This window comes from Mustelus asterias, chromosome 29 (assembly GCF_964213995.1).
Source record: "Mustelus asterias chromosome 29, sMusAst1.hap1.1, whole genome shotgun sequence".
NCBI classification, from domain to species: Eukaryota; Metazoa; Chordata; class Chondrichthyes; order Carcharhiniformes; family Triakidae; genus Mustelus; species Mustelus asterias.
In genome coordinates, this window is record NC_135829.1 from 3,960,960 (window position 1) to 4,064,312 (window position 103,353).

Genomic DNA, 103,353 nt, shown 5'->3' on the forward strand with positions numbered 1-103,353 from the left:
TGACAAATCGCACCAGAATTTTAGATTTGTTTTATGCCTGATCTGAACAATTAATTTGTAACCCAGGGAGCTGGTGATGCACATTATTATTAATATACTTGCAACCTGGAGTTCAAATCGAGGCTGAGGTCTGTCAAGAATGCAAAGTGACTGGTCCTAAATGGCGCAAAGCTTTAAAGAACAAGCCTCCCACTGAATTGGAGACGTCCTTGAGAGACCAGAGGCTGATGGGGGAAATGGAAAAATGAGTGGAGTGGGCAGTGCATTTGAGGTTGGTGCTGAGATGCATTTATTTAGCCAGGGACGAGAGGCCTCGTGTGACCTACCTTAGAAAAACATGTAATTTCTGAGCAGTAACACCACTTTGGGCACAAGATCCCCCAAGTAGTATAAATATTTATTGCACATCACTTTACTTACTGAGGTGTTGGTGCAACTCACCTCAATAGCACTTTGTACCAGAACTCCTGCCTCTATTTAGCACTGCATCGATTTTCCAATAGTGTCTTCCAGTTATTTTAATTGAAGGATTTTGCTATAAGCATACTATATATGGGAAAGAGGCCTGATCAGGAAAAGCTGGCAATACTTTCCTATGAAGCAGACCAAATAGAGCAGGCTGAAGTTAGGCATTAAATGTGCTTGAATCTTGAGAGTCACTATGTCTTAATGCAATCTGCAATAAGTAAGTTTGATATTCAGGCTTAATGGATATTTTTATTGAATGGTTTCAGAATATGCACCAAGCTTGAGGAGGGAGTATTATTTGGGTACCCTTTTTATTTTAAGGAAGGTACGCCTGGGGGGAGTGGGTAACAAAGGATTATACCTCTGGCAACTACATGCTAATTCAGCCCGGTCTGATGCAGCAGGGCCTTCTCCAGTTGTAAGGGCCTTATTTGAAATGAGTTGGGGCAATCTCAAATTAATTGTAAATGAACACAGACCCCATTGCACAAAGTGCCCTTAATTTGGTGCTAAATTGGCAATCTAATTCAAAGGTCACACTGGCTAGTGTGGGAGATGAGGGGAAGATGCCACACTGATGTAGGCAGTGTTATTCTAGAGCTATGGCCAATTGAAGGGGCAGTGTAGAGGAAGGTGAGGCTGCCCTGGGAGTGTTTAATGTTGGAAAAGTCTATCTAGAATGGATCGTGTTCCATTTCCAAGTATCAACCATTACAAACATGGACTTCACAAGAACATGCCTGCTGATGTATAAATCTGGACAGAAGTGAGAAACGGTACTATTGGACAGCAGGGTCCATTCGGAACAGTTCTGTAGGACACAGTTTTCCGGTCGTTCCTGCCAGCAGCTTCTTCCGGCCCCGCTGACAGTGACGCTGGTGCTGATTCCCTGGAGGCAGTGAGAAACCCTGCAACAGCAGTGGGAACAGAAGCTGCTGTGGCGGGGGGGGGGGGCGGGGGGTGGTGGAAAATCCTGCCCTTAGTCTCTACCCTCTGATCAGTGTTGCTGCCTCTTAATTAAATCTTAAAACACTTAATTTTTCCCCTTTTACCATTGGTGCCGCCTGACCTGAGCTGATTCGCGGTTTTGAAATTTGTGGATGTTAGCTGTGAAAAATGTTTCCCTTCTCTGCTGTATGTCTGTGTATTTTTTTTTTAAATGAGCACAAAACATTGGGGTGGGTGGGGAGTCTTATTCTTCAACTGAAATGGGACTTTGAGACATTCTTCACACCATTGAAACCCTCTCAGGGTGAGTCACTGACTTCAAGGTTTCCTTCAATGAAGCAAGAGAACTGTCACGGATGAATAGTTTCTTTAAAATCGCATTGTTGTTGATTTTATAATGCATCAATTATGGATAAAAACATTAAGCATTCAGCATTCAAAAGAAAAACTTCAGGACTGGTCAGGGAATAATCTTATTCACAGCACTTGGTTGTATCTGCTATAGATGTTTTTCCTAGCCCATACCTCCGTCAAATGATCCATTTGCTCTATATTTGGAAATGGACAACTAATCCTTTTTGTTTGCAGTCAGTTTGTTATGTAGTATACCAGCATTAATACACTACAGAGAAATCAAAGTTAAATTAATATTTCAAAGCTGTTTAAAAACTCTTTAATTTATCACCTCTGATTGCTCCCACTGCTATCCTAGCCAGTGACTTAACTCGTTCCTGTTAGTAATTCATCACATTGTTGCATCAATTCTTTCCTTAAAAACCCAAGTCTAGAGGGACAAAATTTCCATTTGACACTTGGGTAGGTGGGTTTCTTTTCCTCCATGATTCAAATAAATCTATAAATTTTTGCGCACCTGAATCCTGTTGGGAAAATTACGCATTTACACTTCATATTACCTATGTTGAGTTATAACTGTGTAAATGATGAGTTACTAACTTCACCTGAATTAAGAGCAAAACACTGATTTCAAACTTCTCCAGCACAGAGATCTTGTGAGAGGAGTTTAGGGTGGAATAAATTATTGTCTTCAGCTAAAATTGAAAACAATATTTTGCCAGTCGCTGAGTAGAATTTAGGTGAATTTTAAATGCCCAAAATACTCCTCTTAGCTAGCCAATCTAGGAGTGTGCCTTGGTTGGGGAGAATGGGGATTTAATTTTGTTCTGCAGGATAACTTGCTAAATGTAAATGATGTCTTCAGTGATGCATTGTGTTTATATCACGGCCTTGCACATGGTTCTAACAAAATGGAGAGAGATTTTGGACCTCATTTGAAATTTGCCATTACCCATAAGCTGTGGTAGAAATACTGTCCTAAATTTCAATTGACCAGAGCAGTAGTTGGGGCTATATTTGGCCTCAGTACCCTTGCATCAGGAATCCTGAAAAGTCTGCACCTGTCCTGCTCCTGATTGATATCCAGTAGCCCTTACTGGAAAGTGCATGTGTGGGAATGTCTTGTTATGAATAGGCTTGGCTTTGATGAAGTCTACAGAATAATTTTCATTAGATTTTTGATCGGAGAAGGGCCACCTTGGTGGGGTATAGCAGGATAAATCAACCCCGATTTTGACAATTCAGGAATCGAGGGTAGAAAGATTACCAAGCGAACAAAGTCATTTCTTTTGATGCTTTGTGAAAATTATGTTGAATAATTTGGGGTTTTAAATATTTAAAGTTTTCAGATGAAAATGGAATTTGCCTTATTAGAGTCAGTTGGTTTTCTGTTATGGAAGTTAGTCTACTGAGGGTGTCCTGTGTGGTTTGGCAGCCTTGCTAACAACTCCTGATTATCTATTGACTTTGCACTATATGCACAATATTATCTTCCTTCTGTTATGAATCCCAAGCACTAAAATAGTGTTGCAAAGGCATTGTTGAACTCCCAGGCGTTAAGCAGTGCTGGTTCAGTTTGGCAAATGTAATGAAACCTTGTGACTTTTATTTTAATAAAGCAATATGATTGTGGGCCTTTGGGTTGGGGGGAGGTCTATGATTGTTAATCAATGAATTCATGAAAAATGTAAATAATTGTAATATATATATTATAAACCATGATTTCATAATATGCAACCTCTTAATGTGTAAAGGATTAGAGCAGTACGTATGCGTCCATCAGGGAAATCCTAAGTTGAGTTGTTTGTCCCAGTGCTTTTGGATGATGAGAGGAAATGACTTTGCCTGTTCTGCTACTTTGTTTTTGCCAGTGCATTGTGGGTTACTTGATGGGGTGGGTTGGAGGATAAGGGACACAGATCTATACTTAAAATGGTGTTGCGTTGTAGCAGTCTCCTCTTGTACGGGTGATCTATGAATCCTTTTGCAGATCTCTCACCCAAGTTCCATCCCAACCTGTACTGCACCCAATCACCTGGTTTGGTGCTGCACTTCTCATTTCTGAAAGGCACGACTGTTTTCAAGACTGTGCTTCAGACTGGGAAAGAAGGGGATAACGCCTGTTGCAAGTGACCAGTTTAGACTTTATCAACTGTTCCGTCCATTCCCAATACATCTTTTCACTGAATGTTAAACCGCTCCCAAGATCCCATGTTGTCGGCGCACTTTAGATGGAGTGACTTTTTGTTTTGATTAACTCCTCCCCCTCCCGGTGGTTTGCCCTGCAAATCACTTGTTATATTTGTTTTAGCTTGTGTTACACAAATCAGAAACACTTTTTTGGAAGGGTTTGGGAAATAGTTAAATATTGTTCTGGGACGGGGGGGGGGGGTTCTTTTGAAAAACTTATTGACGCACTAACATCCAAAAAATGTTGAGGCTGAAGAGATTAACCTGGTCATTTTGACTCTCTTACACATCTTAACAGTGACGGTTTATTGTGCAAAAACTATAAATGCTTCGTCACAGTTACCCCAGAGTACCATGGTGTCTCTAATTGATTTGTTAATGTGCTTGACACCATTAGTTTTATGCATTTTCTGGTGATTTATCAGTCCTATACCTTTATTGTAACAAAGTTTAAAAACCAAGTGGCAGAAATGTTTGCACGTTTTGTTGGAGATTAAGTAGTTGTAGTTTATAATAAATGAAAACACTTCAGTGCGATACCATGTTCTCATCTTCCCCTTCCCTCTCGCAATGTGTAGCTGTGTTGCACTAATATATTTAATCATTCCAAATCTTGTCTTATGCATTCACCATTCACACAGTCAAATCTTTAACTGAAAGCGCTACTGAAGAGACTCTCCCAGCGGCTTGACGGGTGAAGGCATTCTGCACGGTAACACTGAGCTATACAGATGAGAAGGTCCTATGTTTGATTCTCTGTCTGAGTTAGTTTTTAGACATGGTGAAACTAGCTGACTTCCAAACCCAAGGATGGAGGTGGAGAAATTGGCACATCAAGTTATATAGTCTGCTACTTGCTGTGGTCAAACAACCCATCAATTCACTTTGCCTAAGCTTGCACCTGCAGACACTTGTCAGAAGCCTGGAAGCCACTTCACCTATGGAACATGCCTTAATGTGAGTCAAGCCTTTGGGAGAGAGAGGGGGGAAAAAATAGGGTGGAGGTGGGAAAAATAAGAGAAACGTGCAGCACCCAAAACCATTCACAAAATTAAATTGAAAGGGCTACATGAACTCGGTTACAGTTACTGTTCTACAGTGCAATGCACCAAAACATGAGATGCTGGCTGCTTGCTGTGATGTGAAGTCCAATTGCTATAATACTGATATTGTGGATGATTTACTAAGATAAGTGAACAGACATATTTTTGTACAATATTATATAGTGCACAATAATTTTCTTGTAATATAAAATTGCTTAAAACAAATTACTCTTATTTAATGGATGTGGAAATATTGTCATAGATTTAAAAGAAATTAAAGAATTTCAAAGCAAAATGATGTTGTATTTTCTTTCTAACGTGACAACAGTTAAATCTTTTCAGGAAGATGTTTCAAGTCTTTACAGATAACCCATATATATATTTTTTAAATCTGGGCTTTGTAATATAAATGTCCCAACTAACATCTGCACCATAACTTCATCAGGAGATCTGATGTTGCAAGAACTTATGTTGCCACATGCGCCAATCTTGAGGGGTTAAGCTTTGGGCAGGTGGAGTCATAAATCCTTGGAGTCCAGGATATAAAAAGAACAATCCGAATACTCGAGTGGAAGATATGCAGCCAGCTTCTTAAATATATTATGTACTTGGAATTCTGGAGTAGTTTGAGCAACCTTTAACCTGATGAGTCTCTACAGGGTATGATGTGATCTACCAGAGTTCAAAGCAAATTTCAAAAAGCACGACAAATAGAAGGGAGGTTTTTGAGCAAATCTCTCATTCCTATCACTGAATAAGGCCGACAGGTAGAGCAAGGAAATGAAGCTGAGCTACAGATCAGCATGAACTAATGGAATGATGGAACAGGTTTGATAACTGGCCTGTGATTAACTTGTTAAAATAATAGTGTGCGCGCACATAACTGGGAAAGCAGAAAGCCAGCAAACAATCCTTTTCATTTTATCCAGAACTAACTGAACTAATTTAAATTGGTTCTAGAACGTTTTATAATGACTGGTTAAATAGCTACCACTGGTAATTTATATAAACATACAGCCTCATATATATATATATATATATAATAGTTATCTCACTAATAGCTCTATTGTAACCCAAATACTGGATACAGAACTTGGAAAATGAGTACTGGTATTTTTATTTCTCCCCTCGAAGCGAACGTACCAGGAATTGTTGAGCGATTGAGCTTTATCTGAGTGGATGGCTCCTGACTGAATATGTCCTTGTGTATTTGGTTCATGCTGCCCCCTGCTGATGCACTCGAGAGGGTTAAGCAAAGGTTATTATGTGGAACCATGCATAATTTTTGAGGAACTTTAATAAATGCTTGGCAGGAGCAGGAAAATAAGAACAATGTATTTTCCCTTTTGGGAGAGGAGCGAGCACGGTGTGGATTAGACGGGCTGAATGCCCTGCTGGAATTTGTTAGTTAACATGTACATTGGCTGATTCCTGCCCAGCAATGATAGCTCAAACTTTGGCCTCTGCCCCAGAAGGCAAGTCGATCATGTGTGCACACTTTTTAAAAATTTGCTGGTTTCTCCCATTATTGAATCTAATAGACCTGGAATTTTGGGCAGCATTGGTTTATTTCATTAACTATAAATTCTCAGTCTGCGCACAAAATCTATTGGTTTCGGGATCTTGAGATACCTGCAGATTAATACGAACATGGATTTAAACTTTGTGTGGCCCGTAAAATATCAGGGCATATGCAATGTTAGCAACGCAAGGAATATCTGGCCAACATGCTTGCTAAATGGTGACAGACTTAAGAGAGCCCAATACAAGGTGGCTGCATAGAACTAGTTCTGGTGGAGATGTGTAATGGGGTGCTTTCACCTCGGCGTGTCACTGTTGCTGAGTTTCAAACGCTGCTTTAATAATTTTGACCAGCTGGTTTCTTGGCTATCAGTCTCGATTCTGCGCCAGCCAACATTCCTCCCACCATCCTAAGTAGATATGCTGGCTGTTTATCTCATTGCCAGGATGTTTTTGGCACTTCAAACTAAGCGACATTTTTTTTTGCTGTGGTGACATTATTATGACTGAATTATTAAGCTATTAAATTGGTTACCGTGCAGTTTGTATTTAAACCTGAAAAATGCTGGAATTGAAAGATCATTTAGTCCAGGCCACAGGAACTGTGTCGTTTTGATAGAGACGGAAAGGGGATGTGTTTATGCAACTTCTGTCAATATAGGGCTTTACGGCCAGTGAATCATTATTAAAGCTTTACACAGGCAAACGTGGCAGCCAGTTATGCATAGTGAAATCCCAGAAAAGTAAATGGGGGATGAATCAGCAGTGGGTTGGGAAATGAATGTTGGTAAGGAGCCTGACACAATTCCCTGTCATTTAGAAAATGAGCCATGGGATCTATACTTGCCTGAACAAGCAGCAGGGGGTCTTCATTTTGACATTTCAGAAAACAGTAGGTGGGTTATGCAATGAAATTATGCTGAATATTGAAATTAATGTAAATCCTGTTCACAATTCACCAAGTTCCTTGTCACCAAAAATATTAAAAGGAGAGTGTGGTGTATAGGTGGATTAAATCACACAAGGAATGGTACTGGCGGCACGGTAGCACAGTGGTTAGCACTGCTGCTTCACAGCTCCAGGGTCCCGGGTTCGATTCCCGGCTCGGGTCACTGTCTGTGTGGAGTTTGCACATTCTCCTCGTGTCTGCATGGGTTTTCTCCGGGTGCTCCGGTTTCCTCCCACAGTCCAAAGATGTGCGGGTTAGGTTGATTGGCCATGCTAAAATTGCCCCTTAGTGTCCTGAGATGCGTAGGTTAGAGGGATTAGTGGGTAAAATATGTAGGGATATGGCCTGGGTGGGATTGTGGTCGGTGCAGACTCGATGGGCCGAATGGCCTCCTTCTGCACTGTAGGGTTTCTATGATTTCTATGATTTCTACTGGCTGCAACTATTCATAGAATCATAGAATCCCTACAGTGCAGAAGGAGGCCATGTGTGGCCCATCGAGTCTGTACCGACCACAATCCCACCCAGGCCCCATCCCCATAACCCCACGTATTTACCCTGCTAGTCCCCCTGACATTAAGGGGCAATTTAGCCTGGCCAATCCACCTAACCAGTGCATCTTTGGAGTGTGGGAGGAAACCCACGCAGACACGGGGAGAATGTGCAAATTCCGCACAGACAGTGGCCCAAGCCAGGAATTGAACCCAGGTCCCTGGCGCTGTGAGGCAGCAGTGCTAACCACTGCGCCTTTGTTTCTTCTTTCTTTCCCCCCCCCCCCCCCCCATTTTGCAGAAAGTAATTATGTTTAGAAGCATGTTAAGCTCATCTACGTTACAATACTGCTGAAGGTGTGATGGAGAAATGCATATAATGCACATGTACTTCAGAAAGCCTTCTAAAAGATATTACAATAGTATTGGAGAAGATCAAGGGGGTATAGAATTAGAAGGGATGTGGATAGCACATTGAATTTTAAAATGTTTTCAAGCATTTTTCAAGAGTACACCCATGTTTGGTTAAGTAATTTCAAGATATAGTTAACAAATATGTATGTACCGTGTACCCTACTATTAAGTAGCTGGGAACCGGATATATGTAAAAGCAAAATACTGCAGATGCTGGAATCCGAAACAAAAACAGAAAATGCTGGAAAATCTCAGCAGGTCTGACAGCATCTGTGAGAAGAGAATAGAGCCAACGTTTCGAGTCTGGATAACCCTTCTGTTTTGGAACCGGGTTTATGTACCACGTCCCCTGTTAAGTAGCTGGGAGCCGGATGCAAAAGACTTTTTTGTAATAGTTTGGCTATGAAAGAGCTATTTCTCTCCACTGGAATCTTCGACTTTGGTCTCACTTTCTCTGTCCCACTTATGGCATGGTTGGTTCAATGCTCTGTTCAAATTTCAGGGGACCTGATAGGCCCTGTCAATATAAAATCATAGAATCCCTACAGTGCAGAAGGTGGCCCTTTGGCCCATCAAGTTAACAATCTCACCCTGGTGCTATTCCCATAACCCCATGTATTTGCCCTGCTAATCCCCCTAACCAACATGCCTTGGGACACTAAGGGGCAATTTAGCATAGCCAATTCACCTAAACTTCACATCTTTGCACTGTAGGAGAAAACTGCAGCACCAAGAGGAAACGCTCACAGACACGGGGAGTGTGTGGAGTTTGCACAATCACCCAAGGCTGTAATTGAACCGAATCGCTGGTGCTGTGAGGCACTGTAGTTGATCAAAAGCAGGTGATCTGCTGCTGCTTGCATTAATCACTATTGATTAAATTTAATAATTAGCTGTTTGCACAATGTATGTAATATTTTTTAAAAACACAATCATGGGATTTGAGCTTAGCTCGATAGGTCAGTATTTATTGCCCATCCCTAATTGCCCTTGAGAAGGTGGTGATGAGCTGCTACCTTGAAACTGCTATAGTCCATGTTGTGGGAACATCCACAGTGCTGTTACAGAGTGAGTTCCTGGATTTTGACCCAGTGAAAGTGATGGAATGGTGATTATATTTCCAAGTCAGGATGGCGAGGGGCTTGGAGGGGAACTTGCAGATGATGGTGTTGCTGTGCATCTGCTGCCCTTGTCCTTCTAGGCAGTAGAGGTCACTGGTTTGAACGGTGCTGTTGATGTAGGACTAACTAGTAGTAATATCAACAATGTAAACCCAAGTGCTCCCTCTGATGGGGAGGACAAGTGTTATACTCCATTCCTGGCAGCATTCCAAAGTGGTTGTTCCCAACTGCATGGTTTTTCACCCCAGGCTTTCCGAAAGGTTTTGGGTACCTCCCCTTGCCTGTCTGACAATGCTTCATCCCTTTCCACAATGCCAAATTCTGTGTATAATACGTCCATGTCGCTTTAAGATATCATGTTTGATCACTACTGCAAAATTCTTCAAAGGACTCAACATTTACAAGGGCTAATTTTGACATTGTGAAAACCGGTTTCAGACCAGATCTATCTGTCTCTTGAGTACTCCTTGACTTTTGTAGAAAGTCGAAAAATCCTTGCATTTTCCTGCCACATCTGCTGTTAATTGCTTCAAGCAATCATTCACTGAGAAACCAAATCACTTGTCCCAATTCCATCTCTCCAGATTTCTATTCGTGTCACCATTCAGCTCAGACACTGGACGATTTAGCTTCTAAAAGTTTCACTACAGTCTGAATAGTTTCTGAGCAAGAGAAAGTAAAAGTCCAGCCTCATCATTAGCAATCCCCTCATGCACGAAGCCGTTCTATAACATTTTGGGTTATTCTTTCTCACCTACACTTTGAAAGTAGCTTGTTTCTGATTTCTAGCATTTCAACAATCTCTGACTAGCCAACAGTGGAGAAAATGAGTGATGCGGAAGAACAGATGCATTTGGTGGTTTGAGTTCACAAGACTAAAACACTACCTGAAGCAGATAAGGCCTTCTAAAAATAAACTGATACAGTACTGGGCTTTATACAATGGCTGAGCAAATTGAGTCTATTTCTTTGGAGTTTTGAAGAACAAGAAAGAAAGACAAAGATTCTGAAGGGGTTGATAGGGTGGATGCTGAGATTGTTTCCACTGATCAGGGAGTCTGAAACACAGGCGCAGTCTCTGGATAAGCAGCCAATCGTTTAGTAGCAAGACTTCACTCAAAGGTTATGAATCTTGGGAATTCCCTACCCCAGAGGGTTATGGATGCTCCATCGTTGAATATATTTAACTCTGGGATAGATGGATTTTTGGTGTCTCGGAATCAATGGAATAAAAAGTTAAGATGCAATGGTAGATCTATGTAACAACATTAAGACCACAATTTGTGCACTATGCAGTTAGAATCTCTACAGTGCAGAAGGAGGCCATTTGCCCCACTGAGCCTGCACCGACCACAATCCCACCCAGACCCTATCCCTGTAACCCCACATAGCTACCCTGACACTAAGGGGCAATTTTCCATGGCCAATCAACCTAACCCGCACATCTTTGGAGTGTGGGAGGAAACCGGAGCGCCCGGAGGAAACCCACGCAGACACAGGGAGAATGTGCAAACTCCACAGACAGTCACCCAAGGCCAGAATTAAACCCGGGTCTCTGGAGCCAAGGGCAGCAGTGCTAACCGCCATCCACCCCAAAGTTTGAGCTTAGTATAGGAAGGAGGTTGAATCAAGAGAGAGAATAGAGTGCAAATTAATTTAAGATCTATCTCGGATGAGGAAATTAAAAGAATAGGGTAAGGAATTGTTTTAATTAGAATGTTTGAAGATTGAGATAATCTCAAATGTTTAAAATTATGAAGGAATGGGACAGAGTAGATAATAGCAGTCTGTTACTTAATCCAGTGATTGATCTCATGAGACTTGATATAAGATTAAGCATAGAATTTAGGATTTAGAAGAATTTTTTTCTCACACAGGACTGAGGCTGTGGAACGCCATGCTGCAACTGGAGATAGAGAATCACTGCAATGGCTTATCTTTCTGCTCCTGCATTGTAATCTCTCACCTCTGCAAGGATCTATCATTGACTGTTTGCAACCTCATAGATATGAGTGCCTGGCTACATTGGCACCATCACTAACACTTCCCTATTTCCTCCATAACGTTACCCAACCAAGACACTTGCATCGGTTCATCTGTTATCCATGTCTTTATTACATTTAGACTCGACCATTACAATGCACCCCAGATGGCCTTTCATCACCCAAACTTCTGCTGCACTTAACCTAACTCTTGTCAAATCCATCACTCTGTACTAGTTGACATACACTGACTTCTGATTCAGCGATACCTAAATTTTAAAATTCTCATCTTTATTTACAAATCCCTCCATGGCCACCTCTTACCTTTGCTGTAACATCCCCCAGCCCGACAACACTTATTTGCACTCTTTGAAATCTGCCCTCTTGCTTATCCCCAATTTTAGTTGCTGTGCTTTCATTTGCTGGAGCCCTAATCTCTGGAACCTCCTGCCTAAACACCTCTACCCTCTCTCCACTTTAACATACCCCTTGAAAATAATCCCCGTGACCAATCTTTTTGTCACCTGCCCTATCATTTCTTTACATGGTTCGGTCTTGTTCATTGCTCCTGTGGCAAACTTTGGACATTTTCCTATGTTAAAGGTGCTATGCAAATATAATTCCTTTAAGAGATTAGATAGGTTTATTAGGGAGATAATGGAAAATGAGGAACAGAGCAGGTATGAGGTACACTACAGCTTGTCTAACAAACAAGCATCTGTTTGGGCTAAAAGGCTTATTCCATGTTGTAACTTCTATCATTCTGAAGGCTGACATGCTCTTTCTGGAGGGTAACTGTATTCAAATAGACATCCTTCCTATCTGCTGCTCTTCCCATTTACTTCAACACTGCTTCAGATCCACCGGTTGCTGGGAAGGGAATCTGGTTCCATAGTTCTACTTCTGAGGGCTGACTGAATCTCGAGACTGGTCACAAAATGGGGCCTCTGATTCTGTGGCCACAGCAATTGCAAACTCATGATTTCTAAGTGCAGCTGACATCAGATGATCAACTGTTGGCTTGGCTCAGGTTGGTAGCATCCAAACACAAGTCAAAATCTCTGGTGTTTGAGCCTGACCACCAAGATTTGAGCATATAACCCAGGCTGACACTCTAGCTCAGTACCGAAGGGGTGCTAGATTGTTGGAAATGCTATGTTTTTGTTTAAAGGGCTGGGCATTTAAAGAACCCACATGCCAACTTGAGAAGCCAATGCCGTGTGTTGTATAACAATCAAAACAGGGCCAGCAAAATAATGGATTAACTGTGATTCTTTGCAATGCTGTATTTGAGATCTTGGACACAAGTTGGCTGTAGTATTTGTTGCACAAGTGACTGCACTTGAAAATAATTAACTGGTTTGTAAAGTGCTCTGTGAGGTGGTAATTTTCTATATAAATGTAAATTCTTGTTTCCTACCTGAACAAGAGCAGCAAAAATATTGGTGTTTAGTGAGTCCTTGAATAACTTCTTCAAGGAAAGAATGAATAAGAGGAAAGGTTCATTATCAAACTCACTCCCAGCTGCTTCTGTATCATTCTGCAGGCATTTGGACAGACATGACCCAACTGATTAAAGGAAAACAGTAGTTTGTTTGTTTTTTCAAGGTTAAGCTGACAGGTTAATTTTTAGTAAGTTTATCTTTCATTAAAATCTCATGTAAATTTGCACGGTGGATTGTTTATCAGTGTGCTGAGTTTCAACGCTACAATTACAAAGGGCAACATTCATTTAATCACCACAATGACCCAAATCCTCTCCCCTGTCCCGGGTAAAACCTTTTACAATGTGGAGAATCTTTAACAAATGCAAAACGTCTTTTGCTGTTAACCTCATCAGGAACTTTGGCTATCTCCTCTCTCTCTATTTCAAAACCCCTGAGGAAAAGGCTTCTGATTTTTGGACTCTTGTGTCTATACTTTCTGCTGGTAACTGGAAGCAAATGTGATTCCTCGCCAGCCTTGCTTACTGGGAAAATTGTCCCAGCCACATCTTTAGTGTTACCTTGGAGTCAACATTGAGGATGCAGTGATTCCAGTAGGTTTTTCTGTATTCACTTTCTGAGACTAATCCAAGGGGAAATGTAGCTGAGTTTCCAGATGACCAAAGCAATGCTTTTTTTTTTGCTGTGAATTTCAACTTTGGCATGGAGTATCGATGCTATAGAATCCTGCAGTGCAAGAGGCCATTTGGTTCATCAAGTCTGCACCAACTCCCCTAAGGAGCATCTTACCCCACCCCATCCCTGTAACCTCGCACATTTATCACAGCCAATCCACCTAACCTGCACATCTTTGAACTAGGGTTTCTTGTCCAATGGAAACAAAGACCCCTTTTCTCTCCCAATAACATGCCCTTGCCAGCTTGTTTCTCCTAGAATATCAAGAAAGAGGAGACGGCACAGAACTGAATCTCAACTCAATGAATACTCACTTGTTGCACGAATAGAAACCGAGGTGAGGGGAGAGCAGCTTGTGGTCATCTGGGACGATGGTGACTTTACCTTTTTTTAGAGACCACAAGTCCCAATGAGCAAGGCCACAAATGACCAGATGTGGCCATCAAAGCTACGAAAACCAGATTTTTAACAGTTGCTTTCCTCCAGTGTTTCAGTAATTTTGAGTGCTCAAATTCCACCTATCCAAGAGATCAACATCCAGGGGATTACCAATGACCAGAAACTGAACCATACCACAATATAAATAACTGTGGCTACAAGAGCAAATCAGAGGCTTAGAATTCTGCAGATAGTAAATCGCCTTCTGACACCATCTACAAGACAGGAGTGTGATGGAATACCCTCCACATGCCTGGATGAGTGCAGCTCCAACAACGCTCAAGCAGCCACCCATTTGTTTCGCCCCATCCATCACTCCTAACATCCACCCCCTCCGTCACCGACACACAGTGGCAGCAGTGTGTACTATCTACAAAATGCACTTCAGCATCTCACCAAGGCTCCTTCAACAGCACCTCCCAAACCTGTGACCTCTACCCTCTAGAAGGACAAGGGCAGCAGACACGTAGATATACCACCACCTGGGAATTCTCCTCCAAGCTGACTTGGAAATATATTGCCTTTTCACTGTCGCTGGGTCAAAATCCAGAAACTCCCCCCCCCCCCCCCCCCCACTAACAGCACTGTGGGTGTACCTACACCATGTGGACTGCAGCGGTTCAGAAGGCTCACCACTCTCTCTGGGGGCAATTAGGGACGGGCAATAGAAATGTTGGCCTGGTCAGTGGCGCCCATGTCCTGTGAAAGAATATTTTATAAATGGTTTCTCCCTCGAGCTGTATAAAAGTTATTTAACCCTTCGTTATCCAATTGTAAGAATTGTTTTCAGCTTTGGTTAATTCAGTTGATAATCCTGTTGCGTCGCCCCAAAATATGTAAGAGCGTGAACTCCAGTTTCCTGCCGATTTAATCTCTGGCGTTGTCCTTCCTTGTTGTATCCTTGGGACGGAGACGTGGAGCAACAAAACTGACTTTCTGACCTTCCTGTCACCTGTCACATTAAATCCCCACCTTATTCTCATGCTGACCCCTGCCGCCTGCTTCCTGCAATGTTCCATTGAAGCTTCAGGATCAGCACTTTACAACCTTCCTGATTTTCCATTGAGTTCAGACTGTAATCTCTGCTCCCGTTTTATTTCCTTTTGCAGGTTTTGAGTTTACTTTTTTTTTTGCTTTTGCGAGGCAGTTCATCATTCGACACTTCCTTTGGATCCATCTTTTGTTTCTTGTCCCATTCTCACTCCTACCCTTGCACCACCGACTCGCCTGTCATTTAATTTCCCCTGTTTTTCCATTCTCAGAACATCCCTTTTGTTCATTTTCCACCCTTTCACCTATTGCATTTTTAACTTTTCCTACTTCTGTTGAAAAATCGGTATGTTTTGTCTGTACAACGCGCAAGAAACAATACTTTTCACTGTATGTTAATACATGTGACAATCATAAATCAAAATCAAAAAACACCAGCATCCCATCCATTGACTCTGTCTACACTTCCCGCTGCCTCGGGAAAAGCAGCCAGCATAATCAAGAACCCCACACACCCTGGACATTCTCTCTTCCACCTTCTTCCGTCGGGGAAAAGATACAAAAGTCTGAGGCCACGTACCAACCCGACTCAAGAACAGCTTCTTCCCTGCTGCAATCAGACTTTAGAATTAACCTACCTTGCATTAAGTTGATCTTTCTCCACACCCTAGCTATGTCTGTAACACTACATTCTGCACCCTCACCTTTCCTTCTCTATGAACAGTATTTTTTGTCTGTATAGCGCGCAAGAAACAATACTTTTCACTGCATGTTAATACATGTGACAATAAATCAAATCAAATACTGAAGTATTAATTCTGTTTCTCCCTCAATAGATGCTGCATGACCTGAGCATTGACCCAACGTAAGGGCGGCACGGTGACACAGTGGTTAGCACTGCTGCCTCACAGCACCAGGGACCTGGGTTCAATTCCCAGCTCGGGTCACTGTCTGTGTGGAATCTGCACGTTCTCCCCATGTCCGCGTGGGTCTCCTCCGGGTGCTCCGGTTTCCTCCCACACTCCAAAGATGTGCGGGTTAGATGGATTGGCCATGCTGAATTGCCCCTTAGTGTCAGGGAGACTAGCAGTGTAATCACTGTGCCACTGTGCCGCCTCTAATTAGGAGCAGGAGTAGGGCACTTGGCCCCTCGAGCCGTGCTCGGCCATTCAATAAGATCATGGCTGATTTGATTGTAATCTCAATCCCACATCCCTGCCTACCCGAGGGGGTGAAAGGATAACCTTTCACCCCCTCGTTAATCAATAATCTATCCAGCCCTACCTTAAAAAGATTCAAATCTCTGCTTCTTCTACCTTTTGAGGAAGGGAGTTCCAAAGACACTCGACTCTCTGAGAAAAAAACCTGCACCTGTCCTAAATGGGAGAGCCCTTATTTTTAAACACCACTAATTACAGACCTCCATTAGGAAAAACACCCTTCCACCGCTACCCTCTGTCTTCTATGGCCAAGATGTGGAGATGCCGGCGTTGGACTGGGGTAAACACAGTAAGAGTTTTAACAACACCAGGTTAAAGTGCTGGTTAAAGGACTTTAACCTGGTGTTGTTAAAACTCTTTCTATGGCCAAGCCAGTTCTGAATCCATCTAGCTAGTTCATCACTGATCCCATGAGATTTAATCTTTTGCACCAGCCTGCCATGAGGGACCTTGTCAAATGCTTTACTAATTCCCTCTTATTTATTGGCTAGAGGTTAATGTAGACATTGTGTACAAATTTTCTGCTAATCTCCAAAATTACTCAATACAAAGCAACTCCTTCTACAGAAACAGAAAATGCTGGATAAACTCGTCAGGTCTGGCAGCGTCAGTGGAGAGAAACGAGAGTTATCGTTTTGGGTCTAAATGATTCTTCGACAGAATGAATTCCTTCTCTAAACCGCTGGATCTTACCATGGTAACCTGCAAAGTTAGTTCCGGTTGGATTCTGCTGGATGGCTGAATGTGGTTTCTGGCCATGCTCCAAGGAAATTCTCTGATCGCTATTTAGGATTGGGTTAGCTCATAGTAACTGGAGGTGAGGTGAGGTCATGTACTTGTCTTCAGTTCCTCCGGATAAGGGGGACAAAATAAGATCGGCTCCATGCTCCTAAGGCCGGCACAGTGGGTTAGCACTGCTACCTCACAGCGCCAGGGACCCGGGTTCGATTCCCAGCTTGGGTCACTGTCTGTGCAGAGACTGCACGTTCTCCCCGTGTCTGGGTGGGTTTTCTCCGAGTGCTCCGGTTTCCTCCCACCGTCCAAAGGTGTGTGGGTTAGGTCGATTGGCCATGCCAAATTGACCCTTAGTGTCAGGGGGACTAGCAGTGTAAATATGTGCGGTTGTGGGATAGGACCTGGGTGGGATTGTTGTCGGTGCAGCCTCAATGAGCCGAATGGCCTCTTTCTGCACTGTAGGGATTCCATGATTTTCTGTTTTTGTCTCGGACTCTGTTTTCTATGCTGAACTCATATTTTCCCAGCAATTCAAAAATGATATGACAAAAATGACCGGGACTATATTCATTGGAATTCTGAAGAATGAGGGGAGATCTTATAGAAACATATAAGATTATGAAGGGAATAGATAAGTTAGAAGCAGGGAGGTTGCTTCCACTGGCGGGTGAAACTAGAACTAGGGGGCATGGCCTCAAAATAAGGGGGAGCAGATTTAGGACTGAGTTGAGGAGGAACTTCTTCACACAAAGGGTTGTGAATCTGTGGAATTCCCTGCCCAGTGAAGCAGTTGAGGCTACCTCATTGAATGTTTTTAAGGCAGAGATAGATTTTTGAACAGTAAAGAAATTAAGGGTTATGGTGAGCGGGCGGGTAAGTGGAGCTGAGTCCACGAAAAGATCAGCCATGATCTTATTGAATGGCGGAGCAGGCTCGAGGGGCCAGGTGGCCTACTCCTGCTCCTAGTTCTTATGCAACTCCCGACTCTCAATGAGCTTTAAATGACAAATATAGTGTCACCTTTACTGCTGTACTTCATGTTACTTCACTGTCTTCAACCCAGCTTCGCCCTCTAAACTGTTCTGTTAGGAATTTTGTCTCTGTTTTAAACAAAGCCACTCAACCTCTCCTAAGCTGAATAACTTTTTTTAACTGTCAGGTAAGAAGGTTCCCTGGGTTTTGAGGAGTGCTTTTGGAAATAGCCAGTTGGACTGGACAATCATACAGGTTCAAGGATGCAAAAGCAGGCACTGGTTGCAAGGAGGGAACCTTCAAAGCTTCCTGTAGCCCTACAGCAATGTTGGCTGCTACTGGTCTCCTCGAATGGAAGGAATATTGATTCCTGTTTTGAGGTTTATCAAGGGCATATTTCCATTTCTACAAAGGATAGTTGCAAGATGCATAGATCTCCGTGTGGAACAAGAAAACATTGCAGAGAGGGTTTTCAATGTATGAATGTGCATACAAACATATTAATAGAATCATAGAATTCACAGAATCCCTACAGTACAGAAGGAGGCCATTCGACCCATCAAACCCACCCAGGCCCTATTCCCGTAAAATCTCATACTTACCCTGCAAATCCCCCCGACACGAGGGTTAATTTAGCACGGCCAAGCCACCTAACCCGCACATCTTTGGAGTGTGGGAGGAAACCGGAGCACCCGGAGGAAACCCACGCAGACACGGGGAGAATGTGCAGACTCTGCACAGACAGTGACCCAAGGCCGGAATTGAACACGTGTCCCTGGTGCTGTGAGGCAGCAGTGCCAACCACTGTGCCACCGCGCCGCCTCTAATTAGGAGCAGGAGGAGGCCACTTGGCCCCTCGAACCGTGCTCGGCCATTCAATAAGATCATGGCTGATTTGATTGTAATCTCAACCCCACATCCCTGCCTACCCTCGATAACCCTTCACCCCCTCGTTAATCAATAATCTATCCAGCCCTACCTTAAAAAGATTCAAATCTCTTTTGCGGAAGAGAGTTCCAAAGACACTCGACCCGCTGAGAGAAAAAAATCTGCACCTGTCCTAAATGAGAGAGCCCTTATTTTTAAACAGTAACAAATAAGAAAAGAAGATGGTGAAAGAGCTCAGTAGGTCTGGCAGCATCTGTGGAGAGAGAAACAAGAGTTAATGTTTCAAGTCCGTATGACTTCAGAGTTTTCTAATCGCGGCACTACATTATCTCCAAGATTATAAAACTTGCAAATAAAGCAACATTATTCAAAGAACAGTGTAGCTAACATTGAGGGTGGATCTGCTGTTGAGGTTTCCTTTTGGAAATATTACAAAGAATAAAGAACAGTACAGCACAGGAACAGGCCCTTTGGCCCTCCAAGCCTGTGCTGATCATGTTTATGTATCTAAACCAACTGCTTATATCCCTCTATTCCCCGTTTGTTCATATGCCTATCAAGATAAGTCTTAAATGTCGCTAACGTCTCTGCCTCAACCACCTCACTAGGCAGTGCATTCCAGGCCCCCACCACCCTCTGTGTAAAAAAACCTCCCCCCGCACATCTCCACTGAACCCTTCCCCCCTTATCTTGAACTTGTGCCCCCTTGTAATTGTCATTTCTGCCCTGAGAAAAAGCTTCCAACTGTTCATCCTATCTGTACCCCTCATAATTTTATAAGCTTCTATCAGGTCACCCCCTCAGCCTCTGTCTTTCCAGGGAGAACAATCCCAGTTTATTCACTCTCTCCTCATTGCTAATACCCTCCATACCAGGCAACATCCTGGTAAACCTTTTCTGTACTCCCTCCAAAGCCTCCATGTCCTTCTGGTAGTGCGGTGACCAAAATTGTTCACAGTATTCCAAATGTGGCCTAACCAACATTTTGTACAACTGTAACGTAATTTACCAGCTTTTATACTCGATGCCCCATCTGATGAAGACAAGTATGCCATATTCTTTCGTCACCACCTTTTCCACCTGTGCTGCCACTTTTAAGGATCTGTGGACCTGTGCTCCCAGATCTCTCTGTGTGTCTATGCTCCTGATGGTTCTGCCATTTATTTTATAGCTCCCACCTGAATTGGATCGACCAAAATGCATCACCTCGCATTTGTCTGGATTAAATTCCATCTGTGGAGATGCCGGCGTTGGACTGGGGTAAACACAGTAAGAAGTTTAACAACACCAGGTTAAAGTCCAACAGGTTTATTTGGTAGCAAAAGCCATACAAGCTTTCGAAGCTCTAAGCCCCTTCTTCAGGTGAGTGGGAATTCTGTTCACAAACAGAGTTTATAAAGACACAGACTCAATTTACATGAATAATGGTTGGAATGCGAATACTTACAACTAATCAAGTCTTTAAGAAACAAAACAATGGGAGTGGAGAGAGCATCAAGACAGGCTAAAAAGATGTGTATTGTCTCCAGACAAGACAGCCAGTGAAACTCTGCAGGTCCACGCAACTGTGGGCGTTACAAATAGTGTGACATGAACCCAATATCCCGGTTGAGGCCGTCCTCGTGTGTGCGGAACTTGGCTATCAGTTTCTGCTCAGCGACTCTGCGCTGTCGTGTGTCGCGAAGGCCGCCTTGGAGAACGCTTGCCCGAATCCTGAATTGAAGTTTCACTGGCTGTCTTGTCTGGAGACAATACACATCTTTTTAGCCTGTCTTGATGCTCTCTCCACTCCCATTGTTTTGTTTCTTAAAGACTTGATTAGTTGTAAGTATTCGCATTCCAACCATTATTCATGTAAATTGAGTCTGTGTCTTTATAAACTCTGTTTGTGAACAGAATTCCCACTCACCTGAAGAAGGGGCTTAGAGCTTCGAAAGCTTGTGTGGCTTTTGCTACCAAATAAACCTGTTGGACTTTAACCTGGTGTTGTTAAACTTCTTACTATCTTATTAAATTCCATCTGCCATTTCTCCGCCCAATTTTCCAGCCTATCTATATCCTGCTGTGTTCTCTGATAATCTTCATCACTATCCGAAACTCCAGCAATCTTAGTATCATCTGCGAACTTGCTAATCAGACCAGCTCTATTTTCTTCCAAGTCATTTATATTACAAACAACAGAGGTCCTCGCACTGATCCCTGCAGAACACCACTAATTACAGACCTCCATTCAGAAAAACACCCTTCCACCTCTGTCTTCTTTAGCCGAGCCAGTTCTGAATCCATCTAGCTAGTTCACCGCTGATCCCGTGAGATTTCATCTTTTGCACCAGCCTGCCATGAGGGACCTTGTCAAATGCTTTACTAATTCCCTCTTATTTGTTGGCTATAAGTTAACATAAACATTGTGTGCAAATTTCCTGCTAACCTCCAAAATTACCCAATACAAAGCAACTCCTTCTACAGGAACAGAAAATGCTGGATAAACTCGTCAGGTCTGGCAGCCTCTGTGGAGAGAAACGAGAGTTATCGTTTTGGGTCTAAATGATTCTGCTACAGAACTAATTCCTTCTATAAACCCCCGGATCTTATCATGGTAATCTGCAAAGTTAGTTCCGGTTGGATTCTGCTGGATGGCTGAGTGTGGTTTCTGGCCATGCTCCAAGGACTTCTCTGATTGCAATTCAGGATTGGGTTAGCTCATAGTAACTGGAGGTGAAGTCATGTGCTTGGCTTCAACTCCACGGGATAAGGGGCTGAGGCTAAGGGGGACAAAATAAGATCGGCTCCATGCTCCTAAGGGTGGCACAGTGGTTGGCACTGCTGCCTCACAGCACTAGGGACCAGAGTTCGATTCCTAGCTTGGGTCACTGTCTGTGTGGAGTCTGTACATTCTCCCCGTGTCTGCGTGGGTTTCCTCCGGGTGCTCCGGTTTCCTCCCACAGTCCAAAAGACGTGCTGGTTAGGGTGCATTGGCCGTGCTAAATTCTCCCTCAGTGTACCCGAACAGGCGCTGGAGTGTGGCGACTCGGGGATTTTCACAGTAACTTCATTGCGGTGTTAATGTGAGCCTTACTTGTGACACTAATAGATAAACTTTAATCCACCGTTCAGTTGATTCCTTTGAGAAAATGTGCGTGGGAATGTGGGAAACAGGATTGGGTTCAGAGTGACAGCCCGTGACTGAAGGCCTTGCTTATACTTGCCTCGGCTACCAGGTGAAAACGAGGTTTTGATTGAAATAGCCAGGGGTGGCTGCCATCTGTAGGAACTGGCTCAGCCAGAACTGGCATGCTCGGGAAGAATGAGGCACTCCCATGTCCGATTGACTCGCTAAATTACACTGAAGTGTCAGCTTAGCTCCGTTGGTGATTTCCTTGCCTCTGGATCAAACGATTATGGGCTGTGCCACAACAAAAGGCTGCGACCCAGAAAACTGCTCTGTTGTGCCAATCCCGAGGTAAATATACACTCTGTCACAAAAGGACTTTCTGCTGGTCTGTGTAGTCAGTGAATTGATCATCAGCTCAGAATCTGACCGTATTCTCAGTATGATTATTCAGCTGAAGAATGCTGAGTCCACAACAATTAGAATCATAGAATCCCTACAGTGCAGAAGGAGGCCATTTGGTTCATCAAGTCTGCACCGACCACTATCCCACCCGGGTCCTATTCCAGTAACCCCGCATATTTACCCTGCTAATCCCCCTGACACTAAGGGGCAATTTAGCACGGCCAATCCACCTAACCAGCACATCCTCCGGAGCACCCGGAGGAAACCCACGCCGACACGGGGAGAACGTGCAAACTTCGCACAGTGACCGAGGTCGGAATTTAACCCAGGTCCCTGGCACTGTGAGGGCATAGGTCAGCTAGATAGTCAATATCTTTTCCCAAAAGGTAGGGGAGTCTAAAACTAGAGGGCATAGGTTTAAGGTGAGAGGGGAGAGATGCAATAGGGTCCAGAGGGGCAACTTTTTCACACAGAGGGTGATGAGTGTCTGGAACAAGCTGCCAGAGGTAGTAGTAAAGGGGGGTACAATTTTGTCTTTTAAAAAGCATTTAGACAGTTACATGGGTAAGATGGGGATAGAGGGATATGGGCCAAAAGCAGGCAATTGGGACGAGCTGAATGGTTAAAAACAAAGGGGCGGCATGGACAAGTTAGGCCGACGGGCCTGTTTCCATGCTGTAAACCTCTATGACTCTATGAGTCAGCAATGCTAACCACTGTGCCACCGTGCCTTTATGTTCCCAGATCTATGCTTTGAAAGTTATACTTCCCTCCTGGATGTGTTGAGATTCAGATTCAACAACTGACCCCTGCTCTCACTCTTATCCTGTCTTTTTCCTTACCCATCCAGTCCTGATTTAACCTTGTCTTTTCTCTTCCTATCAATCTTGGTGTCTTGAACTATGAACTTTGACCTTTCACCTCAGGTTCTGAACATTAAACAGCTTTAATAAACTGAAGGAAATAAAGAATGAGAGCTTTGAAAGGGGGGAAATTCGGATGGGATTAGGTGGGAGTTCAGGTGTTTCTAATGTGTCGGTGCAGACTCGATGGGCCGAATGGCCTCTTCTGCACTGTTTGATTCCATGATTCTCTCTTGTTGAATTGCTCTGTTCCACGACCAACAACACTGTCTCAAACATCCCATCCGGAGATTTACCCTGCCCACTGGCACAGCAAGTGGCACAGTGGTATAGTCAGCGGGGAATTACTCTGGGAATCCCCAGCATTGATTCTGGACACCAGGAAGTCTGATGGCATCAGCTGAAAGGTGGGTAAGGAAACCTCCTGCTGATTGCCACCTACCCTCTCCATGTACTCCTTGTTGAACAGCCATTGAAAGAAGCATTGAGGATATCTGATGCACAGAATGGGTGAGGGGCTTAAATGTCCATCAACAAGAGTAGCTCAGCTCCTGACTGAGCTGGCCAAGTTGGCATGGTAGCACAGTGGTTAGCACTGCTGCTTCACAGCTCCAGGGACCTGGGTTCGATTCCCGGCTTGGGTCACTGACTGTGTGGAGTTTGCACATTCTCCTCGTGTCTGCGTGGGTTTCCTCCGGGTGCTCCGGTTTCCTCCCACAGTCCAAAGATGTGTGGCTTAGGTCAATTGGCCGTGCTAAAATTGCCCCTGAGATGCGTAGGTTAGAGGGATTAGTGGGTAAAATATGTAGGGATATGGGGGTAGGGCCTGGGTGGGATTGTGGTCAGTGCAGACGCGATGGGCCGAATGGCCTCTCTCTGTACTGTAGGGATTCTATCATTCTATCATTCTATCAAGTCCTGAAGGGAATGGCTGCTCGACTGGGTCTACAGTGGTTAGTAAGGGAACCAACAAGAGAGAAAAGCCAACTTGACCCAACCTATCTGTTGCAGATGCACCTGTCCATGACGGTATTGGTAGGAATGGCGACCTCATAGTCCTGTAGACTACCGCATAGTCCTGTAGACTATCGCATAGTCTTTGTAAACTACCATATAGTCTTTGTAGACTACCGCATAGTCCTATAGACTATCGCATAGCCTTTGTAAACTACCATATAGTCTTTGTAGACTACCGCATAGTCTTGTAGACTACCACATAGTCTTTGTAGACTACCGTATAGTCTTTGTAGAGGCAAAGTCCCATCTTCACAATGAGGATACCATCTATCATGTGCCACTCCCACCGGGCTAAACGGGCAAGATCTCGCAACTCAAAAAATTGGGCATCCGTGAGGATCAGCGGCAGAATTGGATTTGATGATAATTCGTAACTTCACGATTTGGCATATCCCCCACTCTATCAATACCATCAAGATCAATCCTGGTTCAATAAAAAGTGAGGGGGGCATGGCAGGAGCAACACCAGGGAAATTTCACGGTAACTTCATTGCAGTGTTAACGTAAGCCTTACTTGTGACTGATAAACAAACTTTAACTTTCTAATTTAAGGTGGGCCTGAAAATTGTGCCAACCTGGTGAAGCTACAACTCAGGACTACTTGTGTGCCAAACAGCAGAGGCAACATATGAGAGACAGCGAAAAGATCCCACAACCAACAGATCAGATCTAAGCTCTGCACTCCTGTCGTGTCCAGTTGTGAATGGTGCTGGATAATTAAAGAACTCACTGGAGGAGAAAGCTCCACAAATATCCTCATCCCCAATGATGGGGGAGCCCAGCACATCAGTGCAAAAGCTAAAGCAGCACCATTTGCAACAATCTTCAGCCTGAAGTTCCAAGGGGTTGATCCACCTCGGCCGCCTCCAGAGATCCCCAGTATCACAGATGCCAGTCTTCAATGAATTTGATTCACTTCCACATGATATCAAAAGAAATGGCTGAAGGCACTGGACACTGCAAAGATTATGCGCTTTGACAATATTCCAGCAATAGTACTGAAGACTTGAACTCCAGAACTTGTCACACCCCGAGCCATACAGTCCCAGCACAGCTACAACACTGGCATCTACCCAGCAATGTGGAAAATTGCCCAGGAATGTCCTGTACACAAGAAACAGGACAAATCCAACCCAGCCAATTACCGCCCCATCAGTCAACCATCAGCAAAGTCATAGAAATCATAGAAACCCTACAGTACAGAAAGAGGCCATCTGGCCCATCGAGTCTGCACCGACCACAATCCCACCCAGGCCCTACCCCCATATCCCAACATATTTTACCCGCTAATCCCTCTAACCTACGCGTCCCAGGACACTAAGGGGCAATTTTAGCATGGCCAATCAACCTAACCCGCACATCTTTGGACTGTGGGAGGAAACCGGAGCACCCGGAGGAAACCCACGCAGACACGAGGAGAATGTGCAAACTCCACACAGACAGTGACCCAAGCCGGGAATCGAACCCAGGACCCTGGAGCTGTGAGGCAGCAGTGCTAACCACTGTGCTACCGTGCCGCCCTAAAGTGATGGAAGGTGTCATCAACAGCGCTATAAAGAGACATTTATATATTGTTATCAATTGACACTTACAAAGTGTTGGCAAGGGAGACACTTACAAAGTGTTATAAAGCCACACTTTATCATGAAATCATAGAATCCCTACAGTGCAGAAGAGGCCATTCGGCCCATCTGTCTGCACCGACTCTCTGACGCAATATCTTACCCAGGCCCCACCCCTGTAACCCCACACATTTCTCATGGCTAATCCATCTAACCTACATATCTTGGGACACTAATGGGCAATTTAGCATGGCCAATGCACCTAACCCGCACGTCTTTTGGACTGTGGAAGGAAACCCGGAGCACCCAGAGGAAACCCACGCAGACACGGGGAGAACGTGCAAACTCCACACAGTCACCCAGGGCCAGAATTGAACCCAGGTCCCTGGCGCTGTGAGGCAGCAGTGCTAACCACTGTGTCAACGTGCTGCCCATATGTTGAAAATAATTTCACATACTTATTGGCTGGCATTCCAGCTGCTTGAAACAGCAGTTTGTAAAATGGCTTTTTATTTGTTTCACCATCTTACAAATTCCAAAGCTATTAAAATGGAGTCAGTTTGTTCACAAGAATCTTAGAGGACTATCGATGAGCCACATCTTCTGTCCCTTTTAGGAAGCACAGGTGTATTCAAATGGGTGGGAAATAAGCCATTAGATAAAATCACTTTGGAAAATGGACTCTGGTTAAGAAACGGTCTCGTTTCACCCATAATTTAATGGCTAATCGATTTGTTACGACCATATTTGGATAACAGGCCAGGTGGTGAGGGGGATCATGTGATCCCCTCTCTGTGTCTTTCTGTCTTTCAACCATCGAGCACAGCCTGAAGCCAGGCAAGTCATTAACCTACAAGATCTGTATATCGCTAAATTTGGAAAGTTAAATGCATTTGTAGTTTTGCTTAGCTTAGCCATAGGTAGTGACTTGAGTACAAAGAAAGAACAAAGAACAAAGAACAAAGAAAATTACAACACAGGAACAGGCCCTTCGGCCCTCCAAGCCTGCATCGACCATGCTGCCTGACTGAACTAAAACCCCCCACCCTTCCGGGGACCATATCCGTTTATTTCCATCCTATTCATGTATTTGTCAAGATGCCCCTTAAAAGTCACTATCGTATCTGCTTCCACTACCTTCCCCAGCAGTGAGTTCCAGGCACCCACCACCTTCTGTGTAAAAAAACTTGCCTCGTACATCTCCTTTAAACCTTGTCCCTCACACCTTAAACCTGTGCCCCCTAGTAATTGACTCTTCCACCCTGGGAAAAAGCTTCTGACTATGCACTCTGTCCATGCCCCTCATAATCTTGTAGACTTCTATCAGGTCGCCCCTCAACCTCCATCGTTCCAGTGAGAACAAGCCAAGTTTCTCCAACCTCTCCTCATAACTAATGCCCTGCATGCCAGGTAACATCCTAGTAAATCTTTTTTGTACCCTCTCCAAATCCTCCACATCCTTCTGGTAGTGTGGCAACCAGAATTGAACACTATATTCCAAGTGCGGCCTAACTAAGGTTCTATAAAGCTGCAACATGACTTGCCAATTTTTAAACTCAATGCCCCGGCCGATGAAGGCAAGCATGCCGCATGCCTTCTTGACTACCTTCTCCACCTGCATTGCCACTTTCAGTGACCCGTGTACCTGTACACCCAGATCCCTCTGCCTATCAATACTCTTAAGGGTTCTGCCATTCACTGTATCTTTCCTCTCTGTATTAGACCTTCCAAAATGCATTACCTCACATTTGTCTGGATTAAACTCCATCTGCCATCCCTCCCCCAAGTCTCCAACCGATCTATATCCTGCTGTATCCTCTGATGGTCCTCATCACTATCCGCAAATCCACCAACCTTTGTGTCGTCCGCAAACTTACTAATCAAATTGAACAGTAATTGAACAGGACCAGACACCAACTGTAACCTCAATGTTTACCAACTCAGGTGAACCTGGGACATGATCGATGAAACTGAGCATCTTAAGTCTCTAATCCCAACAACCCTGTGTTTCATACTTTGGCCTTCTAAACCTCTCATTCCACCATCAGTGGCCAATATTTTACCGCCACGGGAATCGGAGCAGGCGAGGGGTGGAACATGGGAAGGTCAGTTGACCTCAGGCAGGATTTTACCGTTTCGAGATGAGCGAGGTTGTAAGTTCTGGCCAAGTCTGTGTGCTTGAACCCACAAAGTTCAACTGTTTGAAATTCCCTTCCTTAAATCCCTTCTTCCTAAAGCTCTCTCAAACTTCTTCTGTACCCTCCTTTGGTTGCACCTTTGGAGTTTTACTACTTACAACCACTTGTTGTTGTACAGTTACCTTTATCCCTGCTTCACTTCACCCACATTGAATTCAAGAGAGTGATTGAGGCCCAGTCTTCCTTCTCCATGATATCATGTTTCTACTCCTTGCTCATCTTGGTGTTTTCCTTCCCTTGGTGTCTTCAGCCAGTTTTACTCACATTTCAGATTAGGTGCACAGACTAGCACCCTCACACTGCAGTGCACACACAGCCCCTGAACTGTCCCTGCTCTGGTTACCACTTAAATGGAATGGACTTCCGCCCATTTCTTTACATACAGAAACATCACATGCCCAATTGCAGTTAGCATTGAGTGAAGGATGAGTTGGTGCGTAGCTGCAGTCTATAGATAGGAAACCAACATTGATTGTCCACCTAGCAATCTGCGACTCAAAAGCTAACTTGTTGTGTGATCGCTTATGAGAATTGTGATTTGGAACTGTAGGTATTTATTGCTAGCTGGTCAGCTGCTGCTCACAGGCTGCTGCACAGTTGTGATGCTTAATTCCTGCAATGAAGGCATTTAATGTGGTTTGTCCATTTATAGCTCTTGTTCTGGTATCTGAAGTGGGGAAGTGGTATGGCCTACCACAAATATCAACTCTTAGCTGACTTGTAAATAATGATTTGAGTCAGGCGAGAAGTTGGTCAAAGTCCAAAAGATTTCACTCAATGGTGTAGATTTTATGAAGTGGGACTCCATGCTCTAGAATTTTATGGAATAGAAATGTGTTGGCAAACAAATTTAGAGGTGAGTTAGCTGGGTGGCGAGAGTGTGATGCAGAATGAGGACAACAGGACAGGTTCAAAGCCTGAGGTGGTTCACGGAGACCTCTCCCTTGCCTTACTCTTTCTTGCTGTGAGCAACCATTTTCCTCTTTCTCTCTGAAGTCTGAGGTCACATACCAACCAATTCAAGAACAGCTTCTTCTCTGCTGCCATCAGCCTTTTGAATGGACCTACCTCCCATTAAGTTGATCTTTCTCTACACCCTAGCTATGACACTGCATTCTGCACCCTGTCCTTTCCTTCTCTATGCAGTATGCTTTGTCTATATTTTTAAAAATTCATTTTATGGGATGTGGGCGTCGCTGACTGGACCAGCATGTATTGCTTGTCCTCAACTTCCCTCTGAAATGGAGGTCAACCACATTGCTGTGGATCTAGAGTCACATATAGGCCAGACCTGGTAAGGATGGCAGATTTCCTTTCCTAAAGGACATTAGTGAGCCTGATGGGTTTTTCTGACAATCGACAATGGTTTCATGATCATCATTAGACTTTTAATTGGGTGGCACAGTGGCAAGCACTGCTGCCTCACAGCACCCGGGTTCAATTCCTGGCCTTGGGTCACTTGTCTGTGTGGAGTTTGCACCTTCTCCCCGTGTCTGCGTGGGTTTCCTCCGAGTGCTCTGGTTTCCTCCCACTGTCTGAAAGACATGCTGGCTAGGGTGCATTGACCCAAACAGGTGCCAGAGTGTGGCGACTAGGGGAATTTCACAGTGACTTCATTGCAAGTGTTAATGTAAGCCTTACTTGTGACTAATAAATAAACTTTAACTTTTTAATTCCAATTTTTATTGAATTCAAATTTCACCATCTGCCGTGGTGGGATTCAAACCCGGGTCCCCAGAGCATTACCCTGGGTCCCTGGATTACTAGTCCAGTGACAATGCCATTATGCCATTTTCTCCCTTTGTATAGCTGAGCAAGAAACAATACTTTTCACGTATACTAATACATGTGACAATAAATCAAATCAAAATGAAATCGCTAATGGAGATATCCATAGTCCTTGGTGGATTACAACTAATTACCATAACAAACTTTTTTTTCAAACACTTTTAAGTGCATGTGCCGTCAAATCATTGAGATGAGTTGGTGCAGTGCACATGACAATGTGGACTTTGCAAGCGTGTGCCAAAGTTTAGAATTAAAAAAGCAAATGTCAAATAGTTTGGACAATTTGGTGGCAAGATATTCAAGACACCTTCCGCCCCAGAGACGGTCTGAAAGTGTGCATGAACCGAGAGAAGACCTGAACTGATGCAAAAGTCCAGCACCTCGAGGGTTAAGCGAGGTTGGTTTGAAATTCACACTGCAATCGAGAGGAAGGAAATTGGGGCAGTGACCCTCAGATGTAGAAAGTGTTCATTACGCGCAACAGAAAGGAGAAATAGGAACAGCAAAAGAGCAAACTGAAAACAAAAAGAACAAGTTTTCTTTTTCCCTTTTTGGAAAGCGAGGGAGGCCGGATTCAACGTTTGAGGATTTAAAACAATTGACGTTTCACCAGGAAGAATAACCAGCTCAGGATTTTACCGAGAAACTCACAGGAGCTGCTGTCAGTTTCAGAATTCCCGGACAGAGTTCACCTTTGTTGGAACAAAAGCTTCGATTTACAAGACCGGATCATTTTCCTAAATATTAGATCCATTCACCAGATCACTCCAGGAAGAGGGGAGAAATCCAGAGCAACCCAGGAATTCCTATTCAACTCTCAGGAATCCATTTCCGGTAACTCCACACTCTATTAACAATTATTTTTTTTTTAAACAATAAGTCGTGGAATAAAGGCAGGGCGATGTTACTCGATACAGGTTTGTATCCGTGTAATTTTCCCTGAAGCAGTTCTTGACTCTTAATTCGGATGTGCTGTCGAATTAATACAACGTGTTTTATGCACTTTTTAATCCAACAACTCTCTCTGTTTTAGAAAATGAATATTAAAATTACAGTGGTGGACAAAATGAGGCTATCTAAATTTCATTTCTTGAGAAGCTTAGTTGAAAGCTTACACTTGGTGCGGAAACCAATTTATGTTACAAGTAAATGGGTGTATTTGTAGCATATTTTGTCTGAATTGAATTCTGAGACACTATTTTGCTTTGGGAAGGTATGTATAACACTGCAGACTCTGGTACAACAATATCTTGCACCAGATGTTGGAACATTTTACCATGGTTAAAGTGCAACAGTCAGTGTGTATGAAATTGGCATATTTGAACTACGAGGTTTAAAGGTGCCTAGCAAGACTATTCCAGATGTTGGTTGTGTCTGGAGAGGGTTTTTTTTTTGAGCAGCACCAGGCAGGTGCAACCTTGTCACAGATGCTGTCTTTTGAATGAGATATTAAGCTCTGGCTGTTCAGGTGGATCTGAAGTATCCTGCACTATTTAATTGTTTTTTTTTTCTGATTTCTGTGCCAAACTTTATCCATCAGTTAACACCACAAAAGACATTGATTGGTCATTTGCCTCATTATTGCTGACAGAAGCTAAATGTGTGCAAAATGGCTGCTGTCAATATAGAAACATAGGAACTAGAGGCAGGAGGAGGCCATTCGGCCCTTCAATCTGCTCCGCCGTTCATTTTGATCATGGCTGATCATCAAATTCAATATTCTGATCTCGCCTCCCCCCCCATATCCCTTGATCCCTTAGCCCCAAGAGCTGTACCTAATTTCTTCTTGAAGTCAGACAATGTTTTGGCCCCGACAACCTTCGGTGGTCGTGAATTCCGCACATTCACCACCTTCTGGGTGAAGAAATTTCTCCTCACCTCTGTTCTAAACCCTCAGTTCTAACCCATTATCCTCAAACAATGACTCCTAATTCTGGGCTCCCCCGCCATCGGGAACATTCTTTCTGAATCTACCCTGCCTCTCTCATATACAAGTGGTGACACTTTAAAAAATATTCCCCTGTGTCTGAAGCACTTTGTGATGGTGTAGATGTGAAAAGTGTTGTATAAATTTATATTCATTCTAATCAGTGACATAGCTGAGGACTTGTTGATGGAGACGTTGTGTACTGACATACTTGGCTCTTTCTTTGCATTGCTGCTAACCAGTAGTACAGGCTGAAGTTGAGAAGCATACTGGCACAGGGAGTGGGAAGCTTGCTTTAGATGCCCCACACTGACTGGTTGGACTTGTTGTTGAGCCAGGGCTGATCCTCCAGGTTCAAACCAACGTCCCACAGACAGAGGAAGGGTGTCAGAGTGGAGAATTTATAATTTCAGGCTTTTAAACTGCCTGAGATTCTTGTGTAATTGTCTTAATTCACCCCTTTCAGTCATTGATAAATCTGAAAACATCACCACGGTGTTACGGCAACAGCAGCAGCCTCCTGTCTCATGAGGTGACGGTTTGCACTGCGGTGGTCAGCACCACCCATGTCTGCCACACTCGCTGCGGGTGAAGGCAGTGAGAAGGTGCGCCATTCTCCTGCCTCTGTTTTCTCTGGGTTCTCTTCTCGGCTAGCTGAGTTTCCCAAGCGGTCGGCTGTGCGAATCTCTTCCGAGGTACCATTCCTCCTCCAGATTTTACAGTCATCAGTGTTAGTCATCTTCATATCCCGCTTACTGGTGTCCTTGCAGTGGAGGTATGGTTGTGAGCTAGTGGCAGGTTCACCACACGGAAAGGCTTTAGATACGTGGTGCAGACATCATTCCGTTAGTAATGAGTGTGTGCTGGTGTAATTAACATGCTCCAGGATCTCGGAGTTGGTGATTTTGTCCAGCCAAGGATGCATCTGAGATAGCGAAGCTAGGAACTGTTCAGCCTTTTCTGCTGACTAGCATTTGTGGTCCAAGCTTTGACCCTGACTGAAAATACACACAGAAGGATCTTCCTGTGGAAGAATGTTGCTGGACCAGGCATCTTATTTTTAGGTACACTTAAATAAAGAACTTCTGCCTTTTTCTGCTGCTGTTGCCATAACATTATGGTGATGTTTTCAAACCTATCAGTGACCGAAAGGGGTGAATTAAGACTATTACATGAGAATCTCGGGCAGTATTAAAGCATGAAGTTTAAATGCTCCTCTCTGACACCCTTCCTCTGACTTGTCGGATGCTGGTTTTGTACCTGGGTAATTAGCTCTGGCTCAACAAAGGTGTGTCCAACTTTTCCTTGATGAACACCAACACGTTGGACAGTAGTGCGGGACTGCTGCACTGTCGGAAGTGCCCTTCTTCATCAGAAAACTTAAGCCAATATCCTGGCAGCCCTCTCCAGTGTGTACAGAATATCCCACAGCACTGTGAAGAGTAGGGACAGTCCTTCCAGTGTCCTGGTCAGGATTTATCCCTCAACCAACACTTAAGCCTGATTATCCCATCTTTAGAATCATAGAAATCATAGAAGCCCTACAGTGCAGAAGGAGGCCATTCGGCCCATCGAGTCTGCACCGACCTCAATCCCACCCAGGCCCTACCCCCATATCCCTACATATTTACCCGCTAATCCCTCTAACCTACGCATCTCAGGACACTAAGGGGCAATTTTTAGCATGACCAATCAACCTAACCTGCACATCTTTGGACTGTGGGAGGAAACCCACGCAGACCATAGAACCATAGAATCATAGAAAATTACAGCTCAGAAACAGGCCTTTTGGCCCTTCTTGTCTGTGCCGAACCATTTTATGCCTAGTCCCACTGACCTGCACTTGGACCATATCCCTCCACACCCCTCTCATCCATGAACCCGTCCAAGTTTTTCTTAAATGTTAAAAGTGACCCCGCATTTACCACTTTATCTGGCAGCTCATTCCACATTCCCACCACTCTCTGCGTGGAGAAGCCCCCCCTAATATTCCCTTTAAACTTTTCTCCTTTCACCCTTAACCCATGCCCTCTGGGTTTTTTTCTCCCCTAGCCTCAGCGGAAAAAGCCTGCTTGCATTCACTCTATCTATACCCATCAAAATCTTATACACCTCTATCAAATCTCCCCTCAATCTTCTACACTCCAGGGAATAAAGTCCCAACCTATTCAATCTCTCTCTGTAACTCAGCTTCTCAAGTCCCGGCAACATCCTTGTGAACCTTCTCTGCACTCTTTCAATCTTATTTATATCCTTCCTGTAACTAGGTGACCAAAACTGTACACAATACTCCAAATTCGGCCTCACCAATGCCTTATATAACCTTACCATAACACTCCAACTTTTATACTCGATACTCCGATTTATAAAGGCCAATGTACCAAAGGCACTCTTTACGACCCTATCCACCTGTGACGTCACTTTTAGGGAATTCTGTACCTGTATTCCCAGATCCCTCTGTTCAACTGCACTCTTCAGAGTCCTACCATTTACCCTGTACGTTCTACTTTGATTTGTCCTTCCAAAGTGCAATATCTCACACTTGTCTGCGTTAAATTCCATTTGCCATTTTTCAGCCCATTTTTCTAGTTGGTCCAAATCCCTCTGCAAGCTTTGAAAATCTTCCTCACTGTCCACTACACCTCCATTTCATTTATTTCATGGCTATTTGTGGGAGCTTGCTAGGATCAGTTTAGTTGTGCATATTAACAGTGACTATACTTCAAAAATACTTCATTGGCTGTAAATCACTTTGAACCATTCTGAGGATGTGAAAGCTGCTATGAGGATGAAATTTTTCTTCTTCCTTTTAGTAGCCCCAATGTCAAAGAGAGGCGATGGCCTAGTGGTATTATCGCTGGACTATTAATCCAGAAACTCAGCTACTCTTCTGGGGACCCGGGTTCGAATCCCGCCACGGCAGATGGTGGAATTTGAATTCAATAAAAAATATCTGGAATTAAAGCAGCTACTGATGGCCACGAAACCATTGTGGATTGTCGGAAAAACCCATCTGGTTCACTAATGTCCTTTAGGGAAGGAAATCTGCTGTCCTTACTTGCTCTGACCTACATGTGACTCCAAAGCCACAGCAATGTGGTTGACTCTCAACTGCCCTCGGGAGACTAGGGAAGGGCAATAAATGCTGGCCAGCCAGAGACGCCCGTGTCCCATGAATTAAAAAAATGTAATCACAGAGAGACAAGACCTCAGTTTCACTGCTCATGTGACGTGTGGTGTCTCTGACAATCCACTGTATAGAACAGACAGCTTGCTTTATGTACAAGTTCTGAAATAGGCCCGAAACACAACTTCTGACTTCAAGTCAAGCTACCGTATGATCCAGCTGTCCATTGCTACTCCAATGATGGAGAATTTAAAAGAATGTAACTGGATTTCAGCAAAGCCTTTGACAAGGTCCCACATGGAAGACTTAGAAAGGTGGCAAATGCACACGGAATACAGGGTAATTTGATAAGGTGGATTCAAAATTGGCTCGGTTGTAGGAGGCAGAGGGTAATGACAAAAGGCTGCTTTAGTGACTGGAAGCCAGTGTCCTGTGGCGTACCACAGGAATCGGGGCTGGGCCCCCTATTAATCGTCATTTATATAAACAACATAAATGACTATGTGGGCGTAGGATTAATAAGTTTGTGGGTGATGCAAAGGTTGGCCGGGTGGTTAATAGTGAGGCGGATTGTCTTGGGCTAGAAGAAGATATAGGCGGAATGGTCAAATAGGCAGATAATTGGCAGATGGAATTTAACCCTGAAAATTGTGAGGTGATGCACTTCGGAAGGAGTAACTTGACATGAACAGCATGACACTGAGAAGTTCTGAGGAACAAAGGGACCTTGACATGTTTGTCCACAGATCTCTGAAGGCAGAGGGGCATGTTAGTAGAGTGGTGAAAAAGGCATATGAGACAGTTGCTTATATCAATCGAGGCATAAATTACAAAAGCAGGGATGTCATGATGGAGTTGTATAGAACTTTGGTGAGGCCACAGCTAGAATAGTGTGTGCAGTCCTGGCCACATTACGGGAAAAATGTGCTTGCACTGGAGGGGCGCAGGGGAGATTCACCAGGATGGTGCCTGGCAAGGAACATTTAACTTGTGAAGAGAGGTTGGATAGGCTTGGGTTGTTTTCGTTGGAGCAGAGAAGACTGAGGGGCGACCTGGTCGAGGTGCTCAAGATTATGAGGGACATGGACAGAGTGGAGAAGGAACAGCTTAGTTGAAGGATCAGTCATAAGGGGACATTAGTTCAAGTTGAGGGGCAGGAGGTTTAGTGGGGATGTGAGCAAAAACATTTTTATCCAGCGGGTGGTGACTGTCTGGAATGCGCTGCCTGGGAGGGTGGTGGAGGCGGGTTGCCTCACATCCTATAAAAAGTACCTGGATGAGCACTTGGCGCATCATAACATTCAGGGCCAAGTGCTGGTAAGTGGGATTAGGTGGAAGGTCAGGTAAAAAAGTAAAGTAAAGTTTATTTATTAGTCACAAGTAAGGCTTACATTAACACTGCAGTGAAGTTACTGTGAAATTCCCCTAGTCGCCACAGTCCGGCGCCTGTTCGGGTCAATGTACCTAACCAGCACGTCTTTTGGAATGTAGGAGGAAACTAGAGCTCGCAGACACGGGGAGAACGTACAAACTCCACACAGACAGTGACCCAAGCCGGGAATCGAACCCGGGTCCCTGGCGCTGTGAAGCAGCAGCGCTAACCACTGTGCCACCATGCCGCCCATGTTTCTCACGTGTCGGTGCAGGCTCGATAGGCCGAAAGGCCTCTTCTGCACTGTGTGATTCTGCGAGATGGCCGCTGTGACCAGAAGTTGGTGAAATTTCCATTCAGTTTGTTCTCGGAGTAGACTGGTTTTAAAGTTAAAGTTGACTAACTTTCAGACTGCACATTTATCTTGCTCTGTGGCAAGCTGTTTCAAATCGTTTGATCCTTGGCAGAAATGTGTTCAACATATTTAAAGCGATTCCACTGAGGGCAGAGATTGTGGGAATGTAAAGAGAAGCTGTTTCAACGAGTCACCCAGTTCTTTCCACAGATGATCTGGCCCACCATGGAACACAACCCACCCATTCAAGTTACAGGTGGTAGATCCCGGATCCGTGCTCCGGAACTCTCCCCTTGCCAATATATTGATTAAACCTTCCAAGTATGAGAACATATTCTTCGGTTGCTGCCTGTCCTGTAGGACTAATCTAACGTGTCCTGTAGGACTTATCTCAACTCCTACTTGCTTGTGTGTCTCCTAAACTCCATATACCCCCATCTTACACTCACCCCTCCTCTCTACATCCTCACTGTGTTGAAATGTTTATTGCACCATTTCCTGCTTTATCTCATTTTCCCATTATCTCAAAGTTACATTAATTTCTCACTGGCTTCAATATTGGGAACAGAAGTTTGTGGGTTCAAGTTCCATGTAAGAACATAGGAAATAGGAACAGGAATAGGCCGTTTGGTAAGACCATGGCTATCCTTTGACCTCAGCAACCTCCTGCATTCTTCTTGGTTTCGGACAAAGCTCGGCACAACCTCAAGGGCCGAAGGGCCTGTACTGTGCTGTACTGTTCTATGTTCTATATGTTCATATCCTTTGATCCCCTAAGCACCCAAAAATATATCAATCTCTGTCTCGAACGACCAAGCATCCACCTTGCTCTGGGTTAGAGAATCCCAAAGACTGAAGTAATTCCATCTCAATCCTAAATGGCTGATACCCTCTCAGACTGTGGCCCTCGGTTCTAGATTCTAATTCGGGGAAACTTGTAGGCTGACACTCAGTCCAGACCTAAGGAATGTGCTTCCTGCAGATTAACCGCGAGCTACGTCTGAACCGAATTTAGAGTTTATTTATTAGTCTCAAGTAGGCTTACATTCACACTGCAATTACTGTGGAAGTTACTGTGAAAATCCCTTAGTCGCCACACTCTGGCGCTTGTTCGGGTACACTGAGGGAGAACTTAGCACGGCCAATGCGCCCTAACCAGCACGTCCTTTGGACTGTGGGAGGAAACCGGAGCACCCTGAGAAAACCCACAGAGACACGGGGAGAACATGCAAACTCTACACAGACAGCGACCCAAGCCGGGAATCGAACCCGGGTCCTGGGTCGAATGTCTTTAATCTCGCGCCTCTCTCTCTCTCTCTGTGTTGGTGAGTTAGTTTGAAATGAAACATCCTGGAGCAGTATTTGGAGAACTGGAACTGATCCTCTTCCCTTAACCGACATTACCAGTAAACATCAAATTCACCGGTCGACATACATTACACAACTGGAACACTGCAGAAATAACAATAACTGTTCACAAAACACACGTGCATATCTCTGATGGCTCAACCCTCTAATACTTGATGATTCACTGAAATCCACCTCTCAAATATTCTGTCCCCCTTGGAAGCGGATTTTCTTTCCAGAATCTTATTCCCTTTGTTTGTTGCAGAGTTTTGCATTCTGTCGATAATGTACAGGCTACAATTTCTTAACCTCACAAGAAGGAAGTGAAATTTGCTGAATTTTATTAAAAGCCCCTCATCGCCATTTAGGAATGAGCTGTTTGAGTTTGGATTTTTAAAACGGCCCTTTGTTATAGAACAAAGAGATCTAGGGGTACAGGCTCATAGCTCCTTGAAAGTGGAGTCACAGGTGGGCAGAGTGGTGAAGAAGGCATTCGGCATGCTTGGTTTCATTGGTCAGAACATTGTATACAGGAGTTGGGATGTCTTGTTGAAGTTGTACAAGACATTGGTCAGGCCGCACTTGGAATACTTTGTACAGTTCTGGGCACCCTATTATAGAAAGGATATTATTAAACTAGAAAGAGTGCAGAAAAGATTTACTAGGATACCAATGGGACTTGATGGTTTGAGTTATAAGGAGAGGCTGGAAAGACTGGGACTTTTCTCTCTGGAACGTAGGAGGCTTAGGAGTGATCTTATTGAGGTCCATAAAATAATGAGGGGCATAGATCAGCTAAATAGTCACTATCTTTTCCCAAAAGTAGGGGCATCTAAAACTGGAGGGCATAGGTTTAAGGTGAGAAGGGAGAGATACAATAGGGTCTAGAGGGGCAATTTTTTCACACACAAGGTGGTGAGTGTCTGGAACGAGCTGCCAGAGGTGGCAGTAGAGGCGGGTACAATTTTGTCTTTCAAAAAGCTTTTAGACAGTTACGTGGGTAAGATGGGTATAGAGGGATATGGGCTAAATGTGGGCAATTGGGACTAGCTTAGGGGTTAAAAAAGGGGCGGCATGGACAAGTTGGGCAGAAGGGCCTGTTTCTATGCTGTAAACCTCTATGACTCTCTCATTAGCAGTTGATATTCTCCCAGGAAAGGGGAATTTGGCTCCTCCGGAGGTCCCCAGCATCACAATCTGTCACTCTTCAACCACTCCATGTGATATCAAGAAATGGCTGAAGGCGCTGGATGCTGCAAAAGCTATGGGTCCTGATGATATTCCAGCAATAGTACTGAAGACTTGCCAGACACCTAGCCAAACTGTTCCTGTACGGCTACAATACTGGCTTCTGCCCGGCAATGTGATTAAAAAGCCCCGGTATGTCTTGCACATAAAAAGCAGGACAAATCCAAGCTGCCCAATTACCATCCCATCAGTCTATTCATAATCATCAGCAAAGTGATGGAAGGCGTCATCAACTGCGCTATCAAGTGGTACTTATTCAGCAATAACCTGCTCACTGACGTCTAGTTTGGGATCCACCAGGGTCACTCTTACTGACTTAATTACACCCTTGGTTCAAACTTGCTTCTCGGCCTTTTGGCTAACATCAAGTGTAGTATCGACATGCTGTGCTTGGTTGAAGTCATTAGGTTACATTTTAGCTTCATTTGAAGCAATTTTTTAAAGCGGCATCTCGGCCTTTTGGCTAAGATGCAAATGAGATCAAGCCTTGGAGGAGGAGCTATGCCTGCTCCAATCAGCTAGGATCATGTAGATCAAGCCCAAGACAGGAGTTGGAGAGCCCTGTCTTGTCAGCTTGGATCGGGAATGTCTCAACTTGTTGAGACTCTGAATTGGACTTGATTTGGTTGAATTGGAATAAAAACAACCTTGGTTCAAACTTGGACAAAAGAGTTGAACTCCAGAGTGGGGTTGGTGCCCCAATTCTGACCCCTATGATGCTCCACTTGCCAACCTGAAAAAGGCCCCATATATCCCCACTCTCTGTATTCTCTGCTTCCTGATAGCTAACCAATCCTTTATCCATCCTAATATGTTACCCCTATACCATTTAATCTTATCTTGTGTGCCTTTGATTGCGATTAATATACCAGGACATCCAGATCCCTCTGCATCACTGAGTTTTCCAATCTCTCTCCACTTCGTATACTGCTCTCCTATTCTTCCTGCCAAACTGAACAAATTCACATTTTCCAAGAGGTGAGGTGAGAGTGACTGTCTTTGACATCAAGGTAGCATTTGATCCAGTGTGGCACAAGGAGCCCTCGCAAAACTGAAGTCAGTGGGAATGAGGGGAATGTGCCAGGTATGACTCAGTATGCTCAAACTTCCCCCTCAGTTTATGTAAGCCCTCTATCCTCCCCAAGCTCTGTTCACAAGCACTATACATCCTGCATCTCTCCCAATCAGTATCAGCAATGTTCAGTTGGTCACACTTTCCCCATCACTGCCATGATTAGGAGAGATGTGCACGAAAATCAAGGATAATGCTCCAGTGCTGTGGGAGAGGCCGCTGCGCTGTGGGAGGCGGCGCTGCGCTGAGGGAGGATACACTGCGCTGTGGGAGGCGGCGCTGCGCTGAGGGAGGATACACTGCGCTGTGGGAGGCGGCGCTGCGCTGAGGGAGGATACACTGCGCTGTGGGAGGCGGCGCTGCGCTGAGGGAGGATACACTGCGCTGTGGGAGGCGGCGCTGCGCTGAGGGAGAGGCCGCTGCGCTGTGGGAGAGGCCGCTGCGCTGAGGGAGGATACACTGCGCTGTGGGAGGCGGCGCTGCGCTGAGGGAGGATACACTGCGCTGTGGGAGGCGGCGCTGCGCTGTGGGAGAGGCCGCTGCGCTGTGGGAGAGGCCGCTGCGCTGAGGGAGGATACACTGCGCTATGGGAGGCGGCGCTGCGCTGTGGGAGAGGCCGCTGCGCTGAGGGAGGATACACTGCGCTATGGGAGGCGGCGCTGCGCTGAGGGAGGGGGCACTGCACTGTGGGAGGTGCTGTCATTCTGAAGAGGCATTAAACAAAGGCTCCATCTGTTCTCTTTTGGATCCCGTGGTATTATTCGGAACAGAGCAGGGGAGTCCTCCCCAATATCCTGGTCAATGTTTTCCCCTTCAATAAACGTCACAAAAAAATCAGTTAGGATCCCATTGAATGGCAGAGCAGATCGATGGGGCTGAACAGCTCCAATGACCATTTAGAAAGATGCGGATTAATCCGGGATAGTCAGCACGGATTCGTGAAGGGCAAGTCGTGCCTCACAAATTTGATAGAATTTTTTGAGGAGGTAACTAAGTGTGTTAAAGTGAGGAGGTGTGGGATAGAGGGAAAGTTGGCCGATTGGATAGGTAACTGGCTGTCTGATCGAAGACAGAGGGTGGTGGTCGATGGAAAATTTTCGGATTGGAGGCAGGTTGCTAGCAGAGTGCCGCAGTGATCAGTGCTTGGTCCTCTGCTCTTTGTGATTTTTATTAATGACTTAGAGGAGGGGGCTGAAGGGTGGATCAGTAAATTTGCTGATGACACCAAGATTGGTGGAGTAGTGGATGAGGTGGAGGGCTGTTGTAGGCTGCAAAGAGACATAGATAGGATGCAAAGCTGGGCTGAAAAATGGCAAATGGAGTTTAACCCTGATAAATGTGAGGTGATTCATTTTGGTAGGACAAATTTAAATGTGGATTACAGGGTCAAAGGTAGGGTTCTGAAGACTGTGGAGGAACAGAGAGATCTTGGGGTCCATATCCACAGATCTCTAAAGGTTGCCACTCAAGTGGATAGAGCTGTGAAGAAGGCCTATAGTGTGTTAGCTTTTATTAACAGGGGGTTGGAGTTTAAGAGCCGTGGGGTTATGCTGCAACTGTACAGGACCTTGGTGAGACCACATTTGGAATATTGTGTGCAGTTCTGGTCACCTCACTATAAGAAGGATGTGGAAGCGCTGGAAAGAGTGCAGAGGAGATTTACCAGGATGCTGCCTGGTTTGGAGGGTAGGTCTTATGAGGAAAGGTTGAGGGAGCTAGGGCTGTTCTCTCTGGAGCGGAGGAGGCTGAGGGGAGACTTAATAGAGGTTTATAAAATGATGAAGGGGATAGATAGAGTGAACGTTCAAAGACTATTTCCTCGGGTGGATGGAGCTATTACAAGGGGGCATAACTATAGGGTTCGTGGTGGGAGATACAGGAAGGATATGAGAGGTAGGTTCTTTACGCAGAGAGTGGTTGGGGTGTGGAATGGACTGCCTGCAGTGATAGTGGAGTCAGACACTTTAGGAACATTTAAGCGGTTATTGGATAGGCACATGGAGCACACCAGGATGATAGGGAGTGGGATAGCTTGATCTTGGTTTCAGATAAAGCTCGGCACAACATCGTGGGCCGAAGGGCCTGTTCTGTGCTGTACTGTTCTATGTTCTATGTAATGACTTTTCTGGCCATTCTTACATTGCTGTTTGTGGGAATTTGCTGCATGGCAATTGTGTATGAGGAAAGGTTGAAGAGATTGAGCCTTGGAGTTTCGAAGAATGAGAGAGATGATCTTCTTGAAACCTATGCTGAGAGGATGTTTGTCCTCGTGGAGGAATCTAGAAGAAGGGGGGGGTTCAATGTTTAAAAATATGGGATTTCCCATTTAAGTATGAAGAGAAATATATTCTTTTTAGAGGGTCGTCAGCCTTTGGGATTCTCATCCGCAGAGCGATAGGAAGTGGGTCATTCAATATATTCAAGATTGATTTTTGACCTATAAAGCTTAGGATCAGGAGCAGGAGTAGGCCATTCAGCCCTTTGAACCTGCTCCACCATTCAATAAGATGATGATTGATCTGGTCTCTCAACTCCACTTTTCTGTCTGCCCCCCTCGAGTCCCTTGTCAATCAAAAATCTATCTAACTCTGCCTTTAATAAATGTAATGAGCCAGGCTCCACGGTCTTCTGGAGAAGAAAATTCCACAGATAAACAATCCTCTGAGAGAAAAAGCTCTCCTCATCTCCATCTTATTTTTAAACTCTGTCCAATAGTTCTAGTCTCTCCCACGAGTGGAAACATCCTCCTGGTAGCCACCCAATCAATTCCCCTGAGGAACCCATAAAATTCAGTAAAATCATCTCTCATTCCTCTAAACTCCAACAGGGTGGCACAGTGGTTAGCACTGCTGCCTCACAGCACCAGGGACCCAGGTTCGATTCCCGGCTTGGGTCACTGTCTGTGTGGAGTTTGCACATTCTCCCCGTGTCTATGTGGGTTTCCTCCGGGTGCTCCTGTTTCCTCTCGCACTCCAGAGACGTGCAGGTTAGATAAATTGGCCGTGCTAAATTGCCTCTTAGTGTCAGGGGGACTAGCTAGGGTAAATGCATGGGGTTATGGGGATAGCCGTGGGTGGGATTGTGGTTAGTGCAGACTTGATGGGCTGAATGGCCTCCTTCTGCACTGTAGGATTCTATGATTCTAGGCCCAACCTGTTCAAACTTTCTTCATAAAATAAGCCCCAAATCCCACAAATGAGTCGAGTGAATCTTCTCTGAACTATTTCTAATACAATTATATATTTTTCAAATAAGGAGCTCAAAACTGTACATAGCGTTCCAGATGTGGTCTCACCACACCCTGCACAGCTGTAGTAAAACTTCCCTATTTTCATATTCCATTAAACCACCAATATTCCATTTGTCTTCCTAACTACTTACTGTACCTCAATACTAACATTTTGTGATTCCTGCATCACTAAGTTTTATAAACTCTCTCCAATTAGTATACTGCTCTCCTATTCTTCCTGCCAAAATGAACAAATTCACATTTTCCAAAATTGTACTCCATCTGCTAATTTTTTGCCCATTCACTTAACCTGTTTATGTCCCTTTGCAAACTCTCTAACTCCTTTTGACAACTTACTTTTCTACTTATCAAGGTCATTGGTAAATTTGCGGTCCAAACATTCGGTCCCTTCATCCAAGTCATTGATGTAGATTGTAAATAGTTGGTGCCCCAATTTTGACCCCTATGACACTCCACTTGCCAACCTGAAAAATGCCCATATATCCACACTGTCTATACTCTCTGCTTCCTGTTACCTAACCAATTCTTTATCCATCCTAATATGTTACCCCTACATCATTGAATCTTATTTTGTATACCTTTGATTGGTACTCTACCAAATGCCTTTTGGAAATCTAAGTACACCACATCTACAGGTTCCCCTTTATTCACCCTGCTTTTTACTTGTACAAAAAATAAAATAAATTACTTAAACGCAATTTCCCTTTCACAAAGCCATGTTAACTCTGACTGATCAAATTCTGATTTTCTAAGTATCTGAGGAGTCAAGAGTGATGGCAGGCAGGTAGGAAACTGGAGTTAAGGCCACAATCAGATTAGCCATGATCTTATTGAATGGTGTAGGAGGCTCGAGGGATCAAATGGCCTCAAAGCATCCAGTGGTTCTGGAAGGCACTAAATAAATTTGTCTGGAATTTTGTGGCCCCTCCAACTGGCGGGATCATCCAGTCCCACTGAAGTGAATGGAAGTTTGAATGGCCCACTGCATCTGCTGTGACCAGACCCACCGCACCAGGGATGGAAAATCCCGGCACTAGTTCATCCTGTTGCCCCATTTCCGTTTCCTCAATTCCTCCCTGTCCCTCCCCGACTGGGAGGAGACACAATGCAAGGGTGGATGGTGAGAAACACCACGTTGGCCACCCTTATCCCAATGTGTAGTTGATTTTAAATATTTCCACTTTGAAAAGCTGGATGCTAAGTGGCTAAGTACAAACTCCTCTGTACTCTTTCTAAGTGGGGCGGCACGGTGGCACAGTGGTTAGTGCAGCTGCCTCACAGTGCCAGGGTTCCAGGTTCAATTCCTGTCTGTGCGGAGTCTGCACGCTCTCTCCGTGTCTGCGTGGGTTTCCTCCGGGTGCTCCGATTTCCTCCCACAGCCCGAAGGACGTGCTGGTTAGGTGCATTGGTCATGTTAAATTCTCCCTCGGTGTACCCGAACAAGCACTGGAGTGTGGCGACGAGGGGATTTTCACAGTAACTACACTGTAGTGTTAATGTCAGCCTTACTTGTGACACTAATAGTAAACTTTTATGTGCCTGCATCAACCTCTTTGTGCGACATTCAGCACCCACAACTTGGCCGATAACCGAACACTCAGGAAGTTGAGTAAAAAAAACTCTTTCACAGTATAACTACCGCACTAATAGTGTTTTACTAAGGGAAAAAAGGGGATGGTGTGGGTAAGGAAAGTTCAGACGATCGATTTAAATCCTGATGTTAGCTTTGCTGTTCCCGCATCGCAAACCTGAGTAACTGTTAAAGAGAGATATTTGCATTTATATAGCATACGTAGGGGGGAATGATGGCCTGGTGCCATTATCACTATCCAGAAACTCAACTAATGGTCTGGAGACCGGGGTTTGAATCCCACTATGGCAGATTGTGGTGTTTGAATTCAATAAAAAAACATCTGGAATTAAGAATCTAATCATAGAATCCCTACAGTGCAGGAGGAGGCCACTTGGCCCATCGGGTCTGCACCGATCACAATTCCTCCCAGGCCCTACTCCTGTAACCCCACATATTTACCCTAGGGTCAATTTAGCGTGGCCAATGAACCTAACCCGCACATCTTTGGGCTGTGGGGGGAAACCGGAGCACCCGGAGGAAACCCACGCAGACACGGGGAGAATGTGCAGACTCCACACAGACAATGACCCGAGGCCGGAATTGAACCCGGGTCCATGAAACCATTGTCGATTGTTGTGAAAACCTATCTGAGTCACTAATGTCCTTTAGGGAAGGAAGTCTGCCATCCTTACCCGGTCTGGCCTACATGGGACTCCAGAGCCACAGCAATGTGGTTGACTCTCAACTGCCCTCGAGCAACAAGGGATGAACAATAAATGCTGACCAGCCAATGACGCCCATGTCCCACGAATGGATAAAATAAAAGTGCCTTTCATTTCACCAGGATGTCCGAAAGTGCTTAACAAAGTATCTTTGAAATAGAGCCAATGCAAGAAGATACTTTATTTATAAAATATCTGAAAGAACAATACAAACATTTCTAAATGGCCATCACAGGAAGTGTAATAATATTCAGAGTTGTCTCCATAGATCCTGTTTCACTCTGAGGTGCCTCAATACAATGAATCTGTTGTAAAGTGGGAAACATGGGAGCCAAGTTGTGCACAGCAAACTCCCAGAAACAGCAACATAACAATGATCAGATAATCTGTCTTTGTGATGCTGACTGAGACATGAATATTTGTCAGGACACCAGGCAGAAATATTGCCCTAGCTGAGATCTTTTGCATCCACCTAGGAGGGCAGACAGGATAGTTTTATGTCTTCTCTGAAGGGTGGCCTCCTCCAACAGTGCAGCTCTGCCTCAGTACGTGTGGCAGCCAATTTGTTCAAGGCAAGCTCCCACAAACAGCAATCTGACAATGGCCAAGGTCATCTGATTTTTAGGGATGTCCCTCTCCTCGTCAACGAGGACTGGGTCGAGATCAGAGATTCTGTTTTAAACCCGAGTTTAAGGATTCCTTGTGTCTATCCTGTGTCTACCCCTCCTCCGGATTGGAGGGTTTCCTGAATGATGTCTGCCTAAAAGGAACAGGAGATGTCATTCTAACTATCAAACTTTCTTACTTATACTTTCTGAGGGGTGGCACGGTGGCACAGTGGTCAGCACTGCTGCCTCACAGCGCAAGGGACCCGGGTTCGATTCCCGGCTTGGACCACTGTCTGTGTGGAGTTTGCACATTCTCTCCGTGTCTGCGTGGGTTTCTTCCCACAGTCGGAAAGACGTGCTGGTTAGGTGCATTGGCCATGCTAAATTCTCCCTCAGTGTACCCAAACAGGTGCCAGAGTGTGGCGACTAGGAGATTTTCACATTAACTGCATAGCAGTGTTAATGTAGCCTACTTGTTTCACTAATTAAATAAATACACCGTGTAAGGTTACAAACAAACACATCGATAAATCGATTGAATTTCTCTGAGACTGAGAGTTGCATTCACATAGCACCTGTCACTACTTATGTGCTTGCATGTTTGTATTTGCAGACTTGTACATTCATGTTTGTGTACACATGCTTGTTGTGCCTTTGTGTTTCCAACTCCCTGTACGTGTGTGTGTGTGTATAAGCATTCTCTGGGTCTGTACTCATTGGAGTTTAGAAGGATGAGGGGGGATCTTATTGAAACTTACAGGATACTGCGAGGCCTGGATAGAGTGGACGTGGAGAGGATGTTTCCACTCGTAGGAAAAACTAGAACCAGAGGGCACAACCTCAGGCTAAAGGAACGATCCTTTAAAACAGAGATGAGGAGGAATTTCTTCAGCCAGAGAGTGGTGAATCTGTGGAACTCTTTGCCGCAGAAGGCTGTGGAGGCCAGGTCATTGAGTGTCTTTAAGACAGAGATAGATAGGTTCTTGATTAATAAGGGGATCACTGGTTATGGGGAAAAGGCAGGAGAATGGGGATGAGAAAAATATCAGCCATGATTGAATGGCGGAGCAGACTCGATGGGCCGAGTGGCTTAATTCTGCTCCTATGTCTTATGGTCTTATTCTGTGTGTTTTGCCCCTCCCTTTGTCCTGCCCTTTTGTAAATGCTGCTCTGTAATTATTTTCAGCTCTGTAAGAAGTTCCACACCTGTAAGATCAGCTCGATTATTCTCTCGAGGGATGCTGGCCTGCAAAATGCAGTGTTTTCTGCTCATTGTTCCCCGGCACTTGAACCCTTCACAGTAGTGTACAAATTACTTGAAATCAATTCACTTTGCAATCCGTTCCAGCGACACGATCGCTTGACTGCACGCAGATGGAATTCTCCCCGGGACTTCTTCCCACAGCGTGAACATTGCATGTCCAATCAGCAGCATTCTTCTGTTGAGCCTGGGAGTATTAAGCTTCACATTCCTGACTTCAGGGGCTGCTTACGAGCCCACACCTCTGCCTCACACTTGCCAAGTAAGGAATACCACACTTAATGATGGGAGGCAGCTGTTAAAACAGGAATGGGCCGGGGAGTTCGGTGGTGAGGAGAGATTTGACCAGGCAGACAGCTGGGTGCTTTATGTCTGAGCTTTGAATTACGCTGCCAGACTACACCAGGTGGTTGGGTTGCCAACACCCCTAGTATTACCCTGGAACCTCCAGGAATAGAAGATTAATCTCCAGGGTTAACCTGGAACGAATAAAGCCCAGGAGAAAACTGAATAGGGCATGAAAACAAAATTGTATTTTCTAACTTTTCCGAACATCTTCATTTGTTAATTATGTTGTTGTTGTTGTTCGTCCATCGTCGTCGATGAGGACCTCGACACCATTAGTCATTATGAGGCTGGATGCGGTGTGTCCGAAGATGACTGATCAGGCCAATTCGGGCACGGAATGTCCTGGCACATATTGGGCAGACTTGTGTAGGCGCTGTGGTTGTTCCGCTGGTGGCTCTGGACTTGCGCAGCTCGCGCTTAAGTTGTGCTTCAGCACTGCACCTTGCTTCATAATCTTGACAGCCCTTGTGGATGAGGCAGTGCCAGGTAGGGCAGTTTTGTGCCAGCGTTTCCCAGGTGGTCGTGTCTATGTCAAGCAACTTCAGGGAGGCCTTGAGTGTGTCTTTGTAACGTTTCTTCTGCCCTCCATGCGAGCGTCTTCCAGCAGAGAGTTCCCCAAAAAGGAGCTGCTTGGGTTTGCGCTCGTCCGGCATACGGATGACATGACCTGCCCACCGGGTCTGTGCTCTCATCAGCAGTGTGTGGACTGGTGGAAGACTTGCTCCAGAGAGAACTTCAGTGTCTGGTACTTTGTCTTGCCATCTGATGCGTAATATTCTGCAAAGACAAGTCATGTGGAAATGATTGATCTGTCTTGCATGCCTTCGATACACAGTCCACGTTTCACAGGCATACAGGAGGGTAGTGAGTACCACGGCGCTGTAGACCTTCAGTTTTGTTGCTGGGCTGATTCCTCAACGTTCCCATACAGTGGAACGCAGTCTACTGAAAGCAGAACTTGCCTTTGCTATTCTGCAGTTAACTTCTGTATCAATAGTCACTGCTCGGGAGAGGGTGCTGCCAAGATAAGTGAACTGGTTCACTGCCTGTAGTTTCTGCCCTTTGATTGTGATTATGGGTTCTGTGTACGGTGCATGAGGAGCAGGCTGGGGCATGACTTCGGTCTTTTTAATGTTGATGGTGAGTCCAAAGTTGTCACAAGCCGTGGAAAATTTGTCCATACCGACTTGCATCTCTGGCTCTGAGCCAGTATCCAGGGAGCAGTCATTGGCATAATTTGTTAATTATAACCACACTGGAAATGGCAGACTATAAATTGTCTTGATTAATCCAATCGGGTAACAGACTTGATTCCATTTCTAATTGACTGCAATGTGCCTGAAGCCAGTGCTAAAGGCAGGATGTGGGCATGGGGAGGTCGCCGGATACAGCCTCCAGGATACCCAAGTGGAGTTGGCAACCCTACCATGTGACCAATGTGAAATTGTCGCCTGACTGTTGGAAGCCCGTCTACCTTTCCTGATTTCATTCCAGGTCTAAATATTCTGGGTAGGAGCTGGGTAGGAGTTGGAGGAGCGTGAATACAAGTAGCTGCCATGTCACATTGTGAATTGAAGATGTGCCAGTTTCTCCTCAGGGACAAACACTCAGAAAATGTCCCTCTTTAAGATATATCATTGAATGGATAAATGGGCTTCAGTCCACTAAGTACATCCCTTGCACAGCCTCACCACCAGGACACACACAGTTCAGGAAGCTGGGGTTTCCCTGTTTATCTTTCTATCAATGCGGAGGCAGTAGGGTAATGGTATTATCACTGGACTAGTAGTCCAGAGACCTAAGGTAATGGTCTGGGGACCCGGGTTCGAATCCCACCACGGCAAATGGTGAAATTTCAATCCTATAAAAATCATAGAATCCCTACAGTGCAGAAGGAGGCCATTCAGTCCATTGAGTCTGCATTGACCCCAATCCCACCCAGGCCCTATCCCCATAACCCCATGCATTTACCCCAGCTAGTCCCCCTGACACTAAGGGACAATTTAGCATGGCCATCCCACCTAACCCGCACATCTTTGGACTGTGGGAGGAAACTGGAGTACCCGGAGGAAACCCATGCAGACACAGGGAGAATGTGCAAACTCCACACAGACAGTGACCCAAGCTGGGAATCGAACCGGGGACCCTGGCGCTGTGAGGCAGCAGCGCTAACCACTGTGCCACCCACGGCAATCTGCATTAAAAGTCTGAAACTATTGTCGATTGTTGTAAAAACCCATCTGGTTCACTAATTTCCCTTTAGGGAAGGAAATCTGTCATCAGGTCTGGCCACGTGCCTTTAGATCCACAGAAATGTGGTTGACTTTTAAATGCCCTCTGAAATGGCCTAGCAAGCCACTCAGTTCAAGGGCAATTAGGCTATAAATGCTGGCCTGGCCACCAACACCCAGCAAAGAATAAAATAAAGCCACCTCAGGACATCCCAACATGAGGCCAATGATTTTTGAAGTGTTGTTGCTTTTGTAGGACTTTCAGTAACCAAACTGTCCATGACAAAGCCTCAGAAACAGAAATGAGACAGATCATCAATTTTTAGTGTTAGAAGCAAATTACTGCGGATGCTGGAATCTGAAACCAAAAGAGAAAACGCTGGAAAATCTCAGCAGGTCTGGCAGCATCTGTGGGGAGAGAAAAGAGCTGACGTTTCGAGTCCAGATGACCCTTTGTCAAAGCGCTGTGAGGAGGAGGCAGGAAGAATCATGCGTAACAGCTACCAGACACCACTTGCTCCAGACCAACAGCTAGTGCAGCAAAAAGGCTAGGCGATGCATTTATCTTTGAGTCTGTGTGAAAACCTTTTCCATTTTTCTGAATTTGCTACAAGACAAGTCAGTCAAATGAATGCAGCAACAAAGCCGAGATGGTATCTCACATCCTGTGACCAATAGCTTCTTGGTGCCTGTGAACTGTGATTCACGTTGAGTTACAAAGAGAGACACAGGAACACAGTGTGTTCCGAAAATAAAAGCGGCTCCAACTCTACACATCTTCAGGGGTGTCTTTATATTAAAGATTTAGGACGGCACGGTAGCACGGTGGTTAACACTGCTGCCTGACAGCGCCAGGGACCTGGGCTCGATTCCCGGCTTGGTCTGTGTGGAGTTTGCACATTCTCCCCCGTGTCTGCGTGGGTTTCCTCCGGGTGCTCCAGTTTCCTCCCACAGTCTGAAAGGCGTGCTGGTTAGAGTGCATTGACCCGAACAGGCGCCGGAGTGTGTGGCAACTAGGGGAATTTCACAGTAACTTCATTGCAGTGTTAATGTAAGCCTTACTTGAGACACTAATAAATAAACTTTACCTTTAAAATCGGGTGCTTGCCAGTGTCAGGTGTCAGTTGCTCTCCAAGCTAACACCCACTTTTTGATTCAGTTATCTTCAATCCCATCCTGACTTGATAGCTTTGCACACAGTTGGAATCAGTAGATAATGATAGTTCCGGAGATTGAGAAATAGTTGGAGAAGTTATTTTACAAAAATAACTAATTGATGCTCTGTAATTAAACCACATTATTGTTCAAGTCTTCTAACAGTGCAACATCACTGCAAAGGTTAATCACAGCCTATCCCCTGCCACGTTTTACATGTGCTTACACTTGAACATTCACTTATCACTAAAGTTTATTTATTAGTGTCACAAGTAGGCTTACATTAACACTGCAATTAAGTTACTGTGACAATCCCTTAGTCGCCACACTCCGGCGCCTGTTCGGGTACACTGAGGGAGAATTTAGCACGGTCAATGCACTTAACCGGCACACTTTTTGGACTGTGGCAGGTAACCGGAGCACCAGGAGTAAACCCACGCAGACACGGGGAGAACGTGCAGACTCCGCACAGACAGTGACCCAAGCCGGGAATCGAACCCGGGTCCCTAACGCTTTGAGGCAGCAGTGCTAACCACTGTGCCACCATGCCGCCCACTGGAGACTCCTTCGTTGTTTTGGAAATTAGTTTCTTTTCATCCCCTGCAGTCAGTTCTTACTCAGTGGGTAGCACTCACATCTCTGAGGCAGAAGTCTGAGGGTTCAAGTCTAGCTCCAGAGACTTGAGCACAAAGATTTAGCCTGATACCAAGTGCAGTACTGAGGAAGTGCTGCATTGTCAGAGGTGCTATTTTTCAAATGATTTATTGACCAGAGGTTCACTTTTCCCCCTCTTGTTCAATGCAGTAAATCCTCTGGCATTATTTCAGAGACAATTAGGGAAGCTCTCCCCAATGGCTTGGCAAATGTTTAACCCTCAACTAACATCACTTGATAATAATGAAAACGTTTCTGATAAATATTGGCTAAGGACTCCAGAAAAAATTCTCCATTCCCCCTTCAAAATAGCGGCCATAAGATCTTTTACATCTACTTCAAAGGGAGAACAGCAATTTAGTTTAAGGTCTCATCCAACAGTGCAGCGCTCCCTCAGTACTGATCCTCTGACAGTGTGGCACTCCCTCAGTACTGACCCTTTGACAGTGCGGCGCTGCCTCAGTACGGACCCTCTGACAGTGCGGGCGCTCTCTCAGCACTGACCCTCTGACAATGCAGCACTGCCTCAGTGCTGACCCTCCGACAGTGCAGCGCTCCCTCAGTGTTGACCCTCCGACAGTGCGGCACTCTCTCAGTGCTGACCCTCTGATGGTGCGGCACTCCTTCAGTGCTTGACCCTCCAACAGTAAATATTCCCTCAGTACTGACCCTCTGAAGTACAGCACTCCCTCAGTACTGACCGTCTGACAATGCAGCACTCCCTTGGTTCTGACCCTCTGACAGTGCGGCGCTCCCTCAGTACTGACCCTCTGACAGTGCGGCACTCCCTCAGTACTGACCCTCTGACAGTGCAGCACTCCCTCAGCACTGACCCTCTGACAGTGCGGCACTCCCTCAGTACTGACCCTCTGACAGTGCGGCATTCCCTCAGTACTGACCCTCTGACAGTGCAGCACTCCCTTGGTTCTGACCCTCTGACAGTGCAGTGCTCTCTGAGTACTGCAGTGGAGAACCAGCTTGGATTATACATTGATATGTTGAGCAGTGTTAATGCCTGGCTGAAATATGTGTACATGCCAAAGGAGCAGTTTTGGGTGTGACTGAGCTGCCCTCCAGGTCAGACGAGGATTCCACCTGAGCTTTCGTGTGAAGAATGGTTATGAGGGAGGTAAGCCCTCGAGGGCTGTGTCCCAGCATCACCTGGTGAGAGCAGAGGAGAAAGTGGACACTGAACTGGCCTCGGGCAGTTTGTAACTAGATATTTAGTTGAAGGCCAGTTATACCTGGTATATTTGCATAACTAACAAAGATATGAATTTATGGAATCTCGAGGAAATAGTGAGAATAGTAGTTTCATGATCACGGGTGAACCTGCACCATACAGAACTGTATTTTTGTAGCGCCTGTCACAACCTCTGGAGGCCGAAAGGGGCCTAACAGCCAATTAATTCTTTTTTGATTAGTGTTTAATGTTGAAATGTGGAAAGCTGACAACCAATTTGTGATGCGGAGATGCCGGCGTTGGACTGGGGTAAACACAGTAAGAAGTCTCACAACACCCGGTTAAAGTCCAACAGGTTTATTTGGTAGCAAAAGCCACGAGCTTTCAGAGCACTGCTCCTTCATCAGGTAAGTGGGAGTTCTGTTCACAAACAGGGCATATAAAGACACAAACTCAATTTGCAAGATAATGGTTGGGATGTGGGTCTTTACAGGTAATCAGGTCTTAAAGGTACAGACAATGTGAGTGGAGAGAGGGTTAAGCACAGGTTAAAGAGATGTGTATTGTCTCCAGCCAGGACAGTTGGTGAGATTTTGCAAGCCCAGGCAAGTCATGGGGGGATTACAGATAGTGTGACATGAACCCAAGATCCCGGTTGAGGCCGTCCTCATGTGTGCGGAACTTGGCTATCAGTTTCTGCTCAGTGACTCTGTGTTGTCGTGTGTCGTGAAGGCCGCCTTGGAGAATGTTTACCCGAAGATCAGAGGCCGAATGCCCGTGACCACTGAAGTGTACCATGCCTCGGGACATCCTTTCCTGCAGCGTATCAGGTAGACAAAGTTGGCCGAGTTGCAAGAGTATGTACCGTGTACCTGGTGGGTGGTGTTCTCACGTGAGATGATGGCATCTGTGTCGATGATCCGGCACGTCTTGCAGAGGTTGCTGTGGCAGGGTTGTGTGGTGTCGTGGTCACTGTTCTCCTGAAGGCTGGGTAGTTTGCTGCGGACAATGGTCTGTTTGAGGTTGTGCGGTTGTTTGAAGGCAAGAAGTGGGGGTATGGGGATGGCCTTGGCGAGATGTTCGTCTTCATCAATGACATGTTGAAGGCCATCTCACGTGAGAACACCATCCACCAGGTACACGGTACATACACTTGCAACTCGGCCAACGTTGTCTACCTGATACGCTGCAGGAAAGAATGTCCCGAGGCATGGTACATTGGGGAAACTATGCAGACGCTGCGACAACGGATGAATGAACACCGCTCAACAATCACCAGGCAAGACTGTTCTCTTCCTGTTGGGGAACATTTCAGCGGTCAGGGGCATTCGGCCTCTGATCTTCGGGTAAGCATTCTCCAAGGCGGCCTTCATGACACATGACAGCGCAGAATTGCTGAGCAGAGACTGATAGCCAAGTTCCGCACACATGAGGACGGCCTCAACCGGGATCTTGGGTTCATGTCACACTATCTGTAACCCCCCCACGACTTGCCTGGGCTTGCAAAATCTCACTAACTGTCCTGGCTGGAGACAATGCACATCTCTTTAACCTGTGCTTAACCCTCTCTCCACTCACATTGTCTGTACCTTTTGAGACTTGATTACCTGTAAAGACTCGCATTCCAACTATTATTTTGCAAATTGAGTTTGTGTCTTTATATGCCCTGTTTGTGAACTGAAATCCCACTCACCTGATGAGTCCGAAGATGTGCGGGTTAGGTTGATTGGCTGTGCTAAAAAATAAAATTGCCCTTTAGTGTCCTGGGATGCGTAGATTAGAGGGATTAGCGGGTAAAATATGTAGGGATATGGGGGTAGGGCCTGGGTGGGATTGTGGTTGGCGCAGACTCGATGGGCCGAATGGCCTCTTTCTGTACTGTAGGGTTTCTATGAAATTTCTATGAAAGGAGCAGCGCTCCGAAAGCTCGTGGCTTTTGCTACCAAATAAACCTGTTGGACTTTAACCTGGTGTTGTGAGACTTCTTACTGAGCCAATTTGTGCACAGCAAGCTCCCACAGAACAGTAGTATGATGATAGAACATAGACATACATAGAACAGTACAGCACAGAACAGGCCCTTTGGCCCACGATGTTGTGCCGAGCTTTATCTGAAACCAAGATCAAGCTATCCCACTCCCTATCATCCTGGTGTGCTCCTTGTGCCTATCCAATAACCGCTTAAATGTTCCTAAAGTGTCTGACTCCACTATCACTGCAGGCAGTCCATTCCACACCCCAACCACTCTCTGCGTAAAGAACCTACCTCTGATATCCTTCCTGTATTTCCCACCACGAACCCTATAGTTATGCCCCCTTGTAATAGCTCCATCCACCCGAGGAAATAGTCTTTGAACTTTCACTCTATCTATCCCCTTCATCATTTTATAAACCTCTATTAAGTCTCCCCTCAGCCTCCTCCGCTCCAGAGAGAACAGCCCTAGCTCCCTCAACCTTTCCTCATAAGACCTACCCTCCAAACCAGGCAGCATCCTGGTAAATCTCCTCTGCACTCTTTCCAGCGCTTCCACATCCTTCTTATAGTGAGGTGACCAGAACTGCACACAATATTCCAAATGTGGTCTCACCAAGGTCCTGTACAGTTGCAGCATAACCCCACGGCTCTTAAACTCCAACCCCCTGTTAATAAAAGCTAACACACTATAGGCCTTCTTCACAGCTCTATCCACTTGAGTGGCAACCTTTAGAGATCTGTGGATATGGACCCCAAGTCCTCTCTGTTCCTCCACAGTCTTCAGAACCCTACCTTTGACCCTGTAATCCACATTTAAATTAGTCCTACCAAAATAAGATAAGTTTACCATCTTGTGATATTCCACCAATATTCATTACAAGCCCACCGACTCCCACCGCTACCTCGGCTGCGGCCCCTCACACCCGGCTCTCTGTAAGAACTCCATCTTATTCTTCCACTTTCTCCAAGTCTGCCGCATCTGTCCTGATGATGCAACCTTTGAAAACGGTGTCTCTGACATGGTGGCACAGTGGATATAAAGTTAAAGTTTATTTATTAGTCACAAGTAAGGCTTATATTAACACTGCAATGAAGTTACTGTGAAATTCCCCTAGGCGCCACACTCCGGCGCCTGTTCAGGTCAACCAGATCGGTTTTTTCCAGCAATCGACAATGGTTTTGGAGCCATCAGTAGATGTTTAATTCCAGATATCATTTTAATTAAATTCAAATTCCACCATTGGCTGTGGCGGGATTCGAACCCGGGTCCCTGGAACATTAGCTGAGTTTCTGGATTAATAGTCCAGCAATAATACCACTGGAATGTCTCCTCCTCTTGAAATAATCACACTTGTAAATTAAAAGTGCTGGAACTTCATCAAGTGCATTTCTTTCAGCTTTTCATGTAGGTGCCAGACTGATAGACATTGTTCCTTGGCACATGGCTGCAGTGCGATAATGAATGTGATACCCCAGGATACATAATCACTCAGTAATTAGTTTCCATAGCACTTTACGAATAATATACCAATGTCACAACATACCACCGGCGTCTGGGCAATGTATGAGCAATATCAACACTCTCCTGAATAGCAGGTATATGACCAATTCTCTCTTGAATTTCCTGAAATTCTGCTGGTCACTGCTGCCTCCCTGAGCTGTGCAGAGTTAAGATGTGGAGATGCCGGCGTTGGACTGGGGTGAACACGGTAAGAAGTCTCACAACACCAGGTTAAAGTCCAACAGGTTTATTTGGTAGCAAATACCATAAGCTTTCGGAGCGTGCTGCTCCTTCGTCAGATGGAGTGGAGATGTTTCCACTCCATCTGACGAAGGAGCAGTGCTCCGAAAGCTTATGATATTTGCTACCAAATAAACCTGTTGGACTTTAACCTGGTGTTGTGAGACTTCTTACAGAGTTAAGAGCACAGTTGATGTTAAACACTCGGGTATTCCAAATCCCAGATTGGAAGGTGGGAATGCCTGTATTTGGCAATTGGTAAATTGTGAAGAAAGATGTGAAGAACATGATGCTGATTTTAAACAAAATAAATGTTTATTAATAAATGGTTAAGAAGGCGTATGGTGTGCTGGCCTTCAACAATTGAGGGATTGAGTTTAGGAGTCGGGAGATAATGATGCAGCTATATAAGACCCTTGTCAGACCCCACTTGGAGTACTGTGCTCAGTTCTGGTTGCCTCATTACAGGAGGGATGTGGAAATGATTGAAAGGGTGCAGAGAAGATTTACAAGGATGTTGCCTGGATTGGGTGGCATGCCTTATGAGGATAGGTTGAGGGAGCTCGGTCTTTTCTCCTTGGAGAGACGAAGGATGAGAGGTGACCTGATAGAAGTGTACAAGATGTTGAGAGGTATAGATTGGGTGGATTCTCGGAGGCTTTTTTCCAGGGCTGAAATGGCTGCTACGAGAGGACACAGGTTTAAGGTGCTGGGGAGTAGGTACAGAGGAGATGTCAGGGGTAAATATTTCACTCAGAGGGTGGTGGGTGAGTGGAATCGGCTGCCATCAGTAGTGGTGGAGGCAAACTCGATAGGGTCTTTTAAGAGACTTCTGGATGAGTACATGGGACTTAATAGGATTGAGGGTTATAGGTAAGCCTATATATAAGTCTAGATAGGTAGGGACATGACCGATGCAACTTGTGGGCCGAAGGGCCTGTTTGTGCTGTATTTTTTCTATGTTCTATGTTCTAAACAGTAAAACACACAAGAAAATCAACTAGAAGTACAGTTAACTACCTTAATGGCTTTACACAGTCTCTTTAAATTTACCTAGTTCCAAATCCCCATAGGTATTAAAATTATAAATAAAATCCAAGACTTGTTACCACACCTGGCACCTATATCTTTTGGGGTTCCTTCTGACTTGGGATAGAGACAACTGACTTCTCAAACTGGTTTTCTCCAGGGCAGCTTGTTGGGAGTGGACAACTTTCTGCTGTGGGCTGTGATCTCAAAAACAGCTCCCTTGCATAAGGTGAACTTGCCTCTGATGTACTGGTTTTTCCTCTTCTGATCTTCCCTGACCAGAACTAGTCTTCTCCAAAGTCACTCTTAATTACTTCAAGTAAAGTTTATTTATTAGTCACAAGTAGTCTTACATTCACACTGCAATGAAGTTACTGTGAAAATCCCCTAGTCGCCACACTCCGGTGCCTGTTCGGGTACATTGAGAAAGAATTTGGCATGACCAATTCACCTAACCTGCACGTCTTTTGGACTGTGGGAGTAAACTGGAGCACGCGGAGGAAACCCACGCAGACACGGGGAGAACGTGCAAACTCCACACAGACAGTGACCCAAGCCGGGAATCGAACCCAGGTCCCTGGCACTGCGAGGCAGCAGTGCTAACCACTGTGCCGCCCAGTTACTTTTATTGTGAAAGAGTAAAGCTCCCTCTACACTGTCCCCATGGGGTTGTGAAATTCAACCCATCTTCTCTTTGAACTTTTATCATCTTTACTTTTGACTTTTGAAACTCTATCCTCCGTTGCTACCAACCTGCCTAAAGTAAACATGTGTTTACAGTGTTGTTAAGCTAATCAATGTATCAATACTCTAGTTCCAGCAACGCGGCTAACATGTCTTTACTCCAATTTCCATTTTAAAACAGTTTGTTTTTCTTTAAACATACAACCACCAGAACACCTGTCGAATTATTGGATTCCTTACTTTTTTATCACAATTTACAATGGAAACCTATCAAGGTCACTTCCTTCTGTGAGGTGATTCATTTTGGTAGGACAAATTTAAATGTGGATTACAGGGTCAAAGGTAGGGTTCTGAAGACTGTGGAGGAACAGAGAGATCTTGGGGTCCATATCCACAGATCTCTAAAGGTTGCCAGTCAAGTGGATAGAGCTGTGAAGAAGGCCTATAGTGTGTTAGCTTTTATTAACAGGGGGTTGGAGTTTAAGAGCCGTGGGGTTATGCTGCAACTGTACAGGACCTTGGTGAGACCACATTTGGAATATTGTGTGCAGTTCTGGTCACCTCACTATAAGAAGGATGTGGAAGCGCTGGAAAGAGTGCAGAGGAGATTTACCAGGATGCTGCCTGGTTTGGAGGGTAGGTCATATGAGGAAAGGTTGAGGGAGCTAGGGCTGTTCTCTCTGGAGCGGAGGAGGCTGAGGGGAGACTTAATAGAGGTGTATAAAATGATGAAGGGGATAGATAGAGTGAAAGTTCAAAGACTATTTCCTCGGGTGGATGGAGCTATTACAAGGGGGCATAACTATAGGGTTCGTGGTGGGAGATACAGGACGGATATCAGAGGTAGGTTCTTTACGCAGACAGTGGTTGGGGTGTGGAATGGACTGCCTGCAGTGATAGTGGAGTCAGACACTTTAGAAACATTTAAGCGGTTATTGGATAGGCACATGGAGCACACCAGGATGATAGGGAGTGGGATAGCTTGATCTTGGTTTCAGATAAAGCTCGGCACAACATCGTGGGCCGAAGGGCCTGTTCTGTGCTGTACTATTCTGTGTTCTGTGTTCTGTGTTCTGCATCAGTGTTTGTTTAGCCAAGTACCTGAGCAATGGAGCAAGTTATTCATACGACTCGCTGTAAATGGTGATGTAGAGATAATGTGTTCACGTCATCACTAATTGGATATGGAGCAGGAAAACCTTGCTCATCCGCACAGAAAAAAAACTAACAGCGCTTTCAACACAAACACATAGAAACAGACATAAAGATAGGAGGCGGCCATTCGGCCCTTCGAGCCTGCTCCTCCATTCATCATGATCATGGCTGATCATCCAAACTCCTAATCCTGCTTTCTCCCCATAACCTTTGATCCCATTCGCCCCAAGTGTTATATCCAGCCGCCTCTTTCCTAACTCCAGTCTGAATATTCACACCTTCGGCTAAAAGATGTGAATCAATGTTATTTTTTCTCCTTCCTGGCTTTGAAGCTTAAGGTTTCTGAATTTCATTTTTCACCTTTCCCGACAATCCAATCTTTCACTTCAAGGAAAGTGAGTCCTCTGCCCTTTGTGAACAAACCAAATCAAACCAAACCATAGCCAATAGAGTATTTAGTTGTAATGTTGGAAATGTAATAGTCAGTTCATAGAATCCCTACAGTGCAGAAGGAGGCCATTTGGCCCATCGAGCCTGCACCGACAACAATCCCACCCCAGGCCCTATCCTCGTCACCCCAGATATTTACCCAATTAATCCCTCTAATCTACACTTCCCAGGACATTAAGGGGCAACTTAGCACGGCCAATCCACCTAACCCGCACGTCTTTTGGACTGTGGGAGGAAACCGGAGCACCCGGAGGAAACCTACGCAGACACGGGGAGAATGTGCAGATTCCACACAGTTACCCAAGCCGGGAATCGAACCCAGGTCCCTGGCGCTGTGAGGCAGCAGTGCTACCTACTGTGCCACCGTGCCGCCCATCAAACACACACATCAAACTCCCACAATTTTGCAGCACGGTGGCACAGTGGGTTAGCACTGCTGCCTCACAGCGCCAGGAACCCGAGTTCGATTCCCGACTTGGGTCACTGTCTGTGTGGAGTTTGCACGTTCTCCCCGTGTCTGCGTGGGTTTTCTCCGGGTGCTCTAGTTTTCTCCCACAGTCCAAAGATGTGCAGGTTAGGTTGTTTGGCCGTGATAAATTGACCCTAGTGTCAGGGAGATTAGCAGGGTAAATATGTGTGGTTACAGAAATAGGGCCTGGGTGGGATTGTGGTCGGTGCAGACTCGATAGGTCAAATGGCCTCCTTCTGCACAGTAGGGATGCTATGATTCTATAATGTGATAGGGGCCTGATAATGTACTTTTTAACATTGTTTGAGAGTAAAAACTGACCCAGGACTTTGGGCAGAACTCCCTTCTCTTTAAGACAATCCCATAGCATCCACTCAAGCAGGCAGGTGAGGCCTTGGTTTAGCACCTCATCCCTAAGCTGGAACCCCTGACAGTGCAGCACTCCCTCAGCACTGCACTCGGAGTGTCAGCCTGGATTTTTGTGCTCATGTCTGTGGAGTGGGACTTGAATCCATTTGGTTCCAGGGTGAGAGTGTGGACCACACAACCATGGCTGATACGACTGCAAATAGCGGCTTATTTACAAACTGATTGTGTTCAGCGATGGTAGAACTCATGTTGTGGTGTAAGGTCCTTCCAGGTCATTCCTGTCTTTCTAATCTGCGTTTTGTTTTCTCTTCCATGTCAGGTCCAATGTCTGGAGCGATGGGGTTCAGCACTGATCTATGGTGTCCCCAGGGACACACCATGCTGCTACGCTTACAAGATTCGGAGCTGCGACTGCTGGAGATGATGAAGAAGTGGATGAACAATCGAGTCAAAAGCGACCGGGAATACTCAGGGTTACTTCACCAAATGTTCTCCCAAGTAGAGAAACAGGAGTGCAGCCAGCAGGCCACAGGACTTGATTACATCAGTCAGGTCAACAAGGTAGGAGTGACCCACTGATTCAGGTCTAGTCTCTCTGGTTTATAGCATTGGCTCAGTGGATAACAGGGTCACAAGGTTATGGGTTTAAACAACGCTTCCCAGGTTTGAGCACACAATTCTTAGCTGACACTTTCAGTGCAGTACTGAGGGAGAGCTGCCCAGTTAGAGACACTGTCGTGTAAATCAGACATTAAACCCAGGCCTGTCTCTCCTCTCATCTTCCAAAAACTGCACAATTTCAAAGGCGAGCCGGGGTGTTAGCTCCAGTGCTTTGCCGATATTTATCCCTCAGTCAACATCACCGAGGCGGACAGTCATGGTAATTTCCACCTGGCTCCCTGCACTGTGAGCCTCAGGCCGGAATTCTCCGGTCTCTGATGCCCCACGACCGCTGCCAGAGAGAATGGAGCATTTGGCGCTCAACCGAAACGCCATTCACTGCAGTGGGACCAGAGAATCCCAGCCATGGGCCAGGTTGGAGATTTCAAGACTCAGAGTTACACAATAAACCATGAAGGGTTAGATACAGAGTAAAGCTGCCTCTACACTGTCCCCATCAAACACTCCCAGGACAGGTACAGCACAGGGTTAGATACAGAGTAAAGCTCCCTCTACACTGTCCCCATCAAACACTCCCAGGACAGGTACAGCACGGGGTTAGATACAGAGTAAAGCTCCCTCTACACTGTCCCCATCAAACACTCCCAGGACAGGTACAGCACGGGGTTAGATACAGAGTAAAGCTCCCTCTACACTGTCCCCATCAAACACTCCCAGGACAGGTACAGCACGGAGTTAATACAGAGTAAAGCTCCCTCTACACTGTCCCCATCAAACACTCCCAGGACAGGTACAGCACGGAGTTAGATACAGAGTAAAGGTCCCTCTACACTGTCCCCATCAAACCCTCCCAGGACAGGTACAGCACGGAGTTAGATCCAGAGTAAAGCTCCCTGTACATTATCCCCATCAAACACTCCCAGGACAGGTACAGCACGGAGTTAGATACAGAGTAAAGCTCCCTCTACACTGTCCCCATCAAACCCTCCCAGGACAGGTACAGCACGGAGTTAGATCCAGAGTAAAGCTCCCTGTACATTATCCCCATCAAACACTCCCAGGACAGGTACAGCACGGGGTTAGATACAGAGTAAAGCTCCCTGTACATTATCCCCATCAAACACTCCCAGGACAGGTACAGCACGGGGTTAGATACAGAATAAATCTCCCTCTACACTGTCCCCCATCAAACACTCCCAGGACAGGTACAGCACAGGGTTAGATACAGAGTAAAGCTCCCTCTACACTGTCCCCATCAAACGCTCCCAGATACAGCGTGGATGTGAACTCACTAATGTTAAATTTGTGTTTTTCGTGCTCCTTCAGTCCTGGTCGATGATTGTGAATCAGACGGAGATTTTGAGCCGAGTGATGCGGAAACATTCCGAGGATCTGAACTCAGGGCCGATTAACAAGCTGACATTGTTAATCCGCGACAAGCAACTGTTGAAGAAGAATTACAGTGACCAGTGGCAGCAGATCAACCAGGAGGTGATCAAGGTGAGGAGGCAGATTCTTTATCTCCCTTTCAACATGTTTGAAAAAAACCAATCCTTTCCTTTCACACATCATTACCCATTACTGAATGGCAGAGCAGGCTTGAGGGGCCGAGTAGCCTACTCCATACTTTCAATGTTTCTCTGAATGGTCTGGCTCTAATTAGGGTGGCACGGTGGCACAGTGGTTAGCACTTCTGCCTCACAGCGCCAGAGACCCGGGTTCAATTCCCGGCTCGGGTCACTGTCTGTGCGGAGTCTGCATGTTCTCCCCGTGTCTGCGTGGGTTTCCTCCGGGTGCTCCGGTTTCCTCCCCACAGCCCGAAAGACGTGCTGGTTAGGGTGCATTGGCCGTGCTAAATTCTCCCTCAGTGTACCTGAACAGGTGCCGGAGTGTGGCGACTGGGGGATTTCCACAGTAACTTCATTGCAGTGTTAATGTAAGCTTACTTGTGACACTAATAAATAAACTTTAAACTGAAAAGGTTCTTAAAGCCTTGTTCTGAACTTTGCCACCAGAGATAGTGGTTTCCCTCTGCCTAACCCATGAACTCCAATAATTGTCTTAACAAATAATGCACACAATTTGGTGGCTTGATTGCTCATAAGAATCAGTACGACACTGAGCAGTGCCTTTCCCCTGTGAGCCACTATGGGGTCATTTCATAGAATCCCTATAGTGCAGAAGGAGGCCATTCAGCCCATCGAGTCTGCACTGACCACAATCCCACCCATGCCCTATCCCCATAACCCCATGCATTTATCCTAGCTCGTCCCCCTGAAGCTAAGGGACAATTTAGCACGGCCAATCCACCTAACCCGCACATCTTTAGGTTGTTTTGTTCAGGTCTGGCCAGTGCCTGCCCTGAGTCACCAGTCTTGCCTTGTTCAAAGGTAGTGGAAACGTGAATGATTTTTTTAAGTCAGTGAGAGTTCCAACTTGTTCTGCCGGTTTCTTGGCTGCGTTCGTGCTTACATTTGGTCTTTCTTCATTGACCTGAGCCTTTCCAAAACCACCATCGGACTGTCACTGTGGTAGACACCCAGGTCAGGAAATTCTTGGGGGAATGAGTTGGGATGGGGAGAGGTAGATGGAGGGAGTAGGTTGGAGGGGTGTTTCAGAGGGGGAGAGAATGCAGAGATTCCCCTTCATTGGCAGAAATACAGTGGAGAAACCCTGTCCAGAAGGAGATCCAGAAAGGGGCGGCACGGTGGCACAGTGGTTAGCACTGCTGCCTCACAGCGCTAGGGACCTGGGTTCAATTCCAGCCTTGGGTCACTGCCTGTGTGGTGTTTGCACATTCTCTCTGTGTCTGCGCGGGTTTCCTCCGAGACTCTGGTTTCCTCCCACAGCCCTGGAGAAACCTGCCGGAATCCTCAGACGGACCCATGTACACTCCCCCTCTCACTGACTCTACCCACCCATTTACCCCCTCCCACAGCCCCATGTACACTCTCCCCTATCACTGACTCTACCCACCCATTTACCCCCTCCCACAGCCCCATGTACACTCCCCCTCTCACTGACTCTACCCACCCATTTAATCCCCTCCTACAGCCCCATGTACACTCCCCCTCTCACTGACTCTACCCACCCATTTAATCCCCTCCAGAGCCCCATGTACACTCTCCCCTCTCACTGACTCTACCCACCCATTTAATCCCCTCCTACAGCCCCATGTACACTCCCCCTCTCACTGACTCTACCCACCCATTTAATCCCCTCCAGAGCCCCATGTACACTCTCCCCTATCACTGACTCTACCCACCCATTTACCCCCTCCCACAGCCCCATGTACACTCCCCCTCTCACTGACTCTACCCACCCATTTAATCCCCTCCAGAGCCCCATGTACATTCTCCCCTATCACTGACTCTACCCACCCATTTACCCCCTCCCACAGCCCCATGTACACACTCCCCTATCACTGACTCTCCCCTATCACTGACTCTACCCACCCATTTAATTCCACCCCCCCACACTTATATATTCACCCTTCAATCCTATTCACAGGCAGGGATTTACTCTGTTCCCTTTCAACCAATTGTTGCAGCCTCATTTACGGTTCTTTAGTCTTGGCTTATGTTGAAATGAAGCCTCATTTACTCCCCTTTCCTTCGCTCACTTTACTGTATGAAAACTCCTCTCCTAGCCCCGACCCAATCCTCCCTCCTCCATTCCCCCACAATCCACATCTTTTCAAATTGCATTCTGTTCCAATGCCCTCTCATCATCTTCTTCATTTTAAGTTCTGGTGGTTTTTCCACCAGTGACCTTATCCTTTCCCTGGAACCGCTCAGTGAAGTTAGTTTCTTCTGAGTGGCTGAGTTTAAGAATGCTTCAGTCAGCACTTTGTGTTGCGAGTTCTTGCGCTTAACCCAAGCTGCTGTGGTTTACAGAACACACAGAGTGAAATTGAGAAGTTGAAGACACAGTATCGGCAGCAAGCCAAGGAGATGAACTCAGCAAAGCGGAAGTACCAGGAGGCCAGTAAAGGTGAGTGAAACAACAAGAGGCAGAGGAGAAAGCAGAAGCGGCACGGTGGCACAGTGGTTAGCACTGCTGCCTCACAGCGCCAGAGACCTGGGTTCAATTCCTGGCTTAGGTCACTGTTTGTGTGGAGTTTGCACGTTCTCCCCGTGTCTGCGTGGGTTTCCTCCGGGTGCTCCGGTTTCCTTCCACAGTCTGAAAGACGTGCTGGTTAGGGAGCATTGGCCGTGCTAAATTATCTCTCTGTGTACCTGAACAGGCGCCGAAGTGTGGCAACTAGGGGAATTTCACAGTAACTTCATTGCAGTGTTAATGTAGGCCTTACTTGTGACTAATAAATAAACTTTACTTTACTTTAGAAAGTGCAACAGACCAGACAGGTAAACTGAACACTGCACACACCTTGGGACACTGTTCCTTAAAGCCTAGCTCTTTCAACAAGCTTTTGGTCGCCCGTCCTTATATCTCCTAAAGTGTAACCTGTCAAATATTATCTGATGATGGTCCTGTGAAGCACAGGGTTGTGTTCATAGTTGGTTAGAACGCACCTGTTTGGTTCCCTTACCTCAGAAATTGTCACAGAGGGAGTGCAACAAAGATTCACCTGACTTATTCCGGAGATGGTGGGACTGTCTTAAGAAGAGAGATTAGGCAAACTGGGCCTGTATTCTCACGGCACGGTGGCACAGTGGTTAGCACTGCTGCCTCACAGCGTCAGGGACCCGGGTTCGATTCCTGGCTCGGGTCACTGTCTGTGTGGAGTCTGCACATTCTCCCCATGTCTACTTGGGTTTCCTCCCACAGTCCAAAGATTAGGTTAGGTGGATTGGCCATGCCAAATTGCCCCTTAGCGTCAGGGGGACTAGTTAGGATAAATGTATGGGGTTATGGGGATAGGGCCTGGGTGGGATTGTGGTCGGTGCAGACTCGATGGGCTGAATAGCCTCCTTCTGCACTGTATAATTTTATGATACTCTATGAATGAGAGGTGATCTCATTGAACACTACAAAATATTGAAAGGAACAGGCAGGATAGATACAGGTAAGATGTGACCTTTGGTTGGGGAGTCTAGAACCAGAAGGCACAATTTCAAAATAAGGGGTAGGTCACTTAAGATCAAGATGAGGAGAAATTTCTTTACACAGAGGGTTGAAATCCTCTACCCCAGAGGGCTGTGGAAGCTCAGTCATTGAGTGTGTTTAGGCTGGAGATGGATATATTTCTGATTAAAATAACATAAAGGACTATGAGGATAGTGGGTGTAAAAGGCATTGAAGTATCTGATCATACATAATCGTATGAAATGGCAGAGCAGGCTCTATGGGTTGAATGGTCTACTCCTGTTCCTTTGTTAAGGCACCATACAAATGCAAGTTGTTGATACCTAACTATGTGGGGGGTAGGATTAGTATGTTTGTGGATGACACAAAGATTGTCCAGCTGGTTAACAGTAAGGCTGGGTGTCTTGGGCTACAAGAAAATATAGACAGAATGGACAAATGGACAGATAAGTGGTAGGTGGAATTTAACCCTGAAAAGTGTGGGGTTATACACTTTGGGAGGAGTAATTTGACAAGGAAGTATCCAATGAACAGCATGAGACGAGGAAGTTTTGTCGAACAAAGGGACCTTGACATGTTTGTCCGCAGATCTCTGAAGGCAGAAGGACATAGTAATAGGATGGTGAAAAGGGCATAGGGGACATTTGCCTTTATCAATTGAGGCATAGATTACAAAAGCAGGGAAGTCATGTTGGAGTTTTATGGAACTTTGGTGAGGCCACAGCTGGAGTTCTGGTCGCCACATTATAGGAAGGATGTGATTGCACTGGAGGGGGTGCAGAGGAGATTCACCAGGATGCTGCCTGGGATGGAACATTTAAGTTATGAAGAGAGGTTGGGTAGGCTTGGGTTGTTTTCTCTGGAGCAGAAAAGGCTGAGGGGGTGACCTGATTGAGGTGTACAAGATTATGAGGGGCATGGACAGGGTGGATAGGGAGCAGCTGTTCCCCTAAGTTGAAGGGTCAGCGTGAGGGGATATAGGTTCAAGGTGAGGGGCAGGAGGTTTAGGGGGGATGTGAGGAAAGACCTTTTTACCCAGAGAGTGGTGACGGTCTGGAATGCGCTGCCTGGGAGGGTGGTGGAGGCGGGTTGCCTCACATCCTTTAAAAAGTACCTGGATGAGTACTTGGCACGCCATAACATTCAGGGCTATGGGCCAAGTGGTGGTAAATGGGATTAGGTGGGAGTTCAGGTGTTTCTTGCATGTCGCTGCAGACTCGATGGGCCGAAGGGCTTCTTCAGCACTGTATGATTCTATGATTCTTTCTAGGGAAACATTTATGGAAAATGACACTCAGATCCTACAGAATTAGAAACCTTGGTTCGAGATGCAGTTCTCCTCCCTCTGATAATTACGATGGGTTTGGACTGTCTGCATCCTATTTGAAATTGCCTCTAACTTGATGGTCTTGCTCAGAGATGCCACTGAAGAAGCTAGATTGGGAAATGAGAGATGTCGTGTTGGTGGCATCGTGCAGAGGCAGACTAACAGTTATGGGGCTCAGCTTCATTTTCAGGGTCCCCCTTACCCTGGAATCAGGAGGCTGACGCCCAATCTGCACGCACACTCTCTGTTCACCCCACCCCCTCACACTCACTCTCCCCAACCCCTCCCCCTGCCCCGACTACCACCACAGTGGTGGCGTATTGAATTTTGAGGTAGAGGAGCTCTAAGTAAATGTGTTGGGCATGTAATTTTTCAATATTCTATTACGTTGTTTTCCTATGTAGTAATTATTTGAGTCTCCAAACGTCAGAAAAACTATGTTTTTTAAATATTAGTGCCAGTTGGCCTTTTTTTTGGAAAAATTAATCATTGAATCATTAGTCTTTAGGACATGATGTGGAGTTGCCGACGTTGGACTGGGGTGGGCACTGTAAGTAGTCTCACAACACCAGGTTAAAGTCCAACAGGTTTATTTGGTAGCACGAGCTTTCAGAGCGCTGCGCCTTCACCAGGTGAGTGCTCCGAAAGCTTGTGCTACCAAATAAACCTGTTGGACTTTAACCTGGTGTTGTGAGACTTCTTACTGTCTTTAGCAGTTAGTAATTCAGGATGCAACGGTTTAATTATGTAATGTACCTTTATTCCTCTGTTCCTGTCCAGATAATAAAGAAAGAGCCTTGGCAAGCATTCATGCATCAAGCTCTTTCAAGTTGGTGGCATGGTAGCACAGTGGTTAGCACTGCTGCCTCACAGCGCCAGGGATCCGGGTTCGATTCCTGACTTGGGTCACTGTCTGAGCGGAGTCTGCACGTTCTCCCCATGTCTGCGTGGGTTTCCCGCGGGTGCTCCGGTTAACTCCCACAGTCCAAAAGATGTGCTGGTTAGGGTGCATTGGCCGTGCTAAATTCTCCCTCAGTGTACCCGAACAGGAACCGGACTGGGACAACTAGGGGATTTTCACAGTAACTTTATTGCAGTGTTAATGCAAGCCTACTTGTGACACTAATAAATAAACTTTAAACTCTCTCGTCAGTCAATTTAAATCTCAAAGAGCTATTTGTCAGCTAAATTATTATCTCGCATAGTAACACTCTGATTTTCTACAGCATTTGAGATTAAATGTTATCGGGTCCAGCAACCTGAGCAATTTTCAGTGTCTCAAACCAAGCTAAGGCCATTTAAGTGTTTACATTCATAGAGTCAATATCTTAAGCGTGTATACCTACCGCTGTATTATCTTCAATAGTGAAAATTAATTCAAAACATATATATTTACATTTCAGTCACATCCTACTCCAATGCTAACTGCCATGCAAATCATTTAAAGGACTTAAGTGGATTTTTTGGCCACTAACAGAATTTATAAAGCTTTATCATGGGAATTCCACCTGATCAGTTGTTTCTTGCCAATGCATTTCTGGCATTCTGGGGTGGCACAGTGGTTAGCACTGCTGCCTCACAGTGCCAGGGACTCAGGTTCGATTCCCGGCTTGGGTCAGTGTGTGTGGAGTTTGCAGATTCTCCCCGTGTCTGTGTGGGTTTCTTCCGGGTGCTCCGGTTTCCTCCCACACTCCAAAGATGTGCAGGTCAGGTGGATTGGCCATGCTAAATTGTCCTTAGTGTCAGGGGGATTAGCAAGAGTAAATACGTGGGGTTACGAGGATGGGGCCTGGGTGGGATTGTGGTCGGTGCAAGCTCGATGGGCCAAATGGCCTCCTCCTGCACTGTAGAGATTCTATGATTCTTCTATTCCATGATTCTATTTAGTTGTGGCTTTAGTTAATTTCAGCAGTATTTATACATGCAATCTTGCCAATGTTTTATACTTTGAAGTATTTATTTTTGCAGTTACTTTCTGATTATTTATAACCTTTTTTTTCCCCTCTATAACGTATTTTCTTCAACTAGCACACCCCAGCTCCAATTTCTTAACCCTCTACTTATACCCAAAAATTGAACCCATTCTTACAGCAGCTTCTAGGTTGTCTGCAGCAATAATTTTATCAGCAAAATGAAATATGATGATACAACAACCGTTGACATGAACTGAGTGGTTGTTAGGACATGGAATGTTCCCACCAAAAACAGTGACAGGAATAGACTCCATCATATGTTTCATATCTTAAGTTAAAGAAAGAGAAATATCGGAAATAGAATGACAGGGAGAGTTCTTTCTGAAGGCCAAATAGCTCCCATCTGTGCTTTGAAGGTTCCCAGAAGGAGATCAGATATCGGGGGCGATTCTCCCCCAAAAAATCTAAGTGTCGAATTTGTGTAAAAACTGGAGTAAATCCAGTGTAAAAACTGGAGTAAATCACTCATTCTCAAAATGAATCTCCTATACTCTGTGCACGGCGGAGTTCCCTAGTGTGATTCACTCCAGAAACAGGGGCAGGGCCTATTCCCGCTGGAGAGGCCGGCAGCGTAGCGCTGAGTGGGCCACTGCGCATGCGCCAATCTGTCAGTGCCGAGATTGGCGCATGCACAGAGGCCCCTCTCTGCTGGCCTCCCGATCACTGGCCAGCCCTGCTGGCCCCTCCGGATGTGTCCAGGCCCAGCTCTGACACCGCCCCCCCCCCGCACTGACATTCCCAAACTCCTCCCTCCACAGAGTGGCAGCGAGACCCCCGTTCCCACCGATCGCCCCATCAGGCTCCTGCCCCATTAGGCCCCACCCCTTTGGCACTGCCCCATGCCCGGTGGCCACAGCCAAGGTGCCCCCTGGACATTGGCACTTTGCCCCTTGGGCAGTGCCAGGGGGGCCCAGGCTGGCACTACCAAGATGGCAATGTCCAGGGGGCATAACCCCCACCCCCTCCAGTGCCAGACCCTCCGGGGGAGCCTCAGTTGTTCACTCCAGCGGGGTTGGGCCGCCAGCTCCCCACAAGTGGGGAGCTATACTAAACCCCACTGAAGATTTCAGTCCCGGGCGCACTAATAGGATTTAAATAGCATGTAAATGAGCTGCTGCATATATTGTGCTGTTTCTGATCTAGCCTTGATGTTAATGTCGAGGGGTGCAGGCGTAGGGAGGGGTGCAGGCGTAGGGAGGGGTGCAGGCGTAGGGAGGGGTGCAGGCGTAGGGAGGGGTGCAGGCGTAGGGAGGGGTGCAGGCGTAGGGAGGGGTGCAGGCGTAGGGAGGGGTGCAGGTGTAGGGGTGTGAACTTTGCTTTAGTGCTCACCAGTCTGTGACCGATTGCTCAATTGGAAAGATTGACTGAGCAAGATCCCCCCAGGTGAATATCCCTCACCTCAGTGAGGTCAACAGTTTTATTAAAAAATGTCTCTGATTGTGTGAGTTTCCTTTTAAATCCAGACCGAGACCGAGACAGAATGAGGGATAAATATGTCAAGGCCACCATGAAGATGCACCTACTCCACAATCAGTATGTACTCGCTGTCAAATCCGCAGAAGTCCATCACCAGCACTATTATCAACAGGGTTTGCCAGGACTGCTCCACACTCTGCAGGAACTGCACGAGGAGATGGTTTTAATTCTGTAAGTACCTTGCTTCTTGGAGACAGGTGGCTCGTTCAGTTTCGCTGGGAGAAGGGGAGGGTTCAGCTTCAGATTCCAAACTAAATAATCTAGTACATTACAGCTCACATTTCACAAGGTCCCACATGGCAGACTGGTCAAGAAAAAAAGAAGAATCCCAATCCTACAGGGGAGGGTGGCGAGTTTGACCCAAAATTGTCTCAGCAACACGAAACAAAGAGTAATGGTCAATGGATGTTTTTGCGAATGGAAAACAGTTTGCAATGGTGTTCCACAGGCCTCAGTGTTGGGGTATTTATTATTTGTTATGTGGAGATGCCGGCATTGGACTGGGGTGGGGCACAGTAAGAAGTCTCACAACACCAGGTTAAAGCCCAACAGGTTTATTTGGCAGCACGAGCTCCAAATTGCCGAGCAGAAACTGATAGCCATGTTCCGCACACATGAGGACGGCCTCAACCGGGATCTTGGGTTCATGTCACACTATCTGTAACCCCCACGACTTGCCTGGGCTTGCAAAATCTCACTAACTGTGAGAGAGGGTTAACCTGTGCTTAACCCTCTCTCCACTCACATTGTCTGTACCTGTAAAGACTTGATTACCTGTAAAGACTCGCATTACAACCATTATCTTGTAAACTGAGTTTGTGTCTATTTATGCCCTGTTTGTGAACACAACTCCTCACTCATCTGATGAAGGGGCAGTGATCCAAAAGCTTGTGCTATCAAATAAACCTATTGGACTTTAACCTGGTGTTGTGAGACTACTTGTTATTTGTTGTATAGATTGTATAGATGTGGATTTACATGGGAGAAGCATGATTGGGAAATTTGCAGATGACACAACAATTGGATGTGTAGTTGACAGTGAAAAGGATAGCTGTTGATTCCAAGATGGTACCAGTGGCTTGGTTGAATGGATGAAAAATGGAATTTAATCTGGAAAAGTGTGAGATGATGCATTTGTGGGAGGACAAACAAAGCAAGGGAATTCTCAATAAACAGGAGGATATTGAGGGATCCAAGAAGTGAGCGACCTTGAAGGTGGCAAGACGGGGGAATAAGGTGCTAAAGAAAGCATATGAAATGCTTTCCTTTATTGGACAAGGAATTGAATACGAAAGCAAGGATGTAATGATGGAACTGTACCAAATGCTGTTTAGGCTCCAGCTGGAATTTTGTGTACAGTTCTGGTCACCACATTAGAGGAAGCATATAATTGCTCTACAGAGAGTACAGGGGAGATTGACAAAAATGTTGCCAGGGATTGAAAATTGCAGCTATAGGAGAGATTGGATAGGCAAGGGTTGTTTTCCCTGGAGCAGAGGAGACTGATTGAGATGTACTCAATTCTGAGGGGGCCTAGACAGGGAAGACCTGTTTCCCCTAGCTGACGAGTCAATTACCTGGGGGCTTACATTGAAATAAAGAAGTATTAGAGGGGACAGGAGGAAAAACACTTCCTGGAACTCACTGCCCAAATCGGTGGTTGAGATTGAAATGCTCAACTCAACTCATTAAACAGGTAATGAATCTGCACCTTCAGTGCCGGAACCTGCAAGGCCACAGACCAGGTGCTGCAAAGCGGGATTAAAATAAATGGACACGATGGGCTGAATGGCCTCTTTCTGTGTTGTCTCCCATGGTTCTATGAGGGAATGTTCAGATGGAAGATATTAAGGCATGGAACACTTTCCATTTCAAGCACACCTTGCCCTCATCAAATACTCCCAGGACAGGTCCAGCACGGGTTGGGAAACAGAGAAAAGCTCCCTCTACACTGTCCCCATCAAACACTCCCAGGGCAGGTACAGCACAGGGTTAGATACAGAGTAAAGCTTCCTCTACACTGTCCCCATCAAACACTCCCAGGGCAGGTACAGCACAGGGTTAGATACAGAGTAAAGCTTCCTCTACACTGTCCCCATCAAACACTCCCAGGGCAGGTACAGCACAGGGTTAGATACAGAGTAAAGCTTCCTCTACACTGTCCCCATCAAACACTCCCAGGACAGGTACAGCACGGGGTTAGATACAGAGTAAAGCTCCCTCTACACTGTCCCCATCAAACACTCCCAGGGCAGGTACAGCACGGGGTTAGATACAGAGTAAAGCTCCCTCTACACTGTCCCCATCAAACACTCCCAGGGCGGGTACAGCACGGGGTTAGATAGAGTAATCAGAAAAGAATATGTGATGTGAACAGAATGAGTTGGAGTACGAGAGTGTGGGGTGAATCATGATCCTTGTGTGGTGTGGTGGATGGAGGTGGAAGATGGTGAACTTGGAACGTTCAAGGGTCTGGAAGGGAACATTACGAGAAATAGTGATCTGTGTCGAGTCCGTTTTGGAGAATCTCTCGTTGTGTGTGTGTTATTTCCTGTTCATCTGTGGGGTTAAAGTTTGACCCTCTCCGCAGTGTTTTCTAGATTTGTTTGGAGGTGGCTTTCCTGAGATGACGTTGAGTAAAAGGATCTCTCTGTTAACAGGGGCTGTAGAGTTTTGTCTTTGTGAGTGTTCCTCCACCTGCCTCGTTTCCTTTACACTGAACTGATCCAGTTTCAAAGTTGTTCAGTTCTTCCACTGGAATATTGATGCAGACGCCTCTAACCATGTCCTTTTGAGATGCCCTTCAGCTTGTTTTAGTTAAATACTGGAGGAAAAGCTGAACACATACTTCTAGTTCATTGAATAAAGTGACAAAACCTGTGAATGTGGCACTAATCTCACCCTGATGCAAGAAGGGCTCAGATCCCAATCCCAGCCTGTGTGGATTCAGTAATCTCATTGGGGATCTGTTTTGCTCCTAAACAGCCCCGCTCCAATGGGGGCAGCACAGTGGTTAGTGGTTTAAAGAGTGTGTTTGACTTTTAAAGATGGGAGCTGAATGTATTTTTCTTTGACTGTGCCGCTGCTTGTTCACAGCAACTTTATACATTCCTCGTTAAGCTGCTAACTGTAATGGATCCAATTGTAGAGCTCCCTCTGCTGCACCATTTTCCACATCATCATTCGGATCCGTGTGGTGCCACTGACATTGCCCCTTGGGAATTGGCTCAACACTGATTCTCCCCATCACTGCTGGGCTAGAGAGTGTGTGAGGAGAGAGGATGCATGCATGTTTGAGAATGTGTTATGCATGTGTTAGGTGTGTATATGTTTGTGTAGGAGCAGGTGTTAGGTATATGTGTGCTGTGTGTGTGTGTGTTGGGGTGTGCTGTGTGTGTGTTGGGGTGTGCTGTGTGTGTGTTGGGGTGTGCTGTGTGTGTGTTGGGGTGTGCTGTGTGTGTGTGTCAGGGTGTGCTGTGTGTGTGTTGGGGTGTGCTGTGTGTGTGTGTGTGTGTGGGGGGGTGCTGTGTGTGCGTGTGTGTGTGTTGGGGTGTGCTGTGTGTGTGTTGGGGTGTGCTGTGTGTGTGTTGGGGTGTGCTGTGTGTGTGTTGGGGTGTGCTGTGTGTGTGTGTCGGGTGTGCTGTGTGTGTGTGTGTTGGGGTGTGCTGTGTGTGTGTTGGGGTGTGCTGTGTGTGTGTGTCAGGTGTGCTGTGTGTGTGTGTGGGAGGGGGTGTGCTGTGTGTGTGGGGGTGTGCTGTGTGTGTTGGGTGTGCCGTGTGTGTGTGTGTGTGTTGGGGTGTGCTGTGTGTGTGTCAAGGTGTGCTGTGTGTGTGTGTGTGTGTGTGTTGGGGTGTGTGTGTGGGGGGGGGGTGTGCTGTGTGTGTGTGTGTGTTGGGGTGTGCTGTGTGTGTGTCAAGGTGTGCTGTGTGTGTGTGTGTGTGTCGGGGGTGTGTTTGTGTGTGTGTGTCGGGCTGTGTGTCGGGGGAGGTGTATGTGTGTCGGGCTGTGTGTCGGGGGAGGTGTGTGTGTGGCGGGCTGTGTGTTGGAGGTGTGTGCGCGTGTGTGTGTCGGGGGTGTGTGCGTGTGTGTGTGTCGGGGGTGTATGCGCGTGTGTGTGCCGGGGGTGTATGCGCGTGTGTGTGTCGGGGGTGTGTGCGCGTGTGTGTGTCGGGGGTGTGTGCGCGTGTGTGTGTCGGGGGTGTGTGCGCGTGTGTGTGTGCGCGTGTGTGTGCCGGGGGTGTATGCGCGTGTGTGTGTCGGGGGTGTGTGCGCGTGTGTGTGTGCGCGTGTGTGTGTCGGGGGTGTGTGCGCGTGCGTGTGCCGGGGGGGTGTGCGCGTGTGTGTGTGTCGGGGATGTGTGCGTGTGTGTGTGTGTGTGTGTCGGGGATGTGTGCGTGTGTGTATGTGTGTCGGGGGTGTGTGCGTGTGTGTGTCGGGGGTGTGTGCGTGTGTGTGTGTGTGTGTCGGGGGTGTGTGCGTGTGTGTGTCGGGGGTGTGTGCGTGTGCGTGTGTGTGTGTGCGCGCATGTGGATCCTCTCATTTTGAGCAGGATTATGTTGCAACAGGACATTATCACGATGGTAAAACTAACTGTCTCGCAGTGGTCTAAACCCGGCTCACATCCTCTATTTGTGGGTGAACGATCCAACTCGGTAAATTTAAAGGATAGGGAGAGCTGACATCGAAGGATCAAAAAGAATGGTGCCACTTATCAGCATTTTCCCCACTGCAAGCCAGTAATCCTTGCGATAACTCAATCCGCTGCTTAAAACCCAGAGAGTGTGGGATGATTGAGGGGAAACCCTGAGAACTGACGGCACAGCTCAGCATCAGCTTTGGGTGGGGACAGGAGGATATGTTGGAGAGGATATATTGAGTGCTGAGAATAAAGAGTCTGATTAGGCCAACTGACAAAACAGCGCACAAGGGAACACACAGGGGACAGAAATAGGTGTCAAGTGTTCAGCCTAACCAGGTAAATGTCCCATCAGTAACTCATTATACAGCCTACCAGAACATTCACATCTGTTAATCTTGGTGGACCTGAGGATCAAGAGGAAAGTATAGTGAGTGACACAAGGATCCCACACGATTTTGGCCATGTTCCCAATTTAAATGGGTTACTGATTGGGGTTTTGGGGCAAGTGACAGTTTGAACCCTTGTGGGATATTTCTGTATGGGGGGAAATGCCCTCACTGCAATCTGTTACCTTTGTTATCCATAGAAAAGAGATTTTGCAGGAATATCAGGAGATCAGCAGCCTGGTCCAGGAGGAAGTGGTGACCATTCACCGGGAGATCAGCGATGCTATCGAGGCCATTGACCCACGCAAAGAATATGAGAGCTTCATCGAGCAAAACAGGTCTGAGCTTCTAATGCACGCAGCACTAAGTATTCACATCTCTGGTTTGATAGGATGTAGAATTTTGTTTCCAAAATGTACACCAATGTGTGTGTTGTGAAAATATTATTTTCAACAGCTACCTCACTCCTCTCCTGAAGACACTGACTGGGAGAGTGAGTCACCAGTTCTCCAGTACATTGCTCAGTGTATATCTCACATATTAGCCAAGACACTTGGGCTGGAATTTTACACGCACGTCCGCCTGAGGCTCGTAAGATCACGCCCGAGGCCAACGGAGAATGCCGTTCTGCGAGCCTTGCCCGCCCTGATTTCGGGGCAGGTGTGCCAATAAAATCAGGGCCTTAGTGTTGGGACTATATATCGCAGCTGAGTCCAGCATCCACAAGAGCCATCGTAAACAGAGTCCTGGCTGATTTTCATCCTTTCCAGTTCCAGTCTATGGGTGCTGAGGCCACTGTTAACTCCACGCTGCTCCCACTTTGTACGAACTGAGGAAAGATCAGGGTTTGATCCCAGTTCCTTCCTGTGCCAAACTGCCCAGTTCCACACCTGGGGAGGACTGTGGAAGTGTGAAACTGCCAATTGAGGCCTCCCATTGCCCTGCTCCATTCTGAATCTCTTTATTCTTTGGACAGGTCAGTGGCTGAGGTCCCTCCACCCGTGACCTTTGACACTAGTCTCCTGGAGGATTTGGACAATTTGCCAGTGGGAGAGTTGGAACTCAACGACTTGACCATCGAATCAGTGCAACATAGGTGAGTGGCATCTCCAGCACTGCTGTGCATCTATTAATGTGTGTATGTGCATGTGTAGCTATTGATACATGCATATGAACACGTGTGCACATTCACATGAAGATATATATATATGCATGTGTGTGTGTGTGTATGTGAGTGTGCATACTTGTACACTTGTAATAAAGTATAGCACCATGACTGTGGACAGTTTTCCTATACTCCTGCTGGATATTGTACTGATTTACACCTCTTTCTTCCCCTAGTCTTACATCCATCGAGGAAGAGTTGCAATCTCTGACAGGAACCATTGACAACCGACAGGCAACCATCAGACAGATCTCCACAGAAATAGCAGCAGAGGAACAGTCGAGTGGCTGCAAATCACGGTGAGAAAATCCCCTAGACTGGCCGCAGCTCAACATCTCGGAGCACATCCGGTCTGAGCCTCAAAAATTTCTTTTGACTGTTCCATTCTGGGTTCTCGTGAGCTTCATAATAACAAGACTTTGAGAAATAGGAAAAGAACACAAGGTACAACAAGTCTATCCCTTTTTATGGATAACTCCATTTACCCACCTTCTCTGTCAACTCCATTGACACTCTTGTCTGTTTGTGTCCCATTCTCTCCCTCCCACTTTCTGTCTGTCTCTCTGATTTTCTCACTCACCCTTGCTCCTCACTGCTTTACCCTCTTTTGCTTCCTCACTGTCCTAAGCCTGTTCCCAATTCCCCCTCACCAGAAATCCCTGGAGATTATGCCTCTCCTTGCAATTTTCCTTCCCCTGAACTGGGAACTGCCTGGTCTCTTCCCCTAAGCTCAGCCCGCAGTCCCCCACCCCCCGCACCTCCCCATTGGATAAGTCACTGATGGAGATTGCCATTATTGTGTTATAAGGAGCTATGCTTGCAAGGAGGATGGAGTACAGAGTAGGCAACTTTACAGGGCAGAGGTGAGATCCCATCTGGAGTACTGTGGGCAGTTTTGGTCTACTTAAGGAGGGATATAGTTGCCTTGGAAGCATTTAAGAGAAAGGCTCCATCATTGGGTATACTCAAGACTGATTTTTGGACACTGAGGGGAGTGGGAGGGAAAGTGGAGTTGAGGTGGAAGATCAGCCATGATTGCACAGAATGGCTCGAGAGACTGAAGGGCCCACTCCCGCCCCTATTTCTTATGTTTCGTAGGTTCCTGTTCTCACTAAATACTCTCCATACATTCTCTTCCAGCGTTTACATCTTCAGTAAGAAATGTGCTTTGGAGGAGAGTCGACAGCAGGTCCAGGTGCTACTGTGCAACAAGGGGAGGCTGGAGGCCCAGCGACTGCACCTGGTACAGAAGCTGAAAGAACTGGGAGACAAGGAGCCTCCACCAGCCCTGCACTTAGAGGAGGACAGTTACTCCAACTCCTCCGCTGTGAGTCTCAACAACCCACCCTGTACATCTTTCCCTGATAATTAGGAGGAAAAAAGCTTGCGTTTCCGTGTAGTAACATATTGTGTCTTTGGCATTTAGATTCAGCCAATCGGTTATTTGGAAGGTGCAAGTCTTCCTTTCTTCTAAATGTGTTCAGCTGAAAGCCTGAGAGAGGAAACTAGGAAATGCCAGAAAGGCGCAACAGGCTCTTTAGCAATTGAACAAAGCGTCCGAGTGTCTTGGAGACCATGGGTGGGATTTTCCAGTCGCCAAGACTGGAAATTCCCATCTGAGGTTAACAAGCCTTTAACTGGCCCGTCAAATTGTCCGTCCCGCCAACAATTCCCGCAGTGGATGCGACTGGAAAATTTACCCAAATATTTCGGGGGCAGCACGATGGCACAGTGGTTAACACGGCTGCCTCCCAGCGCCAGGGACCCGGGTTCAATTCTGGCCTCAGGTCACTGTCTGTGTGGAGTCTGCACGTTCTCCCCGTGTCTGCGTGGGTTTCCTCCGGGTGCTCCGGTTTCCTCCCACACTCCAAAGACATGCGGGTGAGGTTGATTGGCCATGCTAAAATTGACTCTAATGTCAGGGGGACTAACAGGGTAAATATGTGGGGTTACAGGAATAGGGCCTCGATGGGATTGTGGTTGGTGCAAACCCGATGGGCCGAATGGCCTCCTTCTGCACTGCAGGGATTCTATGATTCTATTTTATGATTTCCACTTGTGGAGACTTTAAGACGCTTCTTAAAACTAGCCTTTGACCAAACTTTCAGCAATCTGTTGTCATAGCTCCTTATGTGGCTCAATGGTTATGCTCCCATGAGGCATTTGGGACGTTTTGCTACATTAAAGGTGCTACAGAAATGCAGGCTGCTGTTGTTGTTGATACTGGAACTGAGTGGTCATAATTATCAGGGAAAGATGTACAGGGTGGGTCTCCTTCCTCTAGAAAAGTTATGAGTGACCTGATAGGGTACATGTAGAGAAAATATTTTCATTTGCTGGGGGAAACCAGCACAATCGAGCTACTGATAAGTCCAATTGGGAATTCAGGAGAAAGTTCCCCAGGGAGTGGTTGAGTTGAATAGAAATATACATTTAAGTCGAAGCTGGACAAACACATGAAGGAGAAGAGAATAGAAAGAAATACGGGTAGGATGGGATGAAGAGAGGGTGGGAGGAGGCTCATGTGGACTACAAGTGCCGGCATTGAGCAGTCGAATAACCAAAGGGGTTATTTATGGGTCTGTGCTGTGGAACCTCACCAATCACATATTGGTTACTCAATAGGAGCGTCATGGTGGCACAGTGGGTTAGCACTGTGCTGCCTCACAGCGTCAGGGAACCGGGTTCGATTCCCGGCTTGGGTCACTGTCTGTGCGGAGTCTGCACGTTCTCCCCGTGTCTGCGTGGGTTTCTTCCGGGTGCTCCGGTTTCCTCCCACAGTCCAAAAGATGTGCGGTATAGGTGGATTGGCCATGCTAAATTGCCCGTTAGTGTCAGAGAGATTAGCTAGGGTAAAGGCATGGGGTTATGGGGATAGGACCTGGGTGGGATTGTGGTCAGTACAGACTCGATGGGCCGAATGGCCTTCTACTGCACTGTAGCATTCTATGATTCACCTCCCTACTGCCTAGGATTCTCAAACACAGAGAACCACACTAGTCAAATTTCCAGTATTCCAACCCATTCCAGGGCCCTGAACCATTGAAGCCCCCTCATAGAAATACTGACAGAGAGTGTTGCACAGTTCCATCATTTGCCAGTTTTGATTTTGTTCTAAACTGTTTCTCTTTCGTTAAAAGGGAAAGGATAATGTCAAAGCCTTATCCTTGGAAACACTGAAGACCCATTTCTCCGGACTCTTCAAACCCAAGTTCGGTGTAAGCGATACCTTTTCCTGAATTTTGAACCATAACGTTCTTGATAGGTCTTTGTAAAGGGTGGTGGTGGTAAGAATACAGATCAGTTGTGTTCTAATTAAACAGTGGAACAGGCTCCAAGGGCTGAATGGCCTCCTCTCATTCCGATAAGCTGAAATGGTTTGACAATGAACAGTAGCTCAGCTCCCTAAATGCCCCACCACTCAGCTTTAGTTTGGAAATTCTCTTGTTCTCAAACCCGTTTAGTTAATATTTAATCAGACTCTAACATTCACACTGTGATTGGGCACAGTAAGAAGTCTCACAACATCAGGTTAAAGTCCAACTGGTTAGTTTGCTATCATGAGCTTTCGGAGCGCCGCCCTTCATCAGGTGACTCACCTGATGAAGGAGCAGCGCTCCGAAAGCTCGTGCTACCAAATAAACCTGTTGGACTTTAACCTGGTGTTGTGAGACTTCTTACTGTGCCCACCCCAATCCAACGCCGACATCTCCACATCATGGCTACGGTGAATGGAGCACATCCAGCCAACTGAACACACAAAAATCTCATAGCATCCCAGGAGAACTCAGGCTGATTTTGTACCTATCAACCTTACCCACCCGCCCCCACCACCCATCTCCCAGCTCAGAAGTGTTGGAGCCAGTTGTTACCACACAATATCCCCCAACAGCCACCAACTCCTTAAGTTGACTATTCTAGAGGGATGGGAGGAGTTTATTCCAATCTCTAACTTTGCACGAAGCTCGGGAATGTTGTAAGACTATTTCATCTGTCTTTCATAATTCGAAAGGCGTCTTCTTCAGAACTAAGTGTGTAAGAAACTGGTAAAGGTAGAATCCTTTGCCTCTGCCCCATCAATGAAGTGATCCTGTTGGGATGCACCCTTTTACTTCCAGCTCCCTCCTCTCCTGCCAATTGTACCGGCTGTTCAGAAGCCTCTTTGCCAGCAGACCTGGTATCACGGTGCTATTCCCCGCATGGAAACTCAGCAGCTCCTGATCAACGAAGGAGACTTCCTGGTGCGAGAGAGCCAGAACAAGGGGGAGTATGTTCTGTCCGTGATGTCTGCGGGGCAGTGTCGCCATTTCATCATTCAACATGTAGACGTGAGTATGAGAGCAGTGTGAAACAGCGTGAGAAACTTCCCTCGGGACTTTTTATTCCCAACACCTGATTCTAAGTAATTGCTTGAATGCAGCGGCACGGTGGCACAGTGGTTAGCAGTGCTCCCTCACAGCGCCAGGGACCCGGGTTCAATTCCGGCTCCGGGTGACTGTCTGTGCGGAGTCTGCACGTTCTCCCCGTGTCCGCGTGGGTTTCCTCTGGGTGCTCCGGTTTCCCCCCACACTCCAAAGATGGGCAGCACGTTGGCACAGTGGTTAGCACTGCTGCCTCACAGCGCCAAGGACCGGGGTTTGATTCCTGGCTTGAGTCACTGTCTGTACGGAGTCTGCACGTTCTCCGGGTGCTCCGGTTTCCTCCCACAATCCGAAAGATGCGCTGGTTAGGGTGCATTGGCCGTGCTAAATTCTCCCTCCGTGTACCCGAACAGGCCCCAGAGTGTGGCGGGATTTTCACAGTAACTTCATTGCGGTGTTGATGTAAGACTGCCTGTGACACTAATAAATAAACTTTAAACTGTGTAGTGAGTTAGTGTAGCTCGTGGTAGAGGAGTTAGAATTGGGACTCCTGAATTAGAGGAAACAATTAGTTGTGGGAGTGGGCTGGGGGGTTTTCTGCCCCAGAGATCCCTCCCTGCCAAGGGGAGGTGCGCATCCTTGTTTGCAATCATTGGGTATACAGTGTATCAAACTCCGCTGTGATGCCTCTGGGGCAGAATAGTCTGTTCAGGTGTAGTGTTGGCTCTCACGTGAAGAATGGGCCACCTGGGTATTTGGTGCCTGTGGAAGTGTGAGCCACCATTTTCTAATCGGAAAACTGGAAAAGGGAAGATGGAATTGGGAAGATTGGGACGGGACATCGACCTTCAGGAGCGGTAGGAGGGAGAGAGAGAGAGCAAAGAGGAAGAGCTGTTTCCATACGATTGTCAGGAGAGTCATTACTGTATGTTTTGCCTGTCCAACATTGCAGTGTATAATGAGCTATGCTGTGCATGCTACACCAGATGTGCGGATCATTATGAACACAACTTGTGTTAGCATGCAATTATAGAGATGACAACATAGAAACCCAGACCAAACAGCGTTGCTAATGAAAAGATGATTACAGTATGTTTTTCATGAATGAAAACAGACTGTGGAAAATGGGTTGCCAATTCCAAGTAATGATGTGCGTTGGAAAGCAGCTGCGCCTCAACATTCTGATCTCCTCTTTCTCAACAGTCCCAGTATCGATTTGATGGTGACAGTTTTCCCACAATCCCTCTCCTCATTGACAACCTATTGAAAACCAGGCAACCTGTCACCAAGAAAACTGGAGCTATCCTGATGAAGCCAGTTGTTAAGGTACACATTAACATCTTCTACCAATTAGAACTCTCACCAGACATCCCTCCCACTCTTTTTCTCTCTCATTGTCTCTCTCACTCTCTCTCTCACCCCCTCTTTCTCTCCCTCTCGCTCTGGATCTTTCATCCTTTCTCTACAAGTATCTAATTTGTTCTAGATCTCTAATTTTCTCGCACTTAACCTATTTCTCACTGTATTTAACCTATCTCTATCTTTCTCATTTTCTCTCACTATGTCTCTGTCTCTTTCTTTCCCTGAGCCCTCTCTCCTTTTCCCACTAAACCTATGTCTCTCGCTCTCTCTGTCTCTGCCCTTCAGTTTCCCAGTCATGGGCCATCACCATCACAACCCATCAGCGAATTGCCACATTGAATGGATGGTAAAGGAACTGGCGGTGAACCAAACATAGATGTTTCCTGGTTTGATTGACTCTGTGTTGAACTGTGTACAGTTCTGGTCACCCTATTATAGAAAGGATATTATTAAACTAGAAAGAGTGCAGAAAAGATTTACTAGGACGCTACTGGGACTTGGTGGTTTGAGTTATAAGGAGAGGCTGGATAGGCTGGGACTTTTTTCCCTGAAGTGTAGGAGGCTTAGGGGCGATCTTACAGAGGTCTATTAAATAATATGGGGCATAGATCAGCTAGATAGTTTTCCCAAAGGTAGGGGAGTCTAAACCTATGCCCTCTAGTTTTAAGGTGAGAGGGGAGAGATACAAAAAAGTCCAGAGGGGCAATTTTTTTACTCAGAGGGTGGTGAGTGTCTGGTACGAGCTGCCAGAGGCAGTAGTAGAGGCGGGTACAATTTTGTCTTTTAAAAAGCATATAGACAGTTACATGGGTAAGATGGGTATAGAGGGATATGGGCCAAACGTGGGAAATTGGGACTAGCTTAGTGGTTTTAAAAAAAAGGGCGGCCATGGACAAGTTGGGCCGAAGGACCTGTTTCCATGCTGTAAACCTCTATGACTCTAAGAGATCTCAGTTTGGAATAATGGTACTGGGTGGAGGTTAAGGTTGGCTCCTACATTTTTGTTGCTGTTGTTGTTGTGGTTGGTGAAGTAGGTTCTGCTGCCTCCTAGATGTATAACTCGGGGTGGGAGGAGGGTGGGGTTGGTGTGCAGCAGCCACCCCACCCTCAGCCTACCCCTAACCACGGTCTGGTAGATATCAGGCAAACTGTGATGCTCTTTGCAGTCGGATAGTTTGAAGATGCTCACTGCTTTATCTTCCAGCTAACCACTTGGCTGAAGCAGAGGGGCAGCTTCTGGTGTCTAAATGCTGACACAGTTCATTTCTTTGCAGGATAAGTGGGTGCTAGACCATGAAGAAGTTCTAATTGGAGATCGAATTGGTCGGGTAAGTGCCTGGATGTTTACACTACAATATCTCACTCTCCTTCCCGGCTCCCCATGCCCCTGCCCCACCTTGGCCTGTATAAAATCGATGCTTGGGCATGCCTCTCCTAAACGCTCAGCTGCAAAAGCAGAGCTGTCCAGACAAAGGAGGGCGGGGTGGGGGTGCGGGGACCCAATGATGGTCTCTGCAGTTGAAATGCCTGCTGTTGCTGCTCACCGTCCAGGCTTACACATTGCTAGTTGGCTGAGTTGAGCTGTTGATGTGTCTGGAACTGGACTCTGCCCTTCCATCCCATCTCACACCGTCATGAGATTGTCTGGAGGTCCTCCATTCAGCTCACTGAAACCTCTGCTATCCATACCCTAACTCACCCCCTCACCCATCACCCCTCCCCCACCCCTCCCCCATCCCTCTCCCCACTCACCGACCTCCACCAAAACTTGATTTTCAAAATTCCCACTCTTGTTCTCAGGTCCCTCTGTGGCCTCATCTCTCCCAATCTCTCTCATCTTCTCCGGCCTCCAGACCCTCCAAGATAGTTACATTGCTCCAATTCTGGCCTCTTGTGCATCACCAATTTCCTCCACCAACAGCAGCCGTGCCTTCAGCCGCCTGGCCCCCTAGCTCTGGAATACCTTCCCTAAACCTCTCCATTGTCGTCTCTCTCTTTCTCCCTTTAAGATGCACCTTATAAAACTTATCACTTTGACAAAGGTGCTTACCTGTCAAAATATCTCTTTATGTAGCTTCTGTGTTAAATTCTATCTGATAACACTCTTGTGAAGCAGAATGGGAGATTTTACTGCATTAAAGGTGTTATATAAATGCACCTTTAATGCAGTAAAGGCAGGGGGGCGCTTTCATCTGTGTTGTTGGTGTTTAACCATCTTTCATAACACATAAGAGGGGGCGGCACGGTGGTTAGCACTGCTGCTTCACAGCGCCAGGGACCCGGGTTCGATTCCCAGTCTCGGGTCACCGTCTGTGTGGAGTTTGCACATTCTCCCCATGTCTGCGTGGGTTTCCTCCCATAGCCTGAAAGACGTGCTGGTTAGGGTGCATTGACCTGAACAGACGCCAGATTGTGGCAACTAGGGGAATTTCACAGTAACTTCATTGCAGTGTTAATGCAAGCCTTACTTGTGACTAATAAATAAACGTTACTTTACTTTAAGAAATAGGAACAGGCCATTCGGCCCCACGAATCTGCCCTGCCATCCAATAAAAATCATGGCTGACCTGATTGTTGTTTTATTTGCACTTCCTGCTGACCCCCTATAATCCTGATCCCCTTTCGATCAAAAAATCTGTCTAACTCAGTCTTGAAGATATTCCAAAGGTTAACAGATCCTCGGAGAATTCCTCCTCATCCCCATCGGAAATGGGAGATCCATTATTTTTAAACTATGCCCCTAATGAACTGTTTCCTAATTGCTCTGGTCGCAGGGTAACTTTGGCGAGGTGTTCAGTGGGAGAATGAGGAATGACAACACTCTAGTGGCTGTGAAGATGTGCCGTGAAAGCCTGCCAGCTGATCAGAAGAATAAGTTCCTGATGGAGGCCAGGTCAGTGATGGAGCATGGAGGCTGGCTCGTTTCCCATGATAGTCTCTGTGAACAGTGGAACAGACTGACCCATTAAGGGGTGCAGTTGTTACACCCTCTGTAGGAATGTCCTCCCAGGTTGTTCTAGTGATGTTTAAGCAACATTTTGGAATCAGAATTGCTTGTCCTGTATTGGGAGTGACCAATTGTTGGTGTCCAGTATTGGGATTGATCATTCATTGGTGTCCATCACTGGGACTGACCAATCATTGATGTCCAACACTGGCAGTGACCAATCATTGGTGTCCAGCATTGGCAGTGACCAATCATTGGTGTCCAGCATTGGCAGTGACCAATCATTGGTGTCCAGCATTGGCAGTGACCAATCATTGGTGTCCAGCATTGGCAGTGTCCAATCATTGGTGTCCAGCATTGGGAGTGACCAATCATTGGTGTCCAGTATTGGGAGTGACCAATAATTGGTGTCCATCATTGGGAGTGACCAATCATTGGTGTCCATCATTGGGAGTGACCAATCATTGATGTCCATCATTGGGAGTGACCAATCATTGGCTCATGCAGAGGATACACCCCAACATGGCATGGTTGGACAGGCTTGTTTCCGTGTTATAATTCAGTCTGTGTGGAGGTCATGTGGCACAGTCGGCGGAGGCCCTGCCTGTGAACCAGAAGCGCCAGGTTGAAGTCCAACTCCACTTTTGTTGGCCACGGAAGGAGCAGTTCAACAGGTTAATAATCAGCCTGTTAATCCTTCCGCACTATTCCCCAAAGGGAACAAATTGCACATGAAGATACAAAACAAAGAACTGTGTGTGTGAGACAGGTCAGTTATTCAAGAAAATGATGATACTGTACTTCAACAGTTTTCCAATTTTCTTCCAGAATCTTGAAACAATATGACCATCCGAATATTGTCAGGCTGATTGGAGTGTGCACTCAGAAACAGCCAATTTATATCGTAATGGAGCTGGTACAAGGTGAGGAAGGCAAACACTGGCTAATTGCAACAGAAAAGGTGGAGCAGGAAGAGAGACATTCAAACCTGTTCCTTCCAGAGATCATCCACAACCTGCACCATCAACTCTGTACATACAGAATCATTACGACACACAAAGACACCATTTGGCCCATCAACGTCATGCCAGCTCTCTATGGAGCAGTCCAATCAGTCTCATTTTCCCACTCTATTCTTGCAGCCCTGCAAGTTTATTTCCCTCAAGGACCCATCCAATTATCTTTTGAAATCATGATTGTCTCCGCTTTCTCCACCCTCGTGGGCAGCGAGCTCCAGGTCATTACCACGCGTTGTGTAACAAGGTTCTTTCTCCTGTACCTCTGATTTGATTTGATTTGTTATTGTCACATGTATTAATATACAGTGAAAAGTATTGTTTCTTGCGCGCTATACAGACAAAGCATACCGTTCATAGAGAAGGAAAGGAGAGAGTGCAGAATGTAGTGTTACAGTCATAGCTAGGGTGTAGAGAAAGATCAACTTAATGCGAGGTAAGTCCATTCAAAAGTCTGATGGCAGAAGGGAAGAAGCTGTTCTTGAGTCGGTTGGTACGTGACCTCAGACTTTTGTATCTCCTTCCCAAAGGAAGAAGGTGGAAGAGAGAATGTCCGGGGTGCGTGGGGTCCTTAATTATGCTGGCTGCTTTGCCGAGGCAGCGGGAAGTGTAGACAGATTCAGTGGATGGGAGGCTGGTTTGCGTGATGGATTGGGCTACATTCACGACCTTTTGTAGTTCCTTGCGGTCTTGGGCAGAGCAGGAGCCCATACCAAGCTGTGATACAACCAGAAAGAATGCTTTCTATGGTGCATCTGTAAAAGTTGTAAAAACATTTCTTTAAGGTTGCTGGCTTTGTTCAGTTGTTGGGGCTCCTCGCCTCTAAATCAGAACAATGTGGGGTGAAACCTCGCTGTAGGACCTAAGTCAATGATTTTTGCTGATAACTGAGCGATTGTTGATAGAGTACTACGTTGTCATTTGGGTGAGAAGTTAAAATTGATGCTGTATTTAATCATTCTGGAAAATATCTGAGGTCTTGTGGAACTATTCGAAGAGGATAAGGGCAATCTCCCAGTAGCATGACTGTTAAACATCATCATTCACTGCTATAGAACAAACAATGGACAAAGCATTGTCAAATCATTAAATACTGATTCCTGGCATGAAGGGGCTTAGCTTGTGAGGAAAGGCTGGACAGGTTGGGCCTGTTATCCATTAGAGTTTAGAAGAATGAGAGGAGATTTATTAAAACAAGCAAGATCCTGAGGGGACTTGTCAGGATGGAAGCTGAGAGGATGTTTTCCCTTGGGGGACGAGGGGATACAGGTTAAAAATAATGGGTCTCCCATTTAAGTATCTCATTTAAGTATTTAAGGAAAGCTAGTGGCTTTTGCTACCAAATAAACCTGTTGGACTTTAACCTGGTGTTGTGAGACTTCTTACTGTGTTTACCCCAGTCCAACACCAGCATCTCCACATCATGTTTTCCATTTAAGACAGAGATGAGGAGATTGTATTTTTCTCTGCAGGTTGCTAATCTTTCCCAGAGAGCAATGGAGGCTGGATCATTGATTATTATTAAGGCCGAGTTAGATAGATACTTGGCTGACAACGGAGTCAAAAGGGGATAGGGAGTGGACAGAGAAATGGAGTTGAAACCACAGGGGAGGTGATGGCCTGGTGGTATTATCGCTAGACTATTAATCCAGAAACTCAGCTAACGTTCTGGGGACCCGGGTTCGAATCCGGCCACGGCAGGTGGTGAAATTTGAATTCAATAACAAAAATCTGGAATTAAGGATCTACTGATGACCATGAAACCATTGTCGATTGTTGGAAAAGCCCATCCCATCTGGTTCACTAATGTCCTTTAGGGAAGGAAATCTGCCTTCCTTACGTGGTCTGGACTACATATGACTCCAGAGCCACAGCAATGTGGTTGACTCTCAACTGCCCTCCAAGGGCAACTAGGGATGGGCAGCCAGCCAGCGACACCCATGTCCCATAAATTAATTTTTAAAAATCAGATCAGCCATGATCTAATCAAATGGCGTAACACCCTCAAGGGGCTGAATGGCCTACTCCTGCTCCTAATTCTTGTGTTCATAAATGCAAAGTACTGGATATGTAATGCAAAGTATCCAGTACTTTGCATTTACGATTTGATTTCCAGATACTGGAAATCCAAAATAAAAACAGAAATGTGGGAAATACTCAGCAGTTCAGTGGTGAGAGAAACAAGAGTTAACGTTTCAGGTCAGTAAGGTTTTAGAGATGTTTCAAATCACTGATTATACTATCGAATCATTCTCTTGATGTTTTCTCAAATCAGGAGGGGATTTCTTGACATTCTTACGCAATGAAGCAAATAATCTTAGCACCAAAGACTTGATCAAGATGGCGGAGAATGCTGCGGCTGGAATGGCCTATTTGGAGAGCAAGCACTGCATCCACAGGTTAGCACAGGACAATGTCCAGGAATGGGTCTGATTGTGCAGTAGTTTGGAAACACAGGCGAGTGAGCTGATAATTTGCTCGTCGCTATTTGTCACTATGTTTTCCCCTTTATCAAATTTCCCCTCTCCCACTCCTGAAGATGACAACTTGATTGGGGCAAGGGGATGTTCATAGAAACATACATACAGTGCAGCAGGAGGCCATTCGGCCCATCGAGTCTGCACCGACCACAATCCCACCCAGGCCCTATCCCCATAACCCCATGCATTTACCCCAGCGAGTCCCCCTAACACTAAGGGGCAATTTAGCATGGCCAATCCACCTAACCCGCACATCTTTGGACTGTGGGAGGAAACTGGAGCACCCGGAGGAAACCCACGCCGGCACGGGGAGAAAGTGGAGACTCCGGACAGACCCAAGCCGGGAATCGAACCCGGGTCCCTGGTGCTGTGAGGCAGCGGTGCTAACCACCCTGCCACCCCTTGGTGTTGGTGGTTAGAGATCACATTCAGCTGGACACCCTGCTGTACCTTCCCCAAAGTGATCATTATTCATCTCAGAGCTTCGACACTCAAGTGTTTCCAAAGCTGTCTGATTCCAGCAAACCTTTCGCAGTGGACAACAACTCTGCCCTCACCCGACTGCATTCTCTGGCTCTCGAGCACGAGTGGAATTTTAAGGGGATTCTCCTCCCAATCTCCTTAACTCAGGACGGTGACGGTCAACTGTAGCTCACTGTGGGTGCTCCTGTGGAGACTGAGTCAGAGTATTGCTCACAGGTCTGGTCCCCATGTTAAAAGTAAAGTAAAGCTAACTTATTAGTCACAAGTAGGCTTACATTAACACTGCAATGAAGTTAGTATGAAAATCCCCTAGTCGCCACACTCTGGCGCCTGTTCGGGTACACTGAGGGAGAATTTAGCACCTAACCAGCACGTCTTTCGGACTGTGGGAGGAAACCGGAGCACCCGGAGGAAACCCACGCAGACACGGGGAGAACGTGCAGACTCCACACAGACAGTGACCCAAGCCCGGGAATCGAACCCGAGTCCCAGGTGCTGAGAGGCAGCACTGTGCTAACCACCCTGCCACCGTGCCACTCAATGAAAAGGATATAGAGGCATTGGAGAAGTTATATCACCTCAAACAGTGGAACTCCTTAGGGCGCAATCTTACCGGCTGTTCACGCCACGCTCCCGCTGGTCAGAGAATTTGGCACTCAGCCAAAACTCCGTTCACTGAAGCGGGATGGGAAAATCCCGCCGGCGTAAACGGTGGTAATATTTCGGCCTTGGGACTTTTCTTCCTCTCGCTCCAGCTCAGAATCCTGGATGGCACTCCAGCGCAGTGCTGAGGGAGTGCTGCAACCCATCGGAGATGTGTCTTTTGGATGAGATGTTTTATTTAGGCCCCTTCTGCCATCCTGTGGATGTAGAAGATCCCATGACATTATCCTGAAAAAGAACAGGGGAGATCTTCCCGCCGTCCTGGCCAATATTTATCCCTCAAATCGACATTAGGAAAACAAATGTGGTCTTTTATTTCAGTGCTGTGCACTAATTGAAAAGAAAATTGATTTGGATTGTGTTGCAGAGATTTGGCAGCCAGAAACTGCCTGGTTACAGAGAAGCACATTCTGAAGATCAGTGATTTTGGGATGTCTCGCGAAGAAGAGGATGGAGTGTACTCGTCTACTGGAGGAATGAAGCAAATCCCTATCAAATGGACAGCACCTGAGGCACTCAATTACGGTACGTCCTGGGTTTCTGAGCTCAACAGAACCAGAACTAATTAGTTTGAGCATTAGTGTGTCAACCTGCCACTGCATTGAGTATTCACACGGCACGGTGGCACAGTGGTTAGCACTGCTGCCTCACAGCGCCAGGGACCCGGGATCAATTCCCGGCTTGGGTCACTGTCTGTGTGGAGTTTGCACGTTCTCCCCGTGTCTGCGTGGGTTTCCTCCAGGTGCTCCGGTTTCCTCCCACAGTCCAAAGATGTGCTGGTTAGGTGGGTTGGCCATGCTAAATTGCCCCTTAGTGTCAGGGGGGATTAGCAGGGTAAATATGTGGGGTTACAGGGATAGGGCCTGGGTTGGATTGTTGTCGGTGCAGACTCGATGCACTGTAGGGATTCTGTGACACACAAGCTAATCAATCACTGTGGCGTTGTGGTAATGTCACTGGACTCGTAGTCCAAGAGATCTAGGTTAATGATATGAGTACAAAGGTTCAAATCCCACAATGACAGTTGGTGGAATTCAAATTCAATTAATTTTTAAACATCAGGAATTGAAAACTAATCAAAAAACGAACCTTAAAGGCATATTACTGCGGATGCTGGAATCTGAAACAAAAACAGAAAATGCTGGAAAATCTCAGCAGGTCTGACAGCATCTGTGGAGAGAGAATAGAGCCAACGTCTCGAGTCAGGATTTGTGGGGGCGGGGAATGAAATAGATCCAGTTTGAAATGGACTACATAAAATGGGCGTCACGGTGGCGCAGTGGTTAGCACTGCTGCCTCACAGGGTTCCAGGTTCGATTCCTGGCTTGGGTCACTGTCTATGTGGAGTTGGCACGTTCTCCCCATGTCTGCGTTGTTTTCCTCCGGGTGCTCCGGTTTCCTCCCACAGTCTGAAAGACGTGCTGGTTAGGGTGCATTGACCCGAACAGGCACCTGATTGTGGCGACTAGGGAAATTTCACAGTAACTTTATTGCAGTGTTAATGTAAGCCTTACTTGTGACTAATAAATAAACTTTAACTTTAAGCTTTACTCTTTAAATCAGCAGCTGATAAATTCCATGGAAGAAGGGTGTAAAATTGCTTGCCAACTCACTATCATCATTTTCCAGTATCTCTCAACATTAAGATGCAAGTTTGTACTTTATGGGGGTGATTCTCCCAGCCCGCTGTGCTGCTTTAGCGGGCCCAGGACTGAAGTTTCCAGACCCGCTGGAGTCTCCCCTCCCCGCCCCATCCCCGCCAGGTATGTTTCACTCCAGTGGGATTTCAAATAGCTCCCCACTAACCAGGGAGCTGGCAGCCCGACCCCGCTGGGTGAAGGGGGGGGGGGTCATGGAGGCCCCCCAGGAGGTTGGGGACGGGGTTTGCCCCCTGGGCATTGCCTTCCTGGCCCCCTGGCACTGTCCAAGGAGCAAAGTGGCAATGCCCAAGGGGGCACCTTGGCACTGGGAGGTGTGGGGGGGGCGGGGGGGAGTGGGGTGGATTTTTTTCTGAGATTCACTCAGGCACTCTGCAGTGCACAGAGAGTGGGAGATTCATTTTGAAAATCCCACTGAAAGAAGCAGTGGAAATACTCCAGTTTTTACACGAATTTGACACTTAGAATTTTTTGGGGAGAATCCCACTGTATATTTGTCAAATTCCCCAAAGAAAATGTGTGTTTCTGAAATAAAACCAGAAAACACTGGGAACAAGAGGCAGGTGAATTCAATATAGAATTGAACACTATATTCCAAATGTAGCCTAACTAAGGTTCTATAAAATTGGCAAGTCATGTTGCAGCTTTATAGAACCTTAGTTAGGCAGCACTTGGAATATAGTGTTCAATTCTGGTCGCCACACTACCAGAAGGATGTGGAGGCTTTGGAGAGGGTACAGAAAAGATTTACCAGGATGTTGCCTGGTATGGAAGGCATTAGCTATGAGAAGAGGTTGGAGAAACTTGATCTGTTCTCACTGGAATGACGGAGGTTGAGGGGCGACCTGATAGAAGTCTACAAGATTATGAGGGGCATGGACAGAGTGGATAGTCAGAGGCTTTTTTTCCCAGAGTAGAAGAGTCAATTACTAGAGGACACAGGTTTAAGGTGCGAGGAGCAAGGTTTAAAGATGTACGAGGCAAATTGTCTTACACAGAGGGTGGTGGGTGCCTGGAACTCGCTGCCAGGGGAGGTAGTGGAAGCAGACACAATAGTGAGTTTTAAGGGGCGTCTTTACAAATACATGAATAGGATGGGAATAGAGGGATACGGTCCCCAGAAGGGTAGGGGGTTTTAGTTCAGTCGGGCAGCATGATCAGTGCAGGCTTGGAGGGCCGAAGGGCCTGTTCCTGTGCTGTAATTTTCTTTGTTCTTTGTGAAGGGTTTGATAGGTCGATAGAGAGAAACTATTAAGACGTCATCTTAAAATTAGAGCTAGCCTACATCAGGGTAATCTTGAGGAACACTTCTTCAGTGTTTCTTTAGTGAAAATCTAGAACTCATTCCCCCAAATAGCCATGAAGGTTGAGGGCAATTGAAAATTTCAAACCTGAGATTGATCGAGCTTTGTTAGTTGAAGGTATTAATTGCTACAGAAGGTGGTTGATGGAGTGAAGATACAGATCAGACTTGATCTAATTGAATGGAGGAACAGGTTCGAAGGGCTGAATAGCTTCCTCCTGTTCCCATATTCCTAGGATGGTCAGCATCTGAAGGAGCAAAGGATAATTCGTTATTCTCGCGTGAAACTTGGAACAAAACTGATGCAGATCTTGACTGCAGCAGACTGAAGCTCTTCTGAAAGTTACTGACTCTCTTTTAAATCTCGACCCCTGTTTATTTACCGAGTCGATTATTTCACAGGGCGGTTCACAACTGAGAGTGACATCTGGAGTTATGGGATACTGCTGTGGGAGACATTCACTCTGGGTTCAACCCCATACCCAACCATGACAAATCAGCAAACGCGAGAGGAGGTGGAACAAGGTGAGAATTAAGACAAGATAATCTTAAAGCAACAAGGACAAGTTTTTTAAAAAAAACAATGGGCACGACAAATAGGTAAAGATCTTCACCTTCTCACTCTGTTTAGGACAGGGTGGAGGGATTGTTACTCTAACCCCATGCTGTACCTGTCCTGGGAGTGTTTGATGGGCAACAGTGTAGAGGGAGCTTTACTCTGTATCTAACCCCATGCTGTATCTGTCCTGGGAGTGTTTGATGGGGACAATGTAGAGGGAGCTTTACTCTGTATCTAACCCCATGCTGTATCTGTCCTGAGAGTGTTTGATGGGGGACAGTGTAGAGGGAGCTTTACTCTGTATCTAACCCCGTGCTTTATTTGTCCTGAGAGTGTTTGATGGGGGACAGTGTAGAGGGAGCTTTACTCTGTATCTAACCCCGTGCTGTACCTGTCCTGGGAGTGTTTGATGGGGACAGTGTAGAGGGAGCTTTACTCTGTATCTAACCCCGTGCTGTATCTGTCCTGGGAGTGTTTGATGGGGACAGTGTAGAGGGAGCTTTACTCTGTATCTAACCCCATGCTGTACCTGTCCTGGGAGTGTTTGATGGGGACAGTGTAGAGGGAGCTTTACTCTGTATCTAACACCTGTTATAGCTGCGCTGAGAATGTTTGCTGATGACACTGGGAAAGCCAAAATGGGAAGAGTTCCATGCACTTCATTACTGATGAAGAATATTGCCTTCTAGTCTCACACATGGAGGATGTCATGTGGGTAATCTACTACCAGGTTATCAGACCCCCAAAATAGGACCCCTTAAGGGGTGGAGGAGAAATGTTATCAGGAAATGTGGAAATTCACTACCGATTTGCTGACCGATTTGTTCCTTGTCTTTAGGCTATCGGCTCAGTTCCCCGGATTCCTGTCCAGATGAGGTTTACAGTGTCATGTGTCGCTGTTGGCAATACGATCCGAAGAATCGGCCAAGTTTCAGCACCATTCACCAGGAGCTTGTGACGATCAGGAAAAGATGGAAATGAAACTGGAAGTGATTGCTTTTATAAACGGCCTCCCTACTCTCCTCCGCAGAGGTTAACAGAGCTAGGGAGTAAACCGTATGTTTCGCCGAGTGTTTTAGGGAATGGGCGATTAAGGCTGGCCTTGGCTAGCTATGTTCCTATCCAAAGGATGAACAAACAAAACATTTCCACAAAGCCTTTTTTGAGTTGGGGATGAGGCGTTGCTAAGAGCTGGTAGGTGAGGTGTAGAACTGCGAAAATGGGAGGAGGGAGAGAGCTGTGAGAGTGGGGTGGTGTTTAAACTGTTTCACTTTCTGTTTCAGGCTCCCCACTAAGCAGGGGTTAGATATAGAACGAAGCTCCCTTCACACTGTCCCGACACTGTGCTTCTCTGCCTTCATTTCAGAAAAAACCCTTACTGCACCAGCATGATGTTTTCCCATTTTCTCATAACCAATAGGTACTGTAAAGAAGTAATTCGCACATAACTCAGAAAAGGCCCTGAACAGACAGGAGACTTACTCAGTGTACGCTCAATTGAACGAGAAACAAGACCACACAGTGCCCACTGACTGCATCCCCGTTGGACACTGTATAAAAAGTGTCTCATGGGATGGGAATTACCAATCAAATGAAGACAAATCTCTCTCTAAGTGTCTCCCCACACCAGTAGGAAGATCCTATTCGAAGAACCAATTAGAAATAAATGAAGGAATATTACATGGTCACTTTGGAATAACTTTTCAGTATTTATTGTAAATTTTGTTCTGGTTGTTTATGAGGAAAACTTAGGTAATTCCATTGGCCCAAGCAAAATAGAAGGAACTTTATTCCTATCTGCTACCCTCTTTCCTGTTCTTCTCCAATCAGATTTTGCCATTCCCCGGCTGGGATAATACATGCGATGATCCCTACCAATTAGCTCGCCTGGGATATCACCAGCCTTCACACTGAAAGGCCCTTCAGCTGTGGGGGAATATTACTGATCCACCCAAACCTCTCCTCACCCAAGATCATCGCCATTCAGTCAAAATCACTGGAATAGTGGTCAAGTGATTGAACCTGAGATAATCCTTTATTAACCTCTCTTCGACCTGGTGTTGCAAAGGCCAATTGTCACACGCCAATCAACGCAACATGGACTGCTGCAATTCAACCTGAGATCTTCCTGTTTTTGGCCTACCTGCTCACTCTTGTAACTAGCTGAACCATCAAAGGTGCCCCCAGGATTGGGGAGTAACACCCTGTGTTTAACCAAGTGTTTTAGGGATGGGCGATTAAGGCTGGGCCTAACAGGCAGTGCTCATATCCAAAGGTGAACAAACAAAATATTTCCACATGTGATAAAAGACAAAATACTGCGGATGCTGGAATCTGAAACAAAAACAGAAAATGCTGTAAAATTTCAGCAGGTCTGACAGCACCTCTGGAGAGAGAATGTGGGGTGGGGCATTCTAAAATGAGAGGTCATAGTCTTAGGATAAGGGGCAGCATAAGACCATAAGACATAGGAGCGGAAGCAAGGCCATTCGGCCCATCGAGTCCACTCCACCATTCAATCATGGTTGATTTCAACTCCATTTACCCGCTCTCTCCCCATAGCCCTTAATTCCTCGAGAAATCAAGAATTTATCAATTTCTGTCTTGAAGACGCTCAACGTCTCGGCCTCCACAGCCCTCTGTGGCAATGAATTCCACAGACCCACCACTCTCTGGCTGAAGAAATTTCTCCTCATCTCTGTTCTAAAGTGACTCCCTTTTATTCTAAGGCTGTGCCCCCGCGTCCTAGTCTCCCCTGTTAATGGAAACAACTTCCCTACGTCCATCCTATCTAAGCCGTTCATTATCTTGTAAGTTTCTATCAGATCTCCCCTCAACCTCCTAAACTCCAATGAATATAATCCCACGATCCTCAGACGTTCATCGTATGTCAGGCCTACCATTCCTGGGATCATCCGTGTGAATCTCCGCTGGACCCGCTCCAGCGCCAGTATGTCCTTCCTGAGGTGTGGGGCCCAAAATTGCTCACAGTACTCCAAATGGGGCCTAACCAGTGCTTTATAAAGCCTCAGAAGTACATCCCTGCTTTTGTATTCCAAGCCTCTTGAGATAAATGACAACATTACATTTTGTATACAGCATTTACATACAGCAAATTTAAAACAGAGAGTTGAGGAGAAACTACTTCTCCCAAAGGGTTGTGAATCTGTGGAATTCGCTGCCCCAACATGCAGTGGATGCTGGGACAGTGAGTAGATTTAAGGAGGAGTTAGACAGATTTTTAATTGGTAATGGGGTTGAAGGGTTATGGGGAGAAGGCAGGAAAATGGGGATGAGGAGCAAATCAGCCATGATCGAATGGCAGAGCGGAATCGATGGGCCGAATGGCCTAATTCTGCTCCTTTTTCTTATGAATAGAGACAACATCTCACGTCAGGATGACCCTACATCACTCTGACGAAGGGTCATCCCCACTCGAAACTTTGGCTCTATTCTCTCTCCACAGATGCTTGTCAGACCTGCTGAAATTTTCCAGCATTTTCTGTTAGAACATAGAACAGTACAGCACAGTACAGGCCCTTCGGCCCTCGATGTTGTGCCGAGCTTTGTCCAAAACCAAGATCAAGCTATCCCACTCCCTATCATTCTGGTGTGCTGCATGTGCCATGTTGTTGTTGAAAATATTTCCACAAAGTCTTTTTTAAAAATGTAAACTATCTAAACACTTTCAAGCAACCAGTGTCAACACCAGGCAGGGGTTAGATACAGACAGAAGCTCCCCTATAGGCCATCTTGTTCATATGAGAAACATTTGCCATTAACTCAGAAGGGTGCACGATGGTCCTGTACATGCTAACTGATGATGGATTAGTATCTTGGAATTAACCATCCCCTGTTTCACAACTGAGTACTTCAGAGGTGTATAAACTGGCCTCGGACTAAAATCTCATTTTTGAACCCTAACAACCCGCCCAGCAGCTTTGTTATGTTTGTGCTTGGTTTTTTAAAAATTCTATTTGAATTTTATGGTGCTGGAGGTTTGAAAATTGTATTTTTTTTGTAGTTCTGTTTTTCATCACCAGTGGCTTTTTTTAAAGCGTATCTTCCCACACCCATACTGTTTTTCCTGCTCTTTTGGGGAATATTGGGCGGGGGGTGGGGGGAGTGGGAGAAGGATTCCCCAGCTGATTATCAGCCCGTAGAACTGCGATATGAATGCTCCTTCCGTGGCCAACAAGTCTTGGCGTTGGGACTTGTACCCGGAGCCTCTGGTCCAGAGGTAGGGACGTTACCCACTGTGTCTCCCACACTGATGTTAAGTCTTAAAATCAAAGCAAGGTTTGTTTGTGCCTGTGACAGATTAATGGAAATATTGCTCAAAACTTTAAATGTAGCCTTCTAATTTTTTGCCCATCCCTAATTGTCCTTGAAAAGGTGGTGATGAGCTGCCTTCTTGAATCGCTGCAGTCCCTGTGGGTCTATAATGCTCTGTGGGCCATGGTGACAAAACCTCAACTGCTCTAGCCATGTGTATTCTACTGTGAAAATGAACCACAGAAGTGCAACAGTCTGCTCTGCAATAAACTGGACTACAAATTATTTTGCTTTTTTGTTGAAATGGTTTTCTGTAGAATGAAATTAACTACATGAGCTAATTAATTGTGCATCTGAGAATTTGGTTATAGATTTAGATTTAGTTATAGAATATTATTATTTTCTTTATTCATTTGTTGCCCTTGAACTGAGGGCATTTAAGAGTCAACCACATTGTCACATGTGAGCCACACCAGGTAACGAAGGCAGATTTCCTTCCCTTGAAGATGAGTGAACCAGGCGGGTTTTTCTGAGAATTTACATAACTAGACTATTAATTCCAGATTGTTATGGAATTCAAATTTCATCATCTGCTGTGGTGGGATTCAAACACAGGTTCCCGGAACAATACCCTGGGTCTCTGGATTTCTAAGAACAAAGAAAATTACAGCACAGGAACAGGCCCTTCGGCCCTCCAAGCCTGCACCGACCATGCTGCCCGACTGAAGTAAAACCCTCTACCCTTCCAGGGACCATATCCATCCATTTCCATCCTATTCATGTATTTGTCCAGACGCCCCTTAAAAGTCACTATCGTATCCGTTTCCACTACCTCCCCTGGCAGCGAGTTCCAGGCACCCACCACCCTCTGTGTAAATAATTTGCCCCGTCCATCTCCTTTAAACCTTGCCCCTCGCACCTTAAAGCTATGCCCCCCTAGTAATTGATCCTTCCACCCTGTAGCTTACAGCACTTAAGATCCAGGTATTTTTAAAAGGAGTTTAGGGTCTCTGCCTCCACCATTAATTCGGGCAGTGAATTCCAGACTGATGCACCATCAATCGAGCAAAGACTAGTTTGTATACAAGAACAAATAGGCTTTTATTAGCAAAAGACTTGGAGCACACCCATGCCGATGAACTGGTCCAGAGACTGAGGCAGGAGGTGGGGAGCAGTTGCCTTTATACCTGGACCAGGGGGGAGAGGAGTCCCGGGCACGGCCGGCAGGGACGTGTCCAGGCAGGTCACACACACAGGCAATAAGCTAACAGTGGTTTACCACACAGACATCCACCACCTTTGCGTAAAAAAAGTTCTTCCTCATGTCCCCTCTACACCTACTGCCACTCATCTTGAGTCTATGTCCCCAGTACTAGAATTCTCCACCATGGGAAACTATTTTATCCTGTCCACCTTTTTATTGGGGGAAGAGATAGGACACAGATGGCATTAAGCCCATCCATTAGAAAGGTTCAACAGTCCCCCATTATGTTCAGCTGCCTGTTCAAGAAGGACGAGGACATTTTCCAGTGTTTGCTAATAGTGCTTTCAACGTCCACCATTAAACCATCTCATCACTGTCCGTCAGAACCTGAGGGGTGTAAAGTAGCTGCTTTGTTTGCCTACAACTATTTCAGAAAGTAATTTACTGTCTGTGAAGTTCTTTGGGGGTCCTGTGGTGCAGTAGGTAGGGTACCGACTTCTGAGCCAGAAGCTCTGGGTTCAAGTCCTGAGCTGGGACTTAATACTAAACATTAAGTTTAATACTTAAATTTTAAGTATTAAACTTATATGGGTGGCATGGTGACAGTGGTTGGCACTGCTGTTCCACAGTCCAAAGATGTGCAGGTTAGGTTGATTGGCCATGCTAAATTGACCTAGTGTCAGTGGATTAGCAACGTAAATATGTGGGGTTGTGGGAGTAGTGCCTGGGTAGGATTGTGGTCGGTAGGCTGAATGGCCTCCTTCTGCACTGTAGGGATTCAATGATTCTAACTTTATTTATTAGTGTCACAAGGAGGCTTACATTAACACTGCAATGAAGTTACTGTGAAAATCCCTTATTCGCCACACTCGGGCGCCTGTTCGGGTACACAGAGAGAATTTAGCACCCTAACCAGCACGTCTTTCGGACTGTGGGAGGAAACCGGAGCACCCGGAGGAAACCCACGCAGACACGGGGAGAACGTGCAAACTCCACACAGACAGTGACCCAAGCCGGGAATCGAACCCGGGTCCCTGGTGCTGAGCGGCAGCAGTGCTAGCCACGCTGCCACCGTGCTGCCCTATAATGGCCACGAAAGGCGTGTACGTAACAATTTGCAAATCCTTCCGATACATTCCACCGCCGATGGCAGGCGCTAAGAGTGGGAGAATCTCCTGGCCAACCAGAATCTGCAGAAGGACAAATTCCAGAAGATTTCGTCATATGATCCCACAGCTCCAATATTTTTAAACAAATAAATTAATCCTTGAAAAACTCAAAAGCATTGATTTGATAATTCTTTTACTATTTTTCTCGTGGAGATTAATAATTAATAACCGCAGACACCAGGAGAATCCTGCAGGGTTGGTAACCCTAACGACAAGCCACTGCTGTACCGCAAATTACTGCGGATGCTGGAATCTGAAACCAAAAGGGAAAATGCTGGAAAATCTCAGCGGGTCTGGCAGCATCTGTAAGGAGAGAGAAGAGCTGACGTTTCGAGTCCAGATGACCCTTTGTCAAAGTATCTGGTCATCTGGACTCAACGTCAGCTCTTCTCTCTCCTTACAGATGCTGCCAGACCCGCTGAGATTTTCCAGCATTTTCTCTTTTGGTCATTGCTGTAGCTTGCCAGGTATAACCATGGACACATGGGAGTCCACGGTCGCCAATGCCCTCTTTGGGCATGGTTCCTGAAGCAAGAGACCGAAGTGTTTTAGAATTAGATTGCGCATTTATACTAGTGTGGCAACAAAGATCTTACATCATGACTAAACTACTGGAATGTAAGTTGAAATCGAAACCTGAAGGAACTCCAAAGTGATGCAGAGCAAAACTGTTTCCCCCAAGATTCTCACTCTGCTTATCAATTTTGGTTGTGACACCAGTTTCGGGTTATTTTCATACTACATCTTCACGAGCAATAAGCAAAATATTGAGTGCGTCTTGAGGGGCTTGAATGACATGATGAGGTTCTGTACATCGGCACGGTAGCACAGTGGTTAGCACTGCTGCTTCACAGCTCCAGGGTCCTGGGTTCGATTCCCGGCTCGGGTCACTGTCTGTGTGGAGTTTGCACATTCTCCTCGTGTCTGCGTGGGTTTCCTCCGGGTGCTCCGGTTTCCTCCCACAGTCCAAAGATGTGCGGGTTAGGTTGATTGGCCAGGTTAAAAATTGCCCCTTAGAGTCCTGGGATGCGTAGGTTAGAGGGGTTAGCGTGTAAAATATGTGGGGGTAGGGCCTGGGTGGGATTGTGGTCGGTGCAGACTCGATGGGCCGAATGGCCTCCTTCTGCACTGTAGGGTTTCTATGATTCTATGATGATCCTATGATCTACAAAAGATTGAAACATCTAGGCTGGAATTTTACCGGCACGTCCGCCCCAGAGTCGGGGCGGGGCAAGACTCGCAGAACAGAATTCTCCGTTGGCCTCGGGCAGGATTTTAAGAGCCTTGCCCAAGTGAGGTTGTAAAATACCAGCACTAGTCTCTGAGCTCGTACTTTTGCACTTACTCATTATAAATTCTTATACAGATAATGGAAATCACCCACGTAAACCTGTCACACTCGGCTATAACTTTAACCTTCCACCAGTGGAAGGCATTGCAGAATCACCACAGGTGGGGGGGGGGGGGGGGTGTAATTTTAAAATGACAAAACACACCCACAGTTATCCTCAGAAATACGATCATAAAATTTTGTCAAGGAAATATAAAACTGAATGAGTTTAAAATTGTGACTGAATTAGGTGGACTTACCTTGGTCCAAATATCCTTGCTTCAGTGAAAGACAAGACTTGGTCATGTGTGCATGGGTTTGGGAGACTGACTAGCATATGTAAATTCACCTAATCGTCAACCTTCTGCAAATTATGGCATTGAGTATATGACGGCAAAGATCTCTGCAAGTCAACAAAAGTCCTAGTGTAGGTTGTAGTAATCACCACCACACTCTAGTGAGACCCGGAGTGCCATATAAGAGAGGTGGAGGAATTCCATCAGCAATGCTGCTGGATTCAGTGGGATGACCATCAAACAAACATTAGTGTCCTTCTGGATGCCATGCATTCATGCAAAACTCCTGCAAAATCAACCTCAATACACTGGACACTATCCAGCTGGCCAAAAAGCATTTCCCCTGCCAGCTCCAGTTATTTCCCTCTCAAATGGCCAGTGCTCTGGGGAGGACAAAGAAAACATTTCAAAGACACTCTTGAAACCCTTCTTGAAGCATTGCAGTATTGTCATTAATGACTGGGAGGAGCTTGCTACCAATCATTCAAAATGGTGACAACTTATCCGCCAAACTGCATCA

At 46.1% G+C, this 103,353-nt stretch overlaps 1 protein-coding gene across 1 annotated transcript; it reads left to right on the forward strand.

Annotated features, from left to right (window-relative positions):
- The first annotated feature begins 30,228 nt into the window (after window positions 1-30,228).
- Window positions 30,229-99,112, forward strand: fes (FES proto-oncogene, tyrosine kinase). The gene is made up of 19 exons (XM_078199963.1): window positions 30,229-30,620; window positions 61,411-61,652; window positions 63,039-63,212; window positions 65,609-65,705; window positions 71,525-71,708; window positions 76,763-76,900; window positions 77,539-77,658; window positions 77,904-78,026; window positions 78,868-79,054; window positions 80,868-80,945; window positions 81,846-82,055; window positions 83,292-83,414; window positions 84,725-84,778; window positions 86,225-86,343; window positions 87,226-87,320; window positions 89,689-89,812; window positions 91,407-91,564; window positions 94,403-94,525; window positions 95,398-99,112. The coding sequence occupies exons 2-19, from the start codon at window positions 61,416-61,418 to the stop codon at window positions 95,538-95,540; spliced, it is 2,487 nt and encodes an 828-aa protein (XP_078056089.1). The 5' UTR covers window positions 30,229-30,620; window positions 61,411-61,415; the 3' UTR covers window positions 95,541-99,112.
- Window positions 99,113-103,353: the final 4,241 nt, after the last annotated feature.

Excerpts from the sequence above, each read along its gene's own strand:
- fes (XM_078199963.1), top strand. The coding sequence starts at position 61,416 with ATGTCTGGAGCGATGGGGTTCAGCACTGATCTATGGTGTCCCCAGGGA. Across the intron at positions 63,213-65,608 it reads TCAACCAGGAGGTGATCAAG|AACACACAGAGTGAAATTGA; the intron begins GTGAGGAGGCAG and ends TGTGGTTTACAG. Across the intron at positions 83,415-84,724 it reads TGATGAAGCCAGTTGTTAAG|GATAAGTGGGTGCTAGACCA; the intron begins GTACACATTAAC and ends ATTTCTTTGCAG.